This window comes from Simochromis diagramma, unplaced genomic scaffold, assembly GCF_900408965.1.
Source record: "Simochromis diagramma unplaced genomic scaffold, fSimDia1.1 OVJJ01000753.1, whole genome shotgun sequence".
Taxonomy (NCBI): domain Eukaryota; kingdom Metazoa; phylum Chordata; class Actinopteri; order Cichliformes; family Cichlidae; genus Simochromis; species Simochromis diagramma.
Window position 1 is genome coordinate 21,364,317 of NW_024387523.1, and position 109,303 is coordinate 21,473,619.

General features: G+C 41.2%; 1 protein-coding gene across 6 annotated transcripts; it reads left to right on the plus strand.

Moving 5' to 3' along the window:
* The first annotated feature begins 470 nt into the window (after positions 1–470).
* LOC120727020 (CMP-N-acetylneuraminate-beta-galactosamide-alpha-2,3-sialyltransferase 1-like) lies at positions 471–79,601 on the plus strand. 6 transcript variants are annotated; one of them, XM_040021144.1, is made up of 7 exons: positions 471–741; positions 63,066–63,334; positions 65,642–65,775; positions 66,638–66,805; positions 70,526–70,571; positions 71,170–71,289; positions 79,030–79,601. In XM_040021144.1, exons 2-7 carry the CDS (start codon positions 63,083–63,085, stop codon positions 79,195–79,197), a joined length of 888 nt encoding a protein of 295 aa, XP_039877078.1. In that variant the 5' UTR covers positions 471–741; positions 63,066–63,082; the 3' UTR covers positions 79,198–79,601. The 6 variants fall into 6 exon arrangements, with proteins under 6 accessions (XP_039877078.1, XP_039877073.1, XP_039877076.1 ...); XM_040021139.1 differs by having other exon boundaries at positions 475–741; positions 65,579–65,775; XM_040021142.1 differs by lacking the exons at positions 63,066–63,334; positions 65,642–65,775; positions 66,638–66,805; ... (1 more) ...; positions 71,170–71,289; positions 79,030–79,601 and adding exons at positions 4,185–4,453; positions 4,673–4,869; positions 7,583–7,744; ... (1 more) ...; positions 8,134–8,253; positions 16,573–17,830 and having other exon boundaries at positions 610–741.
* Positions 79,602–109,303: the final 29,702 nt, after the last annotated feature.

Here is a 109,303-nt window from a genome sequence, read left to right on the forward strand (position 1 = left end):
GGAAAGAAAAATAGAGGAAAAGAGGGATAGAGAGAAAAGACACTGAAAATCTGCTTCTCTCGTTGCTTTGCAAAACATGAAAACAGCACAGAAGGGAAACTACAGCAACAACCAACATAAGCATAGGTAACAGCAAATAATAAATATTGAATCTTATTGAGTGGCACACAAAGCCAACAACGCATGAGATGCTTAAAGGCAGCAGCCAACCAAGATAGTGTGTGTCTGTGAGTACCTGTTTGTACACCTGTGTGTGTGTGTGAAAGCACAGGTAGTCACATTTGACCATTGTGACTGTATTTATTCATAATGTCTATTCTGTGTTTTTTTTTTATGAGATTCATGAGCATGAGATTGTTGTTTTTCTACAGGAAAATGCAAAAAAGGATATTACGTGCTATTAAGGACATGACAATGTGATATTCTTCTTCTTCTTATCATTATTTATGGTACTACATTCATAAGCTCATATCAAAAATAATCTGACATGGATACATGGTTTCCTTCCATGTATGGTTTTCATGGGTTAAACAGATCATAAATAAACCCTCCCAGGTAATACTACACTGGCTGGTGCACAGTTAACAGACAGGTTTTTCCTCTTTTCTCAATTCTGACAACAAGCCAAACAATTCAGCTTTCCTAGAACCAAAAATAAACCTCACTAACACCATCAGGGCATTTGAATAGTAGCTCACCAATTCAACTTGCTCTATCGTTCTACTTCCTTTACTTTTGAAGGTAAGAGAAAATATATTACATTTAACACTATTAATTACTCACGACAAGCTTTATAGAACCTCTTAAAAAAAACCTTATTCAGATGTTGTTTAATATATAAATTTAAAAAACATGTTAGCATTATAGTGTGACTGCATTGTGTCTTTCTGTTTGATTCTTTAGCAGGTTAATAGGATTATTTAGGTTTTAGGAGGTAGGGCAGGTCATCTGCTAAGTGGAATGTTGGTGGTTTGATAGATCAGAAGAGAACACTACACGGCAAAATCTCCAGTGTTAAATTAACACTAGAGAGTGTCTATATGGGTCCACACCTCTGAGTGTTAAATACAACACGGTTGAGTGTTAAATTAACACTTTTGACAGTGTTATATGTTTAAAAGTAACCTAGTCAGTTTTGAAGATTAACAATGGCTAACACTGAGCAGTGCTGGTTTTCTAACACTGGAATATTTCTAACATTTTGAGTTATTTTCCAGTGTTAGAAAATCAGCACTGCTCTATGGAGTGCCAGGACTGCCATAATGCATTAATTAAATACACCATTAAATAATTAATTAAATGTGTCAAATAATTAAAATATAGAACATAAAATTACGACAGTGTAAACAGCTGAAAGAAAGATTGAACTGTAAAAACCCTGTTTGTGTGTCACAAATACCGTTTTATATATTTTTTTTAGCCGAGGAATTTAGTGGTTAATCTTCCCTGTGGTCTGGTCGGGTTTGTCAAGATACAGCCTCTGGCAAAAGTGCTCGTATGATTTTGGAGATGTCTGCCCAGTCTCACGGCAAAGCGTGGGATAGACCTGCTCGCCTCGCAAGCAATCCCACCGACAAAGCGCAGGCCCCGGTACACAGCTGTAATAACCCCCGCTGACTTCTTTTACTGAGGTTATATTTATCGGTGTTTTATTTCCTGATGTTCGTATGTGTCCTACGTGTTTCAGTCGCCAATTCTGAATTATAACTAACATTAAAAACATGTTTAAGGAGGAGAGAGAGCAAATAAATCTGTTTAACATCTGATCTTTGGGGTTTTGTTCAGTAATCAGCGTGACCTGTGTATAAACGCATAAAAGAGATAACGTTGGTGTTTCTGTCATGTAGTAACTACTGGCTTTAACTGTACAAAGGTTGTTCGACACTATGAAACACATACAGACTTCATAATGTTCGGCTAATATTTTTATTGCGAATATTAATCATGAGGGTAAACGGCCCTGTACACCACGGAGCGAGGTCAGCATATCCACGATATCCACGATATCCTCAGCTCCATGAGTTAACACAAAGTTTCCCAGCTGACTATCTAACTGCCAACTATTCCAGAGACGTGAAAATATACAGCATAAAGAAAAGTGTAAGAGACTCAGCAGCAGATTAGAATAACAGTTATACATTTAATAAATCACCAAATGAATCCAAGAAACGAGCAAACCTGTTCCGACAATTTGAGTTTGTATTCCCTCAACTGCAGACTCGCTGCTGTTTAAATGTTTGAAAAGGAAGATTAGATATAAAAAACGTCAAACATAGACTCAGTCTGCCTTCACATTTGATATGAGGCCAGCACGTATAGTGGCTGTGTCCTGTTTTAAGATCATACATGTAAAATTGTTGTCTGACCTCCGTCGATCCAGCCGCTCAGAGTCCGTGGTTACCATGGTTACTGCATAAGCAGCTATAATGTTAACAGCTGGCACTGAGGAAACCTACACCAGCATGGGTGTTTATGTTTTTCATTGCAAAAGAACTGTCTGAATGGTTAACTGAAGTTAACTTGGATAAATTATAGTTAAGGAGTTTCACAGATAACGCCTACGTGAGCGACTGTTCACCTGAAATCAGCAGGCTATTACTGAAATACACGTGCTATATCATAAACTATGATATAAATAGGGAGGTCCTATTAACATGTTTAGTTTTAAAGGACACTTTCCTGCCTTTAGTCTCCTTCATGAGCAGTATTAGTTTTCTTCTAACATCCAGAAGTCTGCACCATGTGTTTCATAGTTTGTAACAAGCCTTTGACAGGTAAACATAACATGACCGAAAAAGCAAAAAAAAAAAAAAAAAAAAAAAAGAGAGTGTTGACATAAGACGAGAAAATGCTCTCAATTATGGAGACAGGCAAATGGTTCATTTATGTTTGATGTGTGTTTATTCCTCCCTAAATATCGTCGGTGAAGTTTGCCATGCACGTCAGATTTTCCTGCGCATTTTTTATACCTCTGCCAACAGAGAGAGAAAAAAAATCACATTCTAACAGACAGCTGGTGCTTAGAATACAGTTGAATAACTATTAAAAAACAGATGATATTTAGATGATAGTTCAGTCTAACACATGTTCCAGTGAACCATTAAACGTCTGTGAAACTATGCAGTTATGAAACGTAACTTTAACCTCAGCCAAACCGATTTGCTCAGTTGTAAATAAAACAGCGAAGTAAGCGTGACCCGACAGACAGAACCTGAGTGAATGAAGTCCAGCGTTTAACCACTGAGAGCTAAAAGTCAGCTGAGGTTTCAAAGCTGTGTGCCGGTGATTGGACATCAGCCGCTGATGAAGCTGCTTCGCCTATAAAGTGCTCTGTAAGGAAACAAGCTCCAGCAGCTCTGCGCTCGGGGAAAACACTATATTTACTTATCTTGTGCAGAAAAATGCGCTGACATTGCTTTATATCGAGTACCGGCTGCCCGGTTAAACTGTGACTATCACCAGGTAACGTGGGCGTGTTTCTTGAATTAGCAGCAGGTGTTAAACAACCTGACCAGACATACGTCGTGACATTCGCGGCTAAAACACTGTTAAAAGTGTAGCTGGTGACAGAAAAACGGGGTATTTTAAAACTACACCACCACCATTGCTGCCTGTGATTTGATCTGCATTCTGGGATACCTGGCTGCCCCAAGTCTACACAAGCAATCGATTATCTAGGATCGACCTGTTTTGACTTACTTTGCACGGCAACCAATCAAATGTTAGAGAAGCTGCATGGGCAGCGTTAACCCCGCCCCCTGAATTTGATGGGTGAGGCTGACAGATAAAATTATTTCATGATGAGAGCCAGGCGCCATGACTGCCAAAATGAAATAAATAAATATATCATTAAATAATTAATTAAATGTGTCAATAATTAATTAAATGTGTCAATAATTAATTAAAATGTGAAATACATAAATAATTAATTAAATGTGTCAATAATTAATTAATTACATGTGTCATAACTATTTATTTAATTAATTAATTACAATTTTAATTAATTATTGCCACATTTAATTTATTATTTAATGGTGTATTTAATTAATGCATTGTGGCAGTCCTGGCACTCCATACTGCTCAGTGTTAGCCATTGTTAATCTTCAAAACTGACTTTCTTTGTAACATTGGCTACATTCTTAGATTTACTCACCTGAATGTTTCTCCACTCACTGAATCCACAGATTGTTCTTCATTAAAGATGAATTACAGACAGAAAAAATCTGGGGTTCTTATTTCCCTACTCCTGTGCATCGCAGTGATGCCTATGTTTTTCAGTCCTTCATGGAATTTATCTGTTTACTCCTTTGGGCCCTGGAAGTCGAGCTTTTGTTCCTGTCTCAAATGTATAAGAGATGGTGATCCTTGGTTTAGGGAACAGATTGATGCATCTCCTGAACCCTTTTTGCCAAGAAAACACAGCATCTCAGAGAATGATTTCCTCTGGTGGAAGGTAAATTAAATGATCACTTAACAAAACAAATGTTAATTAACTTTGCATTTCATTATATTTTTCCAACTGTTGGAGCCACTGGAAAACATATACTTGGAACGTGTGAGATATCCATCTAGATATATATATATATATATTCAATGTTGAAAAAAAAAGTGTAAAACTTGCTGGTTACCAGTTCCATTAACTTTATTAACTTTCCTCTCTTATGTCTGTCAGAAAATAAAGCAGGAAAACTACGACTTCGCTTTCTTCAATGCAACAGTAGACAAGGTGTTTGAGATGCTACCGATCATTTCAGAAGATGTAAAACCCAGGCCTAATCGCTGCAGGATTTGTGCTGTAGTGGGGAATTCTGGTAATTTGAATGGATCACGTTATGGACCTCTGATTGATTTGCATGATTTCGTAATAAGGTAAAATAGAATACAATCAAACATTCACTTTTACTTAGAGTTGACTATTATGTTGTTTAGGGGTGCAACGATACACAAAATTCACGGTTCGGTTCGGTTCGATACTTTGGTGTCACGGTTCGATATTTTTTCGATACAAAAAAATGTTCATGCTTTTTTAATTTGTCATTTATTAAAATTATAAATATATATTTTAACTCAAAAGTACAGTTTTTAAATTTAATGTTGCTGAAACAACAAAGTAATAAAAAAATAAATCTATCTGATCGAGAAATCACTCATCTTTGGAAAAGAGAGTTTATTACAGAGAAATGGCTCTTTCCAAAGGGGTATACTCTCAGCAGCATATTAAACATATCAGGTCCCCATAAGGAGAATCATGTGCTAACAGCTGTCTAAATGACTCGGGTAAAGTTTGTAGCATGCGTGCTTGTTGTTTTTGTCTGATTCCACTTGTCTTTGCACTAGGATGATGTCGGCGTAAATGTGCAGTCATATTCACTGTGTTCCCACTAGTGCAACACTGAGCAGTGCTGATTTTCTAACACTGGAATATTTCTAACATTTTGAGTTATTTTCCAGTGTTAATCTTCAAAACTGACTAGGTTACTTTTAAACATATAACACTGTCAAAAGTGTTAATTTAACACTCAACAGTGTTGTATTTAACACTCAGAGGTGTGGACCCATATAGACACTCTGTAGTGTTAATTTAACACTGGAGATTTTGCTGTGTGCTGTCAGCGTTAATCTGAAATGACGTTAACACCACAACACGGCAAATCTCCGTTAACGAGCTACCGCGGATCGCCCCGTGCATGGGGCTGGATGGCGTCAACACGTTAACGAGCATGGTTCCCACCCATGTAATTGAGCATCGCGTGGCACATCCGACATACTGTTTTACTTTTGTCCATGACGCGCTTACCTCCAGGGTCATACTTCACATGAAGACCAAAATAGTTCCAAAGGCCAGATCTGAATGAGGGTGGGGGAGGTTTAATTTGCCATGTTGCAACGAGCTTAGCTTCTGTCTTGCTAGCTTGCGCTGCGCTAAGTGGATCTGCGCTCAACAGTGCAGCCTAGGCGGAGTAGTCAAACGCAGATCCACTTCTTTGGCTCTCGGAGGAGGCGGACGCACTTTTTCTCCTCTCCCCTATCTTCCCTGCTAGTTCTTATGTCCTTGTCTAGTCTCGTGTCTTTTTTGCATTACTTTCCCTGGAACACTCTCTCACAGTCTGTGTCTAAAACCTAAAAGATAATTATGGATTTGATCAACTGTTCTCTGAATGCTATTGACACCCTTTAACGAGAAGTCTGAGCTCGGGAGAACCCGAGTGCCCTGGAGGGACTTTCCCTGCCGGATACACGATGGACGGGTGGCAGAGGATTGTGTGCCTGGCGGGACTGTCGATCGAGGACGCTGAAGATATCTACCTGTTCGGAACCATGATAACAGGGTTCTTGCTGATCGGAGTTGGCTTGGCCCTGGCTTATCGGAGAATTAAGAGAGCGGAACTGGCTGTTCAAACCCCCACAAGGCTGCCCGCTGGGATTGGAACGACAGGTGCGACTTCTCAGAAAGGGCTCACTGAAGGCAGCATGGTTAAGAGCTTGGAGGCGCTTACGACTGCAGTGAATGCTCAGAATAACACCTCTGAGCGTATGTATGTTGGATTACATCAGGAAAGAATCAACTCAGAACAACATCTCTGGGCGGAAGCTGGATTACATCTCGGATCAGTAGGCTGTGGTCGTGAGGTCTCAGAATCTGCTATGTGAGCAAAAGAGCGACAAGACCACAGAATCGACGGCTAATAACTCTCAGCTATTAACGGGAGATTGAGAGACCAGTGTCGGAGTGTTAAAAACAGCTTGAAATTCTCAGGAGTTGTTTGCAAAAGAAAAATCACCATCATAATGCGGCTACCCCTTCGGCGCCAGCTGTGGGCTCAAGGCTGGAGCTGAACAAAAACTCCCTGATATCGACTGTGTTGAGTCTGTTCCTTCCCATTCCCTACAAGGCCACCTGGGTTGGCTGGAAGACTGTTTACTTAGCCTGGCGGGGCGAAGGACACTGTCTCAGCTGAACTATGGACACACACACACATACATATACTGATACTGGTAAGCACTCACTGACGCATTACCCTCCCTATCCAACGCCACCTCCAACCCTTACCTCCCCCATGATGTGGACATCGGGTCAGCTGGAGGCGCAGTCGAAGATTGCAGCGGTCCCAGATCAGATGTACACACTGGAACACTTTCCCATGTTGCTTGTCTGTGTTTATTGTGTTATGGTGTGTTGATACCTGTGCATTCCTGTATTATCCTTTTGTGTTACACATTTCGATGTTTTTTTCCTCGCTACCTCGCCTGACCTGTCTCCCCAATGTGATGTTTGTATTGTATGTACGGTCGGCAAGGTCTGTCATCTTGGTTGTGGGCAAAAGGCCTGCAACTGACAAATAAAGGCTATCTCATTTCATCTCATCCACTGAGCTCTCAACACAGACTGCATCGTCAGAATAAAAGTTGATAAAATAAATTAAAAATTTTGTATTGTTCGATACATATGCGTACCAAACCGAAAGAACTGTATTGAACGGTTCAATATCGATACGAGTATCGTTGCACCCCTAATGTTGTTGTATTGACTCTATTCACAAAATATGATTTAACTGCATGATGTTAAATATGTGTAATTTAGAATGAACTATGGGCCGACCAGAGGCTTTGAAGTGGATGTTGGAACCAAAACAACTCATCGTGTCATGTATCCAGAGACTGCTAGCTTATTGGACCACACCACTCACCTTGTGTTTTTTCCATTCAAGATGGAGGATTTTTTGTGGCTCCTCGAGAACGTTGGGTAGTTCCAACATTGCTGTTACCTTTTTATGTTTTTGTATTTAGAATATATATTTAGTACACTTGAATATTTAGGGTTGTGAAAAGCTTAACAAATTCATTATTGTGTGCATTTATCATTTCAATCGGAATCTAGCGTTAAATGATTCTAATCACATAATTGCTAATTAATTCCTTTTCTAGCATATATGCCATTAATGTAAAAGCATATTTCCAACAGAGAAAATGGTGATTTAAACAAACAGAGCCTAGCCAACAAGAATTTGGTGAGTACATTATTCTATATTTTAACAAAAATGACAAACTGTATATTCATATATCAAATATAATTTAGTTAAAAGATTATATTGTGCATTATTCGCAGAATAAATGGCCATGTTTAATTACCAGGTGACGATCCTCAATCCGGCTTTCATGAAACACGTTCATCAAGTTTGGTTACAAAAGAAGGGTGCTTATCCATCTACTGGCTTCATGGCTTTGGCTTTGAGCTTGATGATTTGTGATGAGGTAGGATAACATTCCAAAAGTCAAAGAAATACCAGTGAAGCAATAAGGACTGCTGTGCAATAAGTACATATGCCATAACTGCCAACTATGCTAAAAAAGACCCCCAGAGAATTGCAATTTTATTTTTGTCCATTACATCTTTGATTGCATTATTTTGGATCTACGCTGACAAAAAAGGCCATGTTGGATTTACTTAATTCAATAGTGGACATTGGTTGCACACAATTGTTTTGCTTTCGCAGAAACTTAAACAACTGAGTTAAATCAACACAACTTTTTCATATTCAATAAACCTGTGCATTTTGTGTTCATAAAATGCGATTGAAACATGTTTAGATGAAGTAAGTTGAGTTCTTAGAATATTTGAATCCTTCACAATTTTGTCATTTTATTTCAACACTATTCAAAACCTTTTACCCCAATACAACTTGGTCACTTAAATACTACATGTTGTCTTCATATTACATAATGTCTAGAGTCTGGTTACCATAAAAAGTGAATGGCTCTACAACAACTACGATCCTCCTATCTTTATCCTGGTTGCAGGGGGGCTGGGAAATAACCCTGAAGTGATAGGTTACGAGACAGGGTACACCCTGGACAGCTCATCAGTCTATCACATAGAGACAAACAACCATTTGCACTTACATTCACGGGTAATTTAGAATCACCAATTAACCTAACTCTAATAACTGCATGACTTCTAACTGTGGGAGGAAACCAGAATACCCAGAGAGAAACAACTGCAAACTAGCCAGATTGTGGATTTGAACCCAGGACCTTCTTACTGTGAAGCAACAGCACTAACTATCATGCCACCAATCCAGGAAATCCAGGAAAGCTATGATTTCAAGCTTTGATGCAGAATTTTTTTGTTTTTGTCCTTGACAGGTTAAACCACAATAAATAGCAATAGCATACACGCGATGTGTGCTATTGTTGTTTAATCAAAATTTACAAAGACCAAAGAGTAAGAATGATAATGCGCTGTTTACCTCTTTCTCCTGTTTGAAATTAAACAAAGTATACTGTGATGCTGACTTTCCCAACACATGTATAGTAAATCCTTATAGCAGTGGTTCCCAAAATTTTTTACTAGGCCCCCCTTTGTTTTAGAAGATCATCACAGTGTTGCCAACTTAGTAGTGATGTGTCGGTGGCGAACGAATATGGAGTGCCAGGACTGCCATAATGCATTAATTAAATACACCATTAAATAATTAATTAAATGTGGCAATAATTAATTAAAATTGGAATTAATTAATTAAATAAATAGTTATGACACATGTAATTAATTAATTATTGACACATTTAATTAATTATTATGTATTTCACATTTTAATTAATTATTGACACATGTAATTAATTAATTATTGACACATTTAATTAATTATTAGTATTTCACATTTTAATTAATTATTGACACATTTAATTAATTATTGACACATTTAATTAATTATTTAATGATTTATTTATTTATTTCATTTTGGCAGTCATGGCGCCTGGCTCTCATCATGAAATAATTTTATCTGTCAGCCTCACCCATCAAACTCAGGGGGCGGGGTTAACGCTGCCCATGCAGCTTCTTTAACATTTGATTGGTTGCCGTGCAAAGTAAGTCAAAACAGGTCGATCCTAGATAATCGATTGCTTGTGTAGACTTGGGGCAGCCAGGTATCCCAGAATGCAGATCAAATCACAGGCAGCAATTGTGGTGGTGTAGTTTTAAAATACCCCGTTTTTCTGTCACCAGCTACACTTTTAACAGTGTTTTAGCCGCGAATGTCGCGACGTATGTCTGGTCAGGTTGTCAACATAGAACATGTTTGCAAAAGTGCTCAGATGTTTTCAGAGATTTCACTAGCTCTGCTAACAATTAGCATGCAGAGTGCACCCAGGGGGTTACGTTAACCGGTTTGTTTACATATTCCACTCTCCGTGTTCCACATGTTGCATTCGCAGATTCTCATTTTCACCGAACGATCGTCTCTTTCCGCCTGGTCTTGTGTCTCTGTGCTTCTGTAACATAAAGAACGAGCTGACATTTTTCTCACGACACCAGCGATCAGCTCAACAGACCCTCAGTTTACCTGCATGCATCCTCCTCCTCATCTGTCAGCTGTTTAACACCTGCTGCTAATTCAAGAAACACGCCTACGTTACCTGGTGATAGTCACAGTTTAACTGGGCAGCCGGTACTCGATATAAAGCAATGTCAGCGCATTTTTCTGCACAAGATAAGGAAATATAGTGTTTTCCCCGAGCGCAGAGCTGCTGGAGCTTGTTTCCTTACAGAGCACTTTATAGGCGAAGCAGCTTCATCAGCGGCTGATGTCCAATCACCGGCACACAGCTTTGAAACCTCAGCTGACTTTTAGCTCTCAGTGGTTAAACGCTGGACTTCATTCACTCAGGTTCTGTCTGTCGGGTCACGTTTACTTCGCTGTTTTATTTACAACTGAGCAAATCGGTTTGGCTGAGGTTAAAGTTACGTTTCATAACTGCATAGTTTCACAGACGTTTAATGGTTCACTGGAACATGTGTTAGACTGAACTATCATCTAAATATCTGTTTTTTAATAGTTATTCAACTGTATTCTAAGCACCAGCTGTCTGTTAGAATGTGATTTTTTTTTCTCTCTCTGTTGGCAGAGGTATAAAAATGCGCAGGAAAATCTGACGTGCATGGCAAACTTCACCGACGATATTTAGGGAGGAATAAACACACATCAAACATAAATGAACCATTTGCCTGTCTCCATAATTGAGAGCATTTTCTCTTCTTATGTCAACACTCTCTTTTTTTTTTTTTTTTTCGGTCATGTTATGTTTACCTGTCAAAGGCTTGTTACAAACTATGAAACACATGGTGCAGACTTCTGGATGTTAGAAGAAAACTAATACTGCTCATGAAGGAGACTAAAGGCAGGAAGGTGTCCTTTAAAACTAAACATGTTAATAGGACCTCCCTATTTATATCATAGTTTATGATATAGCACGTGTATTTCAGTAATAGCCTGCTGATTTCAGGTGAACAGTCGCTCACGTAGGCGTTATCTGTGAAACTCCTTAACTATAATTTATCCAAGTTAACTTCAGTTAACCATTCAGACAGTTCTTTTGCAATGAAAAACATAAACACCCATGCTGGTGTAGGTTTCCTCAGTGCCAGCTGTTAACATTATAGCTGCTTATGCAGTAACCATGGTAACCACGGACTCTGAGCGGCTGGATCGACGGAGGTCAGACAACAATTTTACATGTATGATCTTAAAACAGGACACAGCCACTATACGTGCTGGCCTCATATCAAATGTGAAGGCAGACTGAGTCTATGTTTGACGTTTTTTATATCTAATCTTCCTTTTCAAACATTTAAACAGCAGCGAGTCTGCAGCTGAGGGAATACAAACTCAAATTGTCGGAACAGGTTTGCTCGTTTCTTGGATTCATTTGGTGATTTATTAAATGTATAACTGTTATTCTAATCTGCTGCTGAGTCTCTTACACTTTTCTTTATGCTGTATATTTTCACGTCTCTGGAATAGTTGGCAGTTAGATAGTCAGCTGGGAAACTTTGTGTTAACTCATGGAGCTGAGGATATCGTGGATATCGTGGATATGCTGACCTCGCTCCGTGGTGTACAGGGCCGTTTACCCTCATGATTAATATTCGCAATAAAAATATTAGCCGAACATTATGAAGTCTGTATGTGTTTCATAGTGTCGAACAACCTTTGTACAGTTAAAGCCAGCAGTTACTACATGACAGAAACACCAACGTTATCTCTTTTATGCGTTTATACACAGGTCACGCTGATTACTGAACAAAAACCCAAAGATCAGATGTTAAACAGATTTATTTGCTCTCTCTCCTCCTTAAACATGTTTTTGATGTTAGTTATAATTCAGAATTGGCGACTGAAACACGTAGGACACATACGAACATCAGGAAATAAAACACCGATAAATATAACCTCAGTAAAAGAAGTCAGCGGGGGTTACTACAGCTGTGTACCGGGGCCTGCGCTTGTCGGTGGGATTGCTTGCGAGGCGAGCGGGTCTATCCCACGCTTTGCCGTGAGACTGGGCAGACATCTCCGAAATCATCGAAGCACTTTTGCAAAGAGGCTGTATCTTGACAAACCGACCAGACACATGAAGATTAAACCACTACATTCTCGGCTAAAAAAATATTAAAACGGTATTTGGTGACACACAAACAGGGTTTTTCAAAGTTCAGTTCTGTTAGCTTCCACATGCCGGTTGTTGTGTGCTAGAATCAATGGCCACCAGGCCAAAGCAATGGTTTTGACTCGATCAGCGTTAACCCCGCCCCCTGAGTTTGATGGGTGAGGCTGACAGATAAAATTATTTCATGATGAGAGCCAGGCGCCATGACTGCGAAAATGAAATAAATAAATAAATCATTAAATAATTAATTAAATGTGTCAATAATTAATTAAATGTGTCAATAATTAATTAAAATGTGAAATACATAAATAATTAATTAAATGTGTCAATAATTAATTAATTACATGTGTCAATAATTAATTAAAATGTGAAATACATAAATAATTAATTAAATGTGTCAATAATTAATTAATTACATGTGTCATAACTATTTATTTAATTAATTAATTCCAATTTTAATTAATTATTGCCACATTTAATTAATTATTTAATGGTGTATTTAATTAATGCATTATGGCAGTCCTGGCACTCCATATACGAAACGGCTCTTAGAGAATATTTGAAGTGAACGACACAAGCTGGCTCCTGGGAGCCGTGGGTTTTTTTTTTCTTTCTCTCACCCTCTCTCTCTCTCGCACTTTTTTTCCGCTTCACTCCACACGCAAGCCTTGTGCTTTGCGCTGGGAAGAGGGGGGAGGGGCGGTAGTTACACTCGCAGTAGCACAGGAACAGAGCGGGAGGGGGAGAGAGAGAAAGAGAGCCAGGGACAACAACGTCACATTAGAAAGGTATAGTGATTATCCACAACTATTTTCATTTGTGGACGATAAAGGATTCAGAAAGTTTATTCATGTAGGTCCATATGACGGAGAATGTGCATTTTCTTTTTGTTTTCATATTTTTTCATATTTACATTTATTCGTGTTGTGGTTTTTTTCAGTGTTTTGTCTTCTTATACTTTAAATTTTTTTAAAAGGAAAAGCTGAAAATTTAAATGGTTAAAAGTTGAAATGTAGTTTTTTTTGTATTATATGATTTATTTATTACATTTTATGTGGAGTGAATAAATAAAAGTATATTTACGGTGGCTCGTAGAGACAAAGCACATACAAACTCCAAAACACGTACAAAGCACAACAGAAGTGCTCCAGGATGCTAGGGGCAGTGTTGAGCTTTTGTTACCTAGTGGCTACACAAGTCAGGAAGTACCAATGACTGGATTTGGTGTGTGGTAGTAACAGGTAAATGAACATTTTTTAAAATTATTTGAATATATATGAGTGCTTGTGTATAAATACACAAACAATACACATATGCTTTCAATTGGGTAATTTAAGTGATCTAGGTAGCTCTGTTTTGGAAGTTCAGTTAACGCTAGAAATGTGTTTTGGAGTTTGTACGTGTCTTGGAGTTTGTACGTGCTTTTTGGAGTTTGTATGTGGTTTGTCTCTAGGAGCCACCGTATAAATTTATATACAAGCATATATAAATAAAAACACAGTTTTGTTTTTGCATTAGTAATTCCTTTTGTGCATAATTTTATATTGCTGTTAATAATTAATTAAAACAACAAAACAACCTGAAGATCCGGTTGCGAGCCGAAAGAGCCAGCTCTTTTTAGTGAGTCGAGCCGTCTCTAAAAAGAGACGGAAATCCCATCACTACAACTTAGTGACTTGGTCGCTAAATTTAGCTACTTTTCAAACCCCCTTAGTGACTTTTTTCCCCTAAAAAAGTGACTAGCGACAAATCTGGCAACTTTTTCTGGTGTCACTGGAGTCTTGTGACGATGTCATTTAGCAACTTTTAGCGACTTTTAGGACAGCCAAAAGCGATTTTCCTTACTTGTTGGCAACACTGCAAATACACCCTCCAACCACACACACGCCCACTGCGGTTTATTCAACACCACACATTCCTATAAATACATTGTCTCTCTGTGCAAAATGGGTTTAAAAACAATCAACTGCGGGATACTGTTTGTCCATGATTTGAACCGGAGGAACAAATTGTGGCAGGATCAGTGTTGTGCCAAGATAGGTATCACTGACAATATTTGTTCCTCCTGCGTTGTGAGCATTCGCTTAGCACGGAGTGCTGATCCAGTTTACTCCGCCTCCAGTACAGAAAATTAGACGTGGAAGTAGTGATATTTTAGTTTTGTGATAAAGTGAAAATGAGTGTCATTGCATTGTGGCGGACCACCAGGTGGTTCCATTCACACCCAAGTTGAAGGGAAGTGCTGGGGTGGAGATTTTGGCACTTACTATATGTGAAGTTCTGAGAGTCAGTTAATAAAGTTGGAGTGAGACACTGAGACCTCCCCTGTTGTTATTACATACCTCCACAGCATTACCATTCAGTTTGAGGGTTACAACAGAAAATGTTATATTTATTATTCTCACGTGGTATCGGACGGGATTATTTTAACAAACGAAGGACATTTTACCTGATAATTTTTTTTTTATCCTCCTGTAACTTCACTGTATAAAGAGCTAAAACCTTCAAAGTTTCAGGAGTGGTTATGAGAAGTCTTTGTGAACTAAAAATCAAGAATGTGGCTCAGATTGGTGAGGTGTGGGTAGGGGGTTATTGCCTTTGGAACGGGAGTCGCTAGTTTGATTCCCAGTAATGGTCCTGGCTAGACCCCACATGCTAAAAAAACAAAACAAAAACCAAGCTGTAAAATGGCGCAGCTACGTCTGCAGCTTGTCCGCACCTCGGACACAAACATTTCACTACATGTTGTACTCTGTACTCTGTATGTGACAAGTAAAGGTTGTTGTTATTGGCATCCTGGTGTGCCAGAAGGCAGCCAATGATTCTTTTTTGACAGTGTTAATCACTCTGTGCAACCTTCCTGTTCTCAATTGTAGCCCTCAATGGAGAGCATGCTCTCCTACTGTTAGGCCTTCTTTACCAGGGTATTGGTGTATTGGGTCCAGGTGAGATCAGCAGAGATGTGGGTGCCCAGAAACCTGAGGTTGGGGACAGATTCCAGCCGTTCTGTGTTTTTAATCAGAGGGGTGAGGACCTCTCTGTGCCTTGTGAGTTCTTTTCCTTTAACCCTTTAAAACCCGTTGGAGTGGGCGCGCTCCATTTTGCATAACTATTTTTAAATCGCTGTAGAACTGGAACCACGTAAGCTAGCGCAATAACTTTTTTTGCATATGAAACCGGAGGAGTTGTACTTACATCTTATGCCATCAGCTTGCCCTAGGTCACGGTTTCCTTCCACATATAGCTTTGCAAAAATTGCATAAAAAGCATTTGCAGCAACAAAAACATAATATTCCAGAAACACGCTTTGCCGATCCGATTAGCTGTTCAAAACACTTCCTACGTTGGAATAGACCTCAGCGCGAACTATCGCATGTCCGCTATTACCTGGCAAAAACCGGAAGTGATGTCATTTTCACGGAAAATGTAGGGTTTTTGTTTTTACCTTCAGGGCCTTATGAGCCTATACTGGTGTTTTTAAAATTCATGTTTGACTTTAGGTTTTTCTGAATAGCTTCTGGGATGCTTAGAAGTCAAATTGCACTGCAGGAAATAGTTTATTTTGATGCATATGCTTTTTGGTTTTTTTTGCAAATTTGGATTTTAATATTTATTTTCGTTTTTCCTACAGTCCATAAAAATTGGTGTATTTCAAAAATAAAACTATGAAGACACTCAAGATAAATTGCCTGTTGTTGGAAACTATTTTGTGCAACTTTTTTGTATTTACTTTTTTGAGGGATAAACCTCTTAAATTTCTCTAACTAGAAATATATGTAAATAAAACAAAAACGATTTTCAATTTTTTTGTAGTTGCATTTGCATTTTTTGGCAATTTATGTAGTTACTATGGACTTAATGCATACATATTATTAATATTTGGGCTATAACGGTTGTACTGATGTATAGGAACTTGAAATGGCACTACAGAATGTAAAACTATAAAGATAAGCTCTGGTGGACTTGGTTCTATGGTAGGTCTTAGGCTGCCGTCGGGGGTTGGGGGCCTCTGTTCTTTGTAGTTAGTTCAGTTAGCTCTTGTGACAAAGCTGAAATTATATGACATATTGAAATTTAACTTTCATTATTTATTTCTTATGTATTTACTTTTTTTTTGTTGTCCAGGTCAGCGTCTTTGGGTTTGGAGCAGACAGCAATGGAAACTGGGGCCATTACTTTGAAAAAATCGAAGAGCAAAATTTTGGAACTGGATATCATCCAGGAACAGATGAATACAATCTTATTCAGCAGCTACACAAAATACAGAAAATCACATTGTATAAAGGACATTAATTTTTTTCCTTTGTTTCTCCTTCCTCTTTTTTAAATCCAGTGTTTACAGTACAGCTTAATTCATTATTAACGTAATTTATTTTGTGCTTCAGTGTTTTTATCTTTAGAGGAGTCATCAGATTTCTTTTTATAAAATTGATTCTCATGGTGTGTTTTTATAGACAAGGTCTTCAGGTTTACTAGTGCTTCTAAATCATAGATGTTAATGTGAGTGTGAAAAGTTGTCTGTCCTGAGACTAGGGTGTACCTTCTTCCAGTGACAGTGGAAATAGCATTGAGCTTCCTCTCCACTACACCCAACTACATAAGAGCTGAAGACGATGGATAGATGGATAAGTGTTTCTTTTGAGTAGGCATCAAGATTATGATAGTTAGCTAAAAGTAAACTGAAAACTACTAGTTGTAATAAGAAAATATTCTTAAATTCTCTATTGCCCTTCCACACTTTTTAAGCAGCCTAGTGTTGATCCACTAATTATTCTTTAAATCAGACTTAATCCGCTTTTAATTACAAAGAATGTATTTCATTTTTGCACATACAAACTGTGTGGTAATCATTATTAGGATGTTGAAAAGGTGGTGCAGAAAGCTGGTCAGAAGAAAAAAACAAAAATAAACAGCTGATGATGGACAGATGCAACAATATCGATTGTTACTACCTTGTGCAATAAAGAGTATGTAAGTTGTATCACAAGACACAATAAGACAGCTGATTATTTTGTTTCACTAACTCTTCCCGGAAATACATTTTGTATAGGGTATAGGAGCTGTGGCTGTTTGTCTGTGCCCACCTTTAAATTTTAAATACATATAGATATTGAGGGTTCTTGGGAGGGGCTGTGTCTGGCAGTTGGTCGTTGGCACCCACTGCTCTGCTGTTTTCGTTCTGCATCAGTGATATACTGGCTGCCTTGGTTTGTGATTGCCAGATGCAGTGGCTGCATTTTTAGGGAAATTGTTGTATATAACTTTATTGTTGTTTACAAAATTTGTGCATAGGTTTTTATTTCTTTATATTTGCATTTCAAGTTGTGAAAATAATTCAGTAAACATGTCTGTGGTTTTTACATAAAAATATATCACTTTTTCCCTATTCGGTTTTTAGGTTGTTTTTTTTTGAGTGATTTCAGATCAGTTGTATTAATACAGTAGTCAGTGAAAAAAAAACTGTAAATCGACATATGTGAGGGATTTCTAGGCGCAGCCAAGTGGCGGAGGGCTTTCGCTTTGGTGGCCTCAGAATCTCATCTCTGATTTTTGCGGATGATGTGGTTCTGTTGGCTTCATCGGGTGAGGGCCTCCAGCTCGCACTGGAACGGTTCGCAGCCGAGTGTGAAGCAGCGGGAATGAGGATCAGCACCTCCAAATCTGAGGCCATGGTTCTCAGCCGGAAAAGGGTGGAGTGCCCACTCCAGGTCGGGGATGAGTTCCTGCCCCAAGTGGAGGAGTTCAAGTATCTCGGGGTCTTGTTCGCGAGTGATGGGAGAAGGGAGCCGGAGATCGACAGACGGATTGGGGCTGCAGCTGCAGTAATGCAGACGCTGCACCGGTCCGTCGTGGTGAAGAGGGAGCTGAGTGTAAAAGCGAAGCTCTCAATTTGCCGGTCGATCTACGTCCCTACCCTCACCTATGGCCACGAGCTGTGGGTAGTGACCGAAAGAACGAGATCGCGGATACAAGCGGCAGAAATGAGCTGCCTTCGAAGGGTGGCTGGCCTCTCCCTAAGAGATGGGGTGAGAAGTTTAGCCATCTGGGAAGGGCTCAGAGAAGCGCTGCTGCTCCTCCACATCGTAAGGAGCCAGTTGAGGTGGTTCGGGCATGAATCTGGGAATGCCTTGGTGTTCCCCCGGACAAGACCCCGGATAAGCAGAAAAAGATGGATAGATGGATATCTGCAATACTGGCCCTGTATGTTCTTGGTATTGGATCGACACCAAAATTTGTAGTGTAGCACAGCACTACTATGAATGAGGGAACGTGTGAATGTTGAATGTTTTTGATGAAATGTCCAGGCAAGCATATACATATTAAATGACACGATATGTGTGTTCTAATAGCTAACTGACAACTTCAGTTTTTTTATTTCTATATGACAATTCTTCATAATTAAACAATAAGAACAAGTAGTCTGATGTCCTGTAATCATTATGAAGATATAATTTGAAATACAATAACACATTAAGATTTTGTACAAAGTATCAGCATTGGATCAGTAAATTGGAAAGGAAATCAGTGGTATCGCACATCACTTCCACAAAGCTGCAGAAGAAACCTAAGCCTGAGAAGAAGCCTTATTTCAAATAACAAAGAGTGTGAAATTGTAGTTAGACTTGTATTTGTAAATGAACCACCTCATGATGTGTAGATTTCTTGATTTTATACATATTGGGCTACATACTTATTTATTATAATTATTTTAAGGCTATATAGTACATAAAAATTCACGTTTTATGTTAGTGAAATGTTTAATTATCTGGGCTAAAGAAAATAAAGTTATAGACTGATTTATTTTATGTTGGGAGAGACGTTTTTCTGATTGTCGTTTTCTGATTGTCATTTTATTTTGAAAGAGATTTTACTTTGGTGATTGTTTTTCATTTCCTCTTCCTGTTCTGTGTGTGTGTTCAGTTGGCGCGAACTGCAGCAATGATTTATCTCATTCCCTTCCTGTGTTGCTAACAATAAAAGAAACGGGCAAAGTAATCAACCAAGTGTGCGCATTATTAAGAGAACATGGCCGAAGAAGAAGAAAACTCTTCAAGCTCAACATTTGCAATTTCCATTAGTTCTTATTTTTATTTAGTTTCGACTTCAGATTTTCAATTTTATATCAGTTTTAATTAGTTTTTACCAATTGTTTGCTAGTTTAGTCCAGTTTTTATTTTTTTGAAAATCCTTAGTTTCAGTTTAGTTTTGATTAGTTTCAGTTATAGTTTTAGTTGTGTTTGCAAAAATTAAGTGTAACAAAATCCCAGTTTCGTCATATCAGTCATGCTCTTCTGCTTATCCTTGGGTGTTGAGACTATTAACTATTAACTCTTGCAGCACCGTGTGTTCGTAATTTTGGTTCAAGTGAATTGATAAACTTTTTGAAGTCAATTGACTCACACAGTTATGTAGATGTCCCCGTCCTGTTGTCTCGGGATGCATCACGCTGCCTTGCCTGGGGTTAGCTTCTGTTTTCTGGGGATGAGGGTTGAGTGTGCTCCCTTACCTTCTCAAGGTAAGCTAGGTTAGCCTTCTGGTGTGAGCTTTTCAAGTGCACTTTAAGGTTTGTGGGATTTTTTCCCTTTAGAAATGTCCCTCATAATTTGTCTCTTTCCACTACAAGACACTTGCTTTATCCAAAACACAGTCATATTCAAAGTAATCCCAAATTGGACTCTGGCGCTTTCTCCCGACTTTTCCTGACATGATTCTGCGCGTGGACGGAACAGCAACACAGACGACTCGACTAACGTACTGCTACCTGCTGGCATAATGACACACAGCAAGAAAAATCTGAAAACTAAACTTCATTTTCACCCTTGACTATTGTATGACATGCACACATCAATGAAAACTAAACACATTTTTGCTGTAAATTCAGTTAATTTTAGTTAGTTTTGTGAACGCTCATTACAGTTTTAGTTGGTTTTCCTTTTTTTTTAAATTTTATTTCCGTTAACGAAAATGTTTTTTCACTTCTAGTTTTCGTTATTTCGTTAATATTTTCGTTAATGATAATAACCTTGCCCTGCACACTGGAATAAACATAATCAACATGATCAACATTCTACTGTGTGTTATTTCACCATCTTATTGATTCCAACTCTCCATCCGCATGTGGTTTGGCACCTTATATTTATCTGGAACTCCACTCTGTCTCTAAATGTTTGAAGAATTTTTCATGTTTGGGGTCAAATTTTGAGAATTTGACCATAAGTGAAATTTATGGTGTCATCACCCCCTTCGGGGCTTACCTTTCCCAGTGTTGATGATATTCCTCCCTATTCTTTGCAAGTACCCCCTTTTTGGTGGCGAGAAACTGTTGGTGTGGTCAAGTGGGTGCTGTAAAAACAAAAGCTCAGGACAGAACAGTTATCAGTCATGTACTCACACACAAAATTAGCATATATTGAATTTCATATTGATCCTCTGAGTGTAATGGTACATTTTAATTTGAATTTCTCAAAGCTAAACACAATAATTTTTCTTTATTTTGGTCTCGTTCTTGTGCAGCACCACCTCTCAGCACATGCCCCTGTCGGTTCTATCCTACTTTTAGATTGCTGACTATTTCAAGAAAGCACCTAAAAGACGGGGACCAGTGTTTATTATTACATAGCTCCATTTTGAATGTGACGAGCCTACCATTTCCCTGTTATCCATAGATATTAATAGAGTTTTTTGGCTTTTTTCCCTCTATAACAGTTAATTGACTTTTTACAGTGGCCTGCTATGGTTAATAATAACATGTTCAGTCATGAGTGAAATCAAACCTTTTCTTCACTGTAGCATTTAATCTTCCCAACAATATAATGTGATACATTAATCGAAACACAGCTACTAAAACACAATTTTCTTAATGCAAACATCAGTAACTCAAAATTAGCAACCAAAGGGTTAAGTCTGCAGTTCACACTCATGTGAAGCTACAGCCTCCCCCTTTAGTCTCTGTCATCCTTCTGTTCCTGCAAAAACAAAACAAGCAAGACAAAACATCCACCCTTCTTCTTCTTCTTCTTGTACAGGCTGGGTGAATTGTTTGTGGACATTTACTAATCCTAAAGTCAGTACCGTTTTTTCTCAGTATCAAGTCAGTTAAAACTTTTAGTCGTCAGTCCATCACAGTCCAGTCACATGCATACATCCACACACATTCATACCAGATTGCTGATAATGGAGTCTCACGCGCAACCTATTCGAGCCTCCATCACCAGCAAGATGACGTCATCATTTTAAAGGAAAACAGTTCCTCGTTTTTTGGACTGGATTGACTCGCTGCAATCCTTTTAGGCTCAGGACTTCTCATGTGATCAATGTCCCATATAAGTGAATTTCTCCAGAGCCCATTACAATCATGGAGAAAAATATGTTGCGACTGTTTCCAGTAAGAATATTTTATAGCGCTTTAAAGTTCAATCTCTCAGGCCTGGATTAAAGAGCTGATTTGTTAAATCAGGAACTCACAAAATACCAAAATATCACCACTGGTGGATCACACCTCTCAGATGTTCTTATTTCAGTGCACTGTAACAAAAGCAAAAACAAACGTTACCAATAAAATACTCATATAATAACAAATACTGGGGCCCATTGCAAACATGTCCAAGCATAAAACCATCTTTCTCTCTCTTAGAGAAAGAAAACAATCCAAACCTCACTGATAAAATCAACCTAGTGTTAAGCAAAACTCAAAAATCAACCAAAACTTCACCAGAAAGTTTTTCTCACTCCCGGGACAATATTGTGTAGGAATACAGGTACCGTAACTCCTTTTTGCACTGAAAAAAAAAACATGTTGGATTTACTTGATTCAATAGTAGACACTGGTTGCACACAAATGTTTTACTTTGACAGAAACTTAAACAACTGAGTTAAATCAACACAACCTTTTCATATTTAGTAAACCTGTGCATTTTGTGTTCACAAAACAAGATTGAAACATGTTCAGATGGAGTAAGTTGAGCTCCTGGAATATTTTAATCCTTCAATTCTGTCAGTTTATTTCAACACTATTCAATAACTTTTATCCTCTTCATTATAATTTAAAGAATTGTATAAGTTTACATTGTTTTAAAAAGTGTTACATGCTTAAAATGATAACTCAATATGAAGAATGCGAATGAAATTGGAGTTCATTGAAAATGGATCCATTATAATTTTTTGTTTTATTTATTTTAATTTTATTTTTCTCCTTGTTACTATGTGGAGTGGTATATTCTGATTGTAAATTTGTTGTTTGGTTTGGGTTAGGACCGCAGATAAATGTTAATATTAGTTTGTTCCCTGATTTTTGGTGCCCACTTGTAATATAAGTTGGAATGTAGATAGGGGGCAGGGTTTAATAAGAATATTTTCTTCTTCCTGTTCCTTTTGACACATGGTTGTAGTGCTTTATTGATAGAAAGTGTGGTTGGTTTGTTTGATCTGTTGTACCAAGTGTGAAATAAATAAATAAATGAAATGAAATGAAATAACTTTTATCCAAATACTACTTGGTCACTTAAATACTACATGTTGTCTTCACATTGCATGCGGTTCAACAAAGTCTAGATCCTGGTTACCATAAAAATTGAATGGGTCTACAACAACTACCATCCCCCTATCTTTATCCTGGTTACAGCAGGGCCGGGAAATAACCCTGAAGTGATAGGTTCCCAGGCAGGGTACACCCCGGACAGCCAACCAGGCCATCAGATAGAAACAAACAGCCATTTACACTTACATTCATGGATAATTTAGAATCATCAATTAACATAGCTCTAATAATTGCATGACTTTTCACTGTGGCAGGAAACCAGAATACCCAGAGAGAAACCACTGCAAACTAGCCAGACTGTGGACTTGCACCCAGGAGCTTCTTACTGTCAAGCAACAGCACTAACCAGCATGCCAACAATGTAGGAAATACAGGAAAGCTATGATTTCCTGTGTTTGAGGCAGAATTCTTTTGTTCTTGCCCTTGACAGGTTAATCCACAATAAATGGCAATAGCATGCATGGGGGGTGTGTGTCGTTGTCTGCCTCTTATAACTCCAGTGAGTTTCCTGTAGTTTGAAATCTTATGCGGTCTTGTGAATTCTGTGAGTTCAGCAACTAACCACTCTTATTAGATTGTATCGTGTCATCTCAATGAGAACAAATTGAGTTGTTGGATTTCGTACAGATCTTTAAAGCCTGAGGCAATTGTGGTAAATACACGCGAGATGCTTACGTAAATCCAAGGGCTGGCCCCTTTTTACTTCAGTGTGTTTGTTACGACCCCCTCTGCTAGGCGTCAGGGAGGGAGTAACATACACGAGCCCCCCAACACAAAACTGAGTAAAGCAAAAGGTTTTAATTACAAACTTTAAACAGAAAACCGACAGGGCTGTGCAACAGACCACTGGGCAGACAATTATTACATAAAGAAAGAACAGTCACGAGTAAAAGTTAAAGGGTAACTAAGGCAGGCTGGCCGCACACAAAATAAAAGCTAGGGTTTTAACTAAGGCAAGCCAGCTTCACAAAATCCTACTCACAGCCAGCTAGCAGCTCAAAACTCTAATCAGGCTAAGTTTAAAGCATGCACCAAGGTTCGACAAAGTTCAGCAATATGGATAAGTTCAACAAAGATCGACGAGGGAGGCACGAAGGGCAAACTGCATGTTCAGTCCTAAGCAGCAGCCACTGAGTGAAGGTCCTCCAGCCTTTTGTAGCCACAGGTGGGTACGATCAGCCACTGATTGCCTCTTGGCGCATCATGGGATCCCGGGGCAGCCAATCGTCCGTGTGGTCTGGCACACTTCATTCTGCATAAGAGAGGGTTGGCACGGGTCTCCCAGTAACCAATCACACACGAGTCCTGGAACACATTGATTTACCTAGAGGAAGGCGGGGCCACCTGAGGCCGGAGGCCGTAACAGTGTTCCTCCTTCAATTAAATCTCACTCACAACAATGTGGCACCCTCAAGAAAATTCACTGTATTTAGTCATTTATTCGTACTCACTGTGACAAATGCAATTCATGTAAAAAAGATCCCCTATAGGTGAAATTTCAATTCGGCACGACCCTGAAATAAGCATGCCTTTTATCTAAGTAAAATGAAATTACTACACCACATCTAGTGCTGAAATTCGTGCTTGATCACACCCTATATTATGATAAAACCAAAAGTAAATCAAATGTAACTGCCTATATTATTGAACTGAACCAAGAGTCACTTAAAAATCTTATAAATCCTGCTTCACCCCACAAAACTGAAACAAATCCCAGCCAAACATCAAACATTCACCCTAGTCATTCAAAACCTTATTTGTAATATTATAATCAGCAAAATCAGCGTTTTAATTACAGGCATGTATCATTGTTTGCAAATTATAATTATAAAACTCAATAACACGCTAAACAGGAAGCAAAAGTCCTCTGTACGCTTCACAGCAGCCACCTCATTTGCATGTTCACACACTGTCTAAAAATAGCTCGCAGCGCTGCAGCTGCACCTCACACACAGTCTCACACACAGCTCTCTATTTTATATTACAAAGACGTCTTATATTTACAATCATTCTCAGGCCTGACAGCTTTAGCGCCTACACAATTTTGACAAATTTAAGTTAACGGGTCCAACCGAAGAAAGTCCAACTTTTTTGTGATCAATTAACCAGTATCAGCCTCTAACTGTATCTGGCCTAATCTCTAAAGTTCCTAACTCAATTTAACAGTATCCAAAAAAGCGCAGATACCGTTCCAAACGGTAAAGTGGTGCAACCACTAGTTATTCTGGAGTGCCCCAAGCTCCACAGTGACCAACTGACTATCCCTCAAAGAGGACAAGGCCTAGGCATCCCCGGCCTTGGCAAGCGTTACCTCTGAGCACTGCGCTTCTTGGCAGCCTCTAACTGCCGTCCTATAATAATTTATAACACTTTAAAACAACAGTCAACCCCCCAAAACAAGGGTATAACTGAGGCAGGTGCAACCTAGTGGTCAATGGAGCCCCTAACTCACAACATGACCAACTCAGGTCCACCATATAACCAATGGAGCCTCTAACTCACAAAATGACCAATTCCCTACCAAACTACTTGAGCCTCTAACTCAATTTCTTAGCAGCCTCTAACTGCATTAATTTCTTAGCAGCCTCTAACTGCTTTAACTCATGAGATTTTTCATCAAAATCAAAACAGACATCTACCAGTAATTTCATTGAGTAGACTTTAATTTTATCATGTCCAATTTGGCACACTTTGGAAATAGATTCAACAGGTAGTGCCTTACCTTTGTATAAGCCGGCTTATGCCCACTCACGTCAGACCACTGGCTTGTGCCTGTCCGTTCGACAACCTCGGACCATCCAAACCTCCAACTTCCACCCCAATACCACAGGACGAGCCCCCAAACTGTTACGGATTCAAATATTGGGGATGGATACAAGAGGAAAAACCACAATAACAACACTGGTCCGGCCGGGTTGAGTCAAACGATGATTTTAATGATCACACGTGTGGGAGATGGACACAGTACGCAGACAGCATCAGATCTCAAAATGGTGGAGCATTGATCAAACTCTTATAGCCTCTAGTGGCCCCCACCTAATCATAAAAGCCTAAACATTCACATTCTCTCTCACACGGCGCCTAAGTTACGACCTTGGCTTCCCGTTTATCTGCTCCTGCTGAGATGGGGCAGAAAACTCCAGTATGTTCTGTTCTCTTCTAATCAGACAAATAAGGCGATGACTTTCTGCGAACAGTATTTCTTATAACTCAGCAGTATAATGCATCATATAACAATATCATTCATTCACAATAAATCAGCAGTCTAATGTAATGCAAATCAGTTTAACAAATGCAATAGTTATCACCTTCTTCTAATTCAGGAGAATAATGCAAACTAAAACTACAGAATAATTCACAATCTTTAATTAGGGGTATAACATGGCATAAAATAATATTATAATCCCACAAGACTATACTTATATGAAGCTTGTATACTTACTGCATTTGATGTATTTTAACCATATGTAATGCACATTACAGGATGTAACACCTGCTTATATGTAAAAAAAAAAAAAAAAAAGGCTTTGATTTTGCCACCTCTGTTGATTTCCATGCCAAAATTTCTCTAGATCAGCACCTGATACGCATTTAATAACTTGTGATGTTGTAAACTGTTTAGTTGTGTTTGGAAGAAAAGCTAGTATATCAGCTGGATTTTTCAGTTTGAGTGCAGATAGCCATTGAACAGCAACTTACGAGACCAGAGTGAACGGGAGTGAACGTGAACAGTATAACCTTTGTTTCTTAACATAAAACTAATTGTTGCAGCTAGGGACAGCCCAAATTTTATCTCCTTAAATTGACTTTAGTTTTAGTTTTCTTTAGTTAACTAGCATAAATTAATGTACTATTACCCCCCTCCAACCACATGATGATGCCTTTCTGAGCTGACAGAATGTCACCTAAACATGTTTGTAAAACTTTGACTTTTAAGCACTTATTTCTTAAATCCAGCTTCACAGACAGTGTTAAATCTATGTCAGTTTTTGAAAGCTGGGCTCAATGGTGTAATTTAGGCTCTAAATGTGTAGCATTTTATGTGCCCTTTAAATTTTTATTTTATGCTGTTTGTTATTAGCAGCCAATCATGAAACAGTATCATTTGTTCCAATTTCTTAAATTTTATTTCACAAAAATGAATATTTCATAAAAATATTGTTTGAGATGCATTATATAGTATTTTTGCACAAAAAAGTGATTCTTTATTTGTGAAAGTGGAACAATAAACAACTGTGTTACTGCTTCACCACTATTTAAGTTTGGACATGTTTCAATAATTCGCTGCACCCGTTTCCCAGTTTCTTCGCAACATTTAAAGCAGTCGGGGGGGACTCAAGACTAAGTATTTTAGGTTATCAAGTTACCCTTAGCTTAGTGTTTGTGTTACAGGCCTTCAATGGGGTCTGTTTTTATACAGAAAAGTAGAGGCAGGAGGCATGAGTAGCGTTTGGTCTGCAGGCTCTTCTTCGTCTGTTTATTAACAGAATTTCACACCATTCTTCTCCGTTCGTATAAACATTCCTCTTCTAGCAAAAAACATAACTTTGAATCTGGTTTACATGTTAAACCCATTTGATCACCTTGTTTTCCTCACAAGTATAAATCTACAATATAATTGTTGTATATCAGTGTCCTTATTTACAAAAAATCTGTAACTAAATTCTACTGCTGTCCAGCATCAACAATATCTCTGTGCAGTAATTTCAACACTGCGATTAACCTGCTCATTATTACCGTTGTAAGTTCTTTATATCTTAACAGATTCAACAATATATTACATTTGTAAACAATAAACAAACATTCCACAATTGCCCAAAAAACAGTTACATCAGACTATATACATATAACAACATAAAGAATAAAAACTAGATTATGTTGAAACCGCCTTTATCAGCTGTCAACATACCAGTAACGTCAGGATAGAAGAGGTGTGTCTAGGAGCTACATTTGCCACAAAATAAAATGTGTAATAAGACCGGCTACCTCTTTAGACTACAAGTGGAATTGCGGCTTCCATCGCAAATGGCAGGAGAGTTCGGTTTCTTTCAATGAAAACAAACTTTCTCATGACATTTGTGGCCTTTAAACTAAGACAGAAAAAAGTTTCTTGCCTTGTGCATCACAGTTAGCCAACTCAAACTACTAACCTGTTCTTATACATAAAAGTAGAGACAGGAAACACGAGTTGTGTTTGGTCTGCAGGCTCTGCCTCATCTGAGGTACAGAGCTACTTCCTCCTTGTGGCGATGCCATCCAATTGCATCCTTATAACTTTAACTGAAAAGTGCAATACCACAACGCCTTTTACATCACTAAATATTTAAAACCAATTACAACTGTGACCATAAACTTGTAGGTGTCACACTTGCACATGCTTAGTGTGGCCAAGTGAGTGTTTTCTACACACAATGCTATACCATCTTCTGTCACCAGAGACCAATATTGAGTTAACACCCCTTAGCATGCCTAATCATAAACTGTTGGTTTTGGTGTATTGTAAGCACATGTTTATGTTTATAGGTTAGCAGGACTGTTTCGGAATGAACAGAATGTCACGCTGTCATCTTATCTTGTTTGCACATCATCATTGTACATGGGCTGACTGTTTTCCAAGCTGACTACCAAATTCACCAGATCTTAATTCCACTATCCACTGGTGGATTTGTATGTAAATAAGATTGTGAATAACCTTAAGTCTTCAGAGGACAGTTTAACTTTTTCTGTGTCTATTAAATATCTGTACCTAAAGTACTGATATATGCCAGTATACATTTTCTCTTACCCCAATATTTTGATGGATTTGAACGTTTACGTGTTATAAATTGCATACAAATTGTGACGGAGTTACATCGCCCTGGGCCCCAGACAGCTGACCTGGGTGCATACACACACACAACAACCATTAGATTCTACACTCATCGCACTGGGTTACTGTGGCTGCGGCCAACATATTTTGCCACTTACCTTTAATAAAAAGCCGGTTGTGTAGACTCCCCGTGATCGTCAGTTAAACGAGTAGTTGGGCAAGACGATGGTATGGTGTTCTGGGGTTTAAATAGTGGGTTCGCGCACACTTGTGGAGTTACATGAACTGCATTATTTTTTTGTTTGGGTTTTCTTTTATTATGAAATGCTGTAGGCTGCCTGAAAGTGGCTATAAATGTATTTGTGAATTATTGTAGAAATACAGCTGGAAATAAGCCGAGGAAAAAAGATTGTTTTGTGAAAGAAATGATGGAGGGATGACTGTTATGCCCAGTGGGAGGGGCAATGGGATATAAAGGCAGGCCACTGGGGCCTACCGAGGCAGTCTGTGAGATGTTACAGTGAGGTTAACATGTAAGCTGGCTCAGCCTCTTGCGTTCTGCACATAGATTTTTGTTTAGTGATGAATAAGTTAGTTTATTTTCTTTGTAAATAATGCATCTGGGAGGCCAGCAGAATAAAGTATACACACTGAACGTTTCCTGACTATGCCTGCATTTTTTCAGGAGAAGTTTAGGAGAGGACCCCACGAAACAAATAATTACAACTTTTAATTTTAATAATAGGGTACGGTCACTTATTTAGAGTCCTCTTTATCTTTATGAGACTTATGTTTCTGGAGTCACTGTTGACTGTCTACTAAACCGCTGAATCACTCATACACTGAAATATGCATATTGTACGCTTTAGTCAGTAGTTAATAGCTATTATTATGCAAGAAAAATAGTCTTAAACTGAAAAACTTTGTAACTAGCTGTTGGGTCTGCACCTCAGCAGGCCCTCTAGTTCAGACTTTATTCCCGTGAAGAAAGCAAGTGTTACGAAATCAGTTTCTTTTTATTCCTCGGGCATCCAGAGACGTCACCGGACTCAGTAGTCATTTTAACAAAACCTTTATTCATCTTTATTCATCTTCATTTAAACATGCATCTTCTAGAAGGGGAGACAAGCAAGGCCGGTGTCCCTCTGCAAATCTTCCACTCCTTTGTTTGTTATAGTCAGCTTTATAGAAGTGACCCCATCATAAAACCCCCATGGTGTGCTGCAAACTCTGTGTTTGTGTGTGTATGCGCGAGAACGTGAGTGACTGTATGCACGTACCTGTGTGTATGTGTGAGTGCACATGAGTGAGTGTGCATGTGGGTGTGTCGTAACAGTCAAAGCACTGTGTATGTGTCTCTGTGTATGTGACTTTCTGCCGGTCATAAAAGTAATCTCCTCACTCAATCTACACCAAATTCCTTTAGACAACATACAAAACACAGTTAACATATTACAGACACTGAGACCCCCACTCTGCATCCACTGGGCCACTGGCCTCTTGTTGTCTTACATTTACAGATAGGGTGGAGAGTCTCCTGCAAACCTACTTCTAAGTTTATAACAATTATGACCGTTTATTAGATTGTGGTTAAAGCATCAGCATCCACATCCCCCACTGTAGCTTCCTGTCTCCTTTTATGACAGGCAAACCCCCAGTGTCAATAAATTTCTTTCTCTCTACACAATTACACACACTCTCAAGCCTACAGCTAAGCCAAACTAAAACACACAGACAAATCCTTCCCTATTCCTCTGATATACTGCTGGACCCTCTCATCTAAGCAAGTTTAGCACATTGTATTCTGATAATTGTTTTCTTGTACTCACACAAGACAGAACAGCGATCAGTTTTCACATGCTAGCATGGACCGCTCGACAGCATTTCTGCCCTCCATGCCAAACAAGTCCAAAGAACCAGCACCCCCTGCAGCCTTTTATTGTGTGACACACAGTTTACACAAACACCCATTGTAAAACCCCCTGTGGTGTGTCAGGCACTTTATATGTGTGTATGTATGCATGAGTGTGTGTGTGTGTGTGTGTGTGTGTGAGTGAGTGAGTGTGTGTGGATGGGGGTGCATTTGTGTGACTTCCTGCTGATCACAAAGGGTCATTTCCCCTCACCCCTGCCTTTTTAACCGTCTCACCATACACATAAAGGCCAGGAAGTCACACTTCTTACATAGAATGTGCCTGCAGTTACACTATAGCCCCCCTCACCATTCAACAAGCTAGGGAGGACAATAGAAACAAAAGAATGTCTCTGAGCATACAGTTTAAGGCAAGGCTTACAAATTTAAGTACAATAATGGCAACATTTAATAATTTCAACCTAACCTAACAGTCATACTGGTCACCAGTGTTGGTCAAGTTACTTGAAAAAAGTAATCAGTAACTAATTACTGATTACTTCCCCAAAAAAGTAATCCCGTTACTTTACTGATTACTTATTTTCAAAAGTAATTAATTACTTAGTTACTTAGTTACTTTTTAAAAACACGATTTACAACCTGAAGAGGTGATAAAGCGATAGATCTTTCAGCCCAATTCTACTTTTTCTACATAATCCATCATACAAAATGTAATCAAATGGAAAAGTCTCTTTTTCTAACTTGTTTTATCAGTTTTAATCTTTTAACTTTATGCATCAGGCAAAAATTTAATTATATGCAACATTCTCTGACTTGAATAAATTAGTTTAACATTTAAACCTATTTTCTGCACATTCCAGCACATAAAAAAAAAAAATTGTGTTTACACTCACTCTTTCAAATAGATGCAAGTAAAACACAGCAGAAAATAAATAAAGTCAGACTCAGCGGTCCTGTTGCTCTATTTTCACCTGTAAAGCAGGACTAGGGTAGGCGGAGGTTTACCCTGGTGCAGGTGTGCCGCGGTCAGTTGAAGAATCCGCGAGTTTCTCTGTGAATTTCCCATTACGTCGTTGTGCACTCGGTGCTTGCTTGGAAGTTTAGGGGTTTTTTTCGCTGTAAAAAGAAGTTTTCTTCCCACGCACGATGGATGCTAATGTTTTTGTCACTTTTTATGGAATCAAACTCAGGTCAGTACTTCCACGCTTTAAACACTGCACGCTCATACTCTCTCCCACAATTGATATGTGATCCATTGTTGATCTGCACACAGCTGTTGTCACTAACGGCGCACTCGCTTCCGTCACTGTCGTGAGACATTCTCGCAAAAAATCACGGTTTTAGTAACGCAGTGTTCCTACGGGAAAGTAACGGTAATCTAATTACCGTTTTTGCAATAGTAATCCCTTACTTTACTTGTTACTTGAAAAAAGTAATCAGATTACAGTAACGCGTTACTGCCCATCTCTGCTGGTCACAAAATAAAGTACAAATCTAGAACTAATTTAACACATTATTACGAGTCCTTTCCTCTGTAGCTTTGACAGTTAATGCGTTGCCAACTTTAAAATGAATCCACACCTTCTCTGTCAATATTCCTTTCAACTAAGCTGATGCCTCAGCAGCTGGTGATTGTAAAAACATTGACTTATCTAAGCGATTTATATCTAATGGCTTAACAAGTAACATAGTAGAAATTACGGTGGCCCCTAGAGACAAAGCACGTACAAACTCCAAAACACTTGCAAACTCCAAAACACTTGCAAACTCCAAAGCACATGCAAATTCCAAAACACATGCAAACTCCAAAACACTTGCAAACTAAAAAACACATGCAAACTCCAAAACACGTATAAACTCCAAAACACTTGCAAAATCCAAAACACTTGCAAACTAAAAAACACATGCAAACTCCAAAACACGTATAAACTCCAAAACACTTGCAAAATCCAAAACACTTGCAAACTAAAAAACACATGCAAACTCCAAAACACGTACAAACTCCAAAACACTTGCAAAATCCAAAACACATGCAAACTAAAAAACACATGCAAACTCCAAAACACTTGCAAAATCCAAAACATTTGCAAACTCCAAAACACGTACAAACTCCAAAACACTTGCAAACTAAAAAACACATGCAAAGTCCAAAACACGTACAAACTCCAAAACACGTACAAACTCCAAAACACTTGCAAAATCCAAAACACTTGCAAACTCCAAAACATGTACAAACACCAAAACACTTGCAAAATCCAAAACACTTGCAAACTGAAAAACACTTGCAAACTCCAAAACACATGCAAATTCCAAAACACAACGGAAGTGCTCCAGGACGCTAGGGGCAGTGTTGAGCTTTTGTTACCTAGTAACTACACAAGCCAGGAAGTACCAATGACCGGATTTGGGGTTTGCAGCCTTAAAGGCCGCATTTTAAGGCCGATTACGTCATAGCGAAAAGAGAAGGCTGTCCCAATTCAAAGGCTGCTCTACATGCGGCCCTCAAATGCGTCCTTAATTTCCCTGAATTTTAAGGATGGGTCGGTGTAGCCTTCATGGCCCAACATATCCCAGACTTCATAGTGCGGCGGTGGTGTGGATAATTTTGCGAGAAAAAAAACAGTGGAAGCGGAGCGGAGGAAGAGTAAACTTTCAGAAGTAAGTACTGAATATTATGTCACTTATTTATGCGCAAATATTTTTTTAATGAAGAACATTAAACCATTATTGTTGGCCACATGTCGGGAAAGTTATGTGACATTAGCGATGTCTGTACTTTCAGAATTAACTAGGTTTTAAAGCCTGTACTTTAAAAAATATATATATAGTCGACCTTAATCTTACAGAGATTGTGATGATTTTGTGGATAATTAAAGTCAGTCATATATCCACAAACACAACAAGCTGAAAGTCAGTGATGCTGCTCGGTTTGCAGTCCTGAATATCACGGCACAAGCAGGATCCACTGCACTGTTAATGTTAGCTATGTTATATTGCTGCCTCTGTTCGGTGGTGTCAAGCCAAACGGACTTTGATGTGTGTTTGAACGAGCTGACGGTTCACTCGTTAAGCTGAAAGAAAGATGCTTTAATCACAGGAGTCACACATGTGTCCACTGTACCATCTGGGAACTCTTCTTGTTTCGTAATAACACAAACACTAAATCCTCCTTCTTTTGTGCTGTTTTGTAGCAGTGTATACACCTGAGACTTTCACCTGTCTGTCTGTCCTGCACTCGCTCTCTTTTTCTTTCTCTCTGATTGTAGAATAAAAGTATGAACATGTATTTATAAGTTACACTTGTGTTTGAATCCTGCAACTTATCACACATTTGATGTCCATGTGTGACAACTGCAAGTGTCCAGAGTGAGGACAGACTGAGGGACACACTGCTGCACATCATCTGTGAGGCTTTGCACCCCTGATGATCCACCAGGACAAACTCAACAGTGTGTGAGGAAGAGGAGGAGGAAGAGCCAGCAGCAGCTGACAGATGGAGAGAATAGACAGACTGTTCCCTGTTTGTGAAGGACTGCTAGAAAAGTTTAAAATAACTAATTGTCTGTCCTGAATCAGTCTTATTAGGTAATGTTCAAATCATTTTATCATTCCAGTGTTTTCAGTGTGGGAGAAAGTACTCAGGGCCTTCAAGTTACACACTATGAAAGGCAGCAACAAGTGTAATATTCAGAAACCTAAAGTATGTATCAGCAGCAGAATGGACCTAAAAATAAATGTTTGTTCCAGTTCTATGAAGCTTTGAGTATTTTGGATTAGTAGCACTGCTGTGTTTGTTGCATCATATTGCTGTAATTGTTTATATGCTTTATATATTCTGAGGTAAGTTGTGTCACAGGCTGGGTCTCTGACCCAGCGCTCTGAGTTTATGTTTGTATTTGTCTCATTTTGTTATGTGATTAGTTTTGTGTCATTTCCTATCTGTCTTTAGTTTGGGCAGTTATTGTTTATTGTTCCTCTGGTTTTCTATGTTTTGGGTTCTTGTATTATTCATCACGCATTAGGTTTGTTAAGTTTGTATTGTCATGTCTAGTTTAGTGTTTCCTGTTTTATTCTGACAGTGTCATGTGTTCTTTGTTCATTGTATTTAGCTTTCCTCTCCTGGTCCTGTCATTAGGTTTATGTCAGTCAGCTGTTCCCCCATGTGTCTCCACTTCCCCTGATCACCTCATGTATGTATTTAAGCCCTTTGTTTTCTGCATGCCATTGTCGGGTCGTCTGTTTATCTCACCAGAGTTACAGTTATAGTCTTAGCCTTTGCCTGTTATTTTCCACCATAGTTATAGTTTTTGGTCTTAGTACCTCTTAGTGTTTTGTTTCTTAGTGTTTTGACAGTTTGCTTTGGTTTCCTGGTTTTCCCTTGCTGTTATCATTAAAGGATCACTTTTCTGTTCAAACTTACAACTCCTCGTCCTCATCTGCTTTTGGGTCCTGTTTCATCACACATCGGCGCACCCCGCCGTGATAAGTTGAGCTATAGTGTTACATCATATTCTATAAGGATGTTATGTGTTTGTATACTTTCTGCCCAGTTTGACCCATTTAGCAGAAGTCAGCCTGTTTAAGGCTCTGATATCTATTCTGTATGACTTAAAGCAGTTATGACATGGTCTGATTTTCTCACCCAATAAAGGAATATTTCATATATCAGTCTACTCTTCATTTTATCAGAAACAGTTATCACAGCTTGTACATTTTCTTTTTATAAATATATGTAAGCAATGAGCTAAATTTAGTAATGCCAACATACTGAAGGAACAACATTTGTCTCTTATATATGATACACCTATATATGCACTGTCAAAGACACTTGTCTTTGAGTGAAGATTTAAGGTGATAAGACATATAAATAACTGCAACTTGAATCTGTACTGAAGCTCAGTATTTGACACAGAGTTCATGTTCACTGCTGTAATAGCTAATAATGATTAATATAATAACTATAATATTGGCCATATTATATTTACATTACCAAAGTGATATGACTTTAGTCTCATGAACAACATCAGCTAATTCTCATTTACTAACTAATCTTGAAATAACTGTTCAGTACAGAAATGAAGCCCAAAAATCATGTTTTACTGTCCTGTGGTCTCAGCCTCAGATACTTATCAAATCACACAAAGCTCTTGTAGAAACAAACAAACAAATGAACAAAATATGTTCTCCCTCATTTCTGTCAAACCAAGTTGTATGACACGTTTCCAGCGGTTAGTATCATGGTTGCTAGGCAACCTGGGAAGCGCGACAGAGACTAGACCGTCCCATACAGACAAACTTGCCGTTTATTTTGCAAATCGAGCTCAACACTGCCCCTAGCGTCCTGGAGCACTTCCGTTGTGTTTTGGAGTTTGTACGTGTTTTGGAGTTTGCAAGTGTTTTGGACTTTGCAAGTGTTTTGGAGTTTGTACTAGGGGTGCAACGATACACAAAATTCACGGTTCGGTTCGGTTCGATACTTTGGTGTCACGGTTCGATATTTTTTCGATACAAAAAAAATGTTCATGCCTTTTTAATTTGTCATTTATTAAAATTATAAATATATATTTTAACTCAAAAGTACAGTTTTTAAATTTAACCCTAACCCTTGTGCGCATTTTTTATTTTGACAGCGAATGCGCACCTGCGGACCACTTATGTGCAGCCGTGGTTATTTAGCTCATCATATTGCAGCCACAGAAATTCTTTTGTCCATGAAACCATAAAGCTGCACTTTCTTTTTGCCTTATAGTCTGATTTGTCATAACTTTTCCGTTTTGTGGTAAGCTTTTCTTTGGCTGTCACTTCTTCACCCTGACCTGTCTTATTTGGCTCAGCAGAACTGAAATGCTTTTACACGCACTCACATAAGCTCAGCGATTCTCTGCGCGATCAACCTCTCACATGTTTAAGCTTGCTGCGGGAGATTTCACTTGTCATGTTTGCATAGTAAGCTAACGATTAATAAGACGATGTCAGAGGAATTGGTGCACAAATTATCATCACTCACAGATCAGTGCTGTCGCTCTCTATACACAGTTCACACGATTGCAAAGTGAAAGCAAAAAAACAAGCGCAAAATTCAAACGCGACTTCAATATGTCACATATTGACAGTGGCTCACCGATGCCAATGACATAATTACCCAGCTACATTTCTGAAAGAATGCAAAAGCATTGACATATATTTTTCCTTCTTACAATAGCCGGACGGGCAGGGTAGCCCGTCTGAAAAAAATCGCTAGCCCCAGGAGTCGGGCTAGCGATTTTGCGAGCCCTGTATCTGATTGAGGAATCACTCATCTTTGGAAAAGAGAGTTTATTACAGAGAAATGCCTCTTTCCAAAATAAAAGCTATACTATCCGCTTCTTCTGGGCTATATTCTCAGCAGCATAAGGAGAATCATGTGCTAACAGCTGTCTAAATGACTCGGCTAAAGTTAGTAGCATGCTTGTTGTTTTTGTCTTTGCACTAAGATGATGTAAATGTGCAGTCATATTCGTTGTGTTCCCACTAGTGCTTTCAGGTTAATCTCGTTGAAATGACCTTAACGCCACAACACGGCAAATCTCCGTTAACGAGCTACCGCCGATCGCCCCGTGCATGGGGCTAGACGGCCAACACGTTAATGAGCTAACTGCGCTAACACACTAGTTCCCACCCATGTAATTGAGCATTGCATGGCACATCCAACATACTGTTTTACTTTAGTCCATGACTCGCTTACCTTCAGGGTCATACGTCACATGAAAACCAAAATAATTCCAAACGCCAGATCTGAATGAAAGTGGGGAACGTCCATGTTGCAAGGAGAGCTTAACTTCTGTCTTGCTAGCTTGCCCTGCGCTCTTCCTTCTGACTATGCTGTCTGTGTTGAGCGCTCAGTGAATCTGCATTCGACTGCTCCGCCTAGGGTCGACAGTGCAGCCTAGGCGGAGTAGTCGAACGCAGATTCACTGAGCGCTCAACACAGACAGCATCGTCAGAAGGAAAGTTGATAAAATAAATTACAAATGTTGTATTGTTCGATACATATGCGTACCGAACCGAAAGCACTGTATCGAACGGTTCAATATCGATACGAATATCGTTGCACCCCTAGTTTGTACGTGTTTTGGAGTTTGTACGTGTTTTTTAGTTTGCAAGTGTTTTGGAGTTTGCATGTGTTTTGGAATTTGCATGTGTTTTGGAATTTGCATGTGTTTTGGAGTTTGCAAGTGTTTTGGAGTTTGTACGTGCTTTGTCTCTAGGGGCCACCGTAAGAAATAGCACAAATAATACCCTAAAATTCCTTGAAACGTAAAAATATGAATTTTACAAGAGAGAACTAACATGCCAATTAGGCCTATTCAAGAATCAACTTTCATTGCCATCATGGAAAGAGAACAGGCATCAGCTAACATATTATCAGCAAAGATCATAATGTGTGTTTTAATGCAAAAGTTTTACATAATACTTCTGTTTTGTAAATATTAAATAACTACTTCCCAATGTTTCATTCTCCATTCATCCGTCCATTTTCTTCCGCTTATCCGGAGCCGGGTCGCGGGGGCAGCAGCCCAAGCAGAGAAGCCCAGACCTCCCTCTCCCCAGACACCTCCTCCAGCTTATCCGGGGGAATACCATGGCATTCCCAGGGCAGCCAAGCGATATAATCCCTCCACTATGTCCTGCCCCTGGGGCCTCCTCACGGTGGGACATGCCCGGAAAAACTTGCCTAGGAGGCATCCTTGTCAGATGCCCGAACCCCTCTTAACTGGCTCGTTTCGATGTGGAGGAGCAGCGGCTCTACTCTGAGCCCCTCCCGAATGGCTGAACTTCTCACCCTATCTCTAAGGGTGAGAAGTCCCCTATGAAGAGACCATCGAGGGAACAGTTCAGCCTGCCCGGGATAGGGTGCCCGAGGGCAAGCGTCTGGTGGCCGGGCGTTAGTCCATGGGGCCCGGCCAGGCACAGCCCAAAAAAGGGACATAGGCCCACCACCCACAGGAGGCACCAAAGGGGTCAGGTGCAATGTGAGTCGGGCTGCGGCCAGGAGCAATGGTCCTGGCGGACCGATTCCCAGCTATCAAGAATGTTTCATTCTATTTAGTAATTATAACAATGGTTCTTTCACTTGCAAAAAACAAATAAGAAAAATATAAAAAAATTAATACTATTTTATTTTTGGGTCTTGTTCACAAGTGAAGGTAGATCGACCGACAAATTGGTGCTGTGGCTGCAGTGATGCAGACGCTGTACTGGTCCGTCATGGTAAAGAGAGAGCTGAGTGTAAAAGCAAAGCTTTGAATTTACCAGTTACCCTACCCTCAAGCTAGAGGAGGTGGCCCAAATGTTTAAATAATAGATTCAATTTATAAAGCATGTAAGGGAAAAAAAAATAACACAATGTCACAGACTCCAGGCACAGAGACATCCATAAAGACAAGTGATGAGGGATGAGGACTGCGGGATGAGAACAAAATAATAATAATAATGGATTTATATAGCGCTTTTCAAGGCACCCAAAGCACTTTACAATTCCACTATTCATTCACTCTCACATTCATACACTGGTGGAGGCAAGTTACAGTTGTAGCCACAGCTGCCCTAGGGCAGACTGACAGAAGCGAGGCTGTCATATCGCGCCATCGGCCCCTCTGGCCATCACCAGTAGGCGGTAGGGTAAAGTGTCTTGCCCAAGAACACAACGACCAGGACAGAGAGCCCGGGGATCAAACCGGCGACCTTCCGGTTACAGATACGCTTCCCAACCCCCTGAGCCACGGTCGCCCCAATAAAAAAAAAACACACAAGGTTAGAATAAATACCACAAGTTTCACTGAAGGCCTAATCACTGTGAGTTGAAAAAATAAAAGATCACAGTGACATCAGTGGCAGAGAAGTACTAATGAGGATATGCTATTGTAGTTCTTTTGGCAGGATCTGGTGGCTTTGTGGAGACAACTTAAGCTGGTTTTAGTAACCTCATTGAATCATCAGCACTATTTTTTGCAAATCAAACCCAGTTTGTGCTGCAAACTGGGTTTGATTTGTTTATAAATTAGTGCAATTTGTAGATCAGCTGTAGAGTGTTTTGCTCCAATGAGGGCATTTGCAGCATCATCAGAATCTATGCCACATCATACATTTGCCTCATGGAGTCTAACACTGCTATTTCTAAGGCTTCTACTGCAGGGTTAGGAATTGTGGTCAGAAAGTCTTTAGTCTCTCACATAGCAACAACCTAAGACTGGATACCAATGCTGCAGGAGACTGTTAAGATAAAGAGGAGACCTTTCTGGCTTGTTTACTCCAGGAATGTACTGAATCAGCACACAGGGGCCAATAGAAATAAAGCAACTTTGTAGTTCAGTATCAAAGTCTGGGGCAAGAACAGTTTAAGCAGCCATTGGACAATGAACTTTCAGTCAGTTTCAAGGAAGTTCTAGTAAACATCGTGTGACTCAAGAGGTGAAAGCAGGACTTGATTCAAACCAGCTGAGGACTGCACCTGGCTGTCGCTGCCTGAGCAGGGTCAGTGCTCTGCACAGCTGCTGTCTCTCTCATGTGTGCCAGAGGACTCCGTGCTGCTGGTTTTGTTTTGTGTTTGCCAGAGGCCCCTGTGTCTGCTGGTTCTGTGACTGTTCTCGCTTGGGTGTCTGAGGAACCGCTCCAGCCTTCGGTCTTCGCTGGAGGGTCCGAGGAGCTGCTTCAGCCTTTGCTGGAGGGTCCGAAGATCTGCTCCAGCCTCCTGCTTCTGGTGGGGGGTCCAAGGAGCCTGTCTGCTCATCACCGTCACCTGCGGCTTCCACGCCGTCGCCCGCAGTGCCACCACCTGTGGCTTCCATGCCATCGCCTGCAGTATCATCCTCGCCTTCAGCTTCAGCCTCGCCTGGCCCTGCGGTTGCCATGCCGCTGCCTTTTCCGCGGTCAGCACCTCAACATCACCGGCCACCTTCCAGGCCGCTGGTGGGACTTCATCGCCGTCATGGACAACTCCTGAATGGCCTCCTGAAAGGTGCCTTCCGCCTGGCCAGCCTCTGGATTTGTTCTGCCCACGTCGCTGCCGTCTTCCATGCAGCTGACCTCTGAGATGGCTTTGTAATGAATTAGTGAACTGGCGACCTCCGGATAGATTTTTCTGTTTCACTTCAGCTAGCTAACATTGAAGAACCACCTAGTGTGAAATATTACACCATCTCATTGGGTTTGTCACATAAAACCCATTGCTGCAGCCAGGGGCAGTACCGAATTGACCACCATAAACTGCTTTTTATTTTTACTTCTTTGTTTTCCGCTGAGTTATCAGCTATGTCACTAATAAGCTTACATAAATTAATGTCTATAACCAGCAACCAACCTAGTGGCATTACTTTCTCTACTGGCAGAAGACACCATTGGACATGCTCTAAAATGGAACATTAAACACTCATTCACAGACAATGTTAAATCTATACAGTTTTCTTTTGTTTTTTTTGTTGTTGTTTTTTTTACAGTAGATTCAAATGAAACTCAATACATGTAGTTTTTCAGCTTGGTTTTCAGTCCATCTGGTCACAAAGCGATGTAAAAATATATAACTTATTACCACTAAACTGATAATAAATAAATAAATAATTGACCAAGATAGCGGCGCGTGAACAACGCGAGGCTCAGTGTCTCTCCAGAATCTGCTATTTAGCGGTTTTTTATCTACTTTTAACCGGATTATTCATCCAGAATTGCTATGCGTTGCTGACCTACATCAGACAAGAGCTTCTGGACATCTGGACTCATAACTCCAACAGTTTTATCGCCGATCTCCGACTCATCCCAGAAATCTCCAGAATACTGGAGGCTGCCCACTCTGCCCGGCTGGGCGGAAGTGCGCGCAGACGGCGCCGAGAACGTAAACAAAGGCGAGGTAGGCACGGAGGGCTACGGGCTAAGCTAAAGCTAACACCACACCGGTTGCCTTTACCCAGTATTTTCCTCGCCAATGTCCGTTCCCTGGCAAACAAAATGGATGAGATACGGCTCTCCATCACTAACAACATTATAGACTCAAATGTCATGTTTTTCACCGAAACATGGCTGAACAACAGCTGCCCGGACAATGCTATCAAGTTAGCAGGATGCTACACACACCGAGCCGACAGGCTAGCAGATGACTCCGGCAAGACCAGAGGTGGAGGTTTGTGCATTTATATTAACAACGCTTGGTGCATGAACTCCACTACTACTGAGAGTCACTGCTCACCTAATGCGGAGTTTTTAATGGTCAAATGCAGACCTTATTATCTCCCCAGAGAACTCACTTCTATCATACTCACTGCAGTGTACAGGGAGTGCAGAATTATTAGGCAAGTTGTATTTTTGAGGAATAATGTTATTATTGAACAACAACCATGTTCTCAATGAACCCAAAAAACTCATTAATATCAAAGCTGAATGTTTTTGGAAGTAGTTTTTAGTTTGTTTTTAGTTTTAGCTATTTTAGGGGGATATCTGTGTGTGCAGGTGACTATTAGAATCAGAATCAGAATAAGAAAGGGTTTTATTGCCAAATGTTGAGCGGGTTTACAACATTAGGAAATTGCTGCGGTGCTTCAGTGCAAACATACTGTTATAAATACTGTTATAAATTAAGCTTAAATAGACATGAAAATAAAAATGAGAATAAGAATTAAAAGTGCTAAGTAGATAGATAGATATATACATGGTATATACATGAGTGCAGGTGGTGATCAGTGCCAAACATGGAATGATGCAGTGAACACAGCGTAGGGTCATGTGTTAGTGGTGGGAACAGTCATACGGTTATTGTTCATGTGTTCAACAGCAGAGGGGAAGAAACTGTTCTTATGGCGAGAGGTTCTGGTGCGAATGGACCGGAGCCTCCTGCCTGAGGGGAGCAGGTCAAACAGACTGTGTCCAGGGTGAGAAGGGTCAGCTGAGATCCGAGCTGCACGCCCCAGTGTCCTGGAGGTGTACAGGTCCTGCAGAGATGGGAGTCTGCAGCCAATCACCTTCTCAGCAGAGCGCACAACACGCTGCAGTCTCTGTTTGTCCCTGATAGTGGCTCCAGCGTACCACACGGTGATGGAGGAGGTGAGGATGGACTCGATGATTGCAGTGTAGAATTGTATCATCGTCCGTGTTGGCAGGTTGAATTTCTTCAGCTGCCTCAGGAAGTACATCCTCTGCTGGGCTTTCTTAATGACGGAGGTGATGGTGGGCTCCCACTTCAGGTCCTGGGTGATGGTGGTACCCAGGCAGCAGAATGAGTCCACAGAGGTGATGGGGGTGTCAGTCAGGATGATGGGGGGGAGTGGAGCTGTGTGCTTCCTGAAGTCCACAATAATCTCCACTGTCTTCTGGGCATTCAGCACCAGGTTGTTGTGGCTGCACCAGGACACCAAACGTTCAACCTCCCTCCTGTAGGCAGACTCATCCCCGTCCGAGATGAGTCCAATAACGGTGGTGTCATCTGCAAACTTGATTAGCTTGACAGACTGGTGGGTGGAGGTGCAGCAGTTAGTATACAGGGAGAAGAGCAGGGGAGAAAGAACACAGCCCTGAGGGGAGCCGGTGCTGATGGTCCGGGAGTCCGAGACATTCTTTCCCAGCCTCACATGCTGTTTCCTGTCCGTCAGGAAGTCAGTGATCCACCGGCAGATGGGATCAGGCACATTCATCTGGGAAAGCTTGCCTCGGAGATGGTCTGGAAGGATGGTATTGAAGGCAGAGCTGAAGTCCACAAACAGGATCCTGGCGTAGGTTCCTGGGGAGTCCAGATGCTGCAGGATGAAGTGTAGGGCCATGTTGATGGCGTCATCTACAGACCTGTTGGCTCTGTATGCAAACTGCAGGGGGTCCAGGAGGGGGGCCGTGAGGGTCTTGAGATAGGAGAGAACCAGGCGCTCAAAAGACTTCATGACCACAGATGTCAGAGCCACGGGTCTGTAGTCATTTAGTCCAGTGATCCTAGGTTTCTTGGGGACAGGGATTATGGTAGAGGACTTGAAGCAGCCAGGCACATGACATGCCTGCAGTGAGGAGTTGAAAATGCCAGAAAACACTGGGGCCAGCTCGTTTGCACAGTGTCTGAGGGTGGCAGGAGACACACCGTCTGGGCCGGGAGCTTTTCAAGCATTCAGACTCTTAAACTGCTTCCTCACACCTTCTTCATGAATATGAAGAGTTGTGGTGGGAGGAGGTGGTGTGAAATCCTCTTTTGTGTGGGGTGAGGAGGGGGGTGTTGTAGGTGAAGTGTTTGAAGGTGGTGATGGCTCTGTGGAGGGGGGAGAGGTGGGGGAATGAGTGTCCAAAGTGTCTCTATTGTTGGGGCCGTTGGAGGTGTGAAGGCTGCCTGATGGCTCGTCAAAACGGCAGTAAAAGTCATTGAGGGTGTTGGCTAATAGCAAGTCATCAGTGGAGTGGGGGGTTTTAGGCTTGTAGTTGGTGATATTCCTAAAACCTTTCCACACAGAGGCCGAGTCATTCTCTGAGATCTGCTGCTGCATCTTCTCAGAGTGCTGATGTTTAGTAATGTCCACTTCTTTAGTGAACCTGTACTTGGCCTCTCTGTAGCAGTCCCTGTCTCCGCTTCTGAACGCCTTTCTCTTTTCCAGCCACAGCTTTTGAGTTTAGGAGTAAACCAGGGTTTGTCATTGTTATAACTCACCCTGGTGCGTGATGGCACAATGCTGTCCTCACAGAAGTGGATATAGGAGGTGACAGTGTCCGTAAACTCGTCCAAGCTGTTAGAAGCAGCCTTCATTGTGTCCCAGTCTGTAGACTCCAAACACGTGCGAAGCTCCTCCACAGCCTCGTTGCTCCACAGTTTTTTGGTCCTCACGACAGGTTTGGAGAGCTTCAGCCTCTGTCTGTACGCGGGGATTAGGTGGATCATGACGTGGTCAGAAAGTCCGAGTGAAGCGCGGGGCACCGCATGATAGGCCCCGCTGATCGTGCTGTAACAGTGGTCTAATGTCCTCTCCTCTCTGGTCGGGCATTTAATATACTGCTTGTATTTGGGAAGCTCATGGCTCAGATTGGCTTTGTTAATGTCCCCAAGAGCAATGATGAGAGAGTCCGGGAATGTCCACTCCATGTGCAGTATCTGCTCCGCAAGTGCGCACTGAGCTGCCTGCGCATCCGCATCTGGCGGGATGTAAACAGCGGCCAGGATGAATGAAGCAAACTTCCGCGGAGAATAAAACGGTTTGCAGTGAATAAAAAGGTATTCCAGAGAGGAAGAGCAGTGCTGAGCAATCACTGTTACATCTGTGCACCAGCCACTATTAATGTAGAAGCAGACACCTCCACCTTTGATCTTACCAGAGAGAGAGGCCTGCCGATCCGCGCGCAGCAGATGAAAGCCCTCCAGCTTGAGCGCGCTGTCCGGGATGTTCTCACAGAGCCAATACTCCGTAAAACATAAGACACAGGAGGAGGCAAAGTCTCTGTTCATGCTTCTCATCAGGGCCAGCTCGTCTATTTTATTCCTGAGTGAGCGAACATTGGAAAGGAAGATCCCAGGAAGAGCAGTTCGCAGTCCACGTCTCCTCAGACGCACGAGTGCGCCGGCTCGCTTACCTCTCTTTCGGCGTCTCACTTTCCTGATCAGAGTCTGCAGTAAATCTGCCGCAGATGCGACAAATATTGGAAGTAAATCCACAGGTGTTGTAGTCCTGTAGTTAAGAAGCTCTTCTCTGGTGTAAGAATATCCAGAATAAACACCCTGAGGCTGCTTTTATTGTTGCTGGCGACTTCAACCACACCAGCTTAAAGACAGTCCTCCCCAGATTCCACCAACATGTCTCCTGCCACACCAGAGGAGACAAGACTTTAGACTAGTGATGTGCGGATTGATCCTGAAATATCAATTCCTCCGATACCAATCATTTATGTTCTAGAATCGATTCTCACATTAAAATATCGATATTTTAGTAATTTAGGGTAAATTTGTAGTTTATTATTAACAGGAACACAGTGGAAAGAAACTATAACATTCGGATTGTCTACATTCAAAGGAACTACTTCCTCTTCCGCCTTTCGTAGTCATGTGCAAAATACGGCTGTATAAATGTCTCGCAGCCCCTTGGGGCGCGCACTCACAACAATGGCTGCGCGTAATTGTGTGGACGTATTTTACCTCCACAAACAGCTGAGACGTGGTTTGCGATACATGTGGCAAAAAGTGAGGTGTTGTGGCCATGCTTTCCCAACCTTGAGACCTCAGAATTAGGGAGACATCCAAAAGGGCTGTTGGGGGGGGGTGATAAATACATTTTACAGTGTTTATTTATCGGATAAAATACGTTAAATGTCACCGTTATTATTAGCCGGCCCGGAAACAGCGGGGGTGTCCAAATTCAGAGGCTGCTTCCACCTGAGGACCCGGCCTTCGCGGTCTAAAGAAAGACGGGAAGTACGTCATGAGCTCCCTCGGTGGAGTGAAACTCTGCCGTCTGCTCCTTGCTGTCTAAAATATAACCGGACGCTGGTGTAAACTCTCGACCGTCTCACACTTTCTTTAATTAGTTTTCTGTTTGATGTTTATTCAGCTGTGTGAAAACCCCGGAGGAACCCTCTCGATGGATTAATAAAGTTAAATTTAATTTAATCTAATCTAATAACTTTAATCTCAGCCAAACCGATTTACTCACGAACAAATAAAACACTGAAAAAGCCAAACAATAACATTTTTAAGTTATCAAAGTGACTTATATATCATGTTTAACCCGAGTAGCGAAAGACTGCGGGGGTTTGAAAACGATGTGTCGATCGGCTCAGATATTTGAAGTTTACACAGCTACATTCTCACCTGAAAATATGTTAAAAGGTTTTTTTTGCGACCCAGAAAGAGAAATAAGAGTAATATTAAAACTAAGTAGCTGCCGCCATTGTTGGAAACTGGAATTGGCTGGGTCGCGCTATGAATTCTGCAATATGGTTTTTCAATTTTGTTGTCCAGGTGGAAATTCAGGAGAATGGTGGCTCCGGGATTCTCTGGGAGGGTTGGCATGTATGGTTGTGGCAACATCACTAACCTTGTCAAACACCTCAGAGTAAATCATATCACAGAATATGATGAGCATATGTTGAGACGAACTGAAGAGGAGGAGAGGGACAGGTGCTGCTAGGGCTAGACAGACGTCTCTCACGGAGTCCTTTAGTGCTGCAGGCAGGCAAGGTGTTCAAATAGCGCACAACTTCAGTTTTTTTTTAAATTTCTATATGATGAACATTATTAAGTGATAAGAACAAGTAATCTGATGTCCTGTAATCATTATGACGCTATAATTTGAGATACAATAAATAAAATACGTTTTTGTATAAAGTATCGGTATCGGATCAGTATCGTCGATACCACCATGAATATTACTTGGTATTGGATCGGAAAGGAAATCAGTGGTATCGCACATCACTACTTTAGACCATGTTTATTCCAACTTGGCTGGAGCTTACAAAGCAACACCCCTCCCCCACATTGGACAATCATCTCTCCCTGTTCCTCACACCTCGGTATTCACCACTCATCCAACGTGTGAAACTTAGGACAATTAAAGTGTGGCCAGAGGGGACAGACGCAGTTCTCCAGGACAGATTTAAAAACACAGACTGGAATATGTTCACCCACACAGACCTGGACCAGTACGCCTCATCTGTACTGGATTACATCTCCAAAACCACAGACAGTGTCACCACCCAGAAACGGATCACCATGTACCCCAACCAGAAGCCTTGGATGAACCGGGATGTTCATCTCCTCCTGAAGGCCCGCAACACCGCCTTTAGGTCAGGAGATGCACACGCCTACAGTACAGCCAGGGCTAATCTAAAGAAGGGTATCAAAAAAGCCAAACACCACTACAAAAAGAAGGTAGAAGAACACTTCTCCAACTCCAACCCCCGACGCATGTGGCAAGGACTCCAGACCATCACAGACTACAGGACCACCAAACCCTCCCCCGCATCCTCTGATGTCTCCTTCCTCAACGAGCTCAACAACTTTTATGCTCGTTTTGAGCGAGGGAACCCCACAACCACAACCAAAGCAGACGTGACGCCAGACCACCAACCTCTGACTCTCTCCCCCACCGATTTAGGAGCGGTGCTGAGCAGGATCAATGTCCACAAGGCTGCAGGCCCTGATGGCATCCCCGGGCGTGTTCTCAGAGCGTGTTCTGGGGAGCTTGCAGGAGTGCTCACAGACATATTCAATCTGTCTTTGGCCCATGCTGTGGTACCGGCCTGCTGTGGTTCCGGCCCAATGGTCCCGATACCCAAAAACTCCAACCCATCTAGCCTCAATGACTACCGCCCAGTAGCACTCACCCCCATCATCACTAAGTGCTTAGAGCAGCTGGTCCTAGCACACAAATCCTGTCGCCCCCCCCACCCTGGACCCCCACCAATTTGCATACCGCCAGAACAGGAGCACAGAGGATGCAGTCTCCATCGCACTGCACTCTCTCCTCTCACACCTGGACAACAACAACGCCTCTGGGAGGCGCTACAGGAGCCTCCGGACTAAGACCACCAGGTACCGGAACAGCGGCTGTATCCCAATTCAGGGTCTGCAGCCTTAAAGGCTGCATTTTAAGGCCGATTACGTCACAGTGGCGCGCCGTAGGCTGTCCCAATTCAAAGGCTGCTCGAAATGCGGCCTTCAAATGCGTCCTTCATTTTCCTGAATTTTAAGGCTGTGGCAGTGTAGACTTCGTGGCCCAACATATCCCACAATTCATAGCGCGGCAGTCGGTGTGGATAATTTTGCCGCAGAAGCGGAGCGGCCGAAGAGTAAACTGTTAAAAGTAAGTACTGAATATTATGTCACTTATTTCTGTGCAAATGTTTAATAATGAGGAGCATTATTAAAACATTACTGTTGGCCACATGTCGGCAAACTTATTTGCCATTAGCGATGTTTGTACGTTCAGGTTTTACTCACTTTTAAAGCCTTTAAAATATAATAATACAATAGTTGACTTTAATATTACAGAGAATGTGATGATTTTGTGGATAATTAAAGTCAGGCATATATCCACAAACACAACAAGCTGAAAGTCAGTGATGCTGCTCGGTTTGCAGTCCTTTATATCACGGCACAAGCCGGAGTCACTGCACTGTTAATGTTAGCTATGTTATATTGCTGCCTCTGTTTGGTGGTGTCGAGCCAAACGGACTTCAACATGTGTTTGAACGAGCTGACAATCACAGCAGTCACACATGTGTCCACTGTACCAGCTGGGAACTCTACTTGTTGAGCACTCGTAATAACACAAACACTAAATCCTCCTTCTCTTGTGCTGTTTTGTAGCAGTGTATACACCTGAGACTGTCACCTGTCTGTCTGTCCTGCACTCGCTCTCTTTTTCTTTCTCTCTGATTGTAGAATAAAAGTATGAACGTGTTTATAAGTTACACTTGTGTTTGAATCCTGCAGCTTATCATACATTTGATTTCCATGTGTGACAACTGCAAGTGTCCAGAGTGAGGACAGACTGAGGGACCCACTGCTGCACATCATCTGTGAGACTTTGCACCCCTGATGATCCACCAGGACAAACTCAACAGTGTGTGAGGAAGAGGAGGAGGAAGAGCCAGCAGCAGCTGACAGATGGAGAGAATAGACAAACTGTTCCCTGTGTGTGAAGGACTGCTAGAAAAGTTTAACATAACTAATTGTCTGTCCTGAATCAGTCTTATTAGGTAATGTTCAAATAATTTTTATCATCCCAGTGTTTTCAGTGTGGGAGAAAGTACTCAGGGCCTTCAAGTTACACACTATGAAAGGCAGCAACAAGTTTAATGTTCAGAAACCTAAAGTATGTATCAGCAGCAGAATGGACCTAAAAATAAATCAAATCAAATCAAAATTTATTTATATTGCACATATTAAAACAACAGAGTTGACCATAGTGCTTCACAGTCAGTAAAAATAAATGTTTGTTTCAGTTCTATGAAGCTTTGAGTATTTTGGATTAGTAGCACTGCTGTGTTTGTTGCATCATATTGCTGTAATTGTTTATATGCTTTATATATTCTGAGGTAAGTTGATCTATAGTGTCACATCATATTCTGTAAGGATGTTATGTGTTTGGATACCTTCTGTCCAGTTTGACCCATTTAGCAGGAGTCACCCTGTTTAAGGCTCTGATATCTATTCTGTATGACTTAAAGCAGTTATGACATGGTATGATTTTCTCACCCAATAAAGGAATATTTAATATATCAGTCTACTCTTCATTCTATCAGACACAGTTATCACAGCTCGTACATTTGCTTTTTACACATATATGTAAGCATTGAGCTAAATTTAGTAATGCCAACATACTGAAGGAACAACATTTGTCTCTTATATATAATACATCTACACTGTCAAAGATACTTGAGTCTCTTTGAGTGAAGGTGATAGGACATATAAATAGCTGCAACTTGAATCTTTACTGCAGCTCAGTATTTGACACAGAGTTCACTCACATGAATTTCCCTCACATGTGCTGTACCAGTGTACCTGCACATGTGATGTGACAATAGAAGTGATTTGATTTGAGAGTTCAAACTCACTGCTGTAATAACTAATAATGATTAATATAATAACTATAATATTGGCCATATCATATTTACACTGACTTTAGTCTCATGAACAACATTAACTATTTGTTATTTACTAGCTAATCTTATATGACTGTTCAAGGCAAGGCAAGGCAAGGCAAGTTTATTTGTATAGCACAATTCAACAACAAAGTGATTCAAAGTGCTTTACAGAGACATTAGAAACAAAAACAAATAAAAAGCATGATTTAAAATTGATTAAACAAGCAAACAAACTAACTAATTAACAAACAAACAAACAAACAAAACAGTATATAAAATCAAAACAGATAAAATCAGAACAATAGATAAAATCAGTAGTTAAAATGTTAGTTTTGAAATTTAAGCTTAAAAGTGTGAATTTGGTGCTTTATTCAAATGCAGCTGAGAACAGGTGAGTCTTCAACCTGGATTTAAACAAACTGAGTGTTTCAGCTGATCTGAGGCTTTCTGGGAGTTTGTTCCAGATATAAGGAGCATAAAAGCTGAATGCAGCTTCTCCATGTCTGGTTCTGACTCTGGGAACTGTTAACCCTTTAAAGCCGGTCAGAGCTGGCACGCTCTGTTTTGTGTAACTATTTTTAAATCCCGGTAGCTCTGCAACCACGTAAGCTAGCGCAATATTTTTTTTTGCATATGAAACCGGAGGAGTTGTACTTATATCTTATGCCATCAGCTTGTACTAGGTCACAGTTTCCTTCCACATATAGCTTTGCAAAAACTGCATAAAAAGCGCTTGCAGCAACAAAAACATAATATTCCAGGAACACGCTTTGCCGATCCGATCAGCTGTTCATAACACTTCCTACGTTGGAATAGACGTCAGCGCGAACTTTTGCATGTCCGCCATAACTTGCCCGAAACCGGAAGTGACGTCATTTTGCGGAAATGTAGTTTTTTTTTACCATCAGGGCCTTATGAGCCTATTCTGGTGTTTTTAAAAGTTTTCTTTGACTTTATGCCTTTCTGTGTCATTTCTGGGATGCTTAGGACTCATATTGCACTGCTGGAAATAGTTTATTTTGATGCATATGCTGCTTTTTTGCAAATTTGCAGTATAATATTTATTTTCGTTTTTCCTGCAGTATATAAAAATTGGTGTATTTCAAAAATAAAACTATGAAGACACTCAAAATAAATTTCCTGTTATTGTAAACTATTTTGTGCAACTTTTTTGTATTTACAGTTTTGAGGGATAAGCCTCTTAAATTTCTCTAACTAGAAATATATGTTTACAAAACAAAAACGATTTTCAATTTTTTGGTAGTTTATTGCACTTTTTTGCAATTTATGTAATTACTATGCACTTAATGCAGACATATTATTACATCTGGGCTATAATGGTTGTATTGATGTATAGCAACTTGAAATGCTCCCAAAAATGGCACCACAACATGTAAAAATATAATATAAGCTCTGGCGGACTTGGTTCTATGGTAGGTCTTAAAGGGTTAAAAGACTGGATCCAGATGACCTGAGGGATCTGGAAAGTTCATACTGGGTCAGGAGCTCACTGATGTATTTTGGTCCTAAACCATTCAGAGCTTTATAGACCAGCATCAGAACTTTAAAGTCTATCCTGTGACGGACAGGCAGCCAGTGTAAAGACCTCAGAGCTGGACTGATGTGGTCCACTTTTTTGGTCTTAGTGAGGACTTGAGCAGCAGAGTTCTGAATGAGCTGTAGTTGTCTGACTGATTTTTTAGGTAGACCCGTGAAGATGCTGTTACAGTTCAGTGATGACACGACGAATCCTACTTCCGGGCCTAATATGGCTTTTGTGTTGTTAACATGTTTAATGTTATGTATTTTCTTCTATTTGATCTCAAAAAGCTCCTAAAACAGTCAGAGATCACTGTTGACCTCCCTCGGCTTTTATTACCGCTAATCATTTATTTAAGCTCAGTTTTTAAAACCTTAGGATGTAACTACAGCCCAGCCCATGCAGCAGTATATGAATGACTAACCTCATATTCCATCCATCCATCCATCCATCTTCATTCGCTTTATCCGAGGCCGGGTCGCAGGGGCAGCAGCCTAAGCAAAGAGGCCCAGACCTCCCTCTCCCCAGCCACCTCCTCCAGCTTATCCGGGGGAACACCAAGGCGTTCCCAGGCCAGCCGAGAGATATAATCTCTCCAGCGTGTCCTGGGTCTGCCCCGGGGCCTCCTCCCGGTGGGACATGCCTGGAACACCTCACCCAGGAGGCGCCCAGGGGGCATCCTTGTCAGATGCCCGAACCACCTCAGCTGGCTCCTTTCGATGTGGAGCAGCAGCTGCTCTACTCTGAGCCCCTCCCGGATGGCCGAACTTCTCACCCTATCTCTTTTTTTTTTTTTTTTTTTTTTTTTGCGCCTGTCCCGTTTGGCTCTTTTGCCATCAGAATTGTTGTCTAAAGGCAAAGAAAGATGCCCAACGGATTTACTTTACCAAATTGACCATCCCAGCCTTGCCGTAATGGTCCATTTGATTCACCTTTTATTGTTTATTTTATTTTCACTTACTGAATACGGGACAGACTTGACTGGGGGAAAGAAGGGGAGAAAGAAAGAGGGAAAGAGAAACAGCTGAGAAGAGGGACGGGGGAGAAGGGCAAAAGACAAAAACCAACAGAATGAGCAGAAAAAAAAATGCATATATCAATCACCTGGATTACCTGCTGAGAAAGAAAAAAGAAAACAAGCAGAAGAGAACAAGAGTAATAGAATAAACAACATCACAATGATATATGGGAATATGACAGTAAATACTAAATATTAAACATTATTGTGCAGCACATAAGATCAACAGAACACAGTGTGCTTTGAGGTAGGAGCCAAAAAGGGTGTAGTTTGTGGGTGTGATCACCCGTGTGTACACCTGTGAGCATGGACGCGCTTGTTTTTTTTTTTTAAAAGGTTCCTTCATGTAATGATCTGCTAGAGGGTGTGGGGGGGCCACAGCCCCGTCCTCCAGGGCATGAAGCAGGTATGGAGGAGATCAAAACTCCAGACATCCAGAGGCCCCCAGAACACAAGAGACCAAGGAAGACCAACCAACCTCTCACCCTATCTCTAAGGGAGAGGCCAGCCACCCTTCGGAGGAAGCTCATTTCTGCCGCTTGTATCCGCGATCTCGTTCTTTCGGTCACTACCCACAGCTCGTGGCCATAGGTGAGGGTAGGGACGTAGATCGACCGGCAAATTGAGAGCTTCGCTTTTACACTCAGCTCCCTCTTCACCACGACGGACCGGTGCAGCGTCTGCATTACTGCAGCTGCAGCCCCAATCCGTCTGTCGATCTCCGGCTCCTTTCTCCCATCACTCGCGACTAAGACCCTGAGATACTTGAACTCCTCCACTTGGGGCAGGAACTCATCCCCGACCCGGAGTGGGCACTCCACCCTTTTCCGGCTGAGAACCATGGCCTCAGATTTGGAGGTGCTGATCCTCATTCCCGCTGCTTCACACTCGGCTGCGAACCGTTCCAGTGCGAGCTGGAGGCCCTCACCCGATGAAGCCAACAGAACCACATCATCCGCAAAAATCAGAGATGAGATTCTGAGGCCACCAAAGCGAAAGCCCTCCGCCACTTGGCTGCGCCTAGAAATCCTGTCCATAAAAATTATGAACAGAACCGGAGACAAAGGGCAGCCCTGGCGGAGCCCATCACCCACCGGGAACGAGTCCGACTTATTGCCGGAAATGCGAACCAAGCTCTTACAACGGTTGTATAGGGATCGAATGGCCCGTAGCAATGGGCCAGACACCCCATACTCCCGCAACACCTCCCACAGGACACCCCGAGGGACACGGTCGAATGCCTTCTCCAAGTCCACAAAACACATGTAGACTGGTTGGGCAAACTCCCATGCACCCTCAAGTATCCTCGAGAGGATAAAGAGCTGGTCCAGTGTTCCGCGACCAGGACGAAAACCGCATTGTTCCTCCTGTATCCGAGGTTCGACTAGCGGACGAACTCTCCTTTCCAGCACCCTGGCATAGACTTTCCCAGGGAGGCTGAGGAGTGTGATCCCCTGTAGTTGGAACACACCCTCCGGTCCCCCTTCTTAAAGATGGGGACCACCACCCCGGTCTGCCAGTCCACAGGTACTGCCCCTGATCTCCACGCAACATTGCAGAGGCGTGTCAACCAGGACAGCCCTACAACGTCCAGAGCCTTCAGGAACTCGGGGTGGACCTCATCAACACCAGGGGCTCTGCCACCAAGGAGTTGTTTAACTGCCTCAGTGACCTCGCCCCCGGAAATTGGCGGGTCATTCCCCTCATCCCCAGACTCTGCTTCCTCCTCGGAAGACGTGTCAGTGGGATTAAGGAGGTCCTCGAAGTATTCCTTCCACCGCCTGACAATTTTCTCAGTCGACGTCAGCAGCGCTCCGCCAGCACTATACACAGTGCAGGTAAAGCACCGCTTTCCCCTCCTGAGACGCCTGACGGTTTGCCAGAATCTCTTCGAGGCAGTCCGAAAGTCTTTTTCCATGGCCTCTCCGAACTCCTCCCACACCCGAGTTTTTGCTTCAGCCACTGCCCGAGCCGCATTCCGCTTGGCCTGTCGATACCTGTCGGCTGCCTCCGGAGTCTCACAGGCTAACCAAGCCCGATAGGACTCCTTCTTCAGCCTGGTGGCTCCCTTCACCTCTGGTGTCCACCATTTGGTTCGGGGATTACCACCACGGCAGGCACCAACCACCTTGCGGCCGCAGCTCAATGCAGCAGCTTCGGCAATGGAGACGCTGAACATGGTCCATTCGGACTCAATGTCCCCAGTCTCCCTCGGAATGCTGTTGAAGCTCTGCCGGAGGTGTGCGTTGAAGATCTCGCGGACTGGGGCCTCTGTTAGACATTCCCAGCACACCCTCACTACGCGTTTAGGTGCACCAGGTCTGTCCAGCGTCCTCCCCCGCCACCTGATCCAACTCACCACCAGGTGGTGATCAGTTGACAGCTCAGCCCCTCTCTTTACCCGAGTGTCCAGAACATATGGTCGCAGGTCTGGTGATACGATTACAAAATCGATCATCGATAAAATGAAAATAGCTAAAGTTGTGCCGCTGTATAAAACCGGGGATAGACGCCACTTCACAAATTACAGGCCTGTTTCTTTACTACCACAATTCTCCAAAATCCTAGAAAACCTGTTTAATAAACGATTAGACAAATTCTTAGATAAATATAAATTACTCTCTGACAGTCAATATGGATTCAGATCAAAAAGATCAATATCTCTGGCATTAATCGAATCAATTGAGGAGATTACAAATGCTATAGATCAGAAACAGTATGCAGCTGGAGTATTTCTGGATCTCAAGAAAGCATTCGACACAATCAATCATGACATATTAATTAATAAATTGGAACGGTACGGGATCAGGGGGGTTGTACTGCAATGGGTGAAAAATTATTTAAGTGACAGGAAACAATTTGTGAAGCTGGGTGTCCATTCCTCATCATGCTTGGACATTGCTTGTGGTGTTCCACAAGGCTCTGTACTGGGTCCAAAATTATTTATTATTTATATAAATGATATTTGTAAGGCATCTGATATATTAAAATTAGTATTATTTGCAGATGACACAAATATTTTTTGTTCTGGGGGGAATCTAAAGGAGCTGCTGGATACAATTACTTCAGAAATGTGCAAAATTAAAAAATGGTTTAACAGGAACAAACTATCGCTAAATCTAAGTAAAACTAAAATTATCTTATTTGGGAATTCCCTTAGAAATGCACAAGTGCAGATTCATGTAGATGGTGTGGAAATTGAAAGAGTACTTGAACATAAGTTTCTTGGTGTGATTATAGATGATAAATTAAACTGGAAGTCTCATATAAATCATATACATAACAAAATTTCAAGAAGTGTCTCAATCTTGAGTAAAGTAAAACACATTCTGGACCACAAATCACTCCACATTCTCTATTGTTCCCTGATTGCACCGTATTTGAATTACTGTGCAGAGGTTTGGGGCAATACTTACAAATGTTCGCTATCATCAATCTTTATATTACAAAAAAGGGCCTTAAGGATAATCCATAAAACTGGTTACAGAGATCATACAAATCCACTATTCTTAAAATCAAAAATTCTAAAATTCACAGATCTGGTTCATTTTCTCACTGCACAAATGATATATAAAGCAATAAATAACCTGCTTCCTGACAATATTCTAAAAATGTTTTCTAAAAGGGAACGGGGATACAATTTGAGGGGGGAATTAAATTTAAAACATCCTCGGATCCGTACAACATTAAAAAGTTTTTGCATCTCTGTGTGTGGAGTGAAGCTGTGGAACAGACTAAGTAAAGATATGAAGCAATGTCCAAGCATGGCGCAGTTTAAAAAGCGGTTTAAGGATATGGTTTTTACAGGGTACAGGGAAAGGTAGAGATTTGATAGGGTGTTCTTGTCTAATATTTTCATGTGTGTGCGGGTGCACGGGTATGTTGGTATGGGTATATATATATATTTGTAGGTTGTGTATCCTTGAGGTGAAAATGTGTATATGTGCGTATGTGTATATACGTATGTATGGATAGACAGAAACATATATGTATATATAAAAAAAAAATTAAAAAAAATTACACATGACATATAATGTAATTGCAAGGAGGTATTTTTGTAGTCTATTGATACTATATAGTGGAAAAGGGGTGGGATTAAATAAGCTTATGCTTCTTCTTGCTCCTTTTTGAACATGAACGTTATTTGGAGTTGTGGTTGCTCGTTTTCCTTTTGTTTTGCTTTGTTCATTTGTCTCTTTTAATTCTATTTTGTTGTACTTTTTCAACATGTTCAAAATAAAGATTCAATCAATCAATCAATCGACCTACGGCCTAGAGCGTCCTGGTGCCACGTGCACTTATGGACACTCTTATGTTCGAACAGGGTGTTCGTTATGGCCAAACTGTGATTAGCACAGAAGTCCAATAACAAAGCACCGCTCGGGTTCAGATCAGGGCCGTATCCGGGTGGCGGCCAGGAGCGGAGGCCCTGGCGGACTGACCCCCGGCTACCAAGACTGGCAATAGGGATCTAACCTCATATTATGGATGGATTATCTCAGTTGTTCTCCTGGCTGAAGTTTGGTCCTTTTACAGCATCCTGCCATGCGATTACATTTGTTCCTGACCACTGAGAACACTCACGTTAACTTTTATCGAGTGGAAAAGAAGTTAGCTTGTTTATATTATGCTAACATAGCTGTGTTGCTAGCGGTCACGTAGCACATCATTATATACCAGCTAGCCCAACTTCAGTAACCCTACAAACGTCACTGCTGTTTAATTTTCTGTCTTCATTTATGTTGGAAGTGATAACAGAGCTGTACGTTTTAATTTGTTTCCAAAACCCCACAGTCAGGACATGCTATATTGTATTTAGATAGAAGCTAGTGAGCTAACTCCCTGCTAACTTCTAACTCCGTTAAATGTCATAAATTCCGTTTGCATGGATGCCTGGATGTTAAACTCAATTGTTACACCTGGTAGAGCAGAACGCTGATCATTTTATTAAAGATGAAAGACTTTAGACAGTTTTTCAACTCTCAGTAATGCCATAGTGATCGTTTGATATATGGACCTGCAGCGGAGTTTAGGTCCAGACACGGCTAGTGACGTCAGACTGAACAACCGGATTCAGACATATGTCATTGAACACTTTGGTCAGAGCAGTTTCAGTGCTGTGGTTCTGTCTAAAACCTGACTGGAAGGCATCATAGCAGTTATTCTGTTTTCAGAAGTAATTGAGCTGTTGAGAAACTGCTTTTTCAATGATCTTACTTAAAAATGGGAGATTTGAGATCGGCCTGTAGTTTTTCATTTGTGTCTTGTCAAGATTGTCCTTTTTCAGTATAGGTTTTATTACAGCAGTTTTTAGTGGTTCTGGAAACATACCTGACATTAAAGAAAAGTTGACGATCTGTAACAGGTCTGACTCTAAAGTCTTTGAGACCTTTTTGAAAAAACTTGTTGGCAGGACATCTAAACAGCAAGAGGAGGAGCTCAGTTGACCTAAGATGTCCTCCAGGTCTTTGCTGTTAATAGGGTGAAACTGTTTTATGGTGTTTAAACAGTTTTTCGGTGGACACAGTACATATTCTGGATCTGCTGTTGATGTACCAATTGCTTGTCTAATCTTTTGGATTTTTTCTTTGAAGAATTTGGCAAAGTCATTGCAGGCCATGGTTGAATGAAGTTCAGCTGCCACTGGCACAGGAGGGTTTGTTAGCCTGTCAACTGTAGAAAATAAGACCCGAGCATTATGGCTGTTTTTGGTGATGATGTCAGAGAAGTAGGACCTTTTTGCACTCCTCAGTTGTAAATTATAATTGTGAAGTTTTTCTTTATAGATGTCATAGTGAACCTGGAGGTTTTTACTCCATCTGCGCTCAGCTTTCCTACACTCTCTTTTTTCATTTTTCACTAGTGTGGAGTTTCTCCATGGAGACTTTTTCCTTCCAGAGATAACCTTCACCTTAATGGGATCAATTGTATCCATTACATTTAACAGTTTTGCATTGAAGCTATTGACAAACTCATTGACTGAACCTCTGGACAGGTCAGGTGTTAATGGGAAGACCTGGTTAAAGATCTCACTACTGTCTTCAGTTATACACCGTTTTGTGATCACTGCTGTTGATATATTTGTGTGGGCTGAGATTTTACTTTCAAAGAAAACACAGTGATGATCAGACAGGCCCACATCAGACATAGTAATGTTTGAAATGCTCAGGCCCTTGGAGATCAGTAGGTCAAGAGTGTGTCCTCTATTATGTGTGGCCTCTGTTACATGCTGAGTCAGCCCAAAGTTGCCCAGAGTGTTACTCAGGTCTTTAGTCCCTTTGTCCTGAGGGTTGTCCACATGGATGTTAAAATCCCCAACAATAATTACACAGTCGAAATCAACACAGATCACAGACAGCAGTTCACTGAGGTCATTAAAAAAGTCTGTGCAGTATTTGGGAGGCCTGTAAACATTAAGAAACACAACTTTGGATGGGGCCTTCAGCTGTAAAGCCACATATTCAAAAGACTGAAAACTTCCAGGAGATAGCTGCTTACATTGAAACGATTCATTAAATAAGACAGCAACCCCTCCTCCTCTCCTGCTCACCCTGGCCTCACTGATAAAACTGTAGTTAGGAGGGTTCGTCTCGATGAGAACAGCTCCACTGTTACTTTGGTCCAACCAAGTTTCAGTTAAAAACATAAAATCAAGGCTGTGCTCAGTGATTAAATCATTAATTAAAAATGTTTTCCCAGCTAAAGATCTAACATTTAATAAAGCCAACTTAAGTGTTTTAGAGGCATTACTTGTCCCCTCGTGTTTGGGAGCAGTCTGTGGCACACAAGGTATGTTTACTATATTTAAAGATCTTTTAGAGTGCAGCTCTCTGTGTTTTGACCAGGCCACATGTCTCCTGTCACCTAAAAGTACAGAAAATTTAAAACCTTCTAGTAAACAGGGTCCCAGCTTCTTCCACTGCCATAATCCTCGCAGCCCGGACCCTCCACACATCACACATCAGACTGTGGAGACAGAGTATGAAGGTGGTAAGGAGGAACTAAGGGGGGCGAGGCTGGGCAATGTGACTTCGATTGCTCTGTTGAGGGTGGGGCTCGATGGCAAACCTTTGGCTGCTCTGGTGGGGGGTTTATGGGGGACAAAAAGGGATTGGGCCGGGGGGTAGATCTGAGCCCAGCATTGACCCGCTCCATCATCTCCTCAGTGAATTTCAGGTGTGGGGAGGAGGGAGAAAGGGAGGGGGAGGAGGGTGATGAGGGTGATGGCCTGTCAGGGATTTGGGGGACTGGGGAAGATCGTGGTCCCTGGTCCTGGTCGTTGGTGTTGTTGAAAGAGTTGGAGGCAAATAGGGACCCCTCTTCTTGCCTCAGATGTCTCTCCATTCTGAGGCTCTTCCCGGGTGGGGGCAGATGGAGCTCCTCCTTAAGGTTTCTGCTGGGCTTTGTCTGTTCTTGGAGTACTGTTTGTTCCTCTTTATGAGATAACTCCTCGTTTATCTCAGCCTTGGCACCAAGCACAGATGGATGACGTGTGGAATAAAACAAGTTGGAGGTGAACAGTTTCACCCCTGACTTGTTAAAATTAAATCCATTTGCTTTAAACAGATGCCTGCGTTCCCAAAAAATATTAAAGTTGTTGATAAAATGCACTGAGTGGTCAGCACATGCTGATAGTACAGATATGAAGCCCAACAATCATGTTTTACAGTCCTGTGGTCTCAGCCTAAGATACTTATTAAATCACACAAAGCTCATTTAGAAACAAATAAACAAACAAAATATGTTCTCCTTCATTTCTGTCAACCACACGTTTCCAGCTATCATGGTTGCTAGGCAACCTGGGCAGCGCGACGGAGGCTAGACCGTCCCATTTCACAAGCCTCACACTTCCGGCCTTAGCGGTCTTTGAGTACGCTGCCCTTGAGGACTGTTGAGGCTGCGTACTTTAAGGCTGCAGACTCTGAATTGGGATACAGCCAGCTTCTTCCCCACAGCTGTCAGGCTCCTGAACTCTGCCTCCTGACATCTGACCCACGTTAACACATGGACTGGACATACACACACCCACAACCACCTACACACACACACAATGGACAACAGTACCCTCAAACACACAATAATAACATGGACTGAACCACCACTCACAACCACTAGCACTTTATATAGCCTCTTACCTGCACTACTGTATAGTTCTGTGTAAATAATCATACGATAATTTTTAATTCTATAACTGTTTACAACTTGCATAGTTCCCATTTCTGTATAGCTGTATATCTCATATATGAATTTCCTTCATATTCTGTATAGTTTTTTTCATATTTATATCCTGTTCATAGCCTGTACATAGCTTGTACTCACTACAGCCTGTACATACTTATAGTTATAGCATATTCATAACATACTTCATACTGTGTGCATATTACATACCGTAATAGACCCATTTCTGTAATATACTTACATATCTATATTATTGCTAATATATATTGTAATATATCTATATCATGGCTAAAGCACTTCTGGATGGATGCACACTACGTTCCGTTGCCCTGTACCTGTGACATGTGCAATGACATTAAAGTTGAATTATATTCTATTCTATTCTTTTATCTGTACCACTGACAGTTCATGTGCTGACAACCTTATGTTGCGTCCACACCTTCTCTGTCAACATTCTTTTCCTCAAAGCACAGCTGCTGCCATTAGATTGATGATGATTGTAAAAATAAAGACCTCACCTAAGCAGCTTATATCCAGTGACTCAACAAGTAAACAAAGTAGAATTGACAAAAATAATACCCTATTGCAAAATGTATAAACTCTTTCAAGTTTAAAATTAAAAATCTGAGATTTCTTTAGAGGGAATTAATGTACACATCCAAGGCCAATCCAATGGCACTTTAAATGATTTACTCTAACTGCTATAATGGAAGGAGTACCAAAGGGCTGAAATGGTCAAATATATATACAAATATCAATAAAATGCTCCTCTGATATCTATAAAATTAACATTAAATGTCATGTATATTCTGCAAGCCTGAGATAACTCACACAGTTATCACACTAGTGATCAGCATCAGCCAACAGCAAATATCATAATGTGTACTTTATGCCAATATTTTCATCTCGAAAGCTTCAACTTAAGACAGCGGCTGAGGTGCGACAAAGGATCACTATTTTTGTACTAACTTTGTCTTTCTTTTCTTTTTTACGAGTAGTGTAATTGAATATTTATCTGTTATGCTCTAGATTAAAGACTATGGTTTGTTTATAACATTCTCTACTTACTTTTAGCTGTTTTGGCAGAAAGTGGTAGCTTTATTTATACAGCTTCTCTTACTTTTTGACTTGGTCATATGCATTCTTTTAGCGTCATTGAATTTTCAGTGTTTTTTGCATATTTTTAACCCACAATGTTGTATAGGGTTTTTTTTAGTTAGAGTTTGTTAGAGATATGACCATATATGAGGGTGGAATTATTTTCAGCTAATGAGAAAGATCCTCTAGTGTGTGGCAATTCACAAGTCAGACACAACCCCAATAACTGTTTGCACATAATCCATGACCCCTCCCTCTCTCTCCTTTTGAAAAGTTCCTCTTTTGTTGATAGCTACATAGATAGCTTGATAGATGTATCATACAGGTTCTTCTTGACTCATATTCCTGCTTTTATAATTTCATCTTTTTGCTGGTAAGACACCTTAAATTTACACTCTGTCTCATCTCACACTAATCTGTACTGAACCTCCAGTCATTAAGTTTACCAAATGTATTTTTCTCTCACTATATGTGTGTGTTTGTGTGTGTGTGTGTCATATATATATATATATATATATATATATATATATATATATATATATATATATATACATATATATATATGTATGTGTGTGTGTGTGTGTGTGTGTATTAGACATGATATTTTAGGTTATTCATCAGCAATAGAGGTAATACAACAATGGCACAAGTAATTCATGCAAATACACCAACCGACAGACTCTGAAAGTATTTTAAGTTCTGTGTTTTCCTTTCTGTTGGCTGTCATGCTATTTAATTCAACTTTAGGCAACACACCGTGATGTGCTCAGGAGTAGCAGCTGGTTTATGCTGGTAAATGCTATCTGTGCAAATACCATAAATACAAGAGGACATTAAACCTTCTATGTTTATCTGATTTTTCTGCCTTCCAGTGCAGTGCTCTTAATATGTTGCAAACTATAAATAATTTTAATTAAAGAGTTATCATTTCTGTTACTGTTTTCTTAAAGGCTTAGTGCTAATTTTCACATTCACTCACATTGTATTTGTTCACAGATTGGAACTCCATCAAGATGTATTTCAAAAGGGGAAAATTCAGAGTGCACATTTCCCCACTACTGAGTATCACAGCAATTGTTTTGGTCTCCATCCTTTTATGGAATTTATCTGGATATACCTTCTGTCATCAGGAGTCAAGACTTTGTGCCTGTCACAAATGTCTAACAGACAGTGATCCTTGGTTTAATGACATCATTAGTGAATCTCCTAAACCTTTAATGTCACAGAAACATAAACCCTCGGAGGAAGATTTCAACTGGTGGAAGGTAAATAATGAAAACATATTACAATAAACCTTTGTCCCACTGTGGCCATGTTAAAGTTATTTTAACTGCCCATCCCTTGTTTATTTTATGACACCTGTGTTTACTGGTACAGCAAGAGCAGTATATTCAAGTCTGTGCTACCTCCACCCAAAAAACCAACACAAATATTCCTCCATAGTTTAGCTATGGATTAGATAATTTAAAAAACCTTGTTTTATACTTATCTTTTTTTATTTTATGTTTACTCAACTCTTTATCCTTGCAACCCGTATTTCTAACTGGCTGAAGAATTGTAAAATACAATTACTTATATAGATATCTTTAAAACAGTGGTTCTTAACCTTGTTGGAGGTACCGAACCCCACCAGTTTCATATGCGCATTCACTGAACCCCTCTTTAGTGAAAAATAAAATATGATTTTTTTCAAATTCAAGACATAGATATGTTTTTTACTGGTGCACAAAATGAGCCGTGGTGGAGGCTCTGCCGAACCCCTGAGACCGACTCACCGAACCCCTAGGCTTCGATCGAACCCAGGTTAAGAACCACTGCTTTAAAATGACAAAAGAAAAAAAAAAGAAGTTTCACCACTCATCTGAGAAGCTTCTTCAGTTCTAAGAGCAACTGGTGGAGAGTCCCAGATTTTAACCTTATTGGAAGTATCCAATTGGAGGGATAATAGGTACTTTGTATCAAACCAGTGATTTATGACCCGCCGTCAAATGATGTATGACAGAAGAAGTAATAAAGGAAGTAATAAAGGTTTACGACAGTCATAATTTTTATGAATATCATAAAATTATATAATAAACAATATAAATAATCATATGACCCAAAATATATCATCATGGAAGTATGGTGATGTAATAGGATGATGAATAGGATGTTTGGATGTTAAAGCCAAAAGGTTTACTTTTTTGACAAAAAAATTACATCCTTTTTAGACAACTGTTTTTGGGGACCCGTGCGTGTGTGTGTGTGTGTGTGTGTGTGTGTGTGTGTGTGTGCGTGCGTGTGTGTAAAAACGTGTTAAAAGGATCTCTTCACAGCCCCCTCACCCAGTTTTCAATTGGAGATGCTCCATGTTTCAGCCATAACTGAAGAGTCCATTTCTGAAAATGGCTTGCATTACCTGGATTTAATTGACACACAACTGAGTTTAAGATTGAAAATAATGAACAGTGATGGCTCTTATCTGGCCCTTGATGTCCTGGTTGTTGTACTTTTGAAACGGTGCCGGTGCTTAAACTGGTGCTTAAAGAATGAAGAACACAAATTTTGTCCAAAAACCTCTCATGTTTAGCCGTTTTCCACTTTTTCTTTGGTCATTTTAGACTTTTTGGCCAGGGTGAAGGGAGTACCTGCCATCAAACAAGAAGACAGCCGCATGTAACTACGACAGTGTTTGCTAGTTCACCTTACATGCATTAATTTAATAACGTGGTTAGCCTACTCAACGTAAATTACACACGAGCAACATTAAGCTACTGACGCAGAGAAGAACGCTGTTGCTGCCATCATCATCCGTCATCATTTCTGCTACACTGGCAGGGTTAGGGGCCAGGACTCACCTCTTCGGGTTCTTGGGGGATGTTGCAAACTCCGGGTCCGATAACAGGCACCACACCCGCAGTAGATGTGCACGGTGTGAGGTCTCGCAGGTCAAGCTATCAAATATGGTGCATTTCTCGGCTTTTAAAAAAACGCTATGCATCGCCAAGTGTTTCATCAGATTCGAGGAGTTACCTGCTTTGCACAGTACCTTAAAGCACTTGTTGCAGGCTGCTGAGTTTGAATCTTTTGCTGTGAAGTACAGCCAAACTTTTGACTTGGGCATTTTTAATCTGTAGCTCTGCTCTAAAAGAACGTACGTACCTGGGCCCGCCTACTATGCTTGGGGAAAGAGGAAGCATTAGTTGTTTATCACAGAAAAAGTACATGTCAAAAGTCACGTAGACATTTGCTTAGTGATCAATAAAAGAATACATTTCATGGAACTGATCACATTATATAAAAACAATTTTCCTTTGACAGTGACAAAAGTCAGAAAGTTCGTATATTGTATGATTGGAATACTTAGAATCAGAACACTTTATTAATCCCTAAGAGAATTACACTATTGCGCACAGTTGCTCCAAGACAATGCAGATATTTTGTCATTAGCAGGGATAATGTTAAAGACGAAATGTGTTTTGAAAAAGAGATGTGATCTGAGGTTGCAAAACTTTATTCTTTTTTCTCAGCCCTTACAGGGGGAAAAACAAAACTTCACTGTCTACAATAAAACACTAGAACGTGTGTTTCAGACAATAACACCCATTGCAGATGTTGAAGAACCTCGCCCTGATCGCTGCAGGAGATGTGCAGTGGTGGGGAATTCTGGAAATTTGAGAGGATCCCAGTATGGACCCCTGATTGATTTCCATGATATTGTGATAAGGTAAGAATAATTAAATGGCATTTGTCCCGATTCGTGATTGAGGTGTGAGACAAACGACTACTGGTCCAAGTGCGTCAAAACAATGATTTTATTAAACACATGTGTGGAAAGATACACAGCTCGATATTGTCAACCTAGATCTCCCATCAAAACATACTTTCAGCATGGTTTTATCATGTCAGGGTTAACACCCCTTCTCGCGTTAGACAAAACATCACATGTATAGGTTATCATTAAGTTTCCGTGTTTAACAGCATTTTTCCCTATATGGTTGTCCGGTTCCTCCAGATGCTTCCTGTAGACCCCGGATCACTAGTTGCCAAGCAGAGACAAAGCAAGATGTCTTTCACCTTTACCCTAGAAATTATACTTCATGTCTATGTGTATGTAAGCATGTTAGGCATTCATTCACAGCATTCAAGTCATTTCATCAATATATCAGTTCAGACATAATGCTGAACGACGTTTTTAACCTTCATTAGACTGTATGCCTAACTCTATCATGAGCACAAATGAAATGTGTGTTAATAACATGATTGAAACTGTATGTTTAATAAATGGAATAAATGTTTAATCAAATGCCATTGCTCAAAGCTTAATAAAAGGATAGAAAGGAATCAACATGATATAAAATGATATAAAATGATATAATTCCCACACATTATAACCATCATTACACAAAAACAAAACACAAAAGCTAATTTCAACAGCACTGTTCACTGACGAAACCTGAAAAGCCTAGATTCATGTCACAAAAAAATCTAAGTTTTGTTATGTTTTGTTATGCATATAATGTGTTGTAAATTACAATGTGTCTAAAATGCTAAATATGTAAACTTATATATCGTTCTGTACTATTTAGAGTCAACCGTGGGAGGACCAAAGGTTTTGAAAGAGATGTTGGAACTAAAACAACTCATCGTGTCATGTATCCAGAAAGTTCTACTAGATTGGACAACAAAACTCATCTTTTGTTTTTTCCATTCAAAACACCTGACTTTTTGTGGCTTCTGAAGTCATTAATTCCAGGGTAGGCCAAACATGGCTTCTGTCTTCACTTTAATTATATTTCAATTTCTTTTAAAACTTATGTTGCTAGAAACTGTACTGCAACTGTACTGGAATGGCATTATGAAATTTCAGATTTTAATATCTTTGCAACACAGTCTTAGCTAACTATAAGTAAAGGTGCAATCCAGGTTCGTCTGTTTGAACAAGCAAATTAAAGAAGGTTCAAAATTTAGTTAAACCTTAAAGGTCTCAGATCGATGGTGTATATTTTGTTTGGCATTGAAATTATATATTTTAATTTTCTTTCCTGACCCTTAAACTCATTTACACGGTGGCCCCGACAGGCCAAACGGACTGCAACTTAAGAAAACACCAGCAATGAGAAAAACGCTGCAAAAGCAAACAAAACACAACGGAAATAGAAAAAACAAAAAAAGAAATAGGAAAAAACAGATTTCCAAAAGCACCAAGGAAGTGTTTCTGGGGAGACAATTTGCAGTAACTAAAATATGCTAAGTATTGCGCTGGGAGACACTTAAAAGAAGTGGAAGATCTATCGGTTTTGTGAGGAAAGAAAAGATGAAAGGCAAATGTGTTAGCCTAACTATTAGCCTAAAAATCCATTATCAGTATTATATGAGTCATGATAAAACATACCTAGCTTGTTTTTGGGTTCCTGCAACTGGTCCGTCTTGCTATTGTCTTCCCAGAAACCCTTCCCTTGTGCTTTTGGAAATCAGTTTTTTCCTATTTCTGTTTTTGTTTTTCCTATTTGTGCTTTCTTTTTTCCTATTTCTGTTATTGTATTTCCTATTTCTGTTTTGTTTTTCCTATTTCCGTTGTGTTCTGTATGCTTTTGCAGCATTTTTATTGCTGGTGTTTCCTTAAGTTCAGTTTCAGTTTCAGTTTTATTTGTCATATGCAAGTTAGCACAGGGTCAACATTGCAATGAAATGTGTTTGACGAGCAGCAGTCACTCAGCAGCATGGTACAGTAGGAGAAAATATAATAAAATAAAATAAAATAATAAAATATTCTGTAATATACTTACATATCTATATTATTGCTAATATATATTGTAATATATCTATATCATGGCTAAAGCACTTCTGGATGGATGCACACTACGTTCCGTTGCCCTGTACCTGTGACATGTGCAATGACATTAAAGTTGAATTATATTCTATTCTATTCTTTTATCTGTACCACTGACAGTTCATGTGCTGACAACCTTATGTTGCGTCCACACCTTCTCTGTCAACATTCTTTTCCTCAAAGCACAGCTGCTGCCATTAGATTGATGATGATTGTAAAAATAAAGACCTCACCTAAGCAGCTTATATCCAGTGACTCAACAAGTAAACAAAGTAGAATTGACAAAAATAATACCCTATTGCAAAATGTATAAACTCTTTCAAGTTTAAAATTAAAAATCTGAGATTTCTTTAGAGGGAATTAATGTACACATCCAAGGCCAATCCAATGGCACTTTAAATGATTTACTCTAACTGCTATAATGGAAGGAGTACCAAAGGGCTGAAATGGTCAAATATATATACAAATATCAATAAAATGCTCCTCTGATATCTATAAAATTAACATTAAATGTCATGTATATTCTGCAAGCCTGAGATAACTCACACAGTTATCACACTAGTGATCAGCATCAGCCAACAGCAAATATCATAATGTGTACTTTATGCCAATATTTTCATCTCGAAAGCTTCAACTTAAGACAGACAAAAAATAAATAGAAAAATAGTAAAGAGCAAAATATTAGAGAGACGTGGTAAAAGAGAAAAGATGACTAAATATATATGTATATATAAATATAAATATATGTACACTAGTGATTAAATAAGAGAATCTTGAAAAGAAATATGACCGGGGGGGCAGATGGGATATTGTCCAGGAATGAGCAGCAGAAAATTACAGTATTGCACTTTTTAAATATAAATATCAATAACAATAAAGTGGAGTGACCAGTGCAGATTAAACAGAGTACTTGTGAAGCTGCAAGGTAGCTTCTGAGTGCGTCCTGTGGACTGTGTTGTGGTTGAGGTGTCGTATGGCTTAGTGGTAAAAACTGTTTTTAAGTCTTGTAGTCCGAGCAGACAGACTCCTGTAACGTCTGCCAGATGGTAACAAGGAGAACAGCTGATGTGCTGGGTGGCTGTGGTCCTTGATGATGCTGTGTGCTTTACGGAGGCATCGCCGGAGATAAATGTCCTGAATGGCAGGAAGCCTCGTGCCAGTGATGTGCTCTGCTGCCTTCACCACCCTCTGTAGGGATTTACGGCTGCTGGCAGAGCAGCTTCCGTACCAAACTGTAATGCACTTCATCAGCAAGCTCTCAATTGCACATCTGTAGAAATCTGAGGTGATGTTGGCGTTCATGCCAAACTTCCTCAGCCTCCTCAGGAAATAAAGCTGCTGGGGAGCTTTCCTGATAGCAGTGTCTGTGTGAAGGGTCCAGGAGAAGTCCTCAGTGATGTTGACTCCAAGGAATTTGAAGCTGCTGACCCTTTCGACCTTGACACCGTTGATGTGGATGGGCTGGTGTTCCCTGTCTGGTCGTTTCCGGTAGCCCACTATCATCTCTCTAGTTTTGCTGATGTTGAGAGTCAGGTTATTTTCCAGGCACCACTCGTACAGCGCCATCACCTCCTCTCTATAGGCCGTCTCATCATTGTCTGTGATGAGGCCTATGATGGTTGTGTCATCCGCAAACTTGATGATGATGTTGGACTCGTGTTTAGCAACACAGTCGTGTGTGAACAGGGAATATAGGAGGGGCTAAGCACACAACCCTGTGGCGTACCTGTGTTTAGGATGAGCGATGAGGAGGTGTGCTTACCAACTCTCACCACCTGGGTCCTGTTTGTGAGGAAGTTTAGAATCCATCTGCAGATCGGTGTTCCCAGCCCAAGGTCGACGAGCTTTGTGGCAAGTTTTGAGGGGATGATGGTGTTAAATGCCGAGCTGTAGTCGATGAAGAGCATCCTTGCATATGTATTCCCTTTTTCCAGGTGAGTGAGGGTGGTGTGCGTTGCCAGGGCGATGGCATCCTCTGTGGCTCTGTTTGTCCGATAGGCAAAGTGAAGAGGGTCCAGTGTGTCAGGGAGGGAGGAGCAGATGTAACCTTTGACCAGCTGCTCCAGGCACTTCATGATGACGGATGTCAGTGCAACAGGACGGGAGTCATTCAGACATACAAAAATGCCTTGATTTCCTGAGGGTCATGAATTGAACATCTTGCATTGTCCCATTGTATGTGTGGTCAAGCCTTTGACAGAATGTTAGCTTCAAACCATGTTTCCCTAAAACAGGCACTGCATCTCCCCATTAAATCTGCTCTCTAGTTGCCGTTGGGACCATTGGGAGTAATTTAACTTACAGCTGAAGCAGTAATACTATTACTTTTAGCTGCATATCCACTTTCTTTAACAATTTTCACATTTTTTAGTGGGCTAATAAACAGGAAATATTAAAACACAATTTTGAGACACCCCACTCCCCAAGAGCTGTTTGATATTAAAATATATTCCTATGATATATTCTGGTTTTTCACATAGCTAGCAGCAACTCTTTTTTTTTTACATGGAAAAAAGTTAAATAAATTGTTTTATAAACAACTGAACATCTTATTGTGATTCTTAAGTCTTAGGTAATTATTAGCATTTGTTTGTTAAACAATAATTTCTTTAACAAATTCAACAATATATTTTCTTTTCAACAGGGAAAACGGTGCTCCAAACTCTAACAAGATAGCTAACAAAGATTTGGTGAGTATTTTAGCTTTACCTTAACAAAACTGGCAAATGTTGATACCCAAGAAGTCCAATAATAACTTTACGCTACCATTAATTCAGCCATGCATGCTTACATAGACACACGCAGTCACTGTCCCCCATTTAGAAAGACAGAGGCGTCAGACGCTCTCACAAACCAATCCCGACATCAACGTCGTCATTTTGAATAAATGTAATTTTTTAAAATAAGAATTATGTATGCTCCCACTAAAAATCAAGAATGTTGGATACTGTTTGTCGGCGATTTGGACAGCCCAGCGGGTGCTCCCAATGCCTTTGGAATAGGTGAAGCCTAAGGCAAGATATGCTTCATCACATTTTCCAGTAATGCTTGTTGTTTACTCTGTTCTGCATCCGGTATGTTATTGTTTTCCACAGTTGCTCATACTTGACAATTATGTGCTCGGAAGGTCATGCATGTCACTGAACAAAGCCATGCCACTAATAGTGGCTTCTTTTAGCCACAGTGGTGCTTATTTAAAGTATTTTGTATATTAGTATATTGTGCATATATTTCATAAAAGAACAATTAATAAAACTCAGATTTAAAGATTTGTCTGATTCATAACAGGTGTCGATCCTTCATCCAGCTTTCATGAAATATGTTCATGATGTCTGGCTGAGAAAGAAGGCTGCTTATCCATCCACTGGCTTCCTTGCTGTGGTTCTCAGCTTATTAATGTGTGATGAGGTATGTTCACCTTACATAATCTACTTCTACATTATGCGTCTGACCGACACTCATTGTAGACATACTCGAAGAAAAACTGATTAAGAAGTTGTAGTTTATGGAGTACACTTGCAAGAGAAAGCACTTCTGAATATATTTCAAGCATGAAAAATGGTACTCTTGAAGCTCCGTAAGTGTAAGGTTGATGCAGCTTTAATGAAGAATGCTATTGTAAATATGTATTCATATTGCCAACTTATAGAAATACTGTTTCTATACTGCTGTAACTGCTATGAAGCTGTAACTTTCACGAAATAATATATTCTGATGTGCCAGCAAAACACAAGGCATGCCGTCATATGTATTAATATCTTTATATTTTGTAGAGTTCAAGTTCAACTTGTGATAGGAATACTGTCCACAGTATACTGGTGCATTTACAATCTGAGTCGATTAGAGATGATGCCAGTGGCAACAAAAAGGAGGATGGGGATTATTTAATACTAACAGTTTCATCAGTGGATCTCGGGATGTTAAAGGAGCTGTGGATGTCAGCTAATTTTTCATGGAGTTACAAACATGTCCACTCAGCTGGTTAACCTAAGAAATATGTATTTAACAAATCAATAAGTAAAAAATTAGTTATCATTTATATAATATTTTAACATATTCTAATACTTTTCAAAGCAGTGTAAAAATGTTGCATCTAGCTTTTGCCTGATTAATTTAGGGCTTGCTAGAAAAAATAAAACTTAAATTTGACTGCAAGGAATTTTGGAAGAACGTCTAGGGAACAAACCAAAAATGATCTTTTCATTAGCTAGCAGGTGCTATGTATAGTCTTGCCATCAGATAACACGATGCTGCACGCATGCATATGAAAAACAACATATGTCTGCAGCCTGTGTCTGGATGTTTGTTAATCAGTTACTTGAAAAAAGTAATTAGTAACTAATTACTGATTATGTCTCCAAAAAAGTAATCAAATTACTTTACTGATTACTCATTTTAAAAAGTAATTAGTTACTTACTTACTTTTTGAAAACATGATACACAACATGAATACATAATAAAGCAATAGCCCTTTCAGCCCAATTCTATTTTTTATGCATAATCCATCATATAAAATTGAATCAAATGGAAAGCCTCTTTTTAAGAATTGTTTTATTAGTTTTAATCTTTTAATTTTATGCACACTGCATTAAGCAAAAGTGAAATTATATAAAACTGTCTTTGACTTAAAGAAATTGTTTAACATTTTAAACCTACTTTCTGCATATTACAGCATATAAAATAAAATAATGTTTTGTGTTTACATGCTTTCAAATGGATGCAAGTAAAACACAGCAAAAAATAAATAAAATCAAAGATTCAGCAGCACTGAGTCCTGTCGCTCTTAAATTTATTGTCACCTGTTTAGCAGGAGTGGGGCGGGTGGAGGTTTGCCAGGTGCCGCAGCGGTCATGTCAGTGGGAGGATCCGGGGGTTTCTCTGTGAATTTAACATTCCTGTGGCAGCGTGCTAGGTGCTTGCTCAGATTCGAGGTTTAATCTTTCGCTGAAGAAAGAAGTTTTCTTCCCACGCAGAGTGTACAGCGGACACTAATGTTTTTGTCACTTTTTACAGAATAAAACTTAAAGTAATGCAAGTATGTCCACACTTTAAACGCTGCAAGGTCATAGTCTCTCCCACACTCCATATGATCTATTGTTGATCTACACACGTCTATTGCTGCCACGGGCGTCGCACATGCTTACGTCATTGTCATGAGACACTTTCACAAACAAAATCATGACAGTTTAGTAACGCAGTAACGCAGCGTGCTTATAGGAAAGTAACAGTAATTTAATTACATCTTTGTAATAGTAATCCCTTACGTTACTCATTACTTGAAAAAAGTAGCCGGAATGCGATACTGCCCATCTCTGTTGTTAATGCAACATAGATTGGAAGTGGAGATAAGGGGTGTGATGATGTGAGAGGATGATAGCAAATCAGAGGGGTTAAAGAACATTTGTAACCTTCCTCTTCTTTATGTCAGACTAAAGACATAGGTCAACAAAAAAAAAATTGTAATCATCAGAAAGCACAAAACACTTTTCTAAACCAGTTTTTCATGCTGACTTCAGTCACATGAACTTTTTGAATTATTATTAATATTCATTTGCAATAGACTTGGATGCAGTTTTTTATTAAACAGCGGGCACCAATCAAGTAAATTTTCAGTGCGAAGTCAGATAGGCAAACACTGTGTCATAGATATAATGACCAGTGTCAGTCAGCTACCACTGTACTGTACCGGCCCACCAGGTATTGAAGCCATAAAGCCTTTGAATGAAAACAAACACTGTTGTGACAGTGACATACACTGTCCTGTTGGTATATGTATGATTTCTATACATTTTACATCAGATAAAAACTTTGGTTGTAAGATTCAGATAATTATTTAATAAAAGCTTGACATTTTAAATGAGAATACAAAAGAAAAGTATTTCTTTGTGCCCCCCCTTTCCCTCTTAATGCCCTACCTGCCCCCCTGGCAAAACTTTGCTGGACCCACCCCAGCACAGTTACCAGCTGTCAGCTACTTAGAAAAGGATCCCTCGTGGTATTTGTCTCTCAGAAACAGTTCATAACTTCCCATCAACTCATTCATGCCACCTTAAAGGTAAACCTGTTTCTCCATCACCTGTTCAGGTCTGATGATTCAGCAGGGATCTCTCCTGGTTTCATCTTCATGTTTCCCTCTCACCACATATCCAAACCGATATCATGACCAGCTGCTTTTACGGCTGTGGCTCCAGCAAACATCAGCTGATACTAAGTAATATTTTAATAAATTCTAACAACAGCTTATCACGCTGTTGTTCAGCGCGACATCGCTGGTTTCCTCTTTCTGGCGCAAAGTGGGAGATAAACAAACAAGAGAGACGGGACTTGCGTTAGAAAAGCCGATCAGCTGATCATTGATCAGTTTCATGATTGAAGTAGCTACAGGAGAGGGAGGGGGAGAGAATGAGAGAAGAAGAAGCAGCTGACAGCGTAAATACAGAGTAACTCCAGCTTTGTGTCTCTTTCCATTCTAGCTGAAATCCGGGACAAACTGCGTTCCTTTTCAGCTCAATGCGAAACATTTTCTCTGAATACGAGACGATTCAGTTTTTTACGGGACGGTTGGCAACTCTACTAACTAACCTTATGAACAAAATAAACTTCACTATCAGCCCAGCAGCATAGAAACTCCGTCATGCTAGCTAGCACGCAGTACCAGTTATTGTAACTAACTGTAAAAAGTCAGCAAAACGAAAATAAACTACACCTAAACTTGGTTTATATCTGACCCAGATAGACTGCAGGTCATAACACTCGGACCCTCATCCACCTACTGGCCTCTGTGGAAACTCCACCATAGCCACCACCAAACAACTGAGTTATTTTTACGCATCGGCCAGTATCTGGCCAATCCACCACCATTCATTGTTTATACCGTTACAAAAAAAAAAAAAATCATCGGTCCATAAAAACGAAAAATCACCATCGGCCCACCAGGCAAATGCCCGGTATGCCCAATGGCTAGTCCAGCTATGCCTCAAGGCGATTTTTCTGGAAAGGATTCAGAAGTGTGAGTGTAGGAAGTGTATTTTCATTGACATGCGACAGCCCAGTTTCTGGTAGGAATCAAGCAGATGCTGAACTTCTTCCTTGTATGTAGCAGACTTTTGGATGCCCACAAAGTTTTCGCAGAGCCACTTGAATGCCTCCCAAGCTTCAAACTCTGCTGTTGAGAGTTTTTTTGAAGCCTTCATTCTGCAAAACTGACTTGATCTGCGCACTTACAAATATCCCTTGCTTCAATTTTGCAGCACTTATGTTTGGAAACTTTTCAGCAAGGTACTGAAAATGTAGTGAGTTCGCTTTGCCCGTGGCTTTGACAAGATTCTTCATTAAGCTTCTTGATATAGAGAGGTGGCAAAAATATTTTATGCGGTTCAACCAGAGGCAGAAACTTGACATAGGCATCTAGTGGCTGCCAGTTACGCTTGACACAGTAGATTGACTGTCCACAGGCCCAGGAAACAGCAGTATTTGGTGATTCGCATTCCCAAAAGCTTGCATTCCCATCAACATACCAGTCACCTACAGATCACTACTGGTGAGTTTTATATGCAACTGACTCAAGCAGTGTCTTCATGTTGTCATAGGACTTCTTTAGACGAACCGAATGGGCAATCGGCACACTTGGTCTGGCATTTCTATTATGGAGTAGGACTGCCTTCAAGCTTTTTTGTGAAGAATCATTGCAGAGATGACAATACCACAGTGAGTCATCAGCAGTGAAGAATGCTGTCAAGTTTTGACTTTGACCTCTTTACAGTAACATCCTTGGCAAGCAAATGCTTCAGCTTAAGCCTCAAAGGCAAGAAGTTCTGCTATGTCTTTTGACAGATTTAGATCATGAACAATATTGTACAGCTCTGCTTGTGCAAAAGTCTCTGGTTCTAAATAGTCATCAGGCACGTAATAAAGATCTGATGACTCTGGATTGTAACCAGATGCACCGTGACTGTGTTCCTCGTAATGTTCTACAGAATCTAATGCATCATGTGACAGTACAAGAACAGGCAATTAGTTATCATGAGAAACAGGCCTTATTGTAGAATCCAGACTGGGATATAAAGTTTTGTGCTCATTTTTGGCTGAGAATCCTATTGTATTCATGCGACAAAAATAGCCACCGTTGAGATGATCTTGCGGTTCCCACCACACCATCAGGATTGCAAATGCCATTGCTGCCTTTCACAGATTTAGCTAGTAACACAGTCCATTGGAACAACTGTTGTAGATAACATGTGGAGCCCAAATTTATCCTGGTCACCCAGTGGACAGCCAGAGTACAATTTGCATATCTTCTTAAGGTCTGTTGTAATTGGGTGACATTGTGCTTTCATCGTGAATAAACCAGACAAGTAACAGAAACTGTCTGGATGAGTAAAGCAATTTCTAGGCATGGTAACAACTTAAATCAATCGCAAGTAAGGACATGGACCGCAGCTGATTGCGGATAATGGTTCTCCTATTGCAACTTATGGGGAAAGGTTAGTGACTGCTAGTTTCCACGGTCGGGAATTCCAGTGGAACTTTGTTGTTGATGCCAGCTCAGTGCCTATCTTAGGCGCTGATTTTCTTGCTCACGGGTTGTTAGTCGATTTTGCTCACAGACGTTTGATTGACGCTCTGTCGTTCTTTTCGCTGCCCTGTTTTATCCGGGCCGCTAACCCCCTCATCTTGGCCAATTTGGTAGCCCCTGGGGACGTGTTTCAGCGTTTGCTGTGTTTCCGTCACTGTTAACTCCTAATTTCTGCAGCGAAACAAGGGGTTGAGCATTATATCCCATGGTTGGTTCCGGTGTTTTTGCACATGCATCGCCTCGATCCTGCGAAGCTGTCTGTTGCCCGGGAGGAGTTCGCGGCCATGGAGTGCCTGGGCATTGTGCAGCATTAGAACAGTGCCTGGGCCTCTTCCCTTCACATGGTGCCCAAGTCGGACAGGCGGTGGTGACCGTGCGGGGATTTTCGACGTTTAAATAACGTTACGGAGAACGACCGTTACCCGATTCCCCACATCCAGGATTTTTCCACCCATCTCGCTGGGACCTCGATTTTTTCCAAAATCGATTTGGTGCAGGGGTCAGTAATACCAAGTGCTGGTACGCGCTGAGGATGTTCCTAAAACCGCCATCATCACTTCCTTTGGCTTGTTGGAGTTCCTGCGCATGCCATTTAGGTTGAAAGGTGCCGCTCAGACGTTTCAGTGTCTGATTGACTCTGTTTTGTGGGGCTGCCTTTCATTTTCGTCTACCTGGATGATATATTGGTGGCCAGCAGGTCGGTGGGCCAGCACCAGGTTTTTCAGCATTTGGCGGAACATGGCCTGATCATCAACCCGTCCAAGTGCCAGTTTGGTTTGCCGGTCCTGGATTTCCTGGGGCACCGCATCTCCGCTGACAGTGTGGTCCCATTGTCAGACAAGGTTCAGGCTGTCACAGCTGTTCCGCGTCCCACCTCAGTTAAGGTGTTGCAGGAGTTCCTGGGTATTGTCAATTTTTATAATCGTTTCGTTCCCCGGGTCGCTCACCTGTTACAACCTCTCTACGCTGTTTTAAAAGGTAAAACGTCTAAAGACCCTGTTGACTGGTCTCCAGACCGCATCTGTGTGTTTTCTGTGGGAAAGTCAGCACTGGCCAATGCTGCTCTGCTGGCACACCTGTCCCCATCAGCGGAGATCGCATTGGCCATCAACCCGTTGGATGTAGTGTTGGGCGCCGTGTTGGAACAGCGGGTCTCCGGCATCTGGCAGCCCCTTGCCTTTTTCAGTCACATGCTCCGAAATGCTGAGCGTAAGTACAGTGTTTTCGACAGAAAGTTGTTGGCTCTCCATCTCGCAACACAACATTTTCGATTTTTCCTCAAGGGTCCCAGTTTTACCATGTACTGTACATTGACCATAAGCCTCTGACCTTCACCATGTCCAAGGTTTCTGATCCTTGGAGCATGTGCCAGCAGTGTCAGTTGGCGGCCATATCGGAGTTTACTACGGACATTCAGCACGTGGCTGGCAAGTCCAACCTGGTCGCTGACTGTCTGTCCCGCGCGCTGGCCTCTCCAATTTATGTCGGTGACGACTACGCCGCCATGGCTGCGGAGCAGTGCACCGACCCGGCCGTCCTTGCCCTTCGGTCCTCGCAGACGGGCCTCGTGCTGGAAGACACGCCAGTGTGGGACAGTCATCCATGGTTGCTGTGCATCGTGCACCTTTCTGTGCCTGGCCCCGCGCACCACTCTCTACCAGACGTTTTTGTTCCGCTGTTGTTGGGCTCTTCTAGTTTCGTTTTTGTTTGGCATGATGCCCATCAGCCCCACTTACGTCCGTTTTATGACGGCCCGTTTTGGGTTATTGAAACAGTCCCAAGCATTTTTTATTGGAATTCGGGGGATTTCATGTTCTACAGGAAGCTCCACTGATGCCGTCCCGAGCCCCAGGGTTGCTGCCGGACAGTTGGACTCTGACCCTTCCTCGGAGATTGCTCCGCACCCCCGGTGCTCGTCCAGCCAGCGGAGGGTTCAGCCTGTCTTTCCCGGCCCGGTGAGCCCACAGCCAGTTCTCCGACTCCCCGTCTCAGCCGTTCTGGACTGTTTAAGCCCTGGGTCCTGGACTAGTGGACATTTTCTTTGGGTTTTTGCAGGGGCGGGGGGGGGGGGGGGCATGTGTGGCGACCCACTAGAGGGCTTCACTCCCACCCAAGCTTGGAGGAGATGTTCTGTTGTGTTTGGGTGCGATATCCTGAGTTGATGTGTGGAGGTGAATAAAGTTGTAGTGGAAAACTAGAGCTCCTGTGTCGTGTGCCCCATGCCTCCATTATGCCTTTGTTTTGTTTGTTTGTTTTTTTTAAATTGTAGAAAATAGTAGTTTAGTGTTCCAGAACTAGGTTCAACATTTTTGTCAGTGCTTTGACATATATATATTTACATGTTTCTTTGAATTGTAACTCCATGAAAAAAATGGTTCATAAAGAAAATTTCAATTACATTGGGGGTTTTTTATGCCTAAAGAGGAATTAAAAAAAAACTCTGGAAAGTTTTTTTTTCCATGACTGAGGTTTTCATAATTCCTGCATGAAAGGGCTAAGAGTGCAATTTGTGGCAACATTTATTTAAGTTCAATACTAAAGACTTAATGACTGTAAAAACTTTGTTTCTTTAGGTTAATGTCTTTGGGTTTGGAGCAGACAGCGAGGGAAACTGGAGCCATTACTTTGAAATCCTTAAAAACAAACGGTTAAAAACAGGAGGCCACCCAGGAGAAGAAGAATATAAAATGATTGTTAAATTACACATGAAGAAGAAAATAGTTTTTTTTAAAGGATGGTAATTTCCTTTACTTTTTCATTTGTCTCCTCATCATTTTCAAGTCATCGTCAGTGATAACCATAACTCCTTAAGAATATATAAATTTAGTTCTAAAAAAAAATCTGTGACCAGCAAAACCAAACAGCAAAAAACACAATTACTGAAACTGACATGCACGGTTTGGGATTGTTAGTAATGAAGACTCAGACCTCAGGAGATAAACATCTGTTAATAGAATCATCTGTTAATCCAGTGGTTCCCAAACTTTTATTGGCAGATATAGACAAAATACTGTTACTGTTAATCTAACTATCTTGAGTTTTTATACGCTTACATATACACACCCTTTCTAAATGGAGTTACTGTCCCTCCATTTAGAAAGGCAGAGGCGTTATGGTGTAATTATTTCATGTGTAGTTGGGTTTTTTTCCCCCCTGTGTAATAATATTCAGCATTGCCATCAATACATTTTTCAAAAAATGCCTCTCTGTGCAAAATGGGTTCAAGAACATAAACGGCTGTGGGATACTGTTTGTCCGTGATTTGAACTGGGGGAACAAATTGTGGTTCAGACTGATATTATTTGTATCCCACTGTAACTTTACTGTATAAAGAGCTAACATCTAGGCCCCACACTTTGGGAACCTCTGTGTTAATCTATGACAATTATTAAGCACTATGTAGCAGAGATGGCGACTTGCAATCGCAAGTTAGACCTGACCAAAACAAAAACCAAACAAAAGTTTTGGGATTCGAGTCTTGAGACCTTGTCATGAATTGCTGTGTGAGGCAGGTAGGATTAGACCCAAAATTCTGTTTATTGCAACAACCCTGAGTGAGTATGCACTTATCATTTTAAATGCTGTTGTACATCAATAAAGCAAAGGTCATATAAGATAATTCATAACATTTTACAAGTGTTAGAGAGACTAATTGGTCAATACAATATCAGTTTCATCCATTAGACTCTTGAGACTTGACTTGGACTTGAAAAAAATTGCTGGTGAATATTTCTTCTATGTAGCATGTCTACATTTTGTCTCCAAAATAAAATGAATACAAAATGCAATGCTGCTTTCAGTTTGTCACTTTTCACTACATTACCTGATTAGACGTTGAAGACTTGATGAATGGGTACAGTGCCATTTAGTATCAATCATGAATTCATGCCATTCACATTAAACTCCTGTAACTTGTTCATTATCAAGAAACTATGTATATATGTTTGTTGCTAAAAAGTTATTGAATATATTCTACACTCATACTGGCTGCTCCCATCCAAACAGAAGGTTTGGAGATGTTCTACAACACTTCACAATCAGATTTATAATAATGAATGGATTATGTCATGGTGGCTATGTCCAACCTTTGCATGTATAAATATCTGCAGAAAACATGGTGTGGCGATGGTAGGAAGCTGAAGTACTTTGATACAGTCCAGATCAAAAGTGTAAGACTACTTAAAAAATGATGAAAATAAATAAATAAATAAATCATATTTTGCATGGTTGGATCTTAACAAGGTTCCAAGTAGAGCTTCAAGATGCAACAAGAAGAAATGGGAGAGGGACAAAACACTTTTTTGAGAATGCAATTTATTGAAAGCAATGCTTAAACTGTGGTAGCAAATGTTCGCAAGCTTGGCTACCATTTGGGCCAGCGCCTCCTCTGGCTGGCTCACTCGTGTTTCCGCCATGCCCCAATCCTGAGTTTCGGCACCACTGTCGACTATGCATGATGGACCCGACCATGTTTCAACACTTTTCAGCATTTTCCTTTATTCTCGGTTGTCATCTTCACAGACACCAATGGACGCAGATTTTCAGCGGCAAACTGGACATAACAACAACAACGACAATTCAGAACCCAGTTAATTCTTCTTAAGCAGGTGAGGCACAATTGCTGATGCAGCTCCAGCGTGTCCCTGCAGCGTCCTTATACAGGGACGCCATAAGACAGTCATTTGGAATTTTTTAAATGATCCCGGGGGTTATGGAAAAAAAAAGTCAAGTGGAAGACCCCAATTACACTAGCACTGAGGCAGAGGATCCAATTGGCTGTCTGTCATGACACTGGACAATCCTAGACGGCACAAAACCGACTGTTTGGACTTTGCAAGAGAGCTTGGGGTAGTGAAAGGTGGAATAAAGTTTCCAACATTACTGGCATGACAAGCAAATCCCTCCCAGTTTGCGGACTGGTTAGACAATGAGTAATAGCAGTCACCTGTTGAAAGGACTTGTTAAAAAATCTGGCTCAGCACCCATACAGGGAGAGGCCCAGACTCCAGGAAGGAGCACGTAGAAGCCAGGCATGAGAGAGAAGGACCAGCTGCCTGATCGCCAGATGGAGCAGCTTGTGCGACGATCGGTGGGACTTTATTTTTCAGTTTCAATATTTGTTTCAGTTTAGTTTTAAGGTTGCATCGTTGTAACCCCATACAAGCGGGCCATCACTACCATTCAGCATATAACGCTGTGCTTTGAGTTAACGTTATTGTATTCCCAACTCAAAAAAGAAAGCTAACAAGGATTTGGTGAGTATTTTAGTTTTACCTTAACAAACAGGGATATTGATATCAAAGAAATCCAGTAATAACTGGTAGGTTTGTAGCTTGAACCTATTCGCTGGAACGTTGAAGACAATATAATTACACAGCAAGCAAGACACGAAGTAGGCAAAGTTCTTCATATTTCTCGTGCACGGGAGAGAACCGGACAAACGCCGTTCCTTCGCTTGACCCCAGTTGCTCTCGTCCGCTCCCCCGTAACACTGCTCTTTTATTGAGGTTACATGAATATGCATAGGTTCATTAACATATGACGTCTACATACAAGCAAAGAGTACCTTGCCTGAGCGTGCGTGCATGCGTGTGGGTGTGTGTGTGTGTGTGTGTGTGTGTGGGGTCAGAGTGTGACGCCAAAAATAACTTCCCTAAACCTGCTGGTCTGGAAGTCCAGCAGTGCATCAAACCAAAAGGCACTTAGCCTAAAACAGATATAGATAGGTTTATCCTACCATAAAACAATAAGACAAGGTACGACCTCTCCCATGCTCCCAGAGTGCTCTGGAATGCACACAAAGTTTGCAGACTATCAAGGATCAAACCTCTACCAATCTACAACTAATTATAAAACTCTAAGCATATATAAGTAGATATTTCTAAGCATAAATGACAATCAACAATATAAAACCTAACAATAACTTTAAGCTACCATTAATTCAGGCAGGCCACAAAGTCAGCTGATTTTACTCATTGAACTGGCAAATCTCATATACAGTTGGTTTTACTATTAACCTGCTTTAGCCGAACCACCGTTGCTACAAACGTGCAAGCCGTTTCACAAGCCACCTGCACCTAAACTTTTACTTTGGGCGTTGTCGGGTATTGTTATGGTTTTTCCCAGTCGCTCACACTTGACAGTTATGTGCTTGGAAGGTCGTGAACAAAGCCATGTGACCAAAAATAGATAGTGGCTTCCTTTAGCCACCATGGTGCTGATTTAAAGTATTTTATTGTGCGTTCTCTTCAAAAAAGATAAGAGAAGTTTTAATAATAAAACTAGGATTTAACGATTCGTCTGATTCATAACAGGTGACGATCCTTCATCCAGCTTTCATGAAATATGTTCATGACATCTGGCTGAGAAAGAAGGCTGCTTACTGGCTTTCTTACTGTGGTTCTCAGTTTAAAGATGTGTGATGAGGTATGTTTATCTTACACATTTTGTATTTGTCCATTATGCATCTGACTCACAGTCATGGTAGTCAGACTCCAAGACACACTGACTAACCAGCAATGTCAGGAAGAAATGTATTTATGAAATGTAATTTATGAAAATGTATTTATTGTTATTACTTGATAGTGCACCACTGATTGTGTAGTTGTTAACACATTGGATTGGCAATTGAAAGGTTGCTGGTTTGATTCTAGCTGGAGATACACATGGCCTTTTGGGGTTGTCTGAAAGGGCATCCAACATAAAAAGCTCTTCCACATCAAAAATGCAGAGCTACCCACTTGTGTCAAGCCAGAAATAGTTTTACATAACTCTCTGATAGCACTGTATAGTGATGCCTAACTTAGTACTGACCAAGTAAAGACAGGACCAGTGTTGGAGTCGAGCAGACTCAACTAACACTTTCAACTTATAAAAGCAGCGTATTCATGTCCATGTAGGGGAGAACAGTGTGATGTGACCTTTGAGCCGAATATATTATAAATATATTAGCATAATAATAATGTAAATATATTCTAATGATCCTTTAACTTCGCATTTTTTCATGGAATATATAGGTGTGTATATCTAACCCCAACTTAAACCCTCGGTCAGGAGTCATCCACTATATTTGTCCATGGGCTAAAATTTTCTCAGCAGATACTGTGAGGGTCAGATGCTCTTGTAAAATAAAATTTATATTTTATCTTGGGCACCATATTAGTATTTGATTAAATTAAATTTCTTTCCAATTGCATGTTAGCCTTTGTCAGCATTAACTGTACTGCAGCAAGCAACTAGGGGGCATACCCTGAAAAGGCCCAAACTGTTGCTCTGACATCTCAATACTCATAGTACTAACCAAACTTCAAATGAACAAGAGAGGATAACAAGTACATCTCTGCAGGCTGCCTGGACAGTCTCCAAGCATAATTAGCCATTTACAAGCTAATGTGAGGAAGGTGATGCCTCTGGCCCAGGTGGCTCTGTTGATGTTATTGAAACCACAACTGTGCGCTACTGTGTGTGTCCTGCAGGCCACCAGCTGACATTCACTGCCCCAGGCAATCAGAATATGCAAGTTTGATTGTTAATAAATTGTTCCAAGTCTTATCAATCAGGGAACAAAAACATAAATCCGTATGGAAAAAGGTTATTTATTTTATACACAGTCATTAATGCTAACACAAAGCTAGCAGTGAAGAAATGAACAGCAACATAGGATTATACATTTCTATCCATATTCTTTTCTTATGCAGAGTCATTGTCACCACAACGTTTTTGGCTTCCTATTGGCCAGTGGTGGGAAGTTGGGTGAGTGCCAAAAGTTCTTCTTATTTCCTATTCCTAACCTATTTTTCTTAACCTCAATGACATTTTCATTGAGTAGAAGATGGACTGCAAAACACCCATCTAACTTTTCACACCATGCTCTGTTGTTTTATGCAGGACATTTAACGAAGAAAAGCCTATGAAACATATACATTCAATACAAAGGTTGCAATTATAAACAATAAGGACCATTAAGGGTCAGATTTACTGAAGTCTGCAGGAGCCAAAAGCCTTCTCTGGACATTTAAAAGCTACTGGGTTTAGTGAGAGGCACAGTGTCAATTTGTGACTGTCAGTTGTGAATAGCACTATGTATTCATTAGAGTTTGACTTAAGTAAGTCTGTCCAATAGCATATAACATTTCATAAATTGTATTTATTATATTTAGCTTCTGTATAACTCCTTCCCTACTCCCTGTTTAGGATTTTTGTGACTGCAGTAAAATACCCTCCATCCATTACTTATTCGAGCAGAACTTTACTGAAGTAAAAATTAATCCTAAGACTGCAATACAGCAAAGGACTTTACTAATGAACACTGATTATAAAGAAAGTTAATCACACTTTTATCAGTTAATAGAGATCATAATCTTGAGCTTATCTAGCATTCTGTGTTTTTATGCAAGGCAGCAACTCAGTAATAAATAGTTTTGTTCCAGCGGTGTAATGCTCAAAATTCAGCTGTGAGTTTAGAAAACTGTTAAGAGCTATAACTATATCAGGAAGTTATGGCATGGAATGGAAAACACAGTTATAGTTAACATTTATAGATCTGCACAACTTTGTCTGTTGTTTTAATCAATGGTCGCATGGTCCAGCACAAAGAATTGGGCGACAGCATTTTCTACTTTCTTTTCATAAAAGATGGTGCAAATTATCCTATGCTAATTTAGTTACATGTCCAGCAAAGTGGATGCCATGCACTGAGTATATTACTACTGCATTTCATACCACTACTGTAACTTTGTTGTTCTGGATAAACCTGAGCTGCAGTTACATTTTTAGTGTAAATAAATTGATATTAATTGATATTTGTTATTAAAATTCACTTTTCTGATGAGAGTGGGCTTGTTCAGGGTGGTATGCATGTAAGCTTCTGTAGTGCCAATGTGGATCAGCAGGGGAGCTGGCTCCAGGGAGGTGTACTTGTCTTCACCCCAGAGGAAAGGGGACAATCTCCTGGGTCTGGGGGTGGATTGCCCATTAACTAACAGGATTAGTTAATAATAGCAGTAGTGTCAGTGGATCTCAGGATGTTAAAGGAGCTGTGGATGTCATATGTATTCTAATACTTTGCAAAGTAATGCAATCTAGTTCCTGCCCGATTAACTACAGGCTTTCTAGGATTTTCTACAGGGGGAAAAAAAGGAACATATACTCTTCAGTATTACTGAAATTTACAGCACTTAGGTATGGAGGTCCAGGAGTGATAAAATTAATTAAATAAACATGCCATGAAATAATCAAACGTTTTATTAATTAATTAAAATGCAAATCACCTAAATAATATTTGCATAATTAAATAAATGGCCACTCTGGAAACATTTAATAAATTATTCATATCAAATTTTATTTAATTATTGGTAAATGGCCTGTATTTGTATAGCGCTTTACTAGTCCCTAAGGACCCCAAAGCACTTTACACATTCAGTCATCCACCCATTCACACGCTGGTGATGCCAAGCTACATTGTAGCCACAGCCACCCTGGGGCGCACTGACAGAGGCGAGGCTGCCAGGCACTGGTGTCACCGGGCCCTCTGACCACCACTAGTAGGCAACGGGTGAAGTGTCTTGCCCAAGGACACAACGACCGAGACTGTCCAAGCCGGGGCTTGAACCGGCAAACCTTCCGATTACAAGGCGAACTCCCAACTCTTGAGCCACGATCGCCATATTTTTGCATATTTTAATTAATTATATATTATTATTATTTGACCACAATTAATTATTTAATGACATGTTATTTAATTAATTTTGGCATTCAATGACAGCTCGACGGACCCTCAGTTTACCTGCATACAGTGGGGCAAAAAAGTATTTAGTCAGCCACCGATTGTGCAAGTTCCCCCACCTAAAATGATGACAGAGGTCAGTAATTTGCACCAGAGGTACACTTCAACTGTGAGAGACAGAATGTGAAAAAAAAATCCATGAATCCACATGGTAGGATTTGTAAAGAATTTATTCGTAAATCAGGGTGGAAAATAAGTATTTGGTCACCTCAAACAAGGAAAATCTCTGGCTCTCACAGACCTGTAACGTCTTCTGTAAGAAGCTTTTCTGTCCCCCACTCGTTACCTGTATGAATGGCACCTGTTTAAACTCATCATCTGTATAAAAGACACCTGTCCACAGCCTCAAACAGTCAGACTCCAAACTCCGACATGGCCAAGACCAAAGAGCTTTCGAAGGACACCAGGAAAAGTATTGTAGACCTGCACCAGACTGGGAAGAGTGAATCTACAATAGGCAAGCAGCTTGGTGTGAAAAAATCAACTGTGGGAGCAATCATCAGAAAATGGAAGACATACAAGACCACTGATAATCTCCCTCGATCTGGGGCTCCACGCAAGATCTCATCCCGTGGGGTCAAAATGATCATGAGAACGGTGAGCAAAGATCCCAGAACCACACGGGGGGACCTGGTGAATGACCTGCAGAGAGCTGGGACCAAAGTAACAAAGGTCACCATCAGTAACACACTACAACGGCAGGGAATCAAATCCCGCAGTGCCAGACGTGTTCCACTGCTGAAGCCAGTGCATGTCCAGGCCCGTCTGAAGTTTGCCAGAGAGCACATGGATGATACAGCAGAGGATTGAGGGAATGTCATGTGGTCAGATGAAACCAAAGTAGAACTTTTTGGTATAAACTCAACTCATCGTGTTTGGAGGAAGAAGAATACTGAGTTGCATCCCAAGAACACCATACCTACTGTGAAGCATGGGGGTGGAAACATCATGCTATGGGGCTGTTTTTCTGCCAAGGGGACAGGACGACTGATCCGTGTTAAGGACAGAATGAATGGGGCCATGTATCGTGAGATTTTGAGCCAAAACCTCCTTCCATCAGTGAGAACTTTGAAGATGAAATGAGGCTGGGTCTTCCAACATGACAATGATCCAAAACACACCGCCCGGGCAACAAAGGAGTGGCTCCGTAAGAAGCATTTGAAAGTCCTGGAGTGGCCTAGCCAGTCTCCAGACCTCAACCCCATAGAAAATCTGTGGCGGGAGTTGAAAGTCCGTGTTGCTCGGCGACAGCCCCAAAACATCACTGCTCTCGAGAAGATCTGCATGGAGGAATGGGCCAAAATACCAGCTACTGTGTGTGCAAACCTGGTAAAGACCTATAGTAAACGTTTGACCTCTGTTATTGCCAACAAAGGTTATGTTACAAAGTATTGAGTTGTATTTTTGTTATTGACCAAATACTTATTTTCCACCCTGATTTACGAATAAATTCTTTACAAATCCTACCATGTGGATTCATGGATTTTTTTTTCACATTCTGTCTCTCACAGTTGAAGTGTACCTCTGGTGCAAATTACTGACCTCTGTCATCATTTTAGGTGGGGGAACTTGCACAATCGGTGGCTGACTAAATACTTTTTTGCCCCACTGTATATCCTGTTCATGATTTTATAATTAATTACATATATAATATAATTATAATATATAATATAAATAAAATCAGAAATAAATAATGTATTTGATGTGTTTTACATTAAATTAATGGCATTTAATTAATCAATTCCAATTTCAGGCTAATCTGTTTCTTATATTTTACTGGTTTAGAGTTATTCCAGATTCTGACTGATACTGCTGTCTGATATGACACGTTTTTTATCCTGTGACCAACCACTCATATACTCTAGCTTACAATGAGGGTCAAAGGTCAGACTGCAGTAAACAACCTTGTACATAAACAGTGGCATGAAAGATTATCTTTCTTCTTTTTGCATTTGTTACATGCTATATGTTTCAGATTGTGAAACTAATTTCAATATTAGACAGTAAAGTAAATGCAAAATGCAAATTTTGTGTATGATGATTTAATTTGGTAAGGAAGCAAAAAACAAATTATCCAACCCTGACCCTATGAAAAATTAATAGTCCAGCCAATACATGGTTTGAGTTGAATGTAATAATGTGACAAAAAAACAAACAAATGTTAGGCATTTGTTACCATCTTTAAACCAGATGCTTAACAAAAACCCATATTTACAGATATATACAGATGGCACATGTTATTGCACAAATTAAATTATTATGTTTTATAACCATTTCGTTAATTTTATTAAATAATAGATCATTCATCAGTCGAAAATAATGGATTGCATTTATATAGCGCTTTTCGAGACCCTCAACGCGCTTTACAATTCCACTATTCATTCACTCTCACATTCACACACTGGTGGAGGCAAGCTACAGTTGTAGCCACAGCTGCCCTGGGGCAGACTGACAGAAGCTGCCATATCGTGCCATCGGCCTCTAATGGCCAACACCAGTAGGTGGTAGGTGAAGTATCTTGCCCAAGGACACAAAGTCCAAGACAGACAGAGCAGGGGAAAAATGTGGAATTAGTCCACGGTACCAACCTATTAATCCCAAAAATGATCTCAACCTTTTCTTTGTGTTTGGCAAGAGTGCTGCAGCAACTGCATCCACTTTCCCAACCCGAGGGCGAATGCCTCCACCCCCTATTACATAACCCAGGTACTGCACCTCGGGCTTGGCGATGTGACATTTCTTGGCATTTATGACAAGTCCAGCATTTGTGATACGTCGAAACACATCAGCAAGATGTTTCAGATGATCTTCCCATGTACCACTATAAACAACAATGTCATCAATGTAGGCAGCTGCATATTGTTCTGCACCCTTCAACACTCGATCCACCAACCTTTGGAATGTAGCTGGTGCTCCATGCAAACCAAAGGGCATCACTGTGAATCTAAACAGTCCACTCGGCACTCTGAATGTTGTTAAGTCCTTAGATGAGTCTGTCAAGGGAACCTGCCAATAACCTTTACAGAGGTCAAGGGTAGTCAGAAATTTAGCATTTCCCAAACGATCAATTAGTTCATCAACCCTCGGCATTGGATAAGGATCAAAAGCAGACACAGAATTTAACTTAGAAAAGTTTACACAAAATCTAAGCTTAGGATCATCTTTCTTTGGTACAAGCACAACAGGGCTACACCACTCACTGTGCGATGGCTCAATGATTCCTGCAGCCAGCATCTCCTCCAGCTCACTTTTCAACTCAGGCAATAGCTTAGCTGGGATACGGCAAGTGGTATCTCTAATTGGCCGTTGGTCTGGAGAATGCAAAGTGATTTTGTGTTCAATGAGGTGTGTACAACCTGGCTTTAGACTGAAGAGTTCTTTGGTCATAAGTGATTGCACCTCCTGACATCTTTCCAAAGGCAAATGGTTTAAGTCTGGAAACACAGTTTTGACAGCTGAAGAAGGGAAGTACTGCTCCTGAGGCTCTTCCTCATCCACAACTGTACATGCCCACATGGATGTTGAGTCCTGTGGCTGGTCAGTCCACTCTTTCAAAAGATTGACGTGGAACACTTGATGATTCTTTCGACGAGCTGGCAAATGAAGCTCATATGTGACTGGGCCTGTCTTCTTTGTGATTTCATATGGCCCCTGCCACTTTGCAAGAAGACTGCTCTCAGAAGTTGGCAACAGTAGAAGAACTTTCTGTCCCTCACGGAAGACTCTTCTTCTTGACACTTTATCATATCTTTGTTTTTGCCGCTGTTGCGCATGGGCCAGATTGTTATTAGCAAGTTCTTGGAAATGTTCTAGCTTGCCTCTCATTTTGAGGACATGTGAGAGTTCACTAAACCTCTGCTCTGACATCGAACCCTCCCAAGCTTCTTTCAGAACATCCATTGGACCTCTGACAGGATGCCCATAAAGTAGCTGGAATGGTGAAAACCCAGTAGAACTTTGTGGAACCTCTTGGTAGGCAAATAACAAAAATGGGAGCCATTGGTCCCAATCTGACCCTGTTTCATTCACAAATTTCCTGAGCATTGATTTTAACGTCTTGTTAAATTGCTCCACAAGGCCATCAGTCTGTGGGTGATAAGGACTGGTCTTGACACCCTGGATCCCTAACAAACTGTATACTTCTTTAAGCATCTTAGAAGTGAAATTGGTCCCCTGATCTGTGATGATTTCTTTTGGGATACCTACTCTGGAAAACAACTGAATCAGGCAGTTAACAATCTGACGAGCCTTTATTTTCTTCAGGGGGAAGGCTTCAGGATATTTTGTGCCATAGTCACAAACTACAAGTATGTACTTATGACCTGCTTTACTCTGTTCTAGTGGGCCAACAATGTCCATGGCAATGCGTGAAAAGGGTGTATCAATGATGGGCATACTGATAAGCGGAGCTCTATCTGCTTTCCTGCCTGGAGCTGTTAACTGGCACTGTGGGCAAGCTTTACAGTATTGTACCGTATCACTGAACTGTTGGGGCCAGTAAAATCTGGGAATCATTCTAGAAAATGTTTTAGATTGTCCCAAATGTCCTGCCCAGGGAATGGAATGACTCATTTTCAAAATGGTAGATCTCAAACTCTGGGGGATCACCAACTGGTCACCAATCTTGCTACGGCAATGCAACAAATCTCCCTTAACCACAAACACTTCCTGCCTTCCCTCAACTGTAGTTGACTCTGGAACACATTTAGAGAACAATGGTTTAAGTGTTAGATCCTCTTTCTGAAGCCTAGCAACCTGACTAGCACTGGGGAGAGACTCAGTCTTTAAAGGATCTAAAATGTGTTCAGCTACTCTTGTTCCCTTCACCTTTTCATGTCTTCTCTGTCTCTTGCTCTTTTTTGGTTTAGAACGAGTGCTAGACTCGTCCAATGGTGCATCCTCATTTGCAAAAGGTAATTCATCCCAACCCAAAGCATTAACCTGTAGCTCCTTAGCTTTTGACCTTGTGACCGCTAACAAACTTTCAACGGTTTCAGTCTGACAGGGATGCTTGGCTATTAGCTCTGTGAATATTGGGAGATCACGGCCCAACACCACTTGATAAGGCAGCGTTTGCAGCACTCCCACTGAAAGAGTGTAACACTGGCCTTCTACTTCAATTGCAACTTCAGCAACTGGGTATGATACCTTATCACCATGAATACAGCACACATCCACTGTTGCTCCTGAAAAGATCACATCCCTAGGAAGACTGTCTTGTCTAACCAGAGAGCGATTACTTCCTGAATCTAACAGAGCTACACAGGGTTTGTCTTCAACAAATACCCCAATTGATGGCTCACGTTGCTGACATTCAATTTCATTTTTGTGATTCTCACTGACTTCAGTTTGTCTAGCAGAACACATGTAATTTTTACTAACAGACATCTTTGTACACTGAGCTTTAAGATGACCTATTTGACCACACAAATGACATGCTTTATTGGTTTTATTTTTTGTCTCAGATCTGGCAGGATCTGAGTTATACCAGTTCTGTCTTGTGTGCTTAACTTTCAAGTCAGGGCCACCACCTAACTTGTTGAATGGCATGTTGGAATTTGACTTAACTGGTGTGAAGTCTTTTGATGGTCGACGAGCCGCTAAGAAAGCTTCAACCAGTTCTGCTGCTTCCTTGGAAGTCTTTGGGTTACGTTCCTTAACCCACGTCCGAAGATCAGGATTCAGAACCTTGAGAAACTGTTCCATGATGATGGCGTCTCCGATTTGATCCTTTGTCTTTGTTTCAGGATTCATCCACTTGATGTACAACTCCTTTAGGCGGACCTGCAGCTCCCTTGGTGTTTCCTCTGCTCCAAAGGTACTAGAACGGAACCTCATTCGATAGGTGTCAACACTTATTTCATATTTCTGCAAGACAGCACACTTTACTTTTGCATAGTCCATAGTGTCATCAATATCCATGGCTACATAAGCGGAACGTGCTTTACCAGCTAGCAGTGGTGCTAGGTGAAGAGCCCACTCATCTCGCGGCCACTGGCAAGCATGAGCAATTCTTTCAAAGGTGATTAAATAATGTTCATGTCACGTCCTCACCTTCATTGTAAGGTTGCATTTTTGGCCCATTCCAGCCTGAATGTCTCACCAGTGTTGAAAGCTGTGCCTCACTGCGTTGATGTACCGGCTCCAAGTCAAGCCTATTTGATTCTTGTGTGCTGGCAGATGGTTCTGGAGTAGGTGCTCTCGAAGAAGCCGATGTAGATGCTTGTACTTCAAGTAACTGATGCTCTAGATTGCCATGCTGCATCTTCTGTTGAAGCTGGGCAAACTGATGCCGGATTTGCCTCCATCTATCATCCTGGCGCTTGTGCTCTTGCTCCAGTTTAGCATCGCGTTCAGCCTGCTGTTGCATCAGAGTTTGCAAAAGTTTGGACAATTCAGCCACATTCTCTTGTCCAGAAATATGGCCACTTATTGCCCCTTGTTGGTCACTGCCATCTTGTAAATCATCTGCTTCACATTCTGGAACATGCCCCCTCTTTGCTCGGGTAGACATCTTCTCCACTCCTTAATTGGCCTGGAATCCCACTGCTGCCACCAAATGTGGTAAGACTCGACTTAAGCGGTCAAAGAAGTGTAGGAGACTGATGCTGTCCAGTGTAGCAAGTGATTTATTCACCATTTTGTGGCCCAACAATATTTACAAAGAAACAAATAAGAAACTCAACTCTATAATTAACTCAGTTCAAATAAACATAACAGAAATTAAGGTCAAACTGCACACAGCTACACTGACCTGAACCTTTTTTCTCGAAACACCTGAGTTCGTCTGCTTAAATAGTCCACTTAATCAAACAATTTCTCCTCTGGACTATTCCATTCAGTAGGTAGGTAAGATGAACATGATTATATTCAAACCTCTACCACTCCTCTTTACTGGCAACATAAACTCTGTGGTGTAATCAATACATATTACAACAATAAATCTATTTCTTCTCAAACCCTCTAAAATCAACTTTATTAAATTATAAGAGTTCTTCCCCTTCTGCACTTGGTCTCTTCCTGTGACCTCAGATGAACCCAGAAGGTATAAAGCAGGAAGTAAAACTACATTCCCTCCTTTTGTTTCTGGAAGACAGGTAGGTAAGGTAAGTTCTAAACAATACAAATTAACAGTTGAAATAAATAACATGTTAACTTAACAAACTTGTATGAATTGATTTAAACCAAGATGTTATATTATATAATCTGTAAAAGTGCAGAACATAAACAAACCCGGGATAGTAGATGTTTGCCTATTGCAGATTACATGTGAAATATGGTTAAATCAAAACAAGAATGTTAACTAAGAATATAGACAAATGGTCTTCTCACCCACTTTGTCACAATGAGAAAGAAAATTGGTTATTATCGCAAGGTTTAGACTTAATAGCTAGAACTTTCAACTTTTGAGTAGAAAAGACATTTGCTAAATATTTAGTGATTCAGATTCTATAATCCAAATCACTTAATGATTTGATTCCTTATCAGTTCTCTTATTGATTCTCATTGGGTTGGCTCCACTAAGTGACATGTTATACTACTTTCACTTGACCTGAAATGCACTGTCTCTTATTACCGTTTAACAATATAAAGCTAATGACTACAGTTATACACACCAACCCAAGATGAAAACCAGTACAAAGAAAAAAAAAAGCTCTGCTTTTGGTGACAGATGTTACAAAGAGCTCCCACAGTCTCAATCATAAGTTTAAGACCACTTGAAAAATGGCAAAAAAAATCACATTTTGCATGATTGGATCTTAACAAGGTTCCAAGTAGAGTCTCAAGATGCAACCAGAAGAAATGAGAGTGAGACAAAACATTTCTTTGAGCATGCAATTTATTGAAAACAACGCTTAAACCGAAACAGGCTGTTTTACAGCTGATCAAAAGTTTAGGACCACATGCCTTTAAAAGACCAAATGTGTGCAAAAATGTGGATTCATTGCCATTTTCTGTCAGGTAGTCACACTGTCATGATGTTCTGATGGCAAAGGCAAAAAATATTCTCTTTTTAAACATGGTTGGGCTGTTGAACTGCATAAGCAGTGTCTCTCACAGCATGCCATCGCTGCTGAGGTGGGACGCATTTTCAAGTAGTCTTTAAAAAAAAAAGATAGGGGTACAGGCCTCACAGTGACAAAAGGCTGCTTCTGCCACCACCACCTGTGGAGATATAAGGATGAGGTGGAGGAAGATGAAGTAAACATGGTAAAAAATAGATTAAGAAGGGAGAGATTCAAGGATTCAAGTAAAATGAATGGCTACTTAGGGCACGAGGCATTGCTAATAGCTAAAGCATAGCTTTTAATTTTCGTCATATGCTTCACTGCAACTAAGAGATAACATTTGTACCAGTCTGATTAAAACCTGTTTCAATATCTATAATTAAACAAAATTAAATACATGCATAATGTTAATGCATGAGATATAAAGAAAATCATGGAACAAAAATGCCAGAGATGATTCTGAATTCAGTAGCATTTAATTTGGATCATAAAATACTAGGCATCAACTCATTCAGTGACCACTTGTTCTTCAGTGATAGAGGTTTTGGCGAATGGAGAGGACCATATCATTACGAAATTTCTCTTCTCTCTTCCAAAGGGAGAATTGGGGATAATATAAAAATATTTAAAAAAAAATTATTTTTCTTATATTTTCTGCTAAAGTTAGAAGTTAACATTTTGTCTGAAATACATTCATTTTCTGTTTAAAATAGATTAATTTCACTGTCTGTGTTTCAATTTTGTAGTACATGCGGTGATATGAAAAAGTGTTTGCCCTCTTTCTGGTTTTTGTTTTCTGCATATTCGTCACCCTTACTTCAGACAACAGAACACATTTTAATGTCAGACAAAGATATTAACAGAGTAAATTAACAAAAGATAAATACAAACATTTCATTATTCATAATGCTCGTGCTAAGGTTATGCCGCAAGTTTTGTAAGGTGCTTTTGTGGTATTTAATGGATCAGATTACATTTTTTATTTCTCTCCGATATCCGATCCAGTAATTTAGGTCAGTATTGGACTGATACTGATACGTAACATCGGATCAGTCCATCCCTATTGAATGATGTCCCTTCATAATTTCTTTAATTGGGATGGATGCAGGAGCGATGGCATAAGTGTGGCCTCTACAGCTACCTGTCCAGCCTTAGTAGCCTTACTGCTCTGACTTAATGTTCTATGTTTTTGCTTCGCTCCTTCCAACATCTGGTTCTTTACAAAATCTTTGACCTTTCTTATATTTGTGAGAAGTCCTTATTGTTTTTTCTTCGAGGGCTGCATAGATAGTACTGTAGTTGCCATTGTACTTTCTGTCCTACCTGTGTCCACTAGAGGCTGGCAGGTGACCTGCAGTACTACCCTCCTTCCACTGGATGGAGCCAGATACTCCTACAACTAGTTGGTATTAATTCACTTTTTCTTTTTGGATTTCTATCTATCTATCTATATATAAAAAAAATTCCCTACTCACCCTTGTGGGCGGTCAATCCTTCAAGCTCGGGTCCTCTACCAGAGGCCTGGGAGCTTGAGGGTCCTGCGCAGTATCTTAGCTGTTCCTAGGACTGCGCTCTTCTGGACAGAGATCTCCGCTGTTGTTCCCGGGATTTGCTGGAGCCACTCACCTAGCTTGGGAGTCACTGCACCTAGTGCTCCGATTACCACTGGGACCACCGTCACCTTCACCCTCCACATCTTCTCGAGCTCTTCTCTGAGCCCTTGGTATTTCTCGAGCTTCTTGTGTTCCTTCTTCCTGATGTTGTTGTCATTCGGAACCGCTACATCGATCACTACGGCCGTCATCTCATGTGTGTCTACCACCACTATGTCCGGTTGGTTAGCCACCACCATTTTGTCCATCTGTATCTGGAAGTCCCACAGGATCTTAGCTCGGTCATTCTCCACCACCCTTGGGGGCGTCTCCCATTTTGACCTCGGCACTTCCAGGCCATATTCGGCACAGATGTTTCTGTATACTATGCCGGCCACTTGGTTATGGCGTTCCATGTATGCCCTGCCGGCTAGCATCTTGCACCCTGCTGTTATGTGCTGGATTGTCTCAGGGGCATCTGTACACAGCCTGCACCTGGGGTCTTGCCTGGTGTGATAGACCCCAGCCTCTATGGATCTTGTACTCAGAGCTTGTTCTTGTGCTGCCATGATTAGTGCCTCTGTGCTGTCTTTCAGTCCAGCTTTGTCCAGCCACTAGTAGGATTTCTGGATATCAGCCACCTCCTCTATCTGCCGGTGGTACATACCGTGCAAGGGCCTGTCCTTCCATGATGGTTCCTCGCCTTCCTCCACTTTCTTGGGTTTCTGCTGCCTGAGGTATTCACGGAGTCAGTTGGGGCCATCTTCGTGATGTATTCGTGGATGTTCCTTGCCTCATCCTGGACTGTGGTGCCGACACTCACCAGTCCTCGGCCCCCTTCCTTCCGCTTAGCGTACAGCCTCAGGGTGCTGGACTTGGGGTGAAACCCTCCATGCATGGTAGGGAGCTTTCTTGTCTTTATGTCAGTGGCTTCTATCTCCTCCTTTGGCCACCCTATTACCCCAGCAGGGTACCTGATCACGGGCAGGGCATAGGTGTTGATAGCCCGGATCTTGTTGTTATCGTTCAGCTGACTCCTCAGGACTTGCCTGACCCTCTGCAGGTACTTGGTGGTTGCGGCTTTCCTAGCGGCCTCTTCATCGTTCCCATTCGCCTGCGTGATCCCCAGGTGCTTGTAACTGTCCTCTATGTCTGCAATGTTGCCTTCTGGTAGCTCGATCCCCTCCGTTCTGACTACCTTCCCTCTCTTTGTTACCATCCGACTACACTTCTCCAGCCCGAACGACATTCCGATGTCATTGCTGTGTATCCTGGTAGTGTGGATCAGTGAATCGATATCTCGTTCACTCTTGGCATACAGCTTGATGTCATCCATGTACAGGAGGTGGCTGACAACTGCTCCATTCCGTAGTCGGTATCCGTAGCCAGTCTTGTCAATTATCTCAGTGGCATATGCAGAACAGTAGTGGGGACAGAGCATCTCCTTGGTAGATCCCACACTTGATGGTGACTTGTGCTATGGGCTTGAGGTTGGCCTCCAGTGTTGTCCACCACATCCCCATTGAGTTCCTGATGAAGGCTCTCAGGGTCCTGTTGATCTTATATAGTTCTAGGCATTCCAGGATCCAGGTGTGGGGCATTGAGTCATAGGCCTTCTTGTAATCAATCCAGGCAGTGCACAGGTTGGTCAGTCTGGTCCTGCAGTCTCGGCTGACTGCTTAGTCTGCCAGTAGCTGGTGTTTTGCTGGTATTCTTGCCCATCCCTTTCTGTGCCCCGCTCATGTATTGACCCATGTGCCTGTTCATCTTAGCCGCTATGATGCCTGACAGGAGCTTCCACCTGAGGCAGGTTATTGGTCGGTAGTTTGAGGGGACCGGTCCCTTCTGGGGGTCCTTGAGGATCAGGACTGTCTGGCCTACAGTTAGCCATTCCGGGTGTCTCTCGTCAACTAGCAGCTGGTTCATTTGTGCTGCCAGGCGCTCATGGAGTGCAGTTTCTTGGATATCTGCCCCTGTGATGGTTACTGGACCCTGTTCGGGGAGGTCGCTGTAGTCTGCCCTCAGATCCACTAGCCATATCTAGCCGTTATGGGTTGCGTCCTTCTCCCATATGCTCTTCCAGTATTGTTCTGCCTGCAGGCTTTCTTGGATATCTGCCCCTGTGATGGTTACTGGACCCTGTTCGGGGAGGTCGCTGTGGTCTGCCCTCAGATCCACTAGCCATAACTAGCCATTATGGGTTGCGTCCTTCTCCCATACGCTCTTCCAGTTTTGTTCTGCCTCCAGGCTTTCTTGGATATCTGCCCCTGTGATGGTTACTGGACCCTGTTTGGGGAGGTCGCTGTGGTCTGCTTTCAGATCCACTAGCCATAACTAGCCATTATGGGTTGCGTCCTTCTCCCATATGCTCTTCCAGTATCGCGCCTTTCTGTCTCTCGTCAGAAAGATGAGAAAGGTGCCTAAGAAGTACAGGAAGCTGTCTATACCTGAGGCCTTGGAAACTGCCAAGCAAAGACTCACAGCCTTGGCCAGTCGCTTGAGGAGGTACACCAGAGAGATAGAAGGCAAGAGAATAAACCAGCTGTTCTCCACGGAACCAGCCAAGGTGTACACTGCAAATGTCACAGAGAAGTGTTGCTTGGCATTCTTCTTTTAATTCCTTTTGTTTTCATAGATCCAAATTAACAATAAGCTGTTCGTAATATTCCAATTAAAAAAATTCAACAAAGACCCATGACTGTCGAGCAGCTAAAATCCAAACAAGAATTAGACATAAATCCCCTCAAACTATAGTAACTGGTCTCATCATTTCTTACAAGATTATGAACTATTGTTGAATAATGATAATAATAATAATGGATTGGATTTATATAGCGCTTTTCAAGGCACCCAAAGCGCTTTACAATGCCACTATTCATTCACTCTCGCATTCACACACACTGGTGGAGGCAAGCTACAGTTGTAGCCACAGCTGCCCTGGGGCAGACTGACAGAAGCGAGGCTGCCATATCGCGCCGATGGCGTGATATGGCAGAATGAAAAGAATGAAGTGACTGAATTAATACTTGGGCAGGACACTGTTTGCATCAAGTTGTAATAGACATGGAACCTCTTTGACATAATTTCTTGTGATCTCTGTCCACTGTTGTCACTGTGTTGAGATCATCACTCTTGCTGTGATCTTTCCTAGAATTTAACCAAGACATCTTGACATCAAAACCTAACCAATCCTCTATAAAAACTGTTTTGTAGTGTTGTATGATGTGTTTGAGTTAATTGCATCAATGCACAGTAATATTGTAGGTCTAAAATCTAGGATGAAATTGTGTTCATATCATGGTCTGTGGTGGGTGGCTGGAATTTCCATAAGGCTCCTGAACTGACCTGGGATCCGCCCCTGAGCAGGGCCAACTCCAGCTCCTGCACACCTGGAGCCTATTGCAGGCAATCAAGCCAGAGGGATTTAAACCACACGTTGATGTTCATTCACTGCCAGTTCGTCATCAACACATGTTGGTAACAGGCCTTATACTTTAAGTTCTTGCTGTGATCTATCTTGTTAACACGACTCTCTTGTGCTGCAGTTGCTGTATTCACCTTGGCTCACGCTCCACCTCCGGACTCAGGATACCAAGCAATCATTCTGAAAATCTCTCTGTGCCTCACCTGCCTGCCCTCCTGCCATCACACTCCATCTGAAGCCCCGGATCTCAGGCCAGCCTTTCCACGCCACTCAGCCTCCCCTGGATTCTCATCACCCCCCTCTCAACACTCCATGTCCCCTACTGCAAGTAAGAATTGCTACCCTTACAACTGGCCACTTCAGAGCTGCCTCCACTACCTCCCTAACTCCTCTATCTTCTCTCTTCAGTGTGACTGTTCCCTTTTTTTTTTTTTTTTTTTTTTTTTTTTTTTTGGCCTGTCCCGTTTGGCTCTTTTGCCATCAGAATTGTTGTCTAAAGGCAAAGAAAGATGCCCAACGGATTTACTTTACCAAATTGACCATCCCAGCCTTGCCGTAATGGTCCATTTGATTCACCTTTTATTGTTTATTTTATTTTCACTTACTGAATACGGGACAGACTTGACTGGGGGAAAGAAGGGGAGAAAGAAAGAGGGAAAGAGAAACAGCTGAGAAGAGGGACGGGGGAGAAGGGCAAAAAACAAAAACCAACAGAATGAGCAGAAAAAAAAAAAGAAATAAAAAATGCATATATCAATCACCTGGATCACCTGCTGAGAAAGAAAAAAGAAAACAAGCAGAAGAGAACAAGAGTAATAGAATAAACAACATCACAATGATATATGGGAATATGACAGTAAATACTAAATATTAAACATTATTGTGCAGCACATAAGATCAACATAACACAGTGTGCTTTGAGGTAGGAGCCAAAAAGGGTGTAGTTTGTGGGTGTGATCACCCGTGTGTACACCTGTGAGCATGGACGCGCTTGTTTTTTTAAAAGGTTCCTTCATGTAATGATCTGCTAGAGGGTGTGGGGGGGCCACAGCCCCGTCCTCCAGGGCATGAAGCAGGTATGGAGGAGATCAAAACTCCAGACATCCAGAGGCCCCCAGAACACAAGAGACCAAGGAAGACCAACAGAGGGGCAGCCGCGCCACTGTCCCAGAAAGAGCTGAGGAGAGTCCTAGATGAGGGCTCACTCAGCAGCCGCGGAGCAGAAGCCAGGGGGAGTTGCAGTGACGCGCCCGTGAGCTCCGCCGGCAGCCAGCCGTGCCTGAGTGACCGAGCCCCAGGCCGAGAGGCCGGGGGCACCCCACCTCCGAAGTGGCCCGAGCGAGCCCCAGGCTCCAGGCCCCGATAAGCGGCCGCCAAGGAGTGAGCCGGTGTGTACCTGGACGCCCATCCCCGGACACAAAGAACCACCAACGCACCGATGTCTGAGGGAGTCCGCCACTGGCAGGGGAAGTGGTGGTAAGGGGAGATAGGCCTCCAAACCTTGGAGGGCCTGAGATGTCCCCAGAGAGGTGGCGCCTGACACCCAACCTGACATATAGACACATAAATACAGGCACACACATATACAAACATCCATTCCCACCCTCATGCTCTCATATGCACTTACTCCACACTCAACCAACGTGGAGACAGACATAAAGAGACGCTGTACACACGATCACACTCCCCAAGCGTACTCTACAAACCGGGTCTAGGTACCCTTGCCCCTGGAGGGGGAACTGCACCCCTGACTGTTCCCTGCTCAGCTCCACTCCGCATCTCAGGCCTCATTCCCTCGCCCTAGCCACGTTCCCCAGGCCACGCCTCGTCAAACTCCACGTCTTATTGTTTTTTTTTGTCTTTGCTACTGTGACGTAGGCTATGCACAGATACACCCACACACAGGTTGTTATCATCAGATTCCACATTTATTGAGAGTGTCCACGGAATTATAACAGAACATCGTCTGACAGCGGTTGGTTCCCGCAGCGTCTTTCTCCTCCGCTCCTCTCCACCTCACTATATAAAAGGAAGGAAAACCACCATCAGTCCAAATCGCCATCAGCTGTTCTCACCAGCACCGCCCCGTTGAGCTCACTGCACCACTCCTCCCCTGCAGCCGCGCCCCGGACCACACCTCCGCCACAGCTACGTTTTCTTTTTTGCACTTAAACCTAATAAATTGTTACATCATCTGCTGTCTCTGCTCTGGGTTTCTGCACCTGAGTCCTGTTCAGTACAGGCCACTCGGCACCGTGACAGATCATTTTCAGACACTGTTTGCATCAAGTTGTAATAGACATGGAACCTCTTTGACATAATTTCTTGTGACCTCTGTCCACTGTTGTCACTGTGTTGAGATCATCACTCTTGCTGTGATCTTTCCTAGAATTTAACCAAGACATCTTGACATCAAAACCTAACCAATCCTCTATAAAAAACTGTTTTGTAGTGTTGTATGATGTGTTTGAGTTAATTGCATCAATGCACAGTAATATTGTAGGTCTAAAATCTAGGATGAAATTGTGTTCATTTTCAGTTACTCCGTAAAAACATGGTGAAATTAACATGGTTACAATCTGTGTAATACACAACATAAAAAAAGGCTACACATGTGTAGCTTATAAACCTTTGTGTAATGTTTGTTCCTAATTAGCCTAACAATGTCCTGAGAAAGTGCTTTACTAATAATTCCTTACAAAGCAAATTTGTTCCTTAATGACACTTTAGAGGTTTAAGTCTTTTTTGGATTATGCCATTATTTATAACATTGTGTGACTATATGACTGTAACATAAGTTAAAGGGCAAAAATGTCTGGTGTTTTTTAAGGGGAAAATGTAGATTTTTAGGGATTGTGCAGCAGCCCTATATTGTTGATAAAAAGAGTTTTTTTCTCATGAGAGTAATCAGTGTTGCCATCCATCACTCTTGTCCTGGTTGTGATTCCAGTAGAAGTCAAGAAATAGCCAACTTCAGGTACTATATTCAGGTCTTCAAATAATATATTCAGCCCACTGAATTGTGTTAAATAAATGAATGTATTATTTTATTGGAGATGAAAATATATATACCTCAAACATGAACATGAACAGAAGTGGTTCCAAAGTGCTATAAAGACACATTTATATTACAGGTCTTCAAAAAAGACAGTTTCAAAATGCAATATAGCTGATATGTTTGTTTTATTGTGTTAACTAATTATCCTGGAAAGTCAAAATCACAATGATTTAGGTGTCATTAAATTGTGTTCAGATTTGGCAAAGTGACACATCGATCTCTCCTAGACCATGTTTATTCCAACTTGGCTGGAGCTTACAAAGCAACACCCCTCCCCCACATTGGACAATCATCCAATCCAATCCAACTTTATTTATATAGCACTTTTAAAAACAACAAAGTTGACCAAAGTGCTTTCCAATAATAAAACAGAGATAGCAGTTAAAAACCATACTTTAAGCATACAATAAAATCAATAAACAAAATAAATATATAATTTAAAAAAAAGATAAAAATAAATCAGTGTATATATTAAATATCACAACATGAGTAGAATAAACAATAAGATATACAATGAATAAGATTAACAAGGTAGAAAGATTAAGAATGATCAACAGCTGACTAAAAACTGACTACAAACTGACTCTGGTAATACTCCTAGAAAGCCTTTGAAAAAAAGTGTGTCTTTAAAAGTGATTTAAACATTTCAAGTGTTGGGGCCAGCCTGATATGGAGGGGCAGTTTGTTCCATAGTTTGGGGGCCACAACAGCGAAAGCTCGGTCCCCTCGGTGTTTCAGTCTCGACATGGGGACAGCAAGGAGTGACTGGTCAGATGATCTGAGAGATCTTTGTGGAGTGTATTGGTGTAAAAGGTCTGACAGGTAAGACGGAGCCAGGCCATTTAAGACTTTAAAAGCAAGCAATAAAATTTTAAAATGAATTCTAAAATGGACAGGCAACCAGTGTAAGGAGGCAAGAACAGGGGTAATGTGCTCATGTTTGCGTGTCCCTGTCAACAGGCGAGCAGCAGCATTCTGGACCATTTGCAAGCGTGATAGTGAAGCCTGATCAATACCAATATAAAGTCCATTACAATAATCAAGGCGAGTGGTCACAAATGCGTGCAAAACTCTCTCCAAGTCACAAAAAGAAATAAAAGGTTTTACTTTAGAGAGCTGCCTCAACTGAAAAAAGCTTTTTCTCACCACTGTATTTACTTGTTTGTCCATTTTAAGAGCTGTGTCAAATTTTACTCCAAGGTTGGTGACAATTGATTTGACACACGATGTAAGAGGACCCAAGTCAGATGGAGGGACACCAGATCCACTCGGCCCAAATATAATGACCTCGGTCTTCTTTTCATTAAAGTTTAAAAAATTCAAAGCCAGCCATGCTCTGATATCCTTAAGACATTCTAAAATAGGCCTGAGGGGGTTAGGGTCATTGTGTTTCAGCGGTAGATAAATTTGACAATCATCTGCATAAAAATGAAATGAAACTTTATGTTTTTTAATAATATGGCCAAGGGGAAGTAAATAAAGACTAAAAAGAAGGGGCCCAAGGATGGATCCTTGAGGTACACCACATGGGAGGGGGGCAGAAGATGAATGAAATTTACCAACTGAGCCTGAAAAACTTCTATCAGAGAGGTATGACTTAAACCACTCCAAGGCAGTGCCTCTAATTCCAACATGATGTTCTAGACGATAAATCAAAATATTGTGATCGACTGTATCAAAAGCTGCTGTGAGATCCAAAAGCACAAGTAAGACAGACTTCCCAGAGTCAGCAGTTAATAAGATATCATTAAAAACTCTCAAAAGTGCAGTCTCTGTGCTGTGAAGTGCTTTAAAACCAGATTGAAATACCTCAAAAATGTTTTGACTCTCTAAAAAAGTCTGCAGCTGTGAGCACACTTCTTTTTCTAAAATTTTAGAAACAAAAGGAAGCTTTGAAATAGGTCTAAAATTACTCAACAAAGAAGCATCCAAGCCAGGGCGTTTCAGCAGAGGCTGGACCACTGCCTGTTTAAAAATGACAGGTACATGGCCTAAAGTCAGGCTGCTGTTAATCATCTCTCCCTGTTCCTCACACCTCGGTATTCACCACTCATCCAACGTGTGAAACTGAGGACAATTAAAGTGTGGCCAGAGGGGACAGACGCAGTTCTCCAGGACAGATTTAAAAACACAGACTGGAATATGTTCACCCACACAGACCTGGACCAGTACGCCTCATCTGTACTGGATTACATCTCCAAAACCACAGACAGTGTCACCACCCAGAAACGGATCAATATGTACCCCAACCAGAAGCCTTGGATGAACCGGGATGTTCGTCTCCTCCTGAAGGCCCGCAACACCGCCTTTAGGTCAGGAGATGCACACGCCTACAGTACAGCCAGGGCTAATCTAAAGAAGGGTATAAAAAAGCCAAACACCACTACAAAAAGGAGGTAGAAGAACACTTCTCCAACTCCAACCCCCGACGCATGTGGCAAGGACTCCAGACCATTACAGACTACAGGACCACCAAACCCTCCCCCGCATCCTCTGATGTCTCCTTCCTCAACGAGCTCAACAACTTTTATGCTCGTTTTGAGCGAGGGAACCCCACAACCAAAGCAGACGTGACGCCAGACCACCAACCTCTGACTCTCTCCCCCACCGATGTAGGAGCGGTGCTGAGCAGGATCAATGTCCACAAGGCTGCAGGCCCTGATGGCATCCCCGGGCGTGTTCTCAGAGCGTGTTCTGGGGAGCTTGCAGGAGTGCTCAAAGACATATTCAATCTGTCTTTGGCCCACGCTGTGGTACCGGCTTGCTTCAAATCCACCTCCATCGTCCCGATACTCAAAAACTCCAACCCATCTAGCCTCAATGACTACCGCCCAGTAGCACTCACCCCCATCATCACTAAGTGCTTAGAGCAGCTGGTCCTAGCACACAAATCCTGTCTCCCCCCCACCCTGGACCCCCACCAATTCGCATACCGCCAGAACAGGAGCACAGAGGATGCAGTCTCCATCGCACTGCACTCTGTCCTCTCACTCCTGGACAACAACAACACCTACGCCAGAATGCTGTTTATAGACTTCAGTTCAGCATTCAATACAATCCACCCCTCACAACTCCTCAGGAAACTGACAGACCTGGGCATCAGTTCCCTCATGTGCAAATGGTTACTGGACTTCCTGACCAACCGCCCCCAACATGTCCGGCTGGATAACCACTGCTCATCTACAATCACAATGAACACCGGTGTACCACAAGGCTGTGTGATGAGCCCTTTCCTCTACTCCCTCTTCACCCACGACTGCCGATGGTTCTAACACCATCATTAAGTTTGCAGACGACACCGCGGTGATTGGCCTCATCAGTGACAACGATGAGGCCGCCTACAGGGAGGAGGTGGATCGTCTGGCTGAGTGGTGCGACACAAACAACCTGTTGCTTAACACCGAGAAGACCAAGGAGCTCATCGTGGACTACAGGAGGAATGCTGACCCACATCCACCCATCCACATTAAGGGGACGGCTGTGGAGCGTGTGAGCAGCTTCAAGTTCCTGGGTGTCCACATCTCCGAGGATCTCATCTGGACGACCAACTTCTCCAAGCTGGTCAAGAAGGCTCACCAGCGCCTCTTCTTCTTGAGGACTCTGAGGAAGAACCACCTGTCCTCAGCCATTCTGGTGAACTTCTATCGCTGCACCATCGAGAGCATCCTGACCAACTGTATAACAGTCTGGTACGGGAACTGCTCTGCCTCGGACCGGAAGGGGTTGCAGAGGGTCGTGAAAACTTCCCAGCGCATCGCCGGAGCACCACTTCCTGCCATAAAGGACATCTACAGGAAGCGGTGTCTGAAAAGGGCTAGGAAAATCACCCATCACATGGACTCGTCACCCTCCTGCCCTCTGGGAGGCGCTACAGGAGCCTCCGGACTAAGACCACCAGGTACCGGAACAGCGGCTGTATCCCAATTCAGGGTCTGCAGCCTTAAAGGCTGCATTTTAAGGCCGATTATGTCACAGTGGCGTGCCGTAGGCTGTCCCAATTCAAAGGCTGCTCGAAATGCGGCCCTCAAATGCGTCCTTCATTTCTCTGAATTTTAAGGCTGTGGCAGTGTAGACTTCGTGGCCCAACATATCCCACAATTCATAGCGCGGCAGTCAGTGTGGATAATTTTGACGGCAGAAGCGGAGCGGCCGAAGAGTAAACTGTTAAAAGTAAGTACTGAATATTATGTCACTTATTTCTGTGCAAATGTTTAATAATGAGGAGCATTAAAACATTACTGTTGGCCACATGTCAGCAAACTTATTTGCCATTAGCGATGTTTGTACGTTCAGGTTTTACTTACTTTTAAAGCCTTTAAAATATAATAATACAATAGTTGACTTTAATCTTACAGAGAATGTGATGATTTTGTGGATAATTAAAGTCAGTCATATAGCCACAAACACAACAAGCTGAAAGTCAGTGATGCTGCTTGGTTTGCAGTCCTGAATATCATGGCACAAGCAGGAGTCACTGCACTGTTAATGTTAGCTATGTTATATTGCTGCCTCTGTTCGGTGGTGTCGAGCCAAACGGACTTTAACATGTGTTTGAACGAGCTGACAATCACAGGAGTCACACATGTGTCCACTGTACCAGCTGGGAACTCTACTTGTTGAGCACTCGTAATAACACAAACACTAAATCCCCCTTCTCTTGTGCTGTTTTGTAGCAGTGTATACACCTGAGACTGTCACCTGTCTGTCTGTCCTGCACTCTCTCTCTCTGTTTCTTTCTCTCTGATTGTGGAATAAAAGTATGAACATGTGTTTATAAGTTACACTTGTGTTTGAATCCTGCAGCTTATCACACATTTGATTTCCATGTGTGACAACTGCAAGTGTCCAGAGTGAGGACAGACTGAGGGACCCACTGCTGCACATCATCTGTGAGGCTTTGCACCCCTGATGATCCACCAGGACAAACTCAGGAAGAGGAGGCGGAAGAGCCAGCAGCAGCTGACAGATGGAGAGAATAGACAAACTGTTCCCTGTGTGTGAAGGACTGCTAGAAAAGTTTAACATAACTAATTGTCTGTCCTGAATCAGTGTTATTAGGTAATGTTCAAATAATTTTATCATCCCAGTGTTTTCAGTGTGGGAGAAAGTACTCAGGGCCTTCAAGTTACACACTATGAAAGGCAGCAACAAGTTTAATGTTCAGAAACCTAAAGTATGTATCAGCAGCAGAATGGAGCTAAAAATAAATCAAATAAAATCAAAATTTATTTATATTGCACATATTAAAACAACAGAGTTGACCATAGTGCTTCACAGTCAGTAAAAATAAATGTTTGTTTCAGTTCTATGAAGCTTTGAGTATTTTGGATTAGTAGCACTGCTGTGTTTGTTGCATCATATTGCTGTAATTGTTTATATGCTTTATATATTCTGAGGTAAGTTGATTTCTGTAAGGATGTTATGTGTTTGGATACCTTCTGTCCAGTTTGACCCATTTAGCAGGAGTCACCCTGTTTAAGGCTCTGATATCTATTCTGTATGACTTAAAGCAGTTATGACATGGTATGATTTTCTCACCCAATAAAGGAATATTTAATATATCAGTCTACTCTTCATTCTATCAGACACAGTTATCACAGCTCGTACATTTGCTTTTTACACATATATGTAAGCATTGAGCTAAATTTAGTAATGCCAACATACTGAAGGAACAACATTTGTCTCTTATATATAATACATCTACACTGTCAAAGATACTTGAGTCTCTTTGAGTGAAGGTGATAGGACATATAAATAGCTGCAACTTGAATCTTTACTGCAGCTCAGTATTTGACACAGAGTTCACTCACATGAATTTCCCCCACATGTGCTGTACCAGTGTACCTGCACATGTGATGTGACAATAGAAGTGATTTGATTTGAGAGTTCAAACTCACTGCTGTAATAACTAATAATGATTAATATAATAACTATAATATTGGCCATATCATATTTACACTGACTTTAGTCTCATGAACATTAACTATTTGTTATTTACTAGCTAATCTTATATGACTGTTCAGTACAGATATGAAGCCCAACAATCATGTTTTACAGTCCTGTGGTCTCAGCCTCAGATACTTATTAAATCACACAAAGCTCATTTAGAAACAAATAAACAAACAAAATATGTTCTCCTTCATTTCTGTCAACCACACGTTTCCAGCTATCATGGTTGCTAGGCAACCTGGGCAGCGCGACGGAGGCTAGACCGTCCCATTTCACAAGCCTCACACTTCCGGCCTTAGCGGTCTTTGAGTACGCTGCCCTTGAGGACTGTTGAGGCTGCGTACTTTAAGGCTGCAGACCCTGAATTGGGATACAGCCAGCTTCTTTCCCACAGTTGTCAGGCTCCTGAACTCTGCCTCCTGACATCTGACCCACGTTAACACATGGACTGGACATACACACACCCACAACCACCTACACACACACACAATGGACAACAGTACCCTCAAACACACAATAATAACATGGACTGAACCACCACTCACAACCACTAGCACTTTATATAGCCTCTTACCTGCACTACTGTATAGTTCTGTGTAAATAATCATACGATAATTTTTAATTCTATAACTGTTTACAACTTGCATAGTTCCCATTTCTGTATAGCTGTATATCTCATATATGAATTTCCTTCATATTCTGTATAGTTTTTTTCATATTTATATCCTGTTCATAGCCTGTACATAGCTTGTACTCACTACAGCCTGTACATACTTATAGTTATAGCATATTCATAACATACTTCATACTGTGTGCATATTACGTACCGTAATAGACCCATTTCTGTAATATACTTACATATCTATATTATTGCTAATATATATTGTAATATATCTATATCATGGCTAAAGCACTTCTGGATGGATGCACACTACGTTCCGTTGCCCTGTACCTGTGACATGTGCAATGACATTAAAGTTGAATTATATTCTATTCTATTCTATACCACACCTTTTATCTGTACCACTGAC

What these genes read in the sequence shown, in the direction of transcription:
- LOC120727020 (XM_040021139.1), top strand. Translation starts at nt 63,083, where the DNA reads ATGTATTTCAAAAGGGGAAAATTCAGAGTGCACATTTCCCCACTACTG. An exon ending in AGATAGCTAACAAAGATTTG is followed by an intron (nt 70,572 to 71,169) that starts GTGAGTATTTTA and finishes GATTCATAACAG; the next exon opens with GTGTCGATCCTTCATCCAGC. An exon ending in GCTTATTAATGTGTGATGAG is followed by an intron (nt 71,290 to 79,029) that starts GTATGTTCACCT and finishes TTGTTTCTTTAG; the next exon opens with GTTAATGTCTTTGGGTTTGG.